This window comes from Acomys russatus, chromosome 2 (genome assembly GCF_903995435.1).
Source record: "Acomys russatus chromosome 2, mAcoRus1.1, whole genome shotgun sequence".
NCBI lineage: Eukaryota > Metazoa > Chordata > Mammalia > Rodentia > Muridae > Acomys > Acomys russatus.
In genome coordinates this window covers 44,741,886-44,876,377 of record NC_067138.1, presented here as the reverse complement: position 1 = coordinate 44,876,377, position 134,492 = coordinate 44,741,886, and the positions used below count along the sequence as shown (strand labels likewise).

At 41.0% G+C, this 134,492-nt stretch overlaps 3 protein-coding genes across 6 annotated transcripts in view; all 3 read right to left on the bottom strand.

Moving 5' to 3' along the window:
• Positions 1-44,051, bottom strand: part of Faxc (failed axon connections homolog, metaxin like GST domain containing) — a 53,989-nt gene extending 9,938 nt beyond the window's left edge. Inside the window, exons 1-5 of the mRNA XM_051160726.1 lie at positions 43,721-44,051; positions 38,435-38,570; positions 31,993-32,189; positions 20,684-20,907; positions 671-787 (exon numbers count right to left, since the gene is read on the bottom strand). Coding sequence (XP_051016683.1) covers positions 671-787; positions 20,684-20,907; positions 31,993-32,189; positions 38,435-38,570; positions 43,721-43,986 — 940 coding nt within the window. The 5' untranslated portion in view covers positions 43,987-44,051. The remainder of the gene's footprint in view (positions 1-670; positions 788-20,683; positions 20,908-31,992; positions 32,190-38,434; positions 38,571-43,720) is intronic.
• A 17,327-nt stretch (positions 44,052-61,378) lies between these two features.
• Coq3 (coenzyme Q3, methyltransferase) lies at positions 61,379-93,988 on the bottom strand. The gene is made up of 7 exons (XM_051160887.1): positions 93,821-93,988; positions 75,690-75,816; positions 72,584-72,736; positions 68,570-68,669; positions 67,152-67,394; positions 63,156-63,315; positions 61,379-61,821 (listed from the first exon to the last, which is right to left on the bottom strand). Exons 1-7 carry the CDS (start codon positions 93,927-93,929, stop codon positions 61,610-61,612), a joined length of 1,104 nt encoding a protein of 367 aa, XP_051016844.1. The 5' UTR covers positions 93,930-93,988; the 3' UTR covers positions 61,379-61,609.
• Positions 93,989-97,072: 3,084 nt separating this feature from the next.
• Pnisr (PNN interacting serine and arginine rich protein) lies at positions 97,073-124,210 on the bottom strand. Of its 4 annotated transcripts, XM_051160647.1 has the most exons (12): positions 123,816-124,210; positions 118,127-118,225; positions 115,184-115,372; positions 113,387-113,610; positions 111,667-111,838; positions 110,582-110,772; positions 108,486-108,623; positions 104,650-104,749; positions 103,856-103,909; positions 102,592-102,762; positions 99,359-100,451; positions 97,074-99,119 (listed from the first exon to the last, which is right to left on the bottom strand). In XM_051160647.1, exons 2-12 carry the CDS (start codon positions 118,212-118,214, stop codon positions 99,089-99,091), a joined length of 2,451 nt encoding a protein of 816 aa, XP_051016604.1. In that variant the 5' UTR covers positions 118,215-118,225; positions 123,816-124,210; the 3' UTR covers positions 97,074-99,088. The 4 variants fall into 4 exon arrangements, with proteins under 4 accessions (XP_051016610.1, XP_051016604.1, XP_051016619.1 ...); XM_051160653.1 differs by lacking the exon at positions 103,856-103,909 and having other exon boundaries at positions 97,073-99,119; XM_051160662.1 differs by lacking the exons at positions 97,074-99,119; positions 99,359-100,451; positions 102,592-102,762; ... (1 more) ...; positions 104,650-104,749; positions 108,486-108,623 and having other exon boundaries at positions 110,624-110,772; positions 111,667-111,780; positions 123,816-124,208.
• Between the last annotated feature and the right edge of the window lie 10,282 nt (positions 124,211-134,492).

The following is a 134,492-nucleotide window of genomic DNA, read 5'->3' as shown; positions in this document are numbered from 1 at the left end:
TTCCTCCAGTTAACTGTGTAATATTTGATAACTGTATATACAGCTATAGTGTGTGGTTTGATTTTTATTATTCTCATCTACGAGTAAGGTCAGAGGATAACCTACAGGAATAGATTCCCTCCTTCCACTGTGTGGGTTCCAGAGATGGGCCACAGGGTGTCAGGCTTTGTAGCAGGCCCCTTTACCAGCTGTGCCATCTCTCAGACCCACCACATGCATATTTTAAGAATTGCTGACTGTTCAGTCTGTCTTCCTGTTCATCTAAATTTAGATGAGTTTCCCATTATGTCAACCAGTGCCAAGAGCAGCTAGTGTGGCTCCGTCAACAGCTAGGACCAAAGAACTAAAATTCATTTTGACATACTCATACACATGGCAAGGCCAAGGGTGTCCTGGTTGTTTGTTCCCAAGCTATAGCAGAAAACTTTCCTACCCACGACTCTCGCACTCCTAGGTCTGGACCAGTCCTAAGTGATCCAGGCTCTTTGTTGCTGCTTTCTTGGCAAAGTTTCTCCCAAAAGAGCAAAAGCAGTGAAAGGGGTGGATACAAAATTAACTGCATGCTATGGACAGAGAACTGTGGGTGTCACTGATTCTTACCGCACCCATCTCCCCTATGCTGCTCCCCACCCACCCATCCTCCCACAACACGAAGGGCATTATTTCTTGCCTTTGATTAGGCGCTCCGGTCTTGTCCCTGGCAAGGTCCACATCGCCTGTGCCAAGTGTCCAAAGACAGTGGCATCGAGAGTGGAAAGCTTGGGCCCCATGATGTACTTCTTGTCACCTGCAGCGAATGGAACAGAAAGCTCATTGGAATAATGCATTCTGTCTAATAAGACCACGAGAGCAATAAGCACATTCTCACTATACATTTGTTTAACAGTGCACCAAAACCCTTTACAGAATCAAAATGCATGCATGTCTTTTCCAAAAAAGACAATGATAACAACAACAACAAAAACCAAATATTCTGACACAACAACTCCCAAGGTAGAATCAAAGCAGGAAAGAATGCTCACATACACTTTTTGGACTTTTGGATTCTTTAAAAAAAAAGCAGAAATATTAAGAATATGTTTTTGTTTTAATCCCAGGTGTGGGATATGGGCTGCTTCAGACTGTCCATAGCAACTGACTATGATTTGCCTCATGCTCTAACAGAGGTGTAATTTTTTTCCAGCTATAGATAGTTTCTGTGATTGTGTGACATCTGGAATTCTGGGGACTTTTCAGGGGGTATATTTATGCTAGGGTCCAAGAAGAATGGTGAGATGTTGGTTGGTTGTTGTTGGTTGTTGCTAATGGTTTGTTAAGTATTTATGTGAAAAGAAACAACAAGAAGAAATTAGATATACCAACAACAAAAATCAAACTTGCCTCAAAAAGCTCAACATCCCTAATCAACAGGAAGTAGTCCAACAATATGTCGCCCCTTTCTGATCCCTGACTTTCAGGAATCTCTTTCCTTTCCTCTCTGCCCTTTTTTCTCTCTTACTTAGTGTTAGGAGGTTGTAATGGTGGAATAAAAGGGGGTGGAAGAAAGAAAAACCTACAAAGTAGCTAATGCTGGTTACAAACAAGGATGCTTCCAGAAACGCGAATAATTCATCAACAACTGGACTTGGAGAGAACCTACGTGTCTCAGCTCTAGTAATTAAAAGATGTGCTGCTTACCAATACCTGGAATTTTGCTAGAACTATCTCAAAAGTAATTTACACCAAGCATAAGGGACCTCATTGTTTATAAGACTAAATCAATATATTTGCTTAGAAACAAACAAAAAGCCCAGGCTAAGAAGTCGAAAGCAAGATTGTCAATGACACGCCTATGAACAAGGCAACTGTTTATCACAGGTGCCAGATTCCCTGGGAAGCCTCAACTACATAGATGATACAAGGTCACAGGTTTAGCCCTGGCATCAGGCCCTAGGCAAGCACATTTCAGACACCTGTTCTCGTGTCTCTGCTTAGCCAACACTAACTTAGTAAGCTTAGGCCTTGATACGTGGACTATCACATTGGACTAAGAAGAACTGCCCAAGTTGGGTTTGGATTCTGTGAAGCATAAATAGGCCCTTCTTTTTGTAGCAGACTGAGACCAAAAGGAAGCCACAACTAGTCCAAATGTAAGAACAGTTGATGATGGAGCACCCAGCCCCAGTTCATATGATACACCTGCAATATGACCCCTATACCTGAAGCTCAGGGAACATCACAGAAGAGGGGACAGAAATACCTTAAGGGCAGAGGACCAGGACTTCTGCTTTAAAATTGTACCTTCCAGACATGACAGGAAAGCTACAACCATGAAATCTCCACAGTGCAATTGACTATATACTGCCTAGACAATAACAACACCGATTAATATACCTATATGGATGGGGGAAATGTCATAGGGCCCTACTTCTAGATGAAAAGCTATAGGCAAGTAACGACTGCTGAGAAACGGAGAATTAGTCTTCCTCAGGGTGGAGCCTCCTAATCGGTCATCCAATACCAAGTGGTCAGCTCCAGAAACATACACATATAACCAAAACTAAGTGGGCTCAGCAGGTTGTATTTATATATTTACTCACATATATTTCTAAAAATAATAATTTAGAAAAAGAGGCCATAAATTGGAGAAGGAAGAGAGTGGAGGGATTTGGGAGGGGTAGGAGGGGGAAAAGGAGGTAATTATTATTCACATATGTGAAACTTTTTAATTAATTTAATAGAGAAAAAAAACTGCCCCAAGCTGGCTTCTGGGCTGTTGTCAGGTACTGTAACATAAAGGGGCAATGGGAGAATTGTATTCCCTCAGGTCACATCCTGTCACATGATTATCCATCCTGATCATTTCTAAACTTCTCAGAGATTTCCTGTCTGCAATAGGGAGATGACATTAAGAGTGCTTTTTCCTGGCACTTAGGGAAATATCTTAGTCAATAAAGCCTTTGCTTTGCAAGGATAATCACCTAAGTTCCGTTCTTATAAATCGCATAAAGGAAGCAAACGGGCAAGGCAGCATGCACTTGGTCCCTCCCTTCTGGGAGCCTTACTTGTTGACTAGCAGGCCTATCCTACTTTGTACCCGTGAGTGGGAGACCCTGTCTCATAAAAACGTGAACATTGCCTGAAGAATGACACTTGAAGTTGTTCCCTGCCTCTAGATGCCAAGCACAAATGAGCACAGTAGGAACAGAGTTGCTGTCACACAGGAAGAGTGCCTGTTCCTCCTGACTACTATGATGTTATAAAAATGTAAGGCATGGGGGCTGGAGAGATGGCTCAGAGGTTAAGAGCACTAGCTGCTCTTCCTGTGGCCCTGAGTTCAATTCCCAGCAACCATATGGTGGCTCACAACCATCTATAAAGAGATCTGGTGCCCTCTTCTGGCATGCAGGCATACATGCTGGCAGAATTCAGTATAAATAATAAATTAAAACCTTAAAAAAGAAAGAAAGAAAGCGAGCGAGCTGGGCATTGTGGCACACGCCATTAATCCCAGCACTTGGGAGGCAGAGGCAAGTGGATTGCTGTGAGTTTGAGGCCAGCCTGGTCTACAAAGTGAGTCTAGGTCAGCCAAGGCTACACAGGGAAACCCTGTCTCAAAAAACCAAAAGAAGAAGAAGAGGAGAAGGAGAAAGAAAGAGAAAAGAAAAGAAAAGAAAAGAAAAAGAATAAGTCTCCATTCTCACCTTTAAAGCTGGGCATAATGGCCTTTAATCCCAGCACTTGGTAGACGGGGACAGGTGAATCTCTGTGAGTTCAAAGCCTGCCTAGTCTACAAAGCAAGTCTAGGACAGCCAGAGCTGTTACATAGAGAAGCTCTGTCTTGAAAAACATAAAATAAAAATAAAAGTAAAGCACCAGTTTTGAGTAACTTGGTGACCACTAGTCCTTGATGACAGACTCTCCCTTTCACAAATCCATGCCTCGTCCCAGAAGAACGTCATCTCGTAAGGTCATGTCACTCCTTTTCGCAATCACTTTCAATTGTGTATTAAAGGAGTTAGGAAATAAAGTCCAAACTCACTTGGAAAATGAGGCCCATGACATTCTGCTCCCAACCCAACCTGCACTCCAGTGAAATCCCTCTCTTCCTTTACTCTGGCAACGCCACTGTTCTGTTCCCCAGCACAGGCTGCCTCCCATGGCTACACTGCACAACCTGTGTGGATTCACACTATCTAGTCAAGTCTATCCATCGTTGAGGTTCCTCACCATCTCTTACTCTGCCCAGTGATAACCGGAGACGCCAACTCATACATCCTCAGCTCAGTTTCACTTCTGTACATGTAACTCCACAGGACATAAGGCATTTAATGTCTATTAACATCATATTCCTGAGCCATGAAATGTGAACATTTGCAAGCTATTGAGAATACAGAGGTGACTTGAGCTAAACACAAAGAAAATATTTCCTAGTTCCTCCTCTCAGGACCCTTACATAGTATTTTTTCTATATTGTGTATGCTCAGGCTGTTCTCTATTTGTGGATTTTGTCCATCTAGCAGATGGAAAACTCTTTTACTTAACAAACTTTTTTTTTTTTTAAAAGATTTATTTGTTGATTATTATGTATACAGTGTTCTGCCTGCATGTACACCTGCAGGCCAGAAGAGGGCATCAGATCACATTATAGATGGCTGTGAGCCACCATGTGGTTACTGGGAATTGACTTGGGACCTTTGGAAGAGCAGTCACTGTGCACTTAACCTCTGTGCCTTTAACAAACTCTTGCAATGTGCTTTCATTTTCCTGACATGCTCATATCAAAGAAGCTTCCTTGAGTTGCAAATTGACATCAGTGCATAGGCCAAGTAAGAGGGGGAACTTCTAGAGGAAGCAGCACAAGGAAACAAGGCAGTAAAGGTGAACGAACTGGGAGATATTTTTTAAGTTATGTCTACTGCCAGGCATGGGTGTACATGCCTTGAATCCTGTATTCTGAAGAAGGCATAGGCAAGAAGAATCTTTGAAAGTTTGAGATCTACATAGAGGGAAAGGGCAGGGAACAGAGATAGAGAGACACAGACACACACACACACACACACAGAATGTCTACTATGAGAGGATGTCCCTATTCTATAGGAACCAAGGAATACCCTATGCTAGGACAATCTGTTGAGCCTAGTCAAATTATCTTTTCTGATGAAGAAAACCAAGTTATCCTTATTAGAGGCCTTGGTGCTTCTCATTGTCAACCAATCTTCATCATCTCAGTCTTGCCTCAGAATCTAAGCCAATTTCCCAAATAGAGAAAAATAGTGATAAACTACCCAGACCAAAAAATAACACATACAGTGGGCATCATTCAATCTTAAAACTGTTACTTCTCTGTTTTCTAACTAAAAAAAAAAAAGCTCTATTTGTGTGTGTACATGTGTCACATGTGTCACAGTAGGTATGCAGAGGTCAGAGTGCCAGTCTTCACCTTTCTACCATGCATCGCTTGTTTCCCCCTGGGTACGCCAGGCTATGTGACCTACAAACTTCCAAGGATTCTGCTGTTTCTGCCTACCAGCTCACTGTAGGAGCACAGACATTAAAGACGCACATGACAATATCTGGCTTTATGTGAGCTCTAGGGAATGGAATACAGGTTCCCACTTGTGTGGCAAGTGCTTACGCACTAAGTTGTCTCCCTAGCCCTGTTATTTTTTGACTGTGCATCTTGCTTTCTCCATGCCTCAGCCACTACTGTATTGGCATGGTAAATGCAGATGGCTGAGGGCCCCTTCTCAGGGATTTCATGTCATTCTACTAGGGCAGGGGACATCAGCAGACGACCCAAAAAATCCCTCCTAGTGGATGGTGTCAGGGTTCCACTGAGTCATGGCCAAACCCAGGCCAGGCCAAATGGCTTCAAATCACCTACAAAGCCTCCTGTTGTTTCAGCACATTTTTGAGTAATAATGTTTTGAGTGACTTTTATACATCCTAAAACTCAAGAAGCACTGAAGGCAAAAATCAAGAAGCACTGAGATTTGAGAGCTGTGACATTAAATTTGAGAATGCTTACTACAAGTTAGGAATAGAATTCAGTGGGATACAGCTCAGAGCTCATGCTTGGCATGCACGAGGCCCAGAGTACCTGATCCCCAGCAACCAAAAACAGCAGAAACACACTGATTTAGGTCCTTGGGTGAGGAGTTTCTCGTTCAGTAGGTGCATAGCGTGGCCTGTCCCTACTAATTCTAACAAGATTCCAGGTTAATGTGCATAACTCCAGTTCAAGGGATGAGACTCTGAAAACCCCTAGTCCGGTTACTCATTAGGTAATCTCATGGGCCATCTTGTGGTCTTACTTAGGTATACATCCTGTCTGTTCAAATTCTCAAAAGCCATTTGAGATTTAGGAACCCTCTTTTCTACTTTTCTATTTGCTAACCATCCCAACAGAAGCCTTCGATTATGATGATTCTACACTTAATCACTTTCACTCCCTGTCCTTTCTTAGAATGGAGAGGTTAAAAAGCATAATGCAGAAGCATTATAAAAGGCCAGGAGGTGCCACCCTACAGAAGGAATCGTTTTGTATTCATCACTAATAACCAATGCAAGTAACTGTTTCCAGAAAGAACTGACTCAGCATCCCTCCTGGTACAAAAACTCCTTTTCTAACATCTCTACGAGGTCTGTCCCGACTGCACCGAGGACTTCTACCTTCGTGGTGGGCTCATCAGACCCTTCTGTAGTTCTTAAATATAAGATAAGACACATCTCTTCATAGCTCTCTGTTCTTCCTTTTGGAACCACACGGAGAACACATAGCCCATGCATGGTCTCACAGTGCCTGTACCTATCTTCACGAACATTCCTAAGGGACAACTGGTCACCTGCTTTCCCACAGAACTATGGGATGGCACACCACAAGGTTTCCTCAGAGCACCAGAAAGAGCATGTCCCTCCTCACTTAGTAACTACCTCCCCAGTTTCAATTAGACACTCTCATCACATCTCTGTGATGAGTTTCCAGACTATTCATTCCGGAAATACATAGCTATTCCAGAAAATAGAGTTTCAAAGCAGGAATATTTTCAAATATTCATTTTTATCAATAGGTGGTGAAGAAGAATGATATCTTTTGCCCTCGGAGTTCCCCGTACTTGACACTAATAATTTACAAGCAGACAGTTCCAGTGAAGTGACGGTGGATGCCATACGTGTTTCATATTGTCTGTCTGTCTGTCTGTCTGTCTGTCTGTCTGTCTGCTTCTCTTTCTCTCTCCTCCTCTCTCTCCTCTCCTCCTCCTCTCTCCCTCTCTCCTCTCTCTCTCTCCTCTTTCCTCCTCTCCTCTCTCTCTCTCTCTCTCTCTCTCTCTTGCCTTGAGTTAACTGGGAATTCAAGCAAAGTTAAGAATCAAATATTTTGAATGCTACCCCCAAGGAAAGCACAGAGCGTCAGGGTAATCTTGGAGTCATCCACCCAGAAAACACATGCTTTCCAGTGCTTATGCTTCTGAGTCTCCCAGAAGATAACACCGTCAGAAAATATCACCTGTTTTCTGCTCTCCCTTAAACTCCTGATCAAAGCACTCTCTGTTTGAAATAATGTACACAGCAGCCTTTCTTTGTGATTACAGCAAGCTCCAAACTCAAAGCACAGTTCTTCCTGCAATAAGGAGCTACCCTCTCAGATGAGGCCATCACACACTGCTTGGGTAAGTCTCACAAATACAGTCGTCAACTTTGACAAATCTCTAACTAGTCGCATTCACAAGCTCAAAACCTGGGAAAGACAAAGGTGGGTGAGGATGCAGACCAGAAGGCTCTGGGTAAGTTAATGCCTTGTTAATTAACGCCTTGCCATTACACTAGAGAGAGTATTCCTAGACAGCCCTCTAATTTTCTATATAAAATTTCCACATCATCCTCACTCGCCACTAACACCAGTCACCCTTTCTCTTCCTCTCGGTGTTTCCTTCACTGTTATCCTACCTCTTGAACTTTCCTGAGAATGAGGCAGGAAGCGCATGAGCTTCCCTACTATGACAAATGGGTTTTTTCCGTCTCTACTTATTTAATGTGTCTGAGCACCTTCTGGACTCCGTATGCCCAAAGCATCCATAAGCATATTGTAAACCTAGGAAATGTGGGTGTAGGGTTGCACCCTTGCAGAAAAACCTGACCGGTGGAAATGCTGGATGATGAAAGCATTCCTCGGGAGGAGCAAAAGCGCCCCACCCCCACCCCGGCTCACTTCTTGCATGCAGTTCAACATCCCTGAACAGCAGTTCCTCCATCTTAAAGTCAACAGCTCGCATCTGGAACAAAGACACCTGTGGTTCTAATTCACTACTAATCAGACAACCGTTTGTTTCTCTATTGCCACATTGTTTCTGGCTCTGAGGATGCCTCTGGCTGCAATGGTGAGCTGTGGAAGCTATAAAAGTTAAATGAGGGGGCTGGAAATGATGGGTTTCTAGATAAGAACAATTGCTGCCATGTGTGGCAACCAGAGTGTGATCTCTGCAACCCCTCCCCTCTGTGTCTCTCTCTCCTCTTCTCTCTCTCTCTCTCTCTCTCTCTCTCTCTCTCTCTCTCTCTCTCTCTCTCTCTCTCTCTCTCTCTCATATACACACACACATATACACACACACACAAATAAATGTACAAAAAAAGTTAAGTAATTATGAGTCAGGCGTCCCTCCCCAGTTTTGAATTCTCAAATACACTCCTGAAGCTAAAGACTATTTGACAACCTCCAAATTTAGCCTAATGATATAATCTATTTCCCAGAACTCAATGTCATGTTGAAATTTTGTTTCCAAATCTTCTACAAGAAGCAAGCCTTTCTATTAAGTAACAGACTGATGAATGGCTTCCAGTTTGAGCATCAGGGCCACAAGTCAGCTTCACAAGCAGACAGACCTCATGCTCCGGGACAGTTCCTCAATTGCGGACCCCATGTGTCACCTTAGATGGGATCGAAAATCTTCAGTCAGGTTCAGCTTATGTGCCAGCAGGCAACCTGGTAAATACCTTTAACAACCAGCACTCACTAGAGTAGTGAGCCATCTTCAGATCAAACCCATGAGCACAGGGCCCTGAAGAGGAAGGACATATACACAGGTATGGGGACCATCCTCTACTTTGTGGTTTTGAGACAGGGTATCTCATAGAGAATCGGGATTCACTGATTAGGATAGCTTGGCTGATGGAGTGAGCTCCAGGGCTCTCCCCTCTGCACCCAGCTTTTTACATGAGTTCTGGGCATGAAACTCAAGCCCTCGTGCTTGCATGGGAAGCACTTAAGCAGGGAAGCTATCTCCCCAGGTCCCGCCTTGTCTTTAAACACAGTGTCCTATGCTGTCTCAGTTCTCTGGGCACCGCGCTGAAAACTCTGTACGAGGTTTCTTGCCAAGCGCAGTACTGAGCCTGTAACTCCCTCTTGGCCTTCATCATTGCCTACCCAATGCTCCTCTTGTTTGTGTCTGGACCATTAAGAAGTTAAGAGCAGCCACACAGCTCTTCCTCCAGTGCACAGTCCCTTCAAACAGATGACTGAATCCAGAGACAGAACCCTCCATGTGCCATGCCCTGTAATCCTGGAACAAGTCCCAGATTCTTTATAGCCAAGATAAGAATACTGCTGCTGGTTTCAGAATGGTGGTTATAATAGAGAGTCTCTCAGAGACCAAACAAGATGCTACCTCTAAAAGATGTCAAGTCTTCTATCTAAACAACTGGGAAATATCCGAGATCTGGTGCCTGCTATTTACTAATTGAACAAATATTCTTAGGACTGATGACAAACTGGCTTCACTCCCACGGCTTAGCAGCTAAGTAAAAGAGCCTGCTATACCTAATGGGGCTATGGCTATAGTGGAGGGTTACTACAGGTTGTTAACAAATTACTCCCCAGATTTAGCAGCTTACAACAGTAAACTTTTTGTTGTTATTATTATTTTTTGAGACAAGAGTCTCTCTATGCATCCCCTGGCTATCCTGAAACTTGATCTGTAGACCAGGATGGCCTAAAACTAATTATAAAGATCTGCCTGTCTCTGCCTCTTGAGTACTGTGATTAAAGGTGTGTGCCACCACACCTTTTTAAAATTTTAAATTACATTTATTTACTTATGTATGTATGTATTTATTTGTGTGTGTGTGTGCTGTCTTTCTTTCTGTCTGTCTGTCTCTGTCTCTCTGCTTCCTTCCCTCCCTCTCCCCTTCTTCCCCCAACAATGAAATGAGAAATTTTTTCTTTGACATGTCTACATATCACTGCCATCCAGCACCACTATCAAAGGGGTAAAAGCAATGAGTCTGCCTGATCATGAATAGTATCTGTAACCCAAATCAAACCTTCTCACTTTGTAAGTTGATAGTCTTCATTATTTACTATAGTATCAGAAAGCTTACTGATACGCCAGGGTTGCACTTACCTAGAAGGCTAACTTTGAGAAGATCTGCTAAAACATTTCTCACATAGCTGCTAGTATGTCAGTTACTCACTAGCTCTTGGGGAAAGACAGCTCTTCTTTTGTGCATAGACCTTTCTAGTTAATATGACAGGTATATTTATTTTATTATTATTCGTATTTATATTATTTTATTATGTTATATTTATACAGTATATATTTTTATTTATATAGTTATATTGTTATTTTTATTTATTGTTTATTATATTATTATTCTATCTTTCTGTGTTTAAAATGTTTCATAATAAAAACAAACCACCTTACTAAGGGGGTAGGGGTATCAACTACACCTGACTTTAAGTTATAATGTTTAGCAGATTTTCTCTAATGTTTGAATGTATGTTAAAGCAGACTGTGGTGGATTGAATAGGAATAGCCCTCATAGGCTCATAGAGTTTAAGTGCTTGGTCACTAGAGAGTGGCACTATTAGGAGGTATGGCCTTGTTAGAGGAAGTGTGTCACTAGGGGTGGGCTTTGAGGTTTTAAATACTCAAGCCAGGCCCAGTGTCTCCCACCACCACCACCCCATCTCTCTTCCTGCCGCCTGCTGCCCCAGATGTAGAATTCTTGATGCCTGGTGGTCGCCATGCTTCCTGCCATGATGATAGTGGACTAAACTCTGAAACTGTAAACCAGCCCCAGTTAAATGTGTTCCTATATAAGAGTTGCTATGGTAACGGTACCTCGCCACAGAAAAAGAACACGGACTAAGACACAGACAGTGCTTTCACAACAATTATTTTTGGCACACACTGCAACTGAGATTAGTACTGTAATCCCAGCACTTAGGAGCCTGAAGGAGGACTTCAAGTTCAAGGCGCCCTTAACTACATTAGAAAAGTTTGTCTCAAAACAAGCAGACACAGATAATGCTAACTAGCACTCATGTAACAGGCAATTAACTCAATTATTGGGGGGCTTGTTTGGTACCTATATGCCCTGACAGTCCCATCAGAATAGTTCTCCAGTGACTTTGCCTAAAGAATACATTCGAGAAAGACAGAAACCAACATAAACAGTCAGATCTGCCTCAGCTCAAAACTCCATCTCCCAGCACCTGGCTAGTGGCCAGCACTGCAGGACTCAGAAAAGACAACTGTTCTCCCATCAGTGGAAACTAGTTTGCAATACTTTGTCCTAAAATCTTGTATACTAAAAAACCATTCCTTTCGATACTTAGTATCACAACTGTAGGGTCCGGAAGTTAGGAACAGAGCCAGGACCTTCATAGGTACTCAGGCTAACCACTAGATGATGTGGCCCTGCCTCATACTAGCAGGGTTCACTGGCCCCTTCACTACTTGGTGCCCACGACTTACAAGGCCTTCTAGTAGGTACCAGGAACACAGGAAAGCTGGTCAACAAATGTGTTCAACATGACAATGTCCATGGGACACTTGTTAAGCTTCTAATTCTATATTTAAATCTGAACTACAAACACCTAAAGTATGCCAATACAGTTTTTTGTTCTGTTTTTGCAGGGCACTGTATAGGCCTGGATGGCCTGGAGCTCCCTAGGTAGATCAGGCTGGCCTCAAATTCACTCAAATGCCAGTGTCTGTAACCAGAGTTCTGGCTGCAGTCCGGATTTTGGCCTTGGCATTTCTATGAAGCATCGAAAGCATCAATTTTGAAATTCAAAACTGTTCTCCATCACCTCTGATTGGCCAATAAAGAACGGAACAGCCTATAGCTGGGGAGGATAGTTAAGGTGGAATTTCCAATCCCTGTGAAGATGTCCCCAGGTATAGAATGGAGAGAGGAGAAGGTCTCCATGGGGAAGGAAGGTCACCATGAGGACACAGATGAATGAGGAGCAGCCAGAGTGAGACTAAGATGGCAGGTAACAGGACACGTGGCTGCAAAGTAGGCAAGGCTAAATAGCTGAGTATCTGCCCAGTTATAATGCTTGAAGCTCATTGATACATACAATAAATCTCCACATCATTATATGGAAGCTAAAGCAGGCATAGAAAAGCCTTAATTTTTATATAAATCACTTGCCCTTTAATCATTAAGGACGGATCTCCAGTATGGGCCTTTGAAGAGCTAAGCTCTCACCAGAGTTCGATTAAGGAAGAAAAAAGTAGGACTCACAAATCTAATCAATGTTTTTCTTACATGCAACTTCAACAACCCAACAGTGCAAACACACAAGTGAGTGTACTCAAGCAGAAGGTACTAAATGGCCCTCACCCACTTCTAGGACCCTCTGAACCTCACGTGCTGCTGCAGCTGAATGAGATGTCGGGAAAAGCCAGAGGAAATTATCCATATCAACCTGACTAAAAGAGACCATCGGCAGATAAAAGGAGAAATACTAAAGGGATGTGTTGGAACCTCAGTGTACTGTTTCATAAAGCAGGTTCCAAACATTCTCCAGCAGGATTCCTCTTTAGAATTGCCTGGGGAGATGGGTGCAGCCGGATAGGTTTAAGGCTAGAATATCTGCAAGGTACTACTATAAATAATATCTAACATGTAGCCACTGTTGGGGTAATCCTTCTGTGGACTGTGTGGCGGTGTCTCTGTATATCCAACTGTTCATTCTGTACCAGCAGAGAGTTGAGTACCGTCGGTTATTCTTATGGATCAGCACCTACATCATATTTGTAAACAGTCTTCTTCCCCTCGCATTTTGATTGGCTTAATAAAGATCCGATGGCCAATGGCTAGGCAGGGGAGAGAAGGCAGGACATCCAGGCTGAGAGAAGTTCTGGGGAGAAGAATCAGGCTAAGAGACATGGAGAGGAACAGGCACACTGACTGAGTGAGAGAGAGGTAATGGGCCACGTGGTGGGTGGTGGGTTAGAATAGTCAGATTAATCAAGTTAGATGAGGTAGCTGGGAGGCAGCTCAAGCTAAGGCCTAAGCTATAATAATTTTTTAAAAAGTAAGTTTCCATGCCTTTATTCAATTGCTGGAGGTCCCAAAAGTCCCGCTATAACCCATACACAAAAACAAAAGAACAAAACAGTGCACAGTTAGGGGCCAGTGGGAAGGCTCAGCTGTTTAAGGCACTTGTTATCACATCAGATGACCTGGGCTCCATCTCTAAAATCCACACAGTGGAGAGAACCAAGTATCACAAGCTAAGCTGTCCTCTGACTTCTGCATATGTACGCTGTTGTGCACACATGCACACAGCAGATAAAATAAATAAATATAATTTAAATTTTTTTCTAAGTGGACATAGTATCAAACTGCCCTCTAAATTCATATGTATCTACTCATATATTAGTGCAGTTCTCAGATCTCACCAGAGAAACGTCTTTATGCAGTGGATGGTGGTTATTGCAGAAGGTCACAACTAGCTAATGTACTAAATAAGTGACTAGGTAGTGCTCAGCCACAAATGTGAAATCTATACCATACACCTTCCGAGACATCATGGAAGAGGGGGTGGAGAGACATGTAAGAGCCAGAGGTCAGGAAGGGCTGGAGCAAAACAGTGTCTTCCAGACATGGAAGGACTGCCACACTCATGAACTCACAGCACCTGTGGGTTCCTACACAAGAGCAAGCCTGGCAGCATCCTAGCATGCATGGGGTAGGTTTCTACACAGAAGCAAGCCTGGCAGCACCCTAGCATGCAGGGGAAAGGAGTGCTTGAGCCTCCGCCAGTAACTGAGGAGCTACAGACAGTTTGTCTTTTGTGGGAGAAGATTCTGTTTTCTTTAGGTGGTAGGTCAACCACACTCCAGTAGATAGCCCCACACCAAGAAGTATATGTACAACACAATTTGGAATCAACAGGTCATTACTTCTTAAGGCAAAGAATTATTACAAATATTTATTAACTTTTAAATCTACAGCTAAGAGTAACATCTTTTTTTTTTTTTTTTTTTTTTAACACAGAAGCAAAGAAAAGCCAGATTAACTATCATGTTAACAAACACAACTGAGGTAGGCCACTTTCTCAACGGCACTGAAGTCAGCCTGGTTTCTTCTCATTTGATCTCCTACCTAGCAAAAGATTACAGTGTTCTCTCTTATCGAGGCACAAAGGCACAGAATCCTCATGTGCCCCTGCATTTGTCCCCTGCCAGTCTTCTTTCAATACATAAGTCTTCACTCCTAACCCATATCAGATTTCAGACCTGTTTAAACCATCCACGAATCAGCAAATAAACAAATCACATAGATTGGTCAACAGGGATGCAGAGTTTACATAGATGACAGAAAGCAACACTTTCAGTTTTTAAAAAAATATCTCTTTACCTATATCACGGGAAATGCTGACGTACCCAGCTGGCATGGGGCTGTGCAGCTGGCTGTCTACCAGGCTACACATCTCCCCGGTGATTTGAAAGAGCAATCAGGCTACAGGTCACTTTTCTAAACAGGCCCCCACAGTGTGGACAGCACTCAAAGCCTGCTTTATGAAGCACTGCTTTGAGGTTCCAGAACATTCCTTTTAATAGCTATTATTTCCTTCTTTCCTATGTGGATCTTCTCTTCTTGGCTAGATTGACAAGCACAATCATGTCTATGTCTTTATTCTTCCCAGCTGGCCTGAGTTCCCAGCATACACTGGGTGTGCTGAAAGGTATATAGATGTGAACTACTGCTTTCATCTTTTCTCACGGGGAACAATGTGTTCCAAGCAGTGCCCAGGCAAGGCCTAAAGACCTAATGTGAAGGTGGCCCAGGCATTTCTTTCTATGAGGAACTGTTTGTTTGACATGCAGAATAGAGGGCTGAAGAGATGGCTCAGCATTTAAGAACACTTACTGCTTTGGAAAGAACTAGGGTTTAGTTCCCAGCATGCATACCATGCAGTTCCAGGGGACCTGACACCTTCCTCTGGCCTCTGAGGCACCTGCATACACATGGCACATATAGCTCAAGCAGGGATATACACATACACATAAAATAAAAAATAAATATATTTTTAACAATGTAGTAGTAAAGGCAATTGTAAAATATACTATGTCAAAAATCTAGGAGAGTGGGGTCTGACTTTCACACGAACTCTGGTGCCCCATATTTGACACCATCCCCTGGATAAGGAGGCCTGGTGGCACTCAGAGGAAGGATAGCAGGTTACCAAGAAGAGACTTGATACCCTATGAGCATATACAGGGGGAGGAGGTCCCCCTCAGTCACAGTCATAGGGGAGGGGAGTAAGGGGAAAATAGGAGGGAGGGAGGAATGGGGGATACAAGGGATGGGATAACAATTGAGATGTAATATGAATAAATTAATAAAATATATTTTTAAAAAGAACACAAAAAACTAAATAGAAAAAAATCTAGGGGCTGGAAAGATGGCTCAGAGGTTAAGGGCACTGTCTGTTCTTCCAAAGGTCCCGAGTTCAATCCCCAGCAACGACATGGTGGCTCACAAACATCTATAATGAGATCTGATGCCCTCTTCTGGAGTGCAGGCACACATATGGGCAGAATACTGTACAGATAATAAATAAATCATCCTTTAAAAAAAAACAAAAATCTATACATGGATCACAATGTTACATTAAGTGGCTATAGCAGTGCATGCTATACTCTTAGCTACTGAGGAAGCACAGGTAGGAGGGACATGAGTTCAAGAACATCTGAGGCAATTTAGTAAGACCCCCATTTCAAAAGAAAATCACATCCTACCGCATAAGTTTGCATAACTAGTATATGTTGACCAAATTTTTTATATAAAAGATGAAAACATTCAATTGTCCAAACGCCTTTGAGGAAAAAAAGCTAAAAGAAGATTCGGAGGCCAGGGAGTGAAAATGCTTGTCATGGAAACCTGACAACCTGCATTGCACCCTAGGAGAATCAGCTGAAAGCCTGGGACCAGCCAGCCTGAAGCTGACTGCAAAGCAGAGGCAGAAACAAGAGTGACCTGCCTCAGCCAGGTGGAAGGTGAGAGCCAACTCCCCAAAAGCTGCCCTCTGACATCCGTGGGAAAGGACTCTCCTCTTCTTCCTTCGAGAATAAACATAAAACCATAGAGCCGTCAGGAGGACCAGAAAGACCATCTAGAAACATCTCAGCACCTATAGCGAGATCCTTCCTCAGCTGCCAAGATGCTGTCCAGCAGGGGCTTTACTCAGTGGGCCATCTCATCTCTCTGCCCACCTGGAAAAAGATGTTAGTGTTTCTTTAATGCTGCAGAGAGGTTGAAATAACTCCACCATGACCTGAGGATCTAGAAGAAATGGCCAACATTATGACGTCTGCTTTTCAAAACATTCACATGCAGTCTTGTTCTGAGACTGGGAAGGTCTGAGAGCCACAAGGTAAGGTGGCTAGCCCACAGGCCTAAAGGTTTTCTGTTTCTCATCACAAAAGTTTTCCATGTTGTTCTTTGAGAAAGTCTTAATCCTCTATCTATTACTGAACTCTGACTGGGCATGGTGGCGCACGCCTTTAATCCCAGCACTTAGGAGGCAGAGGCAGGTGGATTGCTGTGAGTTTAGTACAGCCTGGTCTACAAAGTGAGTCTAGGATAGCCAAGGCTACACAGGAAAACTCTGTCTCAAAAAAACCAAAAAAAAAAAAAAAAAGAAAGAAAGAAAGAAAGAAAAATCTCATCTTGACTCTGAACTGAGTGACCAACCCAGTATCCTTTTTACTTGAAAAACAAAATTAATTATTCCTTTTACCCAGCAATACCACATAACCATTTTGTAAAACTGAGCCACATTGGAACTACACATCCTTAGGAAGGGGACACAAAGCTGCCTCTGACAGGGCACACTACTTTGCACCATTTACTCTTCATTAAATAATCAAGATCATAGACGCTTATTAAAATAGCCAATAGATGTGGTTCCTACAAATGTGCCAACCTGATATCAATACGGACGGAAGACGAAGAAACCCTGAGCTATTTTCAGACTCAAAAGAAATACTTCACACTAGAAATGCACAGTAAATTTTTTATTAAGCAAGTGATGCTTTCCGGAAATCAGCTTTTCTCATTTCCATTTAAAAGTCAAATTTATCATTTGGCTCTTAGTTGTGCAGGCTCTTAAAAGCATGCCTCCCAATGAAGGCTGCAACCTTAGTTTACAAACACATCTATACTTATTTTGTTTTGTTTTGCTTGTAGTCCTTGGGAGTGGAGCCCAGAGTCTTAAGATTTATTTATTTATTATGTATATCAGAAGAGGGCACCAGATTTCATTATAGATGGTTGTGAGCCACCGTGTGGTTGCTGGGAATTGAACTCGGTACCTTTGGAAGAGCAAGCTGTGCTCTTAACCTCTGAGCTATCTCTCCAGCCCTTGGGGTCTTACACTGTGCTTACAAGTGTGCTCTACTTCCCAGACAACCATAATCGTTTTACAAGTCCACTTCTAGGCACGAGCAAATCAAACATTACTTTAGAGATCACTTCTCAATTCAACAGCCCAGGCTCTGTCTACTTCAGGAAATGTTCTAAAGATGCTGCCCTGAAATAATAAAAATTCACTTACACTATAGTTCATGAGGAAATCTGGGGTTACTGTTGGGTAGTAGGAAGCTAGTAAAGTCCTGAGTGAATGTGTGCGGTTAACATGGACACAGTCATGTCAAGAAACCCAGTTCTCAGCCCCACTGGAGTGGCCAACCCTTCACTTCTGGTCCATGTGTGGATGTTGATAGTGTGTGCAGAAAATGTCTACCATAGCTTCATCCCCTCACACCATATTTATGGCCTGAGGGGGCTTTCCCACAGAGACTGCTCCTACAATGATTACCTAAACCTGAGTCCTTGACTCAGCTATATGCCATAGCCCAGCCTCCTTATTCAACTCTACATAATAAGCACACTGTGGTTCCAGGCACTGCAGCATCTCCATCAGAGCCTGCACCACCCAACCCCAGCTTGCCTGTGTGTGTGTCTGACCTCTCTTTATTCCCTCATCAACCCAATCCCGGTCTTGAAACCCAAGCCATGCAAGGCCTCAGCAGTTAGAACACAATGTCTTAAGCCTACTATTCTGGCTGTGTTCCCTATGTCACTCAGACCAACTGTGTGACTCTACCCCTGTATGCTTTGGTTTCCTCATTTATCACATGCATAGTGAGTGTTATTTGAATTCGTCCTAGATTCCATGGTCTCTGTTTATTTAATTGCATACCTAATGGTCACGTCTGGGAATTGCTTTGCTAATACTAGACACAGTGATACAAATCTTATTCTTATGCTGTCTTATTTTCTGTTTGCTTTTGGAATGTATCTGTAGGCTCAGAATTAACAGAACAAAAATACAAGACAAGCAACAGGCAAAGTGGAGTTTGTCTGATAAGCTTTCCCAGCATCAAGTATGATATAGGGATATAGTCACATGGCACAGAATGCTTAATAATGGAAAAAAAGTAGAAGAAAAGAAAAACAATGTATGTACATATAGACATGATTCAAACTTATGCATAAAAGTATCAAAAGGTTAGGCATTAAATAGTACTTTGGTTAGCAATAGGTTGTAAAATTATTTTGACTTATTTTCTTTCTCTGTGCTTTTCTGAAGCTTCAGAAAGTTATATAGTTAATAAACTTAAAAGTCAGCAAAAAGTTTTTTTGTTCCAAACACATTTTTCCTAGAAAACAGTATTTCTAATGAAGTTATGTTAAGTGAAAATTCTGTGATTAAGTGAGATAAAGATTACTTCAACATGAGCATTGTAAGACCCCACAACAGTGAGTCTGTTGCTACTAGGAGACAGTAAACAGTTGCTCTTCTGTGGACTTCCTAGCCAAAGAGGATTCATATATGTCCTGGGATAGACAGAAGGGGCCAAGAGAATCCATCATTGGTACTCAGAACAGCACCCAAGTTAAATTTACAAATATTAAGTGGGACTTCCCACTCAGACCACAGTCGACCACTGAGTTGTGAAATTGCAGCAAATGAGCCATGAGTGAGTGTAAGCAAGGCCCCCATCCTACCCATCAGTGATGCATTTCCCTCCTGTCTCCCCAAATTTGGAAACAAACCTCTAGTCTAGTCATTGGGTACTTAGAGAAAGTGTCAGTTTTCATTATTGTCATCACTCTGCACCCTAAACTTCTCTCAACAAGAAACACACTAGTGAAGTGATGTTCTCCAATGCTCTGGTCAAGAAATCAATGTTGTTCAACTGTTTTGAAAAAGAGGTTTTCCTGGCATAATTCTTTGTCATAATAACTCTGGAAATCAAGTCCATGTTTGCTGAGGCTTCCAACAGCATAAACCAGAGAGGAAGAGGAATAAGTCAGAAACAGAAACCAGCTACTGTTAAGCAAAAGGGACCCAACTAAAGACTCCCAGAGCAAGGCACCAAATGGGTCTAGCAAGTATGTGGAATGTGGAACAACAAAGAGTGGTCAATGCAGATCATTCTGCAAAGGAGGTTATGTCCATACAGTCTCGACTTCCACAGCACTGGGTAGGCTTCAACAAAGCAAATCCCACACCCACTTCCTCATGGAGGCAAGGAAGCTAACATGCTCTAGGGTGGGGATCGTGACAGGTCTGGAAATCATCACCACCAAGGGAGGACTGGTGAACAAAACCAAGTTCTGAAAATAAAATCAGAAGTCCCACTGAGGACTTGGTCCCGTTAATGGCCCTCTATTAAAAGACACTGGTTCAAATCTACACCATTGCTTTGGCCAGTCCCTTTGTAAACTGTCATAGTCAAGGTCAAGATCGCCCAGGACAGAACTACAGCAGCTGCAACTATCTCCCGCCGGCTGGTGAATGGAATACTTCCCATCACTAGTTCGTGGGCATTTAAGGTTCTGTACCTCTCTATGGAGCTCTCCCGACACAATTTAGCCCATGATGTGCAATAAATGCAAAATCTGTGATAAAACATGTTAGGAAGAAGAAAACTAAGGATACACATCAAAATGGACAGCATAAGATGACAAGTGTACACACACACATACACACACACACACACACACACACACACACACACACACACACACACCAGGTTAGAAGCTGGATTATCACCAAGTCTAAGCAACCACCTAACCTGTTTATTAAAATAGGAGGTTCCTTGCTCAAAATCAGCCTATCCTCACAACAAAGCCAGCATCCCCCACAGCCAGCTCCCGGTGCTAAAGCATGCTTTACATGTTCTCACATGGGGCCTCAATGTCTACACGAAAAACTAATACCAGAGATGGCGCCAGGAAATTAGGGGACACAGTTAAATGGTGTAGATGCAACCTACATGTGGGAGCAAAAAAAAAAAAATTTCCCACCCAAGTTAAGTTCATAACCCTGCATCACTCTGCTAGTCATGCAACAGCAAGCACAGAAAGTATAGAAGGTGTGATACATTACCCAAAAGCCCCGCTAAAGACCGCATGTCCTTCTCCATCAGCAGGTAAATCTCTTCCTCCGAGAAGCGGCCAATGCCGTGGCCGTGCATCTCCCGCTTCACAATTCCTTTTGTCATGTGGCACACGACCCACCTGAGCAGGTTACTGAAGGGACCACCACCACTAAGAGACAGCATCTTCCGGGTCTCATTGAGATTGTCCACCCACTGGCAATAAGCTAGTGTCCTGGAAGTGTGTGGAAACAAGTTACTACTGTGCATCAGAGATGTGCAGCTCCACAGTCGCTTTCAAAAAGCACTGTTCAGAATTTAGTACTTTTTGGAGGAACCAGACCATCGAAGCGTTTAACATGAGTGGCAGGTATTATCACAACAGCTCTCGTCAATGTCGAGGCTTAGAAGCTTTGAGAGAAATGACTGTGTCCTGTGTTCCTGTTCAACCAAATCTTCCCAGTCTCCTGTCCTCACACTCCTCTGTTTTTTCTCTCTTGTTGTCTCACAATAGTGGTAGCCTTTCACCAGGGCTGGCAAGTGCTATGGGGTGCACATCAGTGTCTGCAGCAAATGTGAAGAAAGCGTCATTCCCTCCACAGCCGGGTGCTCTGTGCTACCCACATCCTGTGTTTCTGCTTTCTAGGCTACATGAACTTTACACTTTTTGCCCTTTGGACAGAGGTTAAGAGGAAGGCACAGCTGCCTGCATGTCTAAAATGATATGCTGTGAATATGTAAAAATATTTTTGCACTCGAGAAAATCAACTCTCTCCCTTGGGCTGTTTGCAAGGATTTTAAGTATTCACCCAAGGAACAATGGAGTCACTTTCCCACTGGGTGGCGCTTGTGGCAAACTCACCCATCCAGTGTTCCCACAAAACCCATGCAGACAGTCAAGCATCCTATTGGCTGCAGTGCCTATATTTTTCCTTACTTGGCTTGAGAAACCTCTGCAATCTCAAAAGCATCTTTACAGCTAACGATGTTATTAGGCATAAAGTAAATAGCTTCTCCACCGAGAAAAACGTAGCTGAGAGATGTAAATGTAACACATGAAATATTTACATTTTTCTTCGTAATGAAAAAAAATGCATTAATTGTTATCCCTACCCCTGAGGTGGGCTGATTCATAGTAATAGCCTCTTTAAAATCAGAAAGGTAAAGAACATTATTAGAAAAAACACAAAGGATGAGAGTAAATTGTAGGTACAAAGAAATGTTGTTTTATACATTAAGAAGAATGCAGGAGCTAGGGTGCATTTCAGTGGTATAGGATTTGCTAGCACATTCCAGGCCCTGACATTCATCTCTAGCTCCACAAAAAAATAAAATAAAACGCCCTGAAATTTTTAGCATTTTATGTAATTATTTTCTATTGAGGTCCTCTCCACTAAGAAAGAAAGAAAGAAAGAAAGAAAGAAAGAAAGAAATCCATTTACCTAAAATTTTTAATTATTCTTGGATTTTTCCTAACAAGCCCTTATTTTAATTTGCTCTCCACACTACAAGCATATTTAAATCTTCCCTACTATGTTTTAAAAGGAACACCTACAATTCTTGTAGAAAGCGCCCTCTCTTCTCCCTCCCTCCCTCCCTCCTCTCTCTCTCTCTCTCTCTCTCTCTCTCTCTCTCTGTGTGTGTGTGTGTGTGTGTGTGTGTGTGTGTGTTTCATAAGTCTCTCAAAGTACTGCAAAGTAAAGAAATGTATTTTGCTAAAAAAAGGAAAAGGCACATCACAGCAATATTTGACTGTGCACTGACAGTGGATGTCACAGGTCTTTTGATGTAAACTATCCCACATCCATTCCACTACATTCTATGTAAATGTGACACTACGTACCCTTCTTAAGCCTGCCTTTTCATACCTGCAATAACCTAGGGGTGGTTTTCACATTCCATTAGAACAATGAGCACTGTGGTTCCAATCACACATTACTGAAATTCACAACAAAGGGGTCCACAACCTTTGATCATCTGGAAAGCCAACAATCTTGGGGGGGGAGGGGAAGTAATCCCAGACTGAACATAAACAAGCAAGGCCAGCACAGCGGAGGACCTGAAGGATGAAGATGAGGAAGGCGGGACTTTAAGCTGGAAAGTTCACAGAAAAGAAGCCAGTGTCAGCCAGTGAGATCCCGGGCATAACTGCAGGATGAACAGGAAGGAGCTCAAGGGGCACCTGTCTGAAGACGCTGGGTGCCAGGACCTGCAGGAAGTCTAGGAGTATTGCCTGGACCTAGGACACATGTGAAGAAACTCCTACGACCTGAGGTGGAGGGGCACCAAGGAGCAGATCTCAGCAGGCCTGAGGCCAGGCTGACTCATTTTCAGGCTGAAGGAAAAGGTCAAGCACTGGAAAGGTTCAACCAGACAAGAAACATAAGCAGAGGGGTGGCAGCTGGCTAGAAGACAAGGTGAATGAGACAAACAAGACATGATGTGTTGACTAGACCAGGACAGAGAGGTGTCACCTAGTACAAGGGGAAATACTGAGGCAGCGGATATCAGGAAGAACTGCTATTTCCTCCCAGGCTAGCCATCTGAGTGGATTTCACTAATCGGTGCCGGAGCACCGATTTGAGCGGATTGGGGAAGGAAGGATGGATTAATCAGTTGCATTTGAAGGTCCCAAAGACCTGCCAACTGAAGATGTTCAGAAAGTAGAAAGAACTCAGGAGACAAGTTTAGACTTTACAGGGAGAACTGGCAGATTTTAAAGCAGTGAGGAGAAATGAGACTATTTGAGGAAGTTTCTAGAATGAGGACAATGTTAGGATAAACCATAGCTCAAAGGCAAATTAGAAGATAAGCAAGTGAGGCTGGAAGGGGGGATGGAGGGGAAGAGAGACATCTCATTATCTTCAATGCAGGGAAAGTGAGTGTTACAAAGGATGGAGGGCTACAGAGAGGTTAAGCTTCCTGCCTCATGATGGCTTCTGTTTCCTCCCCAGGGCAGGAAATATGCATGTGGAGATGTGCAGGAAGTGAGGAAATAACACTGGGTACAGAGCAGTAGGCTGTAGGAGAGGCAGCTGCCTGGGCCACACAGCTCAGCAGCAGTGGCAGAAAGTCAAATGCTCTCACCCTGCAGCAGCAGCCTGAGCACAGGGCACAGAAGAAAACTGTGTTCATTCAGAACTCGGAGGCTGTAAGTAGCCTTGTAAATGGGTCTCCCTCTCTTCCCCTTCCTGTTCTCTCCCCCACCTCTCCATGTGTGTGTGTGGGGGGGGGTGGGGGTAGGTGGAGGTAGGTGTATGCCTGTGTGTGCCCATGCATGTGTTCAACATATATATGTGTATATATATACACACACACAAGTGCATGTATTATGAGGGCACATGGGCATATGTGTACATATGAGTGTGGAAACTAGAGGTTCTGCCCATAGTTTTTTGTTTTTGTTTTTGTTTTTGTTTTTAACACAAGATCTCTGTGGACCTGGAACTTGCCAAGTGTGTCTAGGCTGACTGGCCAGTGAACCCCAGAGCCATGCCTGCCCCTGCCTTCCCAGCACTGGGATTACAAGCGTGCACCACCACACCTGGCTTTTTTTATTTTTTTGTTGGGGGCAGTATACCCCCACATGTGAACATGTGCCCTAAAAGACCAGAAGAGAGTAAGAACTCCGTGGAGCTGGAGTTACAGGCAGTGGTTAGTTTACCTGCCGTGGATGCTAGAAACAGAACTCGGCCCAGCATTCTTAACCACTAAACCATCTCTCCAGCCCCAAAAGTCAGCTTTCTGAAAATAAGGGGCTGACATGAAACTCAGCCCCTCACACCTGCCAGGCCTTGCCACACGTCAGTGACCACCCCACCCCTCCACGCCCCAGCCCCTGCCCTGCGCTTGAGTCCTCTGCTTCTCTGCTGTCCAATAGTCCAAAGTAGAGACCAGTGTTAAATAAGGGCCTCACGGCTATTTAGGGATCAAATCCAGCAAAGTGTTAAAAGAAAAAAAGCGTGTGGATCACATACTCTCAGCCATGGCAGGCAGCATACATCATATTTTGCATGTTTCTATGTCATTACAGCCAAGGATACACCTCTCAGTCAGGATTCCAGGAATGGTGAGAGATTACACCCCATCCAACAAATTCTAAAGAATGCTAACCCAAGCTAACAGCCAGCAACTTGCTAAATGCTCTCCAGCACCTCTTCACTGAACTTAGCTGCTCAGGAAGCTTCAGCATCTCATACTATTAGCCTCTTCTGGGGACTTGCCTTTAGCACACAGTGGCTGTTTTTCTTTCCACCTCTCCCATGTTTAAAAGACTTGTATCTTTTTATTTCTCTTCTATTCTCCTACCTACTTATTCTGCAGTCACGAAGTGATCTAATTCATACCCAGAAGTTCCAAGCAACTCTAATATCTACCCCTAACCCATGAGGCCCACATGGGAGAGCTTCCGGAAATGCAAATTACATTTGCAAAATCAGACTCATTTTTGCTTGCTTCACCTCACCCAGGCCAAAATCCCAGGAGCCATTCTTCAGTAATTCCAGGAGATTTTCTTCATGGCTCCTACCTAGGTGTGCTCACGAGCTATGTGTTTCCCGGGATGGCTACACATGCAGCGTAACACTCATATTTCATTGTCTAAAACCCCTGGTCTTTCACCATGGTCTGGCCCTTCCCAGGCTCCATCTCTCAGTATGGCTCCTATAAACCCTCATATTCGCTGTACAGAAGGGCATGAACCTCCCCTCCCCACTACAGACTGAACGTTCAAGTTCCCAAATGTCTTACATTGGAACCAGTATGTTGGTGTTAGGAAGCAGGGCTTTCTGTGTGCTTAACTCATGAGGAGAGAGCTTTCAAGACTGAGATTACTGTCCTGATAAAAATGACCCCACAGAGGAAGAGCCTGCAACACATTGGCACAGGAGACAACTTCCTGAAGAGAACACCAACAGCCCAGGCTTTAAGGTCAACAATTAATAAATGGGAGCTCATGAGGCTAAGAAGCTTCTGTAAACCAGGAGACACTGTCAACAGAACAAAGTGACAGCCTACAGACTGGGAAAAGATCTTCACCAACCTTACATCTGTCAAAGGTCTAATATCCAAAATATATAAAGAACTCAAGAAATTAAACACCACCAAACCAAATAACCCAATTGAGAAATGGGGTTCAGAACTAAACAGAGAATTCTCAACAGAGGAATATCAAAAGGCTGAGAAACACTTAAAAGAAATGCTCAACCTTTTTAGTCATCAGGGAAATGCAAATCAAAACAACTCTGAGATTCCATCTTATACACATCAGAATGGCTAAGATCAAAAATTCAATTGACACCACATGCTGGTGAGGATGTGGAGAGAGAGGAAGACTCCATCATTGCTGGTGGGAATGCAAACTAGTACAGCCACTTTGGAAATCTATCTGGCACTATCTCAGAAAACTGGGAATAAGGCTTCCTCAAGACCCAGCTATTCCACTCCTTGGAATATACCCAGAAGATGCTCCACCACACAACAAGAAAATTTGCTCAACCATGTTCATAGCAGCCTTATTCATAATAGCCAGAATCTGGAAACAGTCTAAGTGTCCCTCAGTAGAAGAATGGCTAAAGAAACTGTGGTACATTTACACTATGGAATACTACTCAGCTATTAAAAACAAGGAATTCCCGAAATTTGTGGACAAATGGATTGAACTAGAAATGATCATAATGAGTGAGTTAACCCAGAAGCAGAAAGACTCAAATGGTATATACTCATTTGTATCTGGACACTAGCCCAAGGGGCATGCCCCATGGAAGTCTTCACTTACCAGGAAAGTGGGACAGAGGGGAGGACATCCTATTGGCACTCTAGGTGAGAGAAACATGGGATAATGGCAAAATAGAAGGATCCAGAGGGTCCTAGGAACCTACAAGAAGAACATTATGATGGGCAGATCTGGGCCCAGGGATCCTGCTCAAACTATGGCACCAGCCAAGGACAATACGTGCAGTAAACTTCGAACCCCTACCCAGATCTAGCCAATAGACAGGACATTCTTCAGAGTTGAGTGGAGAGTGGGGTCTGACTTTCACATGAACTCTGGTGCCCCACTTTTGACCATATGCCCTGGATGGGGATGCCTGGTGGCACTCAGAGGAAGGACAGCCACTTGATACCCTATGAGTATATACAGGGGGAGGAGGTCCCCCTCAGTCACAGTCATAGGGGAGTGGAGTAAGGAGGAAATGGGAGGGAAGGAGGAATGGGAGGATACAAGGGAGGGGATAACAATTGAGATGTAATATGAATAAATTAATAAAATATATTTTTAAAAATGAAAAAAAATGACCCCACAGAATTTCCCTATCCTCTCTGTTATGTGACCTTAGAGTAAGAAGATGATTATCTGTGGATCAAAAAACAGGCCCTCATTAAACACTGAATCTGCCAAACCTTGGCCTTGGGCTCACTAGTTACCCTATCCAGTGAGATACATACTTCTTTTAAATGGCCCAGACTGCTGTTGAGCTATAGTAGCCTGAATGGACTAAGACACTCCCTGAAACATCCCCCTTCCTTGTCGCCAAACACTTACACACACTGCCATCTCTGCCTGAACACCCTAACCATCCCTGCCATCAGCTCCCTCACCTGCCACTCCAGTTGTCCCTTGGCTCTATCATGCTACCACTTCCTCTGGGATCGTTGCCTTCACTCGTCTCTCCAGTGGGTGCTTACTGCCTTCCCTCAGCTCCTCACACTCTTCCCCAACAATGACAAGCATTAAAGCTTAGGAAAGGCTTTCGCATAAAGGCTCTCTCCAGCCTGAAAGCCACTTAAGGGGGGTGGGGGCACGGTATCTGTACACTAGTTGTCATTCACTTCGTTTGCTAAAACGAATTACTGATTGAATGAAAAAACAGCTTTACACTGAGCCAATGCTTGGCTATGTGATAACATGTACTTAAAAAACAGAGAGAAGGACCCACGGAGGAAGATGGAGCAGCCATCACTCATCTCTTCAGAAGTTCACGGCCCCTTTATCTTCACTGGGAAGAAGCCCAGAGCACAAGGCATCATGAATTATTAAGTGGAGTCAGCAGGAACGGCCAATTAGGAAAGCAGAGTAGGGCAAGCAATTAAAGTGATTTATCATGTGAGAATCTATTTCAGAAGTTAAGGCACTCATTTTCCTTATCACAACTAATGTGCCTAATCGCTCCAACGAAAATAGGGTCAAAGATTTAAAACTTGCACAAACGCTTCTAAAGGAAGCCTAGAAAACAGGCAAAGGGCCAAGCATCGTTGCCCATGCCTGTAATCCCAGCCCCTGGGAAGCTGAGGCATAAGAATTGTCAGTTTACACAACTCACAAGATTACATAACACCATCCTGTCTCAGGTAGACCAAAATTCAGGAGGGAGGGAAGGAGGAAAGGAATAGGGCAAAGCCTGAAGGTCCCTGCTTGACCTTCTTTCTGTTTGATTTGGTTGGGGTTTTAGAACTGAATCAAACCCAATACCTTGTGCCTGCTAAGTGGGCGCCAAACCTCTGAGCTGTAACTCCCAGTCCCCTATTTTTCACCATAACATGAAGTCAGGCCCAAGGCATAAATGAATAATAATATACAGAAAGTTACAAATAGTTAAGTCTCAGAACATGGCCTTCCAAGTCATAAGAATGTCTTTCACCACTAGGCACGGTGGCACACCTTTTGATCGCAGCACTCAGAAGGCAGAGGTAGGTGGGTCTCTCTAAGTTCCCAGCTAACCAAGTTTACACAGTGAGACCCTATCTCAAAAAAAAAAAAAAAAAAAAAAAGCCTCTCTCTACATAGGGACATGCCCTTGCTGTCTTTTGCTTATATTCTGTTTTAAAGGGGTAAGAACCTATGGTGTAACTCTTCAGTTATCATCAAATTTCACCAACCTTCCAAACAGGAGCTCTCTCTACACATAAAACTGGATTTAAAAAGGGTGGGGAAGGGGAGTGGAATGAATCTGTGGCATCGAAATCATGTTCGACCTTTTGTGCATCTTCTTATAAGCCATCTAATAAAAGTTTCCCATCTGTCTGCAACACTTAAATTACATCCAAAGCCAAGTTCAGGCTGGAGACAGGCTTCAGTGCTGAAGTGCTTGTCAAGCATGCACAAGGTTCAAACTCCAGCACCAAGAAATGTTGAAGCTTAAAATTTATAAACTGTGAGCAACCTAGAAGCAGATTTGCATGGAAAATATTGAGTATTGCACTTACTCTACAGTGTTAGAAGACGCTTAAGGTTTTCACTGGTGACCATAAGAGGGCAGTATGTATCACTGAAGAAGTACCGGTGTTATAAAAATCAATTTCATTCTAGTAATTTGATTCCCTGTCTGAGAAATCCTCTTGTACCAGTGTCCAAGTATTGGCTCTAACTTAAGCACTCAGTACAAAACAAAGGAGATAAGAAGAAAACATTATTCATCTTCAATAATAGCTTTTATAATGCAAGTAGGATATAATTATATAGATTTCAAATGCAAGGAGAACCACTTTATAGCTGACTGTGCTTATCTGAATAGACCTTAAATCAGAGCTTCAAAATTACGGCATGTTACATAATAGTGCTAGCTTTCCATCACCTTTGTCTTGCAGAAAATTATACTTAACCATTTTTATAGTTTCAGGCCAAAATCAAATATACCTTTAAAAACAAAATACCTCAGGCTGGGCATGGTGGTACACACCTTTAATCCCAGCACTGGGGGGTGGGGGTGGGGTGCCAGGGTGGATTGCTGTGAATTCGAGGCCAGCCTGGTCTACAAAGTGAGTTCAAGACAGCCAAGGCTACACAGAGAGACCCTGACTCGAAGAAAACAAACAAACAAACACTTCAGATCATCAAATAACTGAAACACCGAGGGTTTATTGACTTTCCCCTTTCTATCTGTAAGTACAGTCACGATCTAGGAGCTCAGAGCTTGTTAGCATGTAAGAGAATCTCATGGAAAACTTCCATACATTGAGGTCAGCTCCCATGCTGGGGCCAGCTTCCGTTCTGCTCTCTGAGATGGGAAAAGCAGAAGGAGAGGAGAAGAGGCCAAGGAAAGAGAGCAGAGATCGCCCGCCCTAGGCATTGCCTTGTGAGACTGGGATTATAGAGCTCCGTGGTGGGTGTGGGGGAGTCTCTACAGAGAGGAGGCAGGAAGAGAAGCAGGACAGAGGCTTGTTTTCCTTTTGCTGCTAGACATGAAAGTGTACTGTATCTCAAAATGCCTCCGAGTTTTTTCTCGTAGAAGATGAGCTAGAGAAGCAATACTACCCTTTAAGGAGGCTATGTACCACCCAAGTAAAGTGAGCTCTTGGAAGTTTAGGGTCTTTCCGCCTGCCCCATCTCACTCCCATCCACAGCCTACCCGACCTCCCATATTAGCTAAGGGCTAGTGAAGAGAAGGACACAAAAGTGTTGTCTGTGAGCTTCTACCAGGGGGTGAAGTTATATAAAATGATACATGACGGAGGTCTCCAGAGCAAAAGCCCTTACCTGTGAGAATTGGGTATTTTATTAAATCCAAACATTTAAACCAGCGTGTGTGTGTGTGTGTGTGTGTGTGTGTGTGTGTGTGTGTATACATACCTATATGCTACTACAGAAATTTAAGAGTTACAGCTAAAATATCAATGAAAACATAAGTTCTGCCGCTTTCTAGAAAGCTGGTAGCTCTCCACACCAGTGTGACAGGCACCCCATCTCTCAATTGAGGCATAGTGCAACAGTATTGAAAGGTGGCTTGAGGGCCAGTAGCCCAAGGCATGCTCCTCATTTCCTTCTGCCACTGCAGAGCTGGGCCTGAAACCTGGCAAATGAACAAGACAGGATCATTTCCACAGCCTTTCCCAGAAGCCAAGTGAGTCAGACACTCACACACCACAGTGCCCACTATGACAAAGCGGAGACCTGGCATATCCATCAGCATTTCATGGAAATGACCCAGGCTCCTGTAAACACTGGATCTTCCCTCTCCCACAGCGCTCTGTCCACACTCCTCCACAAGGCACTTCCCTGGTCAGCCCTCCTCCATCTCTGGAGTGAGGTAGGGAGAGGATGACGAGTGCTAGTCAGCCCTGAGATAAACAGAGTAAAAAAAAAAAAAAAAAAAAAAAAATCGAACACAGGAATAGAAAATAGAAGGTAACAAAATCTTGGAGATAAGAACACCCAAAAAGATGGATGAAACAGAGAGCCAGTGAGGAAGAATCCCACAGTCAGTCCCACGAGGAGACGGCCTCTGTGGAAGGAAGTGATTAGTAAAAATCCCAGACCTACATCTGACCAAGAAATAGCAAAGCCAATAAAGTGGGACTAAGGATTTCTAATTAAGTATTTGAGGCAAAGTAAGTCTGCAAGTATTTGGAAGAAACTGTCTGTCATCTTTAGGCATATAGAGACGGAATGGGGGAGTTGGGGAGGGCAGAAGTGCCAGAAAATAGCTGAAGAGGAAAAAACCCACAAGACAAACCAGTTTGCAAAATAAGACTAGCCAGATGTGACTAACTCTAATTGTGCTGCATCAGCTTGGGACCACCAAAGCAAAACAGAACAACTGGTCAACCCAACTGTGTGATGCTTCAAACTTGGGGGATAGGAAAGAGAAATGCAGCCATGGGGGCAGAATGTTATCTAAGGAAAGGGGACATAATCTCCCGAATGTGACTTACTCCACTGAGGAATCTTATCTTTACTTAACCTGCCATGCCTTCCTCTGGTGTCTGATGCCGGTTTTTCAAGGCACGGTTTCTCTGTGTAACTCTGGTTATCCTGAAACTCACTCTGTAGATCAGACTGGCTCCAAACTCAGAGGTCCACCTGCCTCAGCCTCCTGAGTGCTGGGATTAAAGGAGAGCACCACCACTGCCCAGCGTCTGATGCACTTTCTTTCAGCAGTTTGTAGTGGTGAGCCCCACTAAAATCCAGCAAACTGTAGCACATAGGCTGTGAAGATTTTTCATATGTGCATGGTTGGGAGACGATCAAAGGAAGATTATGTTATCATAAATGAAATCCAAGTTTCGGCATGCATGATAGTTTTACTGAAGTGTAGTCTGCTTATAAACTGACAAGTCTGTTGGCATAGTTGAGTGGTTGTGGCTGTAACAGATGGACTCTAGAGAAATACCTGTGGAGTCCTGGTCTAGATACTTGGAGCAAAAGACAGAACATTGACCCTAAGTCAGAGGGTTTTTTGATAAAACCTTTAAGAAAGATAAAAATTAACAGAAAACTTTTGAGATGGTGAGTGGGTGTCAGAAAGGTGAAAGAGAACTTAGGCTGGCTGGGAGAACACAGGGAAAGACATACAGCAGGGACAGACACACAGCAGGGACTCACCAGTAGAAGTGCTCTTCCACCATCTTGGTCACAGCTCTGGAGACAGCTCTTTCATGAGGGCCAAGGTTTTTGTTTAAGTTCACTCCAAGTTTCTCTTCCAGAAAGTCAATTATGAATTCTGTGCCAGACACTTTTTCATTATTATATTCAATCCAAGGCATTTTCCCTTGAGCAGAGAGTTTTCCACCAAAATAGTTCTAGATGGAATATTTTCAAAGGGAGACAGAGAGAAGCAATGCGTATATAAATTTCACTGATTGGCAGAAACAAACATTTCAACCCACGAGGGCTCGGGTCCACATTATTTATTCAAAATGAACTCAGCACATTAACTCTTTAAGATCATGACTTTAGAAGTGGGGGGGGGAGCCTTTTAGTGAATATCAAAGTATTTTTTCCATAGGCCTATAGTGGATTCAAATCCTATCTGAACTAAGGGAGGAAGCTGAAGCAAGGAACAGCAGGGGAAAGGGGTGGGTTTGAAATAGACAAGTCTAGTTATAAAGTGTAAACTACCTTCAAAGAGCAAAAAAGTACAAACAAACCACAAAGAAGCTTGTACCAACTTAGTAACCAAAAAAACTCACTTGAAATCCAAATGTTGTATCTGAATAATGCTAATTGTCACTACCCTGCAAGCAAGAAGTCCCCTAAATTATTATACTGAGGTTTAAAAAAAAAATACACAATCTCTCCTAAAGGATAATCAGCAGGTTCCTGTGTTTCAGTCTAGACCTTTAATTTCTAGTCCTAAGAGTAATATTCAGAATCTTGCCAGACAAGCTGTATTTTGATCTATAAGCATGTTAGATGCTCAGAAGTTTTGGGGGTTTTGGGAGGGTTGTTTGTTTGTTTTGGGTTTTGTTTGTATTTGGGGTTTTTTGGTTTTTTTTAGACAGGGTTTCTCTGTGTTGCCTTGGCTGTCCTGGACTTGCCTTGTAGACCAGGCTGGTCTTGCACTCAAAGATCTGCCTACCTCTGCCTCCTTAAGTGTCGGGATTATGGGTGGGCACCACTATGCCAAGCATCTCAGATGATCTTGAACCAGCAAGAAGGTGGTTAAATTAAAGTGACATTTGTTTTCCAATGTGTAAAAAGTTAAGACCTGGGCCGCAAAAACAGGGCTTCTGAAGAATTCCTTGTCTTCAATCACTTTCTCAATAAATATAGTCATTTAAACCTCAAAGTTGATTGTTAGACTGTATCCACTGTCTTGTAGACTACACAGCCTAAATTAATGTGATTGTCACAAACTCTTCTTTATACTTTATAATGTAGACACTGTTGGATAAAGGCAAATGTTGGCACCGCTGAGAAAACTGGTACTCAAAAACATAGTGGGGATGAGAGCCAACCACTTAAAAACCTTCTGACAATGTCTTAAGTTAAACACAAACCTCCAGAATTCTCCTTTTATGTTGTTGTCTTCTTCTTCTTCTCCTTCTTCTTCTCCTTCTTCTTCTTCTTCTTCTTCTTCTTCTTCTTCTTCTTCTTCTTCTTCTTCTTCTTCTTCTTCTTCTCCTTCTCCTTCTCCTTCTTCTTCTTCTTCAAGACAGGGTCTCTCTCTGTGTAGTCTTGGCTGTCCTGAACTTGCTTTGTAGACCAGGCTGGCCTCGAACTCACAGAGATCCGCCTGCCTCTGCCTCTGCCTCTGCCTCTGCCTCCTTTCGTGCTGGGATTAAAGGCATGTGTACCATGCCCAGCAGAATTCTACCTTTGTTTAAAAAATGTATTTTATTGTTGTGCGTGTACATGTTTTTTGCCTGCAGTGTATATCTGAACCATATGCAAGCCTGGTACCAGTAGAAGCCAGAAGAGGTCATTAGGTACCCTGGAACTGAAATTACAGGCAATTGTGAACTGTCATGTGGGTTCTGGAAACTGAATCAGTATCCTCTGGAAGAATGGCTTCTCTTAACTAAAAAGCCATCTCTCCAGGCCCTACAACTTTCTTCTAATCAAGGCATTCCACCCCTATGTACTAACTCAAGAGTCAGAAAGCATACAGCCATGCAAAGACATGTAAACAGAAATCTGGGCTGGAGAGATGACTGTGGTTAAGAGCATGCAGTGTTCTTCCAGAGGACCTAACTGTGGCTCTCACTGACCATATCAGATGCCTCTGTGAAATACACAGAAATAGAAATAAAATAAATATTTAAAGGTTTATAAAAGTTTTTCCATTATCAGAAATGGAAAAAAATGTTATTCAGAGGTAAATTAATAAAAAGCCAACAAATATGCAATGGATTATAACTCCACGAAAAAGAACAGAATGGACTACTTATACACAAATCACATGGATAAACTGAAAAGTAGTTTTATGAGTAGAATTAGCCAGACTGAAAAGGACTACACAGAGCTGGAGGGTATCATATTTGTTTTGCAAGCACGGGGACCTGACTTCAAGCCCTGGTATCTACATTAAAAACCAGACATGGAACAGGCACCTGCAATCTCAGCACTGGGGAAGGAAAGAGAGGCAGAATACTGGGGCTGACTAACCAACCAGCCAGCCTAGCTCTGTGGTTATTGTAATGATAATGTCTCCCAGAGGCTAATGTGTTTACATGCTTGGTCCCCAGTTAGTAGAACTATTTGAGAAAGATTAGGAGACACAGCCTTGTCGGAAGAGGTGTGTCATTGGAGGGTGGGCTTTGAGGTTTCAAAAGCCTGCTAGGCCCAGTCTCTTTATGTGTGATCTCTCTGTCTCTGTCTCTCTGTTTCTGTGTCTCTGTCTCTGTCTCTCTCTCTCTCTCTCTCTCTCTCTCTCTGTCTCTCTCTCTCTCTCTCTCTCTCTCTCTCTGTTTATGTGTGTGTGTGTGTGTCTGTCTGTCTGTCTCTCTCTCTCTCTCTCTCTGAAAAGCTCTCAGTTACTGTTCCAACACCATGTTTGCCCGCCTCCCCCACTGATGATCAAGGACTAACCTTCACAAACCACACAGAGGCCTCCAACTAAAGGCTTTCTTTTGTAAGAATTGCCTTCATCGTGGTGGCTCTTCACAGCAGTAGAAGAGTAACTAAGGCAAGCTCTAAGATCAGTAGGCGACCATGCCTCAAAAATTAAGATAGAGAGCAATATGATAGAGAGAAAAATAGCCAGCATCAATTTATAGCTTCCACATGAGACACGCAAACAGGTACAAACATGCTAGGCTGGTAGCACACAACTTAATTCCAACACTAGAAAGGCAGAAGCAGACAGATTTATTACTGGGAGTTTGAGGCCAGCCTGGTCTACAATAGTAAGTTCAAGGCCAGCACATATACAAAATAAGTACACCGTAAATTCTTTCTTTCTCTTTCTTTCTTTCTTCCTTCCTTCCTTTCTTTTGAAAACTCTAGAAAATGTAAACTCATCTCCATCTATCCATGATTGCTGAGGAAAATGAAGGACAGTAGGAAGCAAGAGCAAAGAATTTCAAAGAGGCACATGAAAATGGATCCTTTTACTGTGTTTTGTTTTTGAAACAGTCTTAATAGTAGAAGCTAGCCTTGAATTCACCATGTAGTTAAGGCTGGCCTTGAACTCCTGATCCTCCTGCTTCCAACCCTAAGTGCTAGGATTAGAGGTATGCACCACCACACCTCGCTGATACTTTCACTATTGACTGTGACAATGGCTTCATAAGTACTTACCTGGTTTGTTTGTTTGTTTGTTTGTTTTAAGTTATCAAAGTTTACACTTAAAACTTGTGCAACTTGTTGTATGTCAATTTTGCTATATAAAGTTGTGGGGGGAGTTGTTTTTTAAAGAGAAGTCAGTATTAGGTAAATCCTGGAATGTATTAATCCTGAATACCTTTAAGTGTCTCTTTAGAATAAAGATCAGCAAAGTCCTCTGGTAGAAAGCCAGCTAGTAAACACCTCAGGCCAGCAAGCCTCTACTAACAGCTCAATGTTGCAGTAGATGCAGAAGAGCAGGCATGGGTCAGGACAAGTGAACGAGTTTGGATGCTTCCAGTAAAAAGTCAGGACTCCGAAAACTGAACTTTATGTATGACAATTGTTTAACTTTTCCCCCCTAACTATTTAAAAATTTATAAATGTTTCTTTCTTCGCAGGCCTGATATGACAAGCCCATTGCAAAGGTTAGTCACTACTCACCTTCTTTGCTAGAGAAGCAAAACAAAAACCCAGGCAGCACTTGGAGCAAGCCATAGACGAGGAGACACAATTTTTGCAAAGGTGTATCAGAACAGAAAGCTCTAGAAGAGCATAGCCAACTCCCCCTACTAATCCCAAAACTTCAAAAATTTAAGAAATAAAACAAAAAATACTAAGTTGGATTTTTTGGTGGGAGGGAGAGGGCGGGAGGCAGAGGGAGGACACTGGGATTAAGACCCTGATGTTGGAGATGACCAGGGAAAACAGTATTACTGAATATAACAGGACACAAATGCATCACAGCTATGGTTGCCTGCACAGAACTTGTATAAGACAAGCCAGTCAGTGGCAACATCGTTGGAGAAGGGGCTGACCTGAGGAGCTAGAGGCAGGGGATGGCTTCAAGGAGAAAAAGAGGAGCTTTCTTTAAGCATGTGGTCCATGGGAAGTTGACCATGCTCCAACGAGTGACCCAACAGCCATGACTAAATACGGCCTCACAAATTAGATTTAGTGGGTTAATAAAAATAAAAGGCATAAAGCTTGAAGGGCATGGAAGTGCAGACCTGGGAGAAGTCAGAGGGAAGATCTGAAGGGAATAGGATCCAAATGTATTGTATGCATTTATCAAGTTCTCCAAGAACGAACGGAAGTTATTGCATTTAAAAAAATCATCCATGTGTAGTTAGGCACAATGGCGCACACCTGTAACCCCAGCACTCGGGGAGGCAGAGGCAGGCAGATCTGTGTGAGTTGGAGACCAGTCGGGTCTACAAAGAGAAACCCTGCCTCAGAAACAAAACAAAACAAAACGAAAAACAAAAACTACACACTCGGATAGCATCTCCGTAAACTTAAGGAACTGGTATCGCAGAGACTATTTTCTCTGACCATAATAGCAAAAACAATTACAGAAACAATGCTTCAGTAAATTCTCATATATCTAGAACTTGTTATTAAAAAAATATATAAGGGGAAAAAAATTGAGCTAGAGTAATGACAACAACAAAAACAAACAAATGTGTTAGCTAGTTCCAGCATTACTGAGGGAAAAGATGGGTATCTTCAAATACATTGTTTTGTTTATTAATTTTTATGGAATAATGTTTATTTCTATTTCTATTTTTATATTGGAGGAATTTTGCAAATTTAAAAATATATGTACATATACATATTTATTAAAATTACCCACATTCTAGACTTCAGTAATTAATTATAATTAAGACTTTGGTATATTTCCTTTTTCATTGGTGAAAATACTTGAAAATTACTTATTTTTAATACAATTTTTAAAGATTTATTTATTTATCATGTATACAATGTTTTGCCTGCTTGTATACCTGCAAGCCAGAAGAGGGCACCAGATTTCATTATAGGTGGTTGTGAGCCACCACATGGTTGCTGGGAATTGAACTCAGGACCTTTAAGAAGAGCAGGCAGCACTCTTAACCTCTGAGCCATCTCTCCAGCCCGCAAATTACTTATTATATATGAATGTGTATGTATATATGGGTATGTGTGTTTCTTTTTCCTTCTTTTCTCTTGAATTTCTTCTTATAAATTTTTTAAATGTATTTAATTTATGTCTTTTGCCTGCATGTTTCTCTGTGTGCCACATGCTTGCCTTAGTGACAGAAGTAAGAAGAGGACATGGAATTTCCTGTAACTGGAGTTAGATATGATCCTGAACCGCCACGCAGGGGGCTGGGAGCTGAACTGGGATCCTCTGCAGGAGTCACAAGTGCTCTTAACCACCGAGTCATCGTCCCATCATCCTTTAATTGCTCCTTTTATGAGCTGCTGAAATGAGAAGCTACTCTCTTGAAAGGCACTTGAGCAAAACATGGGAAACTTGAAATATATTCAAAGGCCAGAGCTATAGGTAGGTGGTAGAGCCCTTGCCTGGTACACATGAGGCACTGGCTTCAATCCCTAGTACTGGCAATCTATTTTTTTTTTCAGATGTCCACCCGATGCCAACTGTGCCCTCCAACCCCACACTCATGGAGAAGAAAATAAAAATGATAAATGAAAGCCTAAAAGAAATTTCCACCAGGCAGTAGCACACTCATATTCTTCACCAGCTGCCCCATAAGCCTATCCAAACCTCCAACCAAAGAACACATCAAAAAATACATACTATGAGTCCTTCACTAAAACTGGTATAAAAAGAACTCAACAGACCCTGGAATCAAATATCTCTCTTACTAAGCACTGGGCACTGCTACCCTCACACCCTGCTGACTCTGACATCCACTTGTGTGACATTAACTATTTCTCCCTCTTCATGACAGTGACATCATAAGAATAAAAAAAAGTATTTGCAAACAGGTACCTGATAGGGTAGGTCAGCCATTCTTAAGTAAGTTTCCATTTTCAAACAGAAAGGAGATAAGCTGGGGACACCATTGTTAGGTCTTGCAAACTGATGTAAAATAATAGCATCTTTGGAGTCAAGCTCTTGCTGTTTCCTGTCAAAACCAAAACAGAAATCAAGAATAGCCTGCATGTTAGGTTTTTGTTGTTGTTGGGTTGTTTTTTGTTTTTTGGGGTTTTTTTTTTTTTGTTTTTTTGGGGTTTTTTTGGCCTTAGTTCTCAAGAGGACCCTGAAGGGTTATAATCCTCCACAAACAAGCGGAAGTGTGTGTGTGTGCGCGCCCGCGCATGCGTGCGTCAGATCTTACCTCATTGCATGTTTGGAGAAGAAAAGCATAGTGTACATGCGGGGGACCTTACAAACTCTGAAATGACTATAACCCAGTGGCTCTGGGAAGTAACTACAAACCAACTTGCTTCCTTTGCCTGCAGCCTCCAGACGCAAGAGAAGTATTTTGGGGACAGGCATTTTGTGCTTCCTATGTGTTCCCTTTGATTCTGTGCGTTTCATGGGTGTTATTTTATTTAATCTTCAGAACAAGCTTATGAAGTCGATATGTTACATATATTTTACAGGAGAGCATGGTACTCCAGGCTTCTAAGTGGCTCTCAGGAAGCTGAAACCGAAACATCACAAGGTCATGGACTGCTGGGCTGCAGAGGATCCTGGGTACACAGACAGTCACATTGCTAATATACTGCAGAACGTGAACACTGCCTACACGCCTGCATCGGACAAAACTTTGAAACAGACCCTTGTCAGTAACACGAGGAACTAACTGAATGGGTGTGCTGTGCCATGACCCACATCTACAGGGATCTGATACTGAACATTCTGGTTCTTCTTCTCTATTGATCATCACAAGGATTAAATAAAATAGTATCTGTAAACAATTACTGAGCTACCGAGCATTGAAAGTGTAGAGGAATTTATTATTATGCAGTAAGATATGTTCACTTACAGTCTCACCCAATCCGGCTTATACACCCCTCAGAGACCTAGTACAGTTTGCAGCGTTTTGGCTGCCTAGCATTCTGAACCAGATAAACTCCATCAATCTCGGGCCCTCCCTAAGATTCTACTTTCCTCTCCAGATCTCAGCTTAATTCTACACCTACTTCTGGCCAAGCAGCAATGGCTTGTCACTATCACCACATGGTGCTCACTACCTTCAGCATCTCCACTCTGTAAAACAAGTTCTCTTGGGGTTTACCAACCAAGAGCCTAGTCAATTTAAAGTACCAGAATGACTCATTCTGAAATTAAAAGCCAAAAGAGTTAAAACGTTTACTATAAAACAGAGGTTTGCCTTTATATGAAATGTGTGGTACATCAGATATTTTGACTATGCTAGTAGAGAATACAAATTCTACACTTCACAACTGACTTTGCCCAGTAAAATAATTCACATCACAAAGTGGTGATGTCGTATCTATTAGAGAGGCAAAAGTTTAAGAACTAAGCCAGGCACAGTGGTGCGCGCCCTTAATCCCAGCACTCAGGGAGGCAGGGGCAAGTCGATCTCTGTGAGTTCGAGGCCAGCCTGGTCTACAAATGGAGTCCAGGACAGTCAAGGCCACACAGAGAGACCCTATCTCAAACAAAACAAAAGTTTAAAAACTAAAAGGAGATGAATATGAAATTTATTCCCTGCCCTACTGACCATAAGAGTCTAACGAATTCTAAAGGCCAATGCAGGGCCCATCATGATCAGAACAGTTGAGTATCATGGGCCAATGACTTTATAGACATGGCCCATATTAACTTACTTAATTCTGATAACAGCACTCTAAAGTGGACATTGCTGGAGTTTAAATTTGGGACACCATACTAATATTTTATAGTAGACAGGAAACTTGAAAGTCAGAAAGGAACTTGCCCAAGAAATACTAATTTAAGAGCAAGTCTATCAGGCCAAACCTGAAAGCAGAGCCCAGCCATTCAGCAGGCATAGGTAAGAAAATTGCAAGTTCAAAGTGAGCCTAGGCAACTCAGCTAGACCATGTCTTTAAAAAAAAAAAAAAAAAAAAAAGGCAAAAAGGGAGTGAAGTGAGGATATAGTTCTGTGGTAGGGTACTTGGCATCCACTGGGACGAATCCTTAGTACAAGTAAAAACAATATTATATAGTTTTTGCACATATGTGTGTGTGTGTGCGTCCAAAGGAAAAAAAATTGGCAATTCTTCAGTTGGTTTTAACACAGCCAATTTGATTCAGATAGCTAGAGATATCTAATCTTTATTGAACGCCCATATCACAACGCTGTCCTAAGTACTTCATATATATTAAGTCAACTGGATAAGGAAGGCTACTATTATTATTTCCTCTCTACAGATGACACGGATTCAGAGCTTATTAGCATCGAAGTTGCACAGTTGGCTAAGGGATGAAGCAAATGTGAACCCAGAAAATCTGTCTCCATAGGCCTCCTTCTATAAGTCAGAACCCTCTCCAAGTTAGGGTCACAGGAGCAGATGAGCTGCTTCCGGTGCAACTTATTTCATAAAAAAATGACCTTAGAGTGAGATTTGCACAAGCGAACACCTGCAGAGGCCAGCTGGCTCACCTACTAGGACACTAACTAGCTCCTGCCCCTGCTCTAAGAACATCAGAGGTGATCATGCCTCTGTGACAGGCAATGAGTCCATCATGGAGATCAGATGGGGACCCTTCGGATGGAGTGCACAAGATGGAAATGAGCTCCAGGTAATGAAGTCATTATTCAATCATTCAATTTACAGGCAAATTTCAAGATGCTTGAATGAATTTAATACAGATGCCAAGCCACCTCCACACTGGGAAAACAAAGAATTAAGTCAATAACTATTTAAAAACATAACAGTAGAAAAAGTGCAAATACCCCAAAATAATATCCTACATAAGCTCCCATGCTTCACCCTAAAAACACCTGCATTGGCTATTACACTCATTAACTAGACTTCATAAGTACCTGATAACTTTATTTTCTCATGAGACAAAACCATAGACTAAGGTTAAACTGTTCCACAGAAGTCCAGGCAGGGTGGGGGAGAGTTGACAGCTGCCAATAACAACAACGAGCCCATTTTACTCTATATTTCCCTCCCCCACTTTTCAGAGTTTGACTTGTTTTTTCCCCCCCTAAGTTATTCAGTTGACAGTTGACACTTAGGTTTCATAGCAAGGGGAAGGCTCCCTCTTTGTGCCCTCTGAAGCCAGGCTTCAGAGCTCATGTGTAGTCCCTGTCTCTAGAAGCTGGCAGGAAGGTGTACCTTGATGGCAGGAAATGCCCCTGTTTTCCTCATTTCTTCTCCTTTCGTCCCCCAGGAAAACACCTTGGAACCTCAATATTACTCCTGTGAGCGCACGAGCTTCAGCAGGTACTTCACCTCCTTCAGCTCCTTAGTGGCAGTTGTTAAAGTTGTGCGCAATCACACGCACAGAGTACCACCAGGTCCCCCCCAAAATAGGCAGCCTTCTCTCAGTCTGTATGGTAAATAGGGTTTATCAACCCATTTGTCAAGAAACAGAAGTAAACAAACATAGGCCTTAAGACACTTTGATCTGGGGTTTGCGCTCACCAACCACCACCCACGACAGGGAAGAGCCTGGGCAGAGGGCTTAACAGTATATAGAGTCCGGAGTTTCCAGGGTGTGGTCTATTCCAAAGTGAGTTCCCAAGGCCCTATTATTTCTGCAAGGTCATCTAAGCCACATTGTGGATTCAGCCATACGAAGCGTTTACTTTCCACAAACTGGAGAAATGCCGGGAAGGCACATGGTGCGAGGGACAGTCCTCCTAGGCTTTGGATTGATTGAAGCCCAGCTGAGAGACAGCAGGCTATTGTCTCAAAGGCTGCACAGATGTGGGAGCTCTTTATATGGACTGAGACCTGACTTGAAATAGAGTTCTAAGGCTAGCACGAATGGGAAGTAATCTTGGAGACAGTTCACTTTAAAACTTCTGTGTTTGGTTCAGCTAGATTCAACACACTGAGCTAAGTGGGATGTAGCCAACTGAAAAATCAACTTTTCAGTCTTCCACTGCAGCTAATAAGATGAAAGCCAACACATTTTTCAGGCCTAAGTGATTTTCTTACCCCTTCAGAACCAACAAATTATGTGAACTCAATAGGGCCATCGCAGTGTCCTCCTGGAGTTCCTGCAGGCCCATTAGAGGTCACTGGCCACTTTAAAGCCTCCAGAACCATGCCTCTCCCTCACCCTACACCTGGAGAATGTGGTGTGAACACATCCTTACCCCTTCAGAAAAATACTGGCCAGAAGGAAAATTCCGAGCTACTGAAAACTGCTCTGCCTCCAATGATCTCCAGCGACTGGGACCCCAAATGCAGGGAAATTTTAATCATATATCGACATATCCATTAGCCAAAGACTGTCTGGGCACCCTGTGTTATCACCTATAACACCAGAGACCTATGGGACTAGCAGTACCAACAGCAGGGACCTCCACTGACTGTAATTTTCAAGTCAGCCCGGTATTCATTCTGCGGCAGGCAGCCATGAAACTTGTTTACAGCCCAGGGAGACTCCCTGTTATGTCAAGTACCCCATGTGCTAGTTAGTGCTGCCCTCAGATCTCCGACTGCTCAGACAACACCGGCATTTAAGCCTGAAGGAGCTTAAACTTCCATATCAGAGAATCAGGTAAGCAGGTTAAGGCTGCATCAAAACTGGACAGGGTTACACTCAGCCAGGCATCTTTAACAGCGACTGGAGGTTCCAAGCTTCTGTAACTGCAGCCTCTTAATGATGTTGACATTTAAAGAGGAGTAAGAGAGAACCAACCTTTTAAGTAAAGATGAGGTTAATAGTTAATACCCCAGCATTATTACCCATAAACCAATTAGGCGTTTATAAAAGTGTGCCTTAGTATTTCAACAACGCTTCATTCTATTGTTGCAAATGCACTGATTGCAGTTAGAATCTTCCTATGGGCTTTAGCAGATTGTTTTGATCCATAGCACTAGTGACTCACAGCACTTTGCTTTTAGCATCGAAATGATGGAAGGCAAATAAATGCTTTCCCCTCCCAATTTAATTCTCCCATCAACTCTAAATGGCCCTCACAAGTAGCCAGGTGACCATGAAACCGCCTTAGGGGTTAGAAGATAAGAGAGGTCGCTTGGACCTCTGGGCAGCGGGACCGAGGGGCTGGCCCCTAACCCCCTTAGCTCTCCAGCCCTGCCCGGGCCAGGTGTCCCTGTCTGAGCCCTCGCGCGCGGGGCCCTCTCTCTGGCTCACCTAATGACCAAGAGTTCGTGGAGCAGATACGCAGCCGCGGCCAGCAAAGCTCCCCCGGTCAAATACAGGGTTTTCTTCCACCACGGATCCGAGCCCAGCCCTGCCATGATCCCACCGTAATCCTGCAAAGGGAAAGCGATGATGTCCCCATAAAAGGAGAAGGGCTCCTCGGACCCGGCCCACCAGCCGAAGAAGGAGACGCTCTGGTTCCAGCTCAGGTCCACCACGCACGGCCTGGACGAAGCAAAGCCAACCCCCCAGTGCATGCTGCGCGGTTGGCTCGGGGCGCCCCTCCCAGGGCCCGCGCCGCCCGCATGGGAAGGGGCCGGCGCCCGGGCGGGCTCAGCGGTGCGCAGGGGGCGCGGGCGGCGGTGGCGGCGGCAGCGGCGGAAGGGCGAGCGGAGGGCCGGGCTGTCGGGGCCCCGGAGCCCTGAGAGGCAGCGGCGGCCGCCGGCCTCCCTGGCCGAGGCCTCTGGCTGCCGCTCTTTGTGTCGGTGCGTGGAAAAGGCCACGTGATGTCATTGCTCCCCTGGGCCGGGCAACAGAGGCGGGATAAAGTCACCTACCCCGCGCCCTGCCCCCGCCCTGCATCTCCGCGGTGCGCTGCCTCCGCTCGGCCACAGCTGTGGGGCTGGGCGCCGGCCCGGGAGGCGGGCGGCGCGGGAGGATGAGACTGCGGCTGGGCCGAGCCCGAAGCCGCTGCCCTCGGTTCCGCCCGCTCCCGCAGGCGCCTTGCAGGGCTGGGGACTCACCTGTCCTGGGCCGTGGCTTGGCAACGTCCGGTCAGGCGAGACGAGGGCAGATTAAGGTAGGCTGTTCTGAGAGGCACGGACACCCTAGGTCCGGGGCGGCAGGTTGCTGACAAGAGATGTCTGTCTTGACAAATAACATCAGAAAGTACTCTAGGTGAGAAATCTTCCCTCTCATAGCCTGTTTTTTTGTTGTTGTTGTTTTGTTTTGTTTTGTTTTTTTCCCACTTGGGAATTGTTATCAAGGGTATCTCTGATGCATGTTTTGTGGGTCTCCCTCCGTTTAGGTGCAGAAAATTTGTAAAATAAACAACTGTGCATTCAATGCTTTCCTCACCCTGGATAACTCTGAAGAGATTAATTAGGGATTAAATTTAGGCCCTTATATATGGTAGGCAAGCTCTCTACCAACAAGCTACATTCCCAGCCCCTTAAATTCTTAAATGCAGGGAACAATACCATGTTTCGTAGGAGGTTGTGATTTGCACACAAATTCTAGCCAGAGCATGGAACGTTTTAGAGGAAATAAAACAAAAACATTAAAAACATAGTGTGACCATGAGAACACATTTGTCCCACAAGACAGTGGAGACTTTACTCCATGATAGGGAAGGAGACCCTAGCCTAGTTGACACGAGTTTCAGGGGTCCCATCCCAAAGGAAGTTATTGACCTCTCAGCATGTAGTCAGATTTGAACTTCTCTGACAAGTATGCAGGAGCCAACCCAGTGCATTGACAGAAGAGTTGCCAGCTTGGGCCAGGGACCAAGAAGTAGCAGGGACCTTGTGTACAGGAAGGTGAAAGAGAGTCAATATTGATAAATCTTTTTTAAATAATTTGTTTATTTTTACTTTATGTGCATTGTATGTCTGTGGGTGTCAGATTTTGGAGTTACAGACAGTTGTGATATCTGTTTTTGTTTCTTGGGTTTTTTTGATACAGGGTATCTCTGTGTAGCCTTGCCTGTCCTAGACTCGCTTTGAAGACCAGGCTAGTTTCAAACTTACATCGATCTGCCTGCCTCTGCCTCCCTGGGTGCTGGGGTTAAAGGCATGCCCCGCCACGTCCCAATAAAATTGATAGATCTTATATCCAGAAACGATGTTAGAAGTGAGACAGACTTTAATAGGGTAGTCTCTCAGAGCCACTTACTGCAGTTCCCTTCCACAACTCCTCTGCCGCCTACTACAGCTTCTCCAAAGTGTCAGAAAATTGCTGAGAATTACCTGATCTTTGACTCAAATATGGTTTAAATGTTCAGAGATACTCTACAGTGAACATCTTTAAGGAGCAAGTAGAGCCGGGCGTGGTAGCACACGCCTTTAACCCCGGCACTTGAGAGGCAGAGGCAGGTGGATCACTGTGAATTTGAGGCCAGACTCATTGACAAAGTGAGTCCAGGACAGATATGGCTACACAGAGAAACTATCTTAAAAACACAACAACAAAACAGAAGGAGGAGGAGGAACCAAAACAGCATCATAATCTAATACAGGTTAAATTTTAGCATGACATGGAAGACATGGCTATATTTTCACTATAGCCAAAGAGATTATAGACTCTGAAAAGCCAACACACCTAAGAATCAAGTAAACTTTCAGGGAACAAGGAAAGCAGATACCACCATTAAGGTAAGAGCTCTGCAAGCCCATAGCCAGCTTTTTATCCAAGGTCAACCTAAGTCTTATTTAGAAAAGCATTTCCACAAAGGTGTGCAATCCAGAAAGAAAGCAGCCTAAGGCTCCAGGGCATGGATTCAACAAGGTGATGAACTCAGCAGAAGGAAGATAAACGGCTCAGCCTCGTGTCATAGGCCTTTGATCCCAGCACTCAAGAGGCAGAGGCAGGTGGATTTCTTAGTTTGAAGCCAACCTGATTAACAAAGTGAGTTCCAGGACACCCAGAGTTACACAAAGAAACCCTGTCTGGGGGAGAGGGAGGAGGGGGGAGGAAAGTAAACAAACAAATAGCTAAATAAAACTGGGTCAACAAAAAAAAAAAAAAAAAACTGGGTCAACAAAGAGCTGTGGAGACTGACTCTTTAAAGAATGGCTTCTTAAAACCCAATAGATACCGAGGTCCCGGATTTGACTAGCAGTAGCTGTGCATCCCATCCCATCTCTGAAGGCAGAAGGGGTAGGAGGTAAGGCTGAGCTATAGCACCCCTCCTAGGCGCCACTAGCCACTGGGATGGTATGAAGATTCCAGGATGAGAGCTAGCACGTTAACTCCATCCCTGCCATTATCATGACTAATCTAGTCAGTTTTGACACTTCCTCCTCATCAAAAGAATGGAATATACCTCTGGCCCTGTGTGGAAGCAGGACACTCTGATCTTTCTCTAAGAATAGAACATTTCATACTATTTTCTTCTCCCTTAAGAGTTAATTCATCTGGGCCGGTCAATCACTTGGCCAAGAGACCACCCCCTCAGGAAGGCTAATGTTAACATTGATAAAATTTTCCTGGAGCTCTAACTGACTATTTTTAAGTTCTTTTGTTAACAAAACTAAGAATCCAAAGAGGGAGTTTTAATTTCCCCTATAATAGTACTAAAATCACACTTAGTTGAGAACTGATGAAGTATTTTTCTTTTTCAAGCTTTTTTTTTTTTCCCCCTCAAAATTAGCTTTACTCAAGGTGTTGAAAGAGGAGGGAACCAATTAACTGAACACTTACCTATGTAGTATTATGGTACATAATTGTACACTAATTTTTCAAAATGAGATTTCTTAGACATGTTTTCACCTATCTTACAAAAAAAAGAAGCTAAAGTCGCAGAACAACTCACTATCAAATTCCAAAAGCTGCATAGTAATAGAGCCAGAATTAAAACCCAAGGGAGTCTTACACAGTGGCCCTGTGAACTATCCAATCACCAGCATTGTCATTCATACCACCCATGGGTGCTGGCATGTTGTCTGCAGTATCGAAAGGATATTCCAGCTACAATCTGAATTGTGTCCAATTGAATGACTGTGACACTTCAATGTCACTCCTTCCATGACAGCACATATATTTTGTGTCCAGGTGTAGTGGCATATCCATATAGTACCTGCACTCATGTGGGGGCAGGAGGATTTCCAGCTCAAGGCTCGTCTGAACTACCTGTTTCCGAAAAGAAAATAGCTCTGTTATCCCCTGGGAGTCAGCCATGATGATCAGATAAATGGCAATTAGGTCACACCAATGCTTCTGAAGCACTATTGTGCACATGAATTATGGGAAAGCATGTTAAAGTGTAAATTCTGACTGTGTTTTGAGGAACCCAAACATTCTGAGTTTCTAATACATCTCCAGGTGATACCAGATGACTGTTTGAGCAACAGGTCTCAAAAGGAATAAAGAACTCTGACCACTAAAGGCATTCCTTGGCACAGGGTTCCTCATCAACCCCACCAGGTCACACTGTTTTTTAGGAGATAGGCCAATACATACAGATAAAAGAGCTGGGAAGGAATAGAGTCAGAAGTGTTTGAAATTTACCAAGACTCTAACAGAGGAAGTAAGTAGGGCCGAGAGTGCCGAGCATGTGGGAGCCGAGGGAGGAAGCCTTGGGGCAGGAAAGGAAGAGGGTAAGAGAAAAGGGAGCAAATTACAGGTGAGTTGTTTTGCCTCTAATTCCCTGACTAAGCAGTTGAGGATATGGCAGATTTCTCAAGCATAATCAAGTGAGCAAGATAAACATTTCATTTACACTTGAAACTTTCTCATGATGTTACAGTTCTTATTTTAAAATACAACTTGAGATGCAAGGCCTTGCTTCCGTAATAAGTACATGTGATATGGCGCTTTTGCTTATTTTAAATGATTAAATGTATTATGCCATTTTGTTAAAATGCTTGTGTATTATTCAGCAATAAATAATTTACTTGATAATGTTCTTTTGGGTTTTATTGTAAGGATTCAGTTTTTTTATTTGTGTACTGGATAATTTTATGTCAACTTGACACAAGCTACAGGCATCTGAGAGAAGGGAGCCTCAATTAAGATAATTCCCCCATTAGAATGGGCTGTGGGCAAGCTTGTAGAGCATTTTCTTAATTAGTGATTGATGGGGGAGGGGTCAGTACATTGTAGGGTGTATTATCTCTGGGTTGGTGGTCCTACATTCTATAAGAAGGCAGGAGGCTGAGAAAGCCATAATGGGCAAGCCAGTAAGCAGCACCCCTCCGTGGCATCTGCATTAGCTCCTGCCTCCAGGATCCTGTCCGGTTTGAGTTCCTGCCCTGTCCTCCTTTGATGATGAGCAAGGATGTAAGCTAAGTAAACCTTTTCCTCTTCAAGTTGCTTTTGGTCATGGTGTGTGGTCACAGCAATAGTAACCTAACTAAGACAATTTGTGTAGAAGCAATGTAATACTGCCCTACTTGCCTGAGAGAGGTGATTTTTTTTTTCCATTCCAGGGATTGAACCTATGGCCTTGCATGTGAGCACTCTACTGCTGGCTGCTCTTTACTTTTCATTCTGAGACAAGCCTCACTAAGTTGCTCAGGCTGCCCTTGAAGTTTCCATCTTACCACCTGAGCCTTCTAGGAAATGGGATTATATGCCACAACACCAGATCCAGCAATGAACACTGTGTCTAGAAGCCATTCTGTCACCATGAAGTGGCTTTATCTATGTGCTTTTTGATCCATGGACATGAACATTTTACAAGTCATTAAATAGCTCTCGGAAAGCATGTCTCATAAGACTAGCTTAGAATTAAGAAGGAAAATAGGGACCTAATAACCAGGCTCAGATGAGTGAGGGGAGTTGAAAATGCTTCATTGGAAGGATAGGGTCATTTTAAATTCAGCATTGTATTAACAACTAACAACACATTTATGTGAGCAAAGCAAAAAAGAAAAGAGTCTGCAGGTAACCAGAAGTAGGGTCAACAGAAATAGGACGGGAGTCAGATAGCTATAGGAGAGACAAAGAGTCAACGAATGAGTGCTTCAAGAAAACACAAAGAGGATTCATAGAGTTATATGTTCCTAGAAACTCAAATAAATAAATTCAGCCAGCAGTGCAGATATTAGTCCTTTTTTATTTTTTTATTTTTCATTGCTATAACAGAATACCTTAGCCATGTTAATTTAATAAAGAAAACTATTTATCTCACATATTGGGGGAGACTGGAGTCTCAAAAAAACAAAAAACAAAAAACAAAACAAAACCAAAAACAGCATAGTGCTGGCTGTGGCAGGGACTCCATGGCAAATGGTACGGGAGTGGGGGGGGGGGGGCATGTAAGAAAAAAACCGAGATCACATCTTGATAGAGGAAGCCCTAAGCAGACTCAGTCAGGCTGTATTTACAACCAGCTTTCTCAGTAACTCACTCCAGGGCACCAGTTTGGGTTGTGGAAGTTTTGGTTTATGATATGTAAACATGTTTTTTTTTAATCCCAGGAGTGGGATATGGGGGCTGCTCTGATATCAGCCTCATGAGAGGGCGTGTGAACTTTGTCAGCAGGAAAGTGTTTCGTGAAGAGGCATGAGAGGGTGGGGGGCAGAAAGGAGGCATGGGGGGGGTGGGGGCGGGAAGGAGGCATAGGGGTGAGGGACAGGAAGGAGGCATGGGGGGTGGGGGCGGGAAGGAGGGCTACGAGAAGAACCCTTGGAGGAGAAGGTCTTAGGCAGAAGAGAAGGCTGCTGCTGTTGCTGCTGCTGTTGCTGGCTGGATATCCTGACACAGAGGTTGGTATTGCCCCGAAGAACCGGATAACTTTAAACAGCAGGAAGTAGCCTAAGAGAATTACACCCCTTCTCCTGATTAACCTTCTTTCCCTCCTACCTGGTGTTGGAAGGGATTGAGTTGGGAGGCAGAGGCATTAAAGAACCGCAAATAAAGTAGATTTAAAAAAAAAAAATCAAAGCCTACAAGTTTGTCAATCAGAGGCTTGGTCACTGCATGTGCCTTGTGTTTCATGTGAAGGTTTAAGTGGGTGAAGACAGGATTCAAAGTGCTTGGCTGTCCTACTGCACAAACTTTATTCCGATGAGCTCTAAGTTAACATGGTGGTTGAGTATCACTCTTTCATCTATCCTTCTATGTATCCATATACACTGTCACTGACCTATTAATCCGTTTATCTCTATTTAAAACCAGAAATCATTTTTTTCTGTTGAAAGTCTTTAAACATTCTAAAAATATTAATAAATTCTGACTGGCCTTCTACAATCTCATTTTGTCAAAACTAAGTCTAAACAGAACTTGGAAAGTTTATCTAGTTCCATCTCTAAAGATTATACCTTGTCCATTTTTGCTTTTCTCAACTCTGTGTGTGTGTGTACATTTGTTCTCTCACTGAAGCTGACCAGGGGGCCCCAGGGATCGTCTTGTTTCCACTTGCCCAGCTCTAATATTACATTTGACCAGCTTTTTGTGTTGGTGCTATGGCTCAGAATGCAGGTCCTCCGGTTTGTGCAGTCAGAGCTGAGCTGACCAAGCCATCTCCATAGGCCTGATCTTTCACAACCTCTTAATGCCTTCATATTCACATTTATTTAGCATAAAGAAAATAATATAAATTGTGGGTTTTTTTTTAAGTTGGTTGGTTTTTGGGGGAGGGTTGTTTTGGGGGAGGTGTTACTGTTGTTTTGTTTTTTGTTTGTTTTGCTTTGTCCTTTTAAGACAGGGTTTCTTTCTCTGTGTAGCCTTGACTGACCTGGACTGGCTTTGTAGACCAGGCTGGCCTTGAACTCAGAGACCCGCCTGCCTCTGCCTCCCTCAACACTGGGATTACAGGTGTGTGCCACTGAGCTGACTCTTGTCTAATGTTTTTTAAACTAACACTTTAATTTTCTGATATATTCTTGTCATGTAAAGACTACATTTTCACACTGGCACATTTCACAGTAGTGATGTATCGCTTTTGTAAGGTCAGAGAACCTTCAACTCCAATGAAAGCTATGGGACTGTCAGAAAGAAAAGAAAATGTGAGGGAGAACTCGGAGAGCATATGACAGTAGGTAGTATGCTGACTGCTCAGACTAAAGGTTGGGCAAGCACGTGCCTGTAAACCTAAAGCTTGAAAGGTGGAGGCAGAAGCATATAAAATTGAAGGTTCAGTGCTGGAGAGGACATTCAAGGTGGCTGTAGCCACCAGCACCTAAGGGACCACAGAGATGTTCCAAGGAGCCTTGAGAAGCTCGTGGGGGTTGTGAGGGGAGATGCAGCAGGAGAGGATAAGTCTGCAGAGTGCACAGCATCTCAAGAACAATGCAAAAGAGACAGGTCTTACGAGAAGGTGTTTTTTAAAAGTGGTCTCTGAAAATTGGAAAAATAAAGATGGCAAAGTGGAACCGGAGCTGCGCACACATCAAAGAGAAGTGAAACTGAAGATGCACAGACAGGTATGGTATCGCTACAAGAGACAAAGAAGCCTGCCTTTGCTGAGTGGGGCTAATCCCTGGCCCCTCAGGAGGCACAGGCCAGCAGTATGGAGCTGTCATAGCTGCTGCAGCAATCCCTGCTCCAGGGGTGAGAACAATAGTTGTCCATGATGAGCTAGCAGGGCAGCAGGATCAAGGGCAGGGACATGTACACTGGCCTGGAACTCAAGCAGATCCAGCCCCCAAAAGCACTGTGCAGCCTCAAGATTACCCTGAATCTGGGCAACAACAAGATTTATCCTAGGTGAGTTCCAGTATTTGTGGTGTTTCAGAAACCACTTTAAGCCAGACCAATGACATGGCAATAAATGTTTTCATGTAAAGTTGTTTGGGGAAAAGAGAAGATATACTGTGTGACACACGGCAGTTTGCAATACCACTTTGATGGACGAATGAATGTGTGATGGAGACGATGGGAAGATGATTCAAGAGATAGAAGAGAAAGTGGGGCATAGCTTTGACTACATTGGCACAAGAGACATCTTCCTGAACAAAACACCAGTAGTGCAGGCAGTAAAATCAACAATTAACAAATGGGACCTCATGAAACTAAAAGATTCTTAAAGGCAAAAGGACACTGTCAACAGGACAAAATGGCAGCCTACAGAATGGGAAAAGATTATCACCAACTTCATGTCTGACAGAGGGCTAATACCAAAAATATATAAAGAGTTCATGAAACTAAACATCAACAAACTAAATAATCCAATTTTAAAATGGAGTACAGATCTAAATGGAGGGATCTCAAATGGCTAAGAAACACTTAGAGAAATGTTCAACATCCATAGCCATCAGGAAAATAAAAATCAAAACGACTCTGAGATTCCATCTTACACCCATCAGAATGGCTAAGATCAAAACCACATGTGACAGTTCATGCTGGCAAGGATGTGGAGTAAGGAGAACACTCTTCCATTGCTGGCAGTGCAAACTTGTACAGCCACTATGGAAATCAATATTTCAGTTCCTCAGAAAATTCAGAATTGATCTACCATAAGACCCAGCTATACAACTCTTGGGGATATACCTGGAAGACAGTGCAGCCTACCACAGGGACACTTGCTCAACTATGTTCATAGTGGCTTTATTCATAATAGCCAGATACTGGAAACAACCTCAGCATCCTCAATTGTAAAATAGACATAGAAAATGTGGAAGTAAGGCTGGAGAGATGGCTCAGAGGTTAAGGGCACTCACTGACTGCTTTTCCAGAGGTCCTGAGTTCAATTCCCAGCCACCACATGGTGGCTCCCAGCCATCTACAATGTGATCTGATGCCGCCTTCTGGCATGCAGGTGTATGTGCAGGCAGAGCACTGTATACATACTAATAAATCTTTTTTAAAAAAAGAAAAGAAAACATTGAAGAACTCAGAAGTTTAAAAAGGCAGGCAAATGGATAGAAGTAGAAAAAAACAAAAAAACTAAGGTAACTCAGACCCAGAAAGACAAACATGGTTTGTATTTACTTATAAGTGGACATTAGCTGTCAAATAAATGATAATCATGCTACAATCCACGAATCCAGAGAGGCTAAGTAACAAGGCGGGCTCTAGAGGACACTCACGAATCTCCCTAAGAATGGGGAAGTGGATTTTGAAGATGACTAGGGGTGGGTGGGCATAGGAAAAGGAGGATCAGGCTGGAAAGGTGGTATGAAGGGAGAGAAGACAAAGCTGGGCATTGTCACACATCTTTAATCTCAGCACTCAAGAGGCAGAGTCAGGCAGATCTGTGTGAGTTCGAGGCCAGCCTCCTCTACAAATCAAGTCCAGGACAGCCAAGGCTACACAGAGAGACTCTGTCTCAAAAAACCAGAAAAAAAAAAAAAAAAAGGAGGCGGGCAGAGAAGACAGAGAAAACGGCTAGAATTTTGGGGCATGTTGGGGGTGGTGTAGAAACCTAGTGCAGTGGAAACTTCCTGGAACCTATGAGTGTGACCCTAGCAAGGACTCCTAATAATGGAGAATGTGGAGCCTGAACTGGCCATTTTCTGTAACCAGGCAAGGATTTCTGGTGATATGACCAGGACATGAACCCAGCCACAGAACCATCTAGATATAACCTGTTCTATCTGAAAGATACACTGGGGCTCAGAGAAAATAGAAGTGGTCAACCAATGGCTGGTCTACCTTGAGGCCCAAGCCATTGAGGGAATCTGTCTGGCACTGCCTAAATGGCCAGGAAAACAGAAACTGGATGGTTCAGAGACCTAGGGTAGAACCAAACACAACTGACCAAAAATTAAAATGAAATAAAAGAAAGCCAATGAAATGATACTCTAATAATATTCTGCTATGCTCATATTCATAGATGAGTGCCTTCACTCAATCATCCTCAGATAGGATTCCTCCAGCAGCTGATGGGAGCAGAGACCCAGAGCCAAACATTAGGCAGAGCACAGGGATCCTTGAGGAAGAGAGGGAGGAAGGATTTTTAGGAGCTAGAGAGGTTGAGGACACCAGGAGAACAAGGCCCACAGAAACAACTAAGCAGGGCTTATAGGAGCTCACAGAAGGTTAGTAGGGACAATGGAGGCAGACCTTTTTAGACTCAGTTCCTTGGGGTGATTCCACTCTTCATCTTCAGTCAAGCTAAACAACAAACCAGTGATCCAGCAAGTATAACAGCAACCGTAGCAGCAACTTCAAAGCCAAGAGATATGAAATGACACAAAGGCATTCTCTCTTTGTCTTGGGGGACTACTTTATACCTTCCCCTAGTCTGCACAGGATGTTTTCCAACTGACAAAAACTATGCCCCCAAATGAGGCAGCTCCCAGTTGACAAGGATCACATGCCCTATCAAGAGTCTGTTTGCAGTGAACAAACATCACATCCCACCCTTGGAATCAAGTTTGAGGTCCCTCTGTTTTACAGTAAGTTCTAGGACAGCCGTGCTTAGGCACTGAAGAAAACCACTGGAAACAGAAAGCTGATGAAAATGTATTTGGATGAGTGGGCCATGTTCCAGCTTGGCCTCAAACTAACTCAACAATCGGCTTTAATCTTCTGGCTTCCTCTCATTTTCTGGCTTGTTGTGTTTTCACCTGAGTTCTCCCCCCCCCCCCACTCCCCCGCAACCCCTCTTTCTGTTACGGTCCCAGTAAAATGGCCTCCTCTCTCTGAAAAACTGCCTCGTAAGTAGCCTTTCTCTTGCTGTGAGAGTTAGGTGAATCCTATTCTGTCAAATCTCTGATTCGTCCCTTTTTCTGCCACTCCATTAGACATCACTTTCATACATGGGTGCTTCCTTCTACAAGCTAACTTTGCCTTCATTTTGGATTCAAGTCATGTATCATCATTCCTGGACCTAAGGTTTTCTTCACCTGATACTTGCTGTATACTAGGCTGGCCCTGAACTCAGATCTGTTTGCCTCTGTCTCCTGAATTAAAGGCATGTTTATATTCCAGCCAGATGGCACAGACCTAAAGGTCTTTGGATGGTATCTCTTGCCAGAACAGCCATGTTCTGAATTAACATTCCTCTACAGGGGCCAGGCAGTGGCATGTGGTGGTTGGAATAAAAATGGCCCCATAGACTCACAGGGGTTGGTATTGTTAGAGGTGTGGCCTTGTTAGAGGTGTGTCACAAGACAGGGGGCAGTTTTGAGGTTTCAGATGCTCAAGCCAGGCCAAGTGTCTCTCTTCTTGCTGCCTGATAGTCCAGATACAGAATCTGCAGCTAGTTCTCCAGCGCCATGCCTGCCACCACACTTCCAGCCATGATGGCAATGGACTAAACCTCTGAACTGTAACCATTTAACTGTAAGGTAAATGTTTTTCTTCACATGAGTTGTCACTGTTGTCATGCGGATGTGAGTGGCCTGCCTTCTGGTACTCAAGTGGAAGGATGTCCACAACTCTGAGAGCTGGGGCAGTGTCCTGAGGGTATCCTGAGGCAGAGAGCCTAGGAACCTCACAGCTCTGAGAGGAGGCCTCCTCAACAGAGATGATGCTGCTCCCAGGGGATGGTTGTCCCAAGCCCTGAGGAACTCCTTCTTTGTTTCTCCTCCCCCACCTCTTCTTTTTTCCACAAGAGAGTCACAGCAGGCAGTAAATCTCTTAAAAGAGATTAATTGGAGGGACCTACCCAGAAGCGGCTGCCTCTGCTCCTGGAAGGAGACAGCAGAGAACTGGACAGACACAGCCTTTATATAGGCTTCCTGAGGGGGTGGGGCTTTCAGGAACAGGGATTTCCAGAGTGTGGATTGGTGGGATTTCAAGCCTGAGCTGGGAGAAGTTTAAGGATTGGTGGGTTTCTCCCTCATTCCCACCCCAGACTTCTCATCCCAAACTAGCATAATCTGGGATGAGGGGCTGGGAGTTCGAGGCTGGCCTCGAACTCAGTGATCCGCCTGCCTCTACCTCCTAGGTGCTGGGATTAAAGGCATGTTCCACCACGCTTTTGTCTCCTATTTCCATAATCTCAGGATGAGGAGGGGCTGACTGCCCTGAGGCAGGAAGTAGAACTGACATCAAGTCACTTTAAATTTTAGTGGCTGGATGCTTAAGGGCTACATAGCTCTTGTGGGTGGTGATACTGTGGGCCGAAGGACTGGGGTGGGGGTGGGGGGCAGTGGGCTCCCTGAACCTTGGGGAAGGCATCCTGTCACAGGCTTGGGGCAGTGCAGTGGACGTGAGCTGCTTGGGGATGGATTGCCACAACTTTGGGGCAGACTACTATTGCTCGATAGGTTGAAGCTTGAGACAGGGGGCCATGGCTTTCACCTCCGAGGGAGGTGGGTGGTGGTAGTGTTAGGCACTCTGGGCTATCTCAGCTGAGGCAGCAGCGGCCTTGTTCACCTGTGACTGCAGCCGCAGTAGCGGCAGAGACATCCCTACGTGTGTGTGTGTGTGTGTGTGTGTGTGTGTGTGTGTGTGTGTGTGTCTGTGTGTGTGTGTCTGTGTGTGTGTGTGTGTGTGTATGCATCTATGTCCTTCGAGGGAGGCCTTGATCTGGCCACAGCCACACAGCCACACAGCCACACAGCTGCAGCAGCAGCAGCACCTTTGTTCTGGCTGAGACCCTGGCTGCTGTGGTGGCGGCAGCAGCAATAGCAGCAACAACAACAGCAGCAGCAGCATTTGGTTGTGATCTGGCCGAGACCATTGAGGCTCTGGTGGTGGCAGACTCAATCTGGCCAGGGCCACAGCAAAGTCCCTACAGCCATGGTCATGGTATCTCATCATGGCAATAAAACCCTAACAAAAACACAGCCCTACAGTTTTATTTCGAAGGGGACTTTCTGTACCTGGAGCTCCTGGGAGAAGCTTAATAGGTTAAAGACCCCTCCTATAACCCTTAAGCCCTATATAACACTAATAGTCAGGAACAGTGCTTCTGAAATGAAAGCTGTTCACAGCCACTCTCACTTAATAAACATTCATATATACAAATAAAAAAAGCTTTAACAGCTGTTTGAGCCCAACTCTCTTAGAAATTAGTTGGAATTGGCCTGTGAATTCAACTCAGAGCCTACCCAAAGGCACAGCACTTTCCATATCTTCATCTGAGAGGAAGCCAAGTCAAAAACAGAAACTGTTACTACTGAACATGTATACTTAGTAGCTGAAAAATAGTAATCTCTTTCTAAAATAAATAGTTTGGGGGGAGCCTTCTACTCAATTCCCAAAGTACACATTTCTTAATACAAACATTTTTTATTCCAACCAGTAGAATAAAACAGCTTTGTTTTATTACGAACATTCCAAAATTTCAGCTTAAGGATCAGCTTTATAATAATAATTAAAAAACATTATTATTGTTTATTATTACTATTACTACTACTACTATTTTGTTTTACTTTTCTGAAACAGGGTCGCATGTAATCCAGGATGGCCTCAAACTCCCCATGTAACTAAAGATGGCCCCTGTGGTGGTTTGAATGGGAACGGCCCGAATGGACTCCTATATTTTAATGCTTGGTCATTAGACAGTGGTGTTATTTGACAGAGATTGTAAGGTGTCCTTGTTGGAGTAAGTGTGGCCTTGTTGAAAGAAATGTGTCACTGGAAGGGGATTTAGGGGTTTCAAATGCCCAAGCCAGTGTCTCTCTTCCTGCTGCCTTCAGATCCCGATGTAGAACTCTCAGATACTGTCTGCCTGTGAGCCCACATGTTTACTGCCATATGGATAACAAACCTCTGAAACTGCAAGACAGCCCAAAATAAATGTTTTCCTTTATAAGAGTTTCAGTGGTTTAGCTGGGAGCGGTGGTGCACACCTTTAATCCCAGCACTCAGGTTTCAGAGGCAGGAGGATCTTTGAGAGTTCGAGGCCAGCCTGGTCTACAAAGGGAGTCCAGGACAGCAGGTGACACAGAGAAACCCTGTCTTGGAGGGAGAAAAAGAGTCGCGGTGTTCATGGTGTCTCTTCACAGCAATAGAATACTGACTAAGACAACCTTGAATTGCTGGCCAGTGGGGTCTTATAGTCCCCCAAACATCACATGCTATTGCCATTGTTCTTGGTGGCAAAACCCTACAGCTGAAGACACCACGTCATAAATCTTGTACTCTCCCAGCCTGCCTTTTAGTGACTGAGTGCCAGCAGCTTATGCTATCATCTGTCACAGCCAGGCTTGGCACATTTCCACTGTTGCTACAAGTTGTGTATTTTCCTATGTGACATGCACACCCTTTAAAGGGTCCCTCCTGCCATCACCCCCTCAAGATTCTCTCTCATATTCTCTCTCTCATATTCTCTCTCTCTCTCTCTCTCTCTCTCTCTCTCTCTCTCTCTCTCTCTCTCACTCTCTCTCTCTCTCTCTCTCTACCTCATTCTCTCTCTCTCTCATGCCCATACTCTGATGCAGCATCTGAGGCAGCCCCCATCCCACCCCCCAATAAGCCTCTTGCATTAGATTTGTTGTGTGGTGTGATATATGCAGCAAACCTTGACCTGGACCTGCCAAGGCACCTTTTAGTGCCTAATCCTAAAATACCATATACTTGATTCCTAGGACATGGGGAAATTAATCCCTACTAGCTAGTTTTATAGCACTGGAAAGTGCTATGTAAGCTACTGGAAAAGAAAAAGTAATCATCAGTCTTACCCGGTCACGCACCTAACAAAATATGATTGTAGAGGAATTTTAATTCAGAACATGGGTGTTCTCGCAAGAGAGCACATCCAAAGACTTTCTAGGTCTGTGTGATCCAGCTTGATATAGAGCAAGTTTCAGGAAAAGAAAAGCTTAGGTTCAGGTATAGTGGTACATGCCTTTAATCCCAAACAATGAAGGCAAAGTTAGTTTGTAGAAGGAAGCACCCATGTTTGAAAGTGATGTCTATTCAGTAGCAGAAAAAGTGACAAATCAGAGAAAGATTTGACAGACTAGGATACATCCAACTCTCATGAGAAGAAAGAGGAAAGGGAAGCTATTTAAGGGGCAATGCAGAGAGAGAGAGAGAGAGAGAGAGAGAGAGAGAGAGAGAGAGAGAGAGAGAGAGAGAGAGAGAGAGAAGGCAATTTTACAGAGAGAGGTTGAATGAGAGAACAAGCTAGACACAGGTGGATGTAAGGCGCGCCCGCACCCAGTAATGGCGACAGCGGCAACCGCTCCCACGCATACACAGGCATAAACTCTCCCAACATGCCCCTCCCGAACAGGGGTATGCAAATAAAGTATTCTGGAGCTGCCCTCTCAGCCACGGGCATGCTAATGGGGCATGCTAATGAGGCATCCAGATACGACCTATGAGATATTGACACGACACATACACAGAGCTATTTAAGTGATGCGCTCGCGGGCATTCGGGGTCTTTTACTTCAGCTTCAAGGGCGCTCCCAATAAAGCGCAATTGAGAAGAATCCTGGTGTTCCTGCCGGCGGGAGGGTGCGACATGTGGTGCCGAAACCCGAGAAATCGAAATCAGCGCTCGGACCACTAGACACCTGCGAGGACCGTCGGGATCAAGAAACCCCTGGAGGATTCAGAACTCATCGTGTGGAGCGGCGGTACCGGTAAGTCTCCCTTTAAGGACAGAACAAACTAGAGAATGAGAAGGAGCCAGAAGATTAGAAAAAGATGGCTGGAGTTAGTTTGAGGCCAACCTGAGTAATTCAGAGACTGAGAGAAAAGCCAAATTAAATAAGTTAGCTGGGAGAGAAGTTTGAGCCAGAATAGCTGAGTTGAACTAGCCAGCTATGAGCTCAGAAAGAACAAAAAAGTGTGAGCTTATTAAGCAGTAAGTTTCAAAGGCTGAAAACATTCTAGGCCTAGATTAGATTATATAGAGGCTAGAAGCTTCCAGGACTAGGCCTAGGATACAGAAAGAGTCAGTAAGCCTCCCAGATGACAACTGAAACATGTAAATAAATGTTCTTTTTACGCATGATAAAGACCTGCCTGGCAAGATATGCCCATTGGTGTAATTTGTGGCACAGATGCCATAGCAGTGACCAACTACTTTATGCTTGGATTTATGATGCACTCCAAAAGATGATACCATTATCGGGGTTAACCTGTGACTAGACGAGTCATAGACCCTAGGGGAGAATCTACAACTATTATTCTACTAAATGGACATAATATTAAATTAGCTCCTAATGATCTTTTGTAATACCCACAGATTAGGAAACCTCTTATCATTCACCAGAAAAGCTTCTTTTTGCAGTAGATGATTAACACAAAGATCCACAACTGCTCAAGATGCAAGGAATAAGAGATTACAGAATATTTAGCCTTAAATGGGATATCTGTATCACATCCCTTCATGCCAAGGCTCAAAGATCACTGGGGAAGAGACGACAGAAAAACCAGAAGTAGCAGATGAATACAAGAAGCAGTGTTTTGTAGATACAACAGGGCAATTGCACATATGAACTGATGGTGGTTGTGATGGTGTGCACAAGACCTACAATAACTCAAGCCAGACAAAAAAATTCCACCACGAAGAGGAGGGGTAGGTACAAAGTCCCACCACTAGCTTAGGAGCTATAAGCGATTGATAGTTAGCGGGAGACACAACGTCGGGCTTTGTTTTGTTTTTGTTTTTGTTTTTGTTTCTTAAGGATGGGGCTTCTGGTAAGTAAACCTCACTGCAGTGGATGGCCACAGGCACACAAACACAAGACACAAAGTTGAGTGGGTAGAGAAGGAGTTGGGGTAGGAGGTTGAATATGATTATGATAAAAATATACTGTTAAGAATTCTAAAAGAACTAATTAAAAAAGAAAAATATTGATTGATTGAGAGAGGGTCTCATTACATAGCCCTAGCATGATAAGTCACTATGTAAACTAGGCTGGCCTCCAACTCACAGAGATCTATCTGCCTCTGACTCCTAAGTGCTGGGATTACAGATATGCACCACCACTCTAGGTTTAAAATATATTTTGTATTCCCAAGTATAACTGATAAAAAACTACAGTTACCTTTTATTAGTCAGGAGTCTTGTATCTTTTAACTAAAAATAAAGGAAGACCACAGACAACTGAGATTGCTTACCTTAAATAAATAAACAACAGCATATGTTTCTGTATACATGTGTGAGAAATGGCTAATCTGTAAAATGAAATGAGCACACATTTCTATAACAAAAGCTGAGAGACTAAATTCCTTGAGCACATTTGACAAACCTCACCAGAAAATTCCTCAAAGTGCCTCTTAGGTGACTCAGAAACTTTTCTCCAATGATTTAGAGATTTTTATTGATTTCTGTTCTTCACAATTTTTCTCAAAAGATTAGCTTTCTGAGTTTGTAAACAGCAAGTTTTTAATCATATTTACTCCTGTCCTCAGCGGTATCTCATTTCTTCTGCTCAGATGGGCGACTGGAGGCATTAGCATGCAGTGCTTCTGTTTTGCTCTGTAGAGTGGACTCAGCACGCTCTGGCTGTTCCTGAGTACCAACTTTCACAGCATGAGCTGCATAGTTAAGGCTGGTATTTTCACACCAATGCCAGTAACCTGAGAAAGGATTGTAGACCATTCCTGCCACTGTTTGAACTGACAGGCCATCTGAAAAAAAAAAAAAAAGTCAGAAAATTTGGATTCAGTAAACATTTACCATTCGGCCACAAGAATATACAGTAGCTCTTCTTATTAACAAAACATTCCTAACTTAATGAACAAAAATATTTTGTAGTCACACTTGAGTCACATACTTAACAGCAGGTAAAAATACATACATACTTCAAAGCAGAGGACTGTATGGTGACCCATTCTGAATGCCTCATATAGATCACATGTCCAGGAGCATGGGAATTGGAGGAGATATAACTAAAGTAGCTTGGTGCTTAAAATTCTCTAAGTCTCAACAAAATTAGCTGTCACTTGAGAATATCTGTCAACAAGAAATGGTCTCCATAAAGTATCTTTTGGTTTGTATTCTCTTTTATTTGTTGAGACAAGGTTTAACCTTGTTTAGGATTGGCTTTGCTTAATACAGGCTTTCTGAGTAGCCCGGGCTAGGCCTCCTGTTATACAGCCTTTCAAGTGTTGTGATTACAAGTATGCACCATTTCCAGCTCCAAAAAGATTCTTTAAAATATCTTTTTTTTTTCTATTCTATTTTCAACAAAGTTACAGACATCTCTAAAAGCCACTGCACTGCTCTGAAGTGACAATAATTTAGAGGAAAGTCTGTCAGTGCACTGTCATTAACAGAAGCATGGGTAACTGTCTAAGTACTCAACAAAACCTCCAAAACGCCAAGCAGGTGAACTAAGAAACATCACTCACCAGATTTCAACAAACAAGTCATTTACTGTGTCAAAGCACGGTGAGGCACTGTGTACAAAAAGGGGCTTATGGGCCAGACCAGAGTGAAGAAATGTGAAAATTACACGCTACCATGTTTAGATCATACTTTACTACAGGTGTGAATACATACTCCAAAGCAGCCTGCTGGGTTCACATACCAACTCTAATTTCTACCATGGTGACTCTGAGTTACTTAAGTAGGTATCAGAAATACATAAGAAATTACATAGAAGTTGAAAATACATCTGAGTGTAGAAGAGTCAAGAAAAACCACAGGATGAATTGAGATAAGCAGGGCTCACAAGGAGTAGCAGAGCCTGTGTAAGTAAAGCAACTGACACCCACCCGTAAACAAATAAGACTCAAGTAGCCAGGAAAGGAGTAGCTGGCCATCCCTCAAGGCTAAGTGCATGCAAACATGGTATCTACTTCATAACTATAGCTTCAAATAGTTAAGACATCGTTGAAGAGATAAAATGGGCATCTAAAAAACCAGTAACCTGCTTAAATAAGGGCTTTATTACACAATTAGTAATTATGCATGCATTTCAGATAGGCCTTGAAAACTGGAAAACCATTTTAATACTTACTTGGTTCCAAGATACTCTCTAGCTTTTCAGGTGAAACAAACTTCTCCCACATGTGAGTACCCTTTGGAACAATGCCTGCAATTTGTTCTGTGAAAACAATTCCCAAGGCATAGGACAGCTGTGTTTTGTTGAGCGTAGTGACGAACAAAGAGCCGCCAGGCTAAAGGGAGGAAATGTAGGCCCAAGTAAAACAACGGCAGTGAAGATAAAGTTAGCAACAACTGTTAAATAAAGGCTTCCTTCCCAGATTGCCTTCTTTCCAAGTGAATTAAGGGCAACTAAGATACATAAGTAGAAATAAAACAGAATTTACCAAAGTAGCATTTCTTCTCTCTCTCTGGGAAAATCTGTTACTACAGGCAAGCTAATACAGACAGAGTCACTAAGCCTATACATAAAAACATAGCTTTCAACTCAAAATTCTTTATTGCTATGACATTTATGTTTATATATACCTTCAAATGTAATAAATACTTTATCAGGGTTGATACATCTCTACATTCACAATCTTTTTTCTTTTTATTGAAAATGGATTTTTCATACTCTATATGTTTGTTTGTTGTTGTGTTTGTTGTTGTTATTTTTGGTTTTTTGTTGTTTTTATTTTTCAAGACAGTATCCCTGGAGCTCGCTTTGTAGACCTGGCTGGCCTGGAACTCACAGAGATGTGCTGGGATTAAAGGCGTGTGCCGCCATGACCCAGCTCCTACAATACGTTCTCACTGCTGTTCCCACCCCCAGCTCCTCCCAGGTCCTCTGTGCCTTCCCTCCACTCTGCTTCCATACCCTTTCTGTCTCATTAGAAACCAATCAGGCATCTAAGGAATAATACCAAAATAAAATAAATGGGATGTGACAGAACAGCCAAACGAGAGCCAGGGAAAAAGCACAAGAAACACATGTAGACACAGAGACACACACGTTTGCACACATAGGAATCCCACAAAAATGAAAACTGAAAGCCATAATACATATGCAAAGGACCTGTACTGTTAAAATTAAAAATGTCTTGACTTAACATTATGTGACAAAGAACTTCCAAAGCTGCCATGGAGTTTGTTTTGTGTTGATCAGCCAGTGTTGGGCATGGGGCCTGCCCGGAGAGTGTTTGTTTCCTCAGTGAGACTCCCTTAGAAAAAATTAACTTTTCATTTGCAAATGACTTTCAATTGGAGATCGCTTCTGGGTTGAGAATGGTAGTGTGTCCACTTCTTTCAGCTCTAGGCCCGGTGCATGCTGCCAGTTTTGGTGAGTTCGTATGTTGTGTCTAGTGGGCACAACAATTCCTGGTGTCCCCTTAACATCCAGAGGACTTCCATGTGTTCTCGCAGATGCTGATCCTAATGTGCTTGGTGCAGCATTCGCCTATACACACTGTGATAAGGAGCATTACCACCAAGTACTCTCTGACAAAAATATTAATTGTTAAGGTTTAAGCATTTTTGTTTTGATTTATGTAAAGATTATGAAAGGATAAAGATAAACACTTAGAGGAAAGCAAATCACTTATGAGAGTATTTAGTCTGCCTATGCAATGATAATATTTATATTTCCTATGTTTATTCTCAAGACATCAAGGAAGGTAATGTCACTCCAAAATCACACTATGGTTATCTCTGTGTCTCTCTGTCTTTCTCTCCCTTTAATGATTACAACAGATAGGTAGATAGATAGATGATAGATATTATGTGTGTATCATAGGGAAAAGAGATATTTTTCAATGCCATCCTAGATCAAAACTAAAAAAGAGGATGGAAATATTAGGGTACGCACATCACCACACATTGTTGTTCCTTGCTGTAAGCTTTAGTACTTTAAATCATAGCAAGAGTCACTTCTGAGTAGTAATCTGTGTTCTGTAGTATCATATTTCATGTCGACAGTAGTAAGCAATGCTTTTTAAACATTTGGTCACCATTAAAACAAAATTAGTTTTAAGTTTATAATATCAGCATTCCTCATATGTGTCAAAGATCCTGCATTTAGAATAGATATTAATACAAATATAAAAACTAATAATTAATTATTTTACTTGGCAGATAGGAAATAAATCTAATAAAATTCCATTTAAGAGGAAACTCTTTTAAACTGTTTCAAATCTGTCTTTGTTGAGTAGTTGTTTTGTTCCTTGGTTTCTGTTTCCTCCCTGGTTCTTAGGCAAATGTGGGGTTGTATGTTGCCTAGTAGGAAATTCTTCTGGGACAAGAACTGATACTAGCACCATGCTCCAGTGGATGGACACCCAAGTGTATATAGCCAGCACTAATTGTAACCAGGGGTTTATTTAAAACACACACACATACACACACACACACACACACACAAAGACAAAAAGTTGGGAGAAGTTGGGAGTTAGGCATGAAGGGATCTGGGAAGAGTTAAAGCAGAAAATAGGGGTGAATATGATCAAAATACATTGAATGCATGGAAGAAATTCTCAATGAATAAATTAAAAAAATATATGTGTGTCAGCCAAGCGGTTGGTGGTACACACCTTTAATCCAGCACTTGGGAGGTAGAGGCAGGCAGATCTCTGTGCATTCGAGGCCAGCCTAGTCTACTGAGAGAGTTCCAAGATAGCCAAGGCTACACAGAGAAATCCTGTCTCAAAAACAAAAACATCCCCCCCCCCACCCAAAAAGTGAATGTGTGTATGGGGAGGGGAGAAAGGGACCACTGACATTCAGGCATCCTGAGTGCTCATAGTCAAAGTTGGCAGCACCTGCCTTTCCTCGCTCATCTAGCCATAGATAAGACTGGGTCATATAAAGAACCTCTTTAGGAACTCTTTCATTTTATAAAAGGGGTCATGAGTGTTGAACAGTCTTACTCTGAAACCCAAGATGACCTAGCATTCACTACATAGCCCAGGCTGATCTCAAACTCACAGCAAACATTTTGTCTCAGACTCCCAAGTGCTAGGATTGCAGGTGTATGATAGCTGACATGAAGGAACACTTTTTTTAAAAATATATTTTATTAATTTATTCATATTACATCTAAATTGTTATCCCATCCCTTGTATCCTCCCATTCCTCTCTCCCTCCCATTTTCCCTTACTCCCCTCCCCTATGACTGTGACTGAGGAAGACTTCCTCCCCCTGTATATGCTCATAGCGTATCAAGTCTCTTCTTGGTAGCCTGCTATCCTTTCTCTGAGTGCCACCAGGCCTCCCCATCCAGGGGACGTGGTCAAATATGAGGCAACTTATAGGCTGAATATATGTGTGTGTGTGTGTGTGTGTGTGTGTGTGTGTGTGTATGTATATATATGTATGTATGTATATGTTGCTTAATAAGTGCTATTGAAATGAATTATAGTGGTCATTGGTTTTTTGTTTTGCTTAGTTTGTTTCTGTGTAGCCCTGTCTGTCCTGGAACTCACTCTGTAGGCCAGGCTGACCTGAAACTCAGAGGATCCACCTGGCTCTGCTTCACAAGTGCTGGGATTAAAGGCGTGTGCCATCCCACCCCGCCCCCAGGACTGGTCGTTGTTTTAAAGTATCAATTTGAATCAGTTTCTTGGTAACTGTCATAAATGTCTATTAAGTATTTAATACAGCTATGGAGAATACCATCCTGAAGGTGCTGTTTTTCTGGGGTTTTATTTGTTTGTTTGAGACAAGGTCTCACTATGTAGTACTGGCCGGCCTGAAACCTGCTATGTAGACCAGGCTGGCCTTGAACGTACAGAGATCTATTTGTTTCTGCCTCTCAAGTATTGGAATTAAAAGTGCGTGTCATTTTGCCCAGCCTCATAGAAGCATTATTTTCTAGTGCTTAGCACCAATGATTTTTAAGATCCCTGGCCATCATGACACTAACTAGACACTGAAAAGACCTGCTCTTGAGGGCAACAGAGGGGCGGAAGTCATCTCCAGCGGAGATACCAGTCTCTCCTGTCTCAGTTGCTGAGCTGCTAATGTAGCACCATGGCACAATGCGTCGCTATGGATACACACATTCGGAAGAAAACATGAGGCAACTCTGTCTTACTTTTAGTACTCGGTAGCAGCACTGTACGAACATGTCAAGGTTGACCACATGTTCTACCACTTCAGAAGCCACAACAGCATCAAAGCCTTCTGCGTTCTCACTCACAGTGTCCTCCAGGGAACACACTTTGTACTCTATTCTCTCATCCAGGACTGGGTCAAAAGACTTATGATGCTGTGCTATCTTAATGTTCTCATCCACAGGATCGATTCCAGTCACCGAAGCCCCCAGTCGCCCTAGAGGCTAATAGCACAGAAACTGTTATGCTCAAGAAGAAAACAGAAAACATGTCAGCAATAAAGTGATTATCCAATACCAAGTGCTCAGCCCTAAAAACAATCAGCAGAACCACAAGGCTGTATTCATGTACTCATTCTAATACATATATGGAACAATAACAATTTTTTAAAGGAGGCCATAGGTTTTACATGGGAGACACAGGGAGGGTTGGAGAGAGGAGAGGGAGTGGAGAGAAATTATGTCAATACAAGACATATACATCAAATTTTAAAAAATTAATTTAATTAAAAATTTTAGTAAGTCAAATTGCTGTTCCATGTTTCAAAGGGCAACATATACAATACTAAGAGCATAACTGAGAATATCTATCAAAGATTACATTATGACGCAAGAGGTCCCTGTGCTTATGGGGACGAGAAAGCACAGGTGTAAGGCATAAATTTTCTCCCAGGGACAATGACCACACATCTAAAAGAACTGATCCCACAAGTAGAAGCACTCTTGCAGGCTTTGAGATGTACAGAGGACAGACTAAGCCCGTATTAATCTTATAGAAGCTGTCTAATTTCTTGGGATAGAAGAGATCAAACAAAGCTATGTGAATGACCTATGTCCACTTATTATTAAAAACAAACCCAAAAACTTCAGTAGAGTTATCTGAAAATTCTTGGTTTTTCTTTTTTTCAATTTTGAAAATATAACTATCCGGGAGTGGTGGCACATGCTTTTAATCCCAGCACTCAGGGAGGCAGAGGCAGGTGGATGGATATCTGTGAGTTCAAGGCCAGACAAGTTTGCAAAGCAAGTTCAAGACAGTCAAGGCTACACAAAGAAACCTTGCCTCAAGGGGAAAATATATATATGACATTAAATAAGTAAATACAACTTTTACAATGTTAAAATTAGCACTATTCACTAAAAATCACAATATTATTTATTAAAAAGATAAATGAAGCAGAAGCATACTTCTCATTTTTTTACCGAACATAACAAAATTTTGATCAAAATATATTAAATGTGTGTATAATATTCTTAAACTATTTGAAGAATGACTTGGATTTCATTTGAATGGATCGTTTCTATAAACATACTGATGTGATCTACAAATTATGGTTTAAATACCTTAAGAGAGATTCTCATTTGCATGAAGAGTGGAAAAGCCACCGTAGAGCACTTACCTCAGTCAGTAATCCACCGCCACAGCCCACGTCGAGAATCCTCATCCCAGACAGAGGCTTGCCTGGATGGTGGCTAGCACTTGTTTTCAAAAGATTGTCTCTTTAAAATAAGAACCCAAAATATATAAAACAGCTACTTTTATCAAGAAAGGTTTTAAAATATACAATCTTCAAGGAAATGTTCACCGCTGTTGAATTTAATTTGCTTACTTAGCTGGCTTACTTTGAGGCATGGGCTCACTGCAAGGCTTGAGCCGCCTATCTTCCCTCCTCAGCCTCCTGAGTTCTGGGGTTACAGTAGTGATGCAACCATGCCTAGTCCGGAATGCTCATTTGAAATGAATCATTGAAAATCTTATATAAACATTTTTTATTTTCATAATTAAATAACACATTTAATTTGTACATTTTCAATAATTAAAGTTCTGAAAAAATCCAGCATTAATCTATTTTGGTTAATCTAGATTGTTGCACTAGCACTAGCAACAATCTAAAAGTTTAAACATAATCTAGTCCAATGAACCTAATTGTATTCATATATATTTTTTTTTCACGACAGAGTTTCTCTGTGTAGCGTTGGCTGTCCTGGACTCACTTTGTAGACCAGGCTGGCCTCGAACTCACAGAGATCTGCCTGCTTCTGCATCCCAGAGTGCTAGGATTACAGGTGTGTGCCTCCACGCCCCAATTCAAAAAAATTTTTAATCAAACTGTCCCAAAAATATGGGATGAAAATTTACAGCCTCTGTTGGCTATGTTTTCAGAAGTTTCTAGTCTAACTTCATGAGTTATTTTACAGATAAAAAAGTAGGTGGGAGTTCCACATTTATTTAAGTTGTCTATATTCCCTTCTTTATTATGTTTATTTTAACCTAAATTAGTGGGGCTTTTTCACGTATGACTATGTACACTTACACCAAAATCAAATAAACTTATTCTAGGACAATCATAGCAATGCTTTACCAAACACACAAACCTACTGGCACATGCTCCTAGACAATCTGATACACATTTTATAGTATAGTATTGTAAATTAAGCTTCAAATTAGACATATTAACTTAATTATTCATATACTAAAATAAACAATATATAATATATATTACTATATTATATATAGTAATATATATTATATATAATAAATATTATATATAGCGAAAGAGCTAGTAAAAGTAACTAAGCTCTTAAAATAACCCAGGCACTAGCTAAGTAGATCACTTGAAGATGTTATAGGTAATGATCTGTTTCAAATGAAGTCCAATCCATTCTTCAGAGAGTCATAAAATGATGCTGTTATAATTTTCAGACCATATTGTTTTCTTCTAATGGCTTCTAGTTCTGATGAAAGCAAAATTCAAACATGAAACCAGAGTTTACATCACATGAGATGACCTGTTTTATGTGATATATAAGTAAATGGAGGATGGAGAGATGGCTTAGTGGTTAAGAGCACTGAATGCTCTTCCAGAGTACCTCGGTTCAAATCCCAGCACCCACATGGCAGCTCACAACTGTCTGTGACAGTAGGATCCAACAGCCTCATACAGAAATACATGCAGGAAAAACATCAATGCACATAAAAAATGAATAACTAAATAAATAAAGATGCCACAGTACTCTGACTATAGTTCTCAAACTTAACAATGCTGGAATCACCTGGAAGACTTGCTGAAACAAATTGCATCAATGGCAAGCCCACTGAACTCCTGTCTTTCTTTATCTCCCACTGAAACACATGGTTCATATTTTATTTATCCACATAGTTTTCAAAGTTTGGTACTAGAGCCCCATCAATGTCAGCACTCAAAAGAGCTTGTTGAACCAACAACAACATTTGTCCCTGTAATGTTTCCTGTATCAGAACTACCTAAAAGTCACCAAGGCCACTGTAAATCAGGAGCTATAAAATGGCCTTTCAAGACATAGCACTTTATTTCCCTTTCATTAGGACTAAACTTTAAAAAAAAAAAATCTATTTATTTATCATGTATACAATGTTTACTTGTATGTACAAGTGCACACCAAAAGAGGGCACTAGATCTCATTATAGATGGTTGTGAGCCACCATGTGGTTGCTGGGAATTGAACTCAGGACCTCTGGAAGAGTAGACAGTACTCTTAACCACTGAGCCATCTCTCTGGCCTCTAGAACTAAATTCTAACTAATCAAATAGGGCCAAAAATGTTTCTAGTTAGGTTGTGAAAACAACCTGGAATTTTAATATTGTTTCTACAAGTTAATGGTTTTAAATTTTGTTGGTTTGAATTACTCAAATGTGTCTGGATAGTTGGACATGATCCAGGGTACCCTCATAAACCAAGTGAGGATGTCTGAGCCCCTAGAGTGCCTGATTTGGGTGTGGAAACTGAACCCTCTTAAAGCAACAGTTCTCCTCCTCCTCCTCTTCTTCCTCTTCCTCCTCTTTCTTTTTTCATTTTTTAAATTTATTTTTATTATTTAATTAATTTATTCATATTACATCTAAATTATTATCCCATCCCTTGTATCCTCCCATTCCTCCCTCCCTCCCGCTTTCACCCTATTTCCTTGTGCTATGTCTGTGACCGAGGGGGACCTCCTCCTCCAGTAAATGGTCACAGGCTATCAAGTCTTGTCTTGGTAGCCTGCTTATTCTTTCTTTGAGCGCCACCAGGCCTCCCCACCATGGGGAAGTGGTCAAATACGGGGCACCAGAGTTCACGTCTGAGTCAGTCCACACTCTCCACTCAACTGTGGAGAATGTCTTGTCCATTGGCTAGAGCTAAGAAGGGTTTCGATGTTTGCTGCAAGTACTGTCCTTGGTTGGTACAGTAGTTTGAGCAGAACCCCTGGGCCCAGATCTGCCCATAATGATGTTCTTCTTGTAGGTTTCTAGGACCCTGTGGATCCTTCTGTTTCCCCATTCTCCCATACTTCTCTCACCTAGAGTCCCAATAGAATGTCCTCACAACTATCCCAATCTCCTGGTAAGTGAATACCTCTTGGGCTAGTGTTCTAAACAGAGAATTCTCAACAGAGGAATATCAAATGGCTAAGAAACACTTAAAGAAATGCTCAATGTCTTTAGTCATCAGAGAAATCAAAACGACTCTCAGATTCCATCTTACACCCATCAGAATGGCTAAGATCAAAAACTCAAGTGACACCACATGCTGGCGAGGATGTGGAGAAAGGGGAACACTCCTTCATTGCTGGTGGGAATGCAAACTTGTACAACCACTTTGGAACTCTATCTGCTGCTATCTCAGAAAACTGGGAATAGGGCTTCCTCAAGACCCAGGTATTCCACTCCTTGGAATATACCCAGCAGATGCTCCACCACACAACAAGGACATCTGTTCAACCGTGTTCATAGCAGCCTTATTCATAATAGCCAGAATCTGGAAACAACCTAAGTGCCCTCAGTCGAAGAATGGCTAAAGAAACTGTGGTACATTTACACTATGGAATACTACTCAGCTATAAAAAACAAGGAAATCTCAAAATCTGTGGACAAATTGATGGAACTAGAAATGATCATACTGAGTGAGTTAACCCAGAAGCAGAAAGACTCACATGGTATATACTCACTTTTTTTTTTTTTTTTTTTTTTTTTGAGACAGGGTTTCTCTCTGTAGCCTTCCTTGGCTGTCCTGGACCAGGTTGGCCCTGAGCTCATAGAAATCCACCTCCCTCTACCTCCCAAGTGCTGGGATTAAAGGTGTGTGCCACCACCACCTGGCGTAGCAACAGTTCTTAACTACTAAACTATCTTAACTATTAAACTATAAACTATTTCTGCACCCCAAAGTTAATACATTTTTTGTGTTAGTTTGTTTTGATATTCCGTTTTTGTTTTTTGAGACAAAGTTTCTCTAATACTTTTAAATGGCAGATCCTGATGAAGCATGTCCCTAATTTCCAAAGCAACCCTAGAATATGGAATTTTGAACATAAGTAAAACAAAAGGGGAGTGAATGCAAATTAGCGAACTTATGCACTTTTAAAGACTTAAAAGAAGTTTCTAAAATGTTACCTAATGAATGGCACCCTCAGGTCGTTCATAGAATGAAGAGGTGCAAATGCTCCTTGCTCATCCCACCACGTGTGAGCCAGGGCCAGGAAGGTTTTTACCTCCTTGTTGTCAACTGTTGTCTGTGAAGTACTGTATAATCTTTTCCAAGGGGACCTAAGAAATGAAAACAAAGAACTCAGCTACATTGTTGCTCTAAAACTGTGTTGCCCAGAATATACTGCAGAGAAATATATTCCAACTTATTAGAGTCTAAATATATAGGTGGCTCAATTTTGATACTTTAAGGTCAGTCACTTACTCATGTATCTTCACAAGCTTTTGAGGCCCAAACCTGCTGTTCTAGGTCATATCTAAGTACAGTAACAATAATAACAACAACAATATCTACCACTTGCTGAGTACTTATGAAATGCCAGATGCTAGCGAAGATACCATCTAAGACAGATGTTATTTTTTGACAATTGCACTAGTATCTTTATTTGTGGTTGAGAAAAAAAAAAGTTCATAGAAGTCAGATAGGTGATTGAGCCACGACCTAAACACAACTTGACTCTACCATTCTGCCCTCTGCCTTCCACTTCCACGGAGATGGTGAAAGTCTGAACTCCACCACCTCCTTCCTCCCTGACTGTGGTCTTATTCTCCTCATTCGTCTGGTGGTTCCATACATGACCGCCCTCTAATTTGTTTTCCGTGATGAACTACGGAGAATATTCTGAAATAAAAATCTAGCTAATTGGGCTGGAGAGATGTCTCAGAGGTTAAGCACTCTGGCTGCTCTTTCAGAGGTCCTAAGTTCAATTCCCAGCAACCACAAGGTAGCTCCCAACCATCTCTAATGAGCTCTGGTGCCCTCTTCTGGAGTACAGACCTACATGCAGGCAGAACACTGTATACATAATAAATAAATAAATCTTAAAAAAAAAAAAAAAGCTAGCTAATTTTTTCTCATTTAAAATGCTTTCCAGGATTCCAGTGCTACTAGAGAAAAGACTAAATCCTTTGGCATGACAGCAAGTTTGGAAGCATGGAGTCCACAGCGTCTCCTTCTCTAATCTCCTTTTCTCCTCATCTCCCCCCATTAGGCATACAGCCCTTGAACTGGCCATGCTTACTCTTCCCTCACACACCTGATGTGTATTGTTCCTTCCGTCTGGACCATTCTCCCTACAGCCCTTCCTTTCCTCTACTAACCACCTAAGTCTCTCATCCTTCAAATCTTATTTTCAATAAAATGTCTTACAAAATCTTCCTTGGTGCTAAAACGTGGGTCACATGCCCCTATTTGAGTTCCCATCTCCCTTTGTACTTCTCCACGGGGTTGTATGGCCATCTGGCATGTCTGTGACTCACTAAAGCTCCCACTATGTGGGAAAGGCATGGGCTGTCCTGCGTACCACTTTATTCCTGGGGACTAGCACAGTTCCTAGAACAGAGTTTCTCAGGAGGTAACTGTCAAATAGATCACTTGAAGGAAATGGATCAGAAAAAGCATATAATTTGTTTTAACTCTTTTAATCTCATGAGAACAGGAGACCAAAAAAAAAAAAAAAAAAATTAGACACAACCCTGAATTACATGTCAGTGTAGTGTAGAAAAATACTCCAAAGTTCTGCTTGGCAAAAGGTAATTAGACTGTTAAATCAGAAAAATAATACCACTCAAATTTTTACAGTTTCTCTTGGATACATTTAGAGTGTCCATTCTGTAGTCATTATTCTTTTTAAACTTAAATTCAAGTGGCTCAGGGTGTAAACATGCTTGCTACCGAGCCTGACAACCTGCTTTTGATCCTGGAACCCATGTGGTTGAAGGAGTGTATAGATTCCTGCAAGTTGTTCTCTGACCTCCACAAGGGTGTCATGGCATGCATGTCCCATCTCTTTCTGCATGTGTGCACATGCGCGCGCACGCACACACACACACACACACACACACACACACTCACACACAAAAATAAATAAATAAATAAATAAATAAATAAATAAATAAATAAATAAATGTAATTTTTAAAAAGTTTAAATTGAAGTATCACTTAGGAACCCTTCTCATGATTAAGGCAAAACTTCAGTCATCAGGACTAACTTACAAAAGATAACAAACTATAAGTAGCTGATCCATTGACTAAAAATAGTTTTCCCTACACCCAACCTCAAAGGTCAGTTTTAACTAGTACTATGAGATATTTTTCGCAAGATTAGAAATGGATTTGTAAAGACTAAACACACAATTTGCTGACTTAATCTTACTACCTAACTTTATAGACTTCTCCATCTTAGGGTGTTTATGTTTGGTTTATCACAAAGGTATTATGAAGAAGTAAAAACATCTCCATGTCTTTAATACAACCTTCTAACTTTTCTTTAGTGATAGAAACGGCGGTGGGGGTTTGGGGTGAATTGAATAGGAATGGTCCCCATAGACTCATGTATTTGAATACTTGGAATAGTGCAAGTAGCACTATTAGGAGGCCTTGTTGGAGGAAGTGTGTCACCAAGGGGTGGGCTTTGAGGTCTCAGAAGCTCAAATTGGTTCACTTCCCTGTTTCCTGCTGATCCAGATGTAGAACTCTCAGCTCCTTCTCCAGCACTATGTCTGCCTGCATGCTGCCATGCTTTCTGCCATGACAGTAATGGACTGAACTTCTGAAACTATGCCAACCCTCATTAAATGTTTTCCTTTATAAGAGTTGCCATGGTTATGGTGTCTCTTCACAGCAACAGAAACCCTAAGACAGAATGATTAAGAAAGAAAAAGGCACTCTCCAGGATGAAGTGGGCTGGTGAACTTGAAACAGATGTCTAATCTTCTATTAAAAATAAAAATTGTCTCTGAATTTAAACAAATAACATACATGTCTATATACTGGATTTTCCTTCCAACTTTTAGGTGAGCTTTTAAGTTTTCCAAACCTAAACATTATTACAAAATAATTATTAAAGAAAATTTAAATAAGTAAAAGCTACTTTAATAAAGCCAAGTGAGCTTTTAAAACAATACTGGCCAAATTTATTAATATTAAACACAATCAAAACTAAACCATCATGACACAACTACCATTACACAGAGTTGTGTACATCTTTACGAGAATAATAAATAAACTCACCTGTAAGTTTTTGTTCTGGTCGAACAGGAAAAACACATCCTGTTGGATCCAAACCACAAGGTCCTGTGGTCACTGAATCCCCATGGTTTAATCTGTAGATTCCTAGTGAGCTGATTCCCTGAGTAAGCTGAAAACAAAGTTAGGTATCCAGAGAAAAGCATGTAATTCTGCTGTGAACATAGTTGAAGAATTTTTATACGGTATTCTTATGGTGTATTGCAAATGATAAACAAACACATTTCTTATTTTGGAATTTAATTGAAAAATAAAATATGTAAAATCTATCAATTTCTTTTTTTACATTTATTTGTGTGTACGTGTACATGCCTATGCAGGCCAGAAAAGAATGTTGAATCTCCTGGAGCTGGAGTTATAAGCCCTTTCCAGTCATCTGACATGGATGCTGGGAACCAAACTCTAGTCTTCTCCAAGACCAGCAAATGAGCTGGGCATGGTAGTGCACGCCTTTAATCCCAGCACTCAGGGAGGCAGAGCCACTGTGAGTTCAAGGCCAGCCTAGTCTATAAAGCTAGTCCAGGACTGTGTGTCTCAGAAAAGAAAGAAAGAAAGAAAGAAAGAAAGAAAGAAAGAAAGAAAGAAAGGGCAAAAGAAGGAAAAAAGAAAAAGAAAGAAAGAAAGGCCCAAGACCAACAAATGCTCTTAACCAATGAGACATCTCTCCAGTCCCTACTGCTAATTTTTACATCTGCACTGGGCTGCATTTTTAAAAAGTCATAAATATATATTCAAATATAAACTATTTCATTGTTTATACTAAAATATTAATTTTTAGATTGTCAAAACTAGTTAATAGTCTGCAAGTTCCATGCTAGGTACCTGAAATGGTTTTTTTAGATATGCTTTTGACAGAAGAACAAAAGTGTGTGTGTGTGTATGTGTGTGTGTGTGTGTGTGTGTGTGTGTGTGTGTGTGTTGGTAGACAGGTGGGCAGACAAACAGACAGATCATTATATCCTAAAATAAAAGCTCATAGTCAGGCTGGGTGGGTGGCACACACCTCTAATTCCAGCACTAGGGAGGCAGATGCAGGCAGATCTTTGTGAGTTCAGGTCAGCCTGATCTACAGAGTGAGTCAAGGACAGCCAGCGCTATTACACAGAGAAATCCTGTCTTGAAAAACTGAGAAAAAAACAAAAACCAAAAACCTCATAGACTGTATGTTTAAACTTACATAGAGACCTGCTTAATGAGGTATTCAAATTATTGTCCAATTAATATTCAGACAAAGTATACTAGAAACAAAAATGACATTAATGATGATAAAAGGATAATCCACTAAAAGATAAAGCAATCATAAATGTGTATTACCAAACGGTGGAATTTCAAAACAAGTAGAGGAAATTTGACAGAACTGAAACAGAAAAACATAAACCCACAGCTAGAGTGGAGGGCCGACACTCCTCGGTAAGTGGATGGAGCAGCAGCCAGAGAGAGAGGCAGGGAAAGGGCAATTAGCACAGACACCAAACTGAATGTTGTTGAGCAATACAGAAACTGAACGGCAACAGAATCTACATCCTCTCCAGCATGCATAGACTATTCAAAAAGACAGACATAATCATTACTATTTAACCTCTAAAGAAACTAAATTCACAGTTAAAAGCCTTCTAAAAATGTCCAGGCTCAGATGGTTCCACTAGAGAACCTCGGCAAGAGCTGCAAGTGCTCTTAACCACTGAGCCATCTCTTCAAGTCCCAAAGGAATCCGACATCTCAACAAAGCTCCTGGAAGAAGAAACAACAGTGCTACCCAGTCTCTCCAGCACTTAGGAAGCTGAGAGAGGGAGATTGCAATCTGGTAGTCAGCCTGTGCTATATATCACGGCCCTGTCTTGTTTGTTTGGTTTGGTTTTTTTTTCCTTCTCTTATTGAGGTTTGTGTTTGTTTTGATTTTTTTTTTCCAGAGCTGAGGACAGAACCCAGGGCCTTGCGCTTGCTAGGCAAGCGCTCTACCACTGAGCTAAATCTCCAACCCCTTGATTTTTGATTGATTAATTATTTATTTGAGAGAGAAAAAGAATAAGAAGTAGGAAGGTGGGGATGATCTCAGAGCAGCTAGAAGAAGGGAATATGATCAAAATATATTATATGAGAAAAATTTAAGCAAAAAATGTTGAAAGCAATAAAGCAAGACAATAGCCCTAACAACAATGCAGAACATTTTCAAACTCATTTTACAAAGATGGAATTATTCAAAAAACCAAAGACTACAGATCAATTTGCCTAAAGAACAGACATAAAAATCTCAACAAAACCCTGTCTTGAAAAAACAAAAACAAAAACAACAAATACTAACAGATAAAATCAAGCAATACACAGAAAAATAATGTAGCAAACAAGCAAACAAAAAACAATGTTAGCACAACCATGTTGGCTGAGACAGATAAAGCAGTTTACAAAACTCACATCCATCTACAACAAAGACTTAAAAAATAAGAACAGAAGGAAACTTATTTTACAAAGCATCTATAAAATCCCTATAGTTCATATATAACTTTAATGATAAAAGATTAAGACACTATCTACATCAGGAACAAGATTGTTGCCATGGCAATAAGGCAAGAAAAGGATACAAAATACATACATGATGGAAAGAAGGAAAATTAACTGTTCCTATTGTCTATGTAGACAATAGGAGTCCTCAGTTTATTATTTGTTTATTTATTTATTTATTTTTTATCTTATGTATATGAGTGTTCTGCGTGTGTGTGTGTGTGTGTGTGTGTGTGTGTGTGTGTATGTGTGTGGGTGTGTACATGTTACACGGAGGCCAGAAGTGGATGTCAGCTATCCTAGAACTGGAGTTCAGAGATCATGAACTGCTTTGTAGGTTTTGGGAACTGAACCCAGGTCCTCTGCAAGAGCAACAGGGCTCTTAACTGCTGAGCCATCTCTTCAGCCCCCAAGGAAATCTTACATTTCAACAAAAGCTCCTGGAATTAAAGACTTGAGTTCAATAACCTGCAACAACCAACAGGAAAAAAATTAGCAAAATTTAACTTCAGCAAAGCAAGATGGCTTAGCTTTGGTAAAGGCGTTTGCTATCAAGCCTAATAACCTGAATTCAGTCCTTGGGGTTCCCACAGCTATCCTCTGACTTTGACAAGTGTGCCGTGGCACGCAATCACCCCACTCCCACACACAAAATAAAATGTGAAAGAAAAAAGTCACTAATGTTCATGCAAGCAACCCGAATTGAACTCAGTGGGTCTCACACAGAGAAAGACCTAACAACAGTAGTTGGGGAATTGTTAAGAAGGGATTCTTCTTCAGGAATGAAAGGGAGACTGCAAAGGATAATGGGGATGAATATGAATATGATCTCTCTCTCTCTCTCTCTCTCTCTCTCTCTCTCTCTCTCTCTCTCTCTCTCTGTGTGTGTGTGTGTGTGTGTGTGTGATTGTGAAAGGATAAAACAGATGTTCAATATTAATACAAATTAATTAAAACAAATGAAAGCCACAGTGAGAACCACAAACTTATCAAAATGTCTAAAAAATTTTTTGTTTGTTTGATTGTTTTTGTTTTTTGAGACAGGGTTTCTCTGTGTAGCCTTGGCTATCCTAGACTCACTTTGTAGACCAGGATGGTCTTGAACTCAGAGATCCATCTGCCTGCCTCTGCCTCTCAAGTGCTGGGATTAAAGGCATGTGCCACCACCGCCCAGGTAAAATGTCTAAAATTTAAAAATGCTGATTATCATCAAATGTAGACCATGAAAGAAGCAACTGCATCTTTTATGTATTGACAGTGGGCATGTAAAAGAGTAAAGCTACTCTAGAAAGCAATTTAGCAGCTCTCAATAAAGTAACACATATACTTAACATGCAACTCGGCAACTGCGTTATATGAACACTAATCTCAGAGATATGGAATGTACACACACACACACATACACACACACACACAGCCAGCCATGCCCCAACTGCTTCCAAAAAGTAAAGCTGATAAGACCCAGGAAGTCCCACCCTCGGATCATCAGCCTCAAATCCACCTGCAGATAGTGCTCCCTCTGAGGCCCAGCTCAGCAGCACCAAAGAGAAATCCCATTTTGTCACCCTGTATTGCTCAGAGGACAGCAGCCAGGCTTCATCTTGGGAAAAAAAAAAAAAAAAAAAAAAAAAAAAAACTATTGGTAAGAACGGAGTCACCCCAGATGCTATATCATGGAATAGCCACAGTCTGAGGAACCCCAATTTAGTGGGCCACAGTTCCTGGTTGAAGGATGGCCCAAAGCAGCTATAAGAAGCAGAAGGGGCAAATGAGCCAAAGGATCAAGGGAGCAGGAGGCTAGTTCAGGGTGGAAAATGCATAAGGCGAACTCGCCCCACTGTCAGGTCAGAACCAGGTTTCACGGACTGAGTATTAGCCTGGAGTTTGGTAGCTCTGATACTGAAGCCAGTGGGTAGATGGAATGTTGAAGATGCCTCTCTGTCCTTCCCTGCTCATGTCCACAAACTCTGAAGTCCCAAAGGGGCACACCATACCCACAGTGACATCCCTTCAGCAGGGTGCTTAATACTTCAGAGGCCTCGAAGGTAGGGCAACACTTCTGTGCTTGTACTCATGCCAGTGCTGTGGTCACTTCCCAGCTCACTTGGGAGACACTCCTCAACTAAAACAGCTGCCCAATGTTGTATCATCTGGGGAGGTTCTGGTGGGTGTGGTATCTTCCCTGTCCATAGAATACAAAGATAATTGTGGTCAAGCAGAGGCTTCTGGGACACAAAGAAGGAAAATATCTATTATAAAGATTATGCTGGAAGACACTGGACACTCAGCAACAGCACAAACCCAAACTCAATTGGCTCTCCTCCTCTAAGCCCAGGTCTAGGAGCCAACGTTTAAGGAACTGGAAAGTCTCCCCCCCCCCTCTGTGTGTGCACGTGCGCGCATGTGCGTGCATGCGTGCACTCTTTCTCACACTTCTGGAAGTTGGTTCTTTTTTCCATGTGGGTTCCAGGGCTGGTATCAAGAGCCATCTTACCAGCCCTCCATTATCTTCTTGTTTTTCGATGTATTTGTTTTGTATGAGTGTTTTGGTTGTATGAACGTATAAGCATTTATTTGCCTGTTGCCCACAGAAGTCAGAAGAGGGCATCAGACCACCTGAAACTCAAGTTACAGATGGTTGTGAGCCACAACGTGGGTGCTGGGACCCAAATCCAGGCCCTCTGCAAGAGCAACCATTGCTCTTAACCACTGAGACACCTCTCCAGCCCTCTTTATTTTCTGTGTGTATCTGCCATTTCTCTTTAATTTGTCTAACTTTTTAATGCTTTTTTTCCTCTCCAATTAGGGGCAGACATTTTTCTTAATTTTTTTGCTTCTTTTTTTCCCCTTCTCTATACTTAGTATTTTGACTTTACCTTCTGATATGTGAGGCTTTTCTTGTGGAGACACACACAAATGTCTACTAGGAAACCAACAGTAAGTATTCTATCAAAGTCTAATATTTTTTTCTCATGAGTAGCAGACCAATACAGCAATAATTCCACAAAAATGTTCCTGGTCCCTAAATATGGCATTCATTCGGGCAACTCTAGAACATTTCCTTCCTCCTTGGCAAGAGGTACAGTGAGGACATACCTGCCTTGCATCTCTTCTTGTAACCATTTAGTGAACTGCCAGTCAAGCTTCAAAGCTTTCCCAAACCTCTCAAGCACAGCTTCTGGCTCTTCATCAGTTTCCCCCTGGGAACTACAGCCAGACACAAGGCCTGTTAAAGTTCACTCTCAGCCAATAGGAACAGGACCCATTGTTTGCTTTCTCTTTCCTTCATCTCCTTCTGAGTGCTTTAGGATTTTACAAACATGATCTAGATGCCAGACTAGATTATTCAGGGATGCCAAAGCCTGTGCTACGTTGTACAGATCATGTTCCACCATAGGACTCAGCAAAACCACTAAAGCCCTTTGAGTCGACTTCTTTGCTTCTTTCTTTATTTCGTGTTTTTTTTAAAATTTTATTGATTTATTCAGATTACATCTCAATGGTTATCCCATCCCTTGTATCCTCCCATTCCTCCCTCCCTCCCATTTTCCCCTTACTCCCCTCCCCTATGACTGTGACTGAGAGGGACCTCCTCCCCCTATATATGATCATAGGGTATCAAATCTCTTCTTGGTAGCCTGCTATCCTTCCTCTGAGTGCCACCAGGTCTCCCCATCCAGGGGACATGGTCAAATATGGGGCACCAGAGTTCCTCTGAAAGTCAGACCCCACTCTCCACTCAACTGTGGAGAATGTCCTGTCCATTGGGTAGATCTGGGTAGGGGTTTAAAGTTTACTGCGCATATTGTCCTTGGCTGGTGTCATAGTTTGAGCAGGACCCCTGGGCCCAGATCTGCCCATCATAATGTTCTTCTTGTAGGTTTCTAGGACCCTCTGGATCCTTCTATTTTGCCATTCTCCCATGCTTCTCTCACCTCAAGTCCCAATAGGATGTCCTCCCCTCTGTCCCAGTTTCCTGGTAAGTGAAGATTTCGTGGGGCATGCCCCTTGGGCTAGTGTGCAGATATAAGTGAGTATATACCATTTGACTCTTTCTGCTTCTGTGTTAACTCACTCATTATGATAATTTCTAGTTCAATCCATTTGTCCACAAATTTCGGGAATTCCTTGTTTTTAATAGCTGAGTAGTATTCTCTAGTGTACTCAAGAAATTAAACATCACCAAACCAAATAACCCAATTGAGAATGGGCCTCAGAATTAAACAGAGAATTCTCAACAAAGGAATATCAAATGACTGAAAAACACTTAAAGAAATGCTCAACCTCCTTAGTCATCAGGGAAATGCAAATCAAAACAACTCTGAGATTCCATCTTACACCCATCAGAATGGCTAAGATCAATAACTCAACTGACACTACATGCTGGCGAGGATGTGGAGAGAGAGGAACACTCCTTCATTGCTGGTGGGAACGCAAACTTGTACAACTTTGGAATATACCCAGAAGATGCCCCAAGCCACAACAAGAACATTTGCTCAACCATGTTTATAGCAGCCTTATTCATAAGAGTCGACTTCTTTCTAAACTTTCCTGGGGACACAGTTCTGTCTGGCCTGAAGACCTGGACATCAATACACTTCTCTTATTCACTTCCCCAGTAATGCATGTTTTTCCTGTACTGTCTTTTATAACCAAGTATTTCTTTCTTTCTTTCTTTTTTTTTTTTTTTTTTTTTTTTTGAGACAGGGTCCCTCTGTAGTCTTGGCTGTCCTAGATTCACCTTGTAGACCACCATGCTGGCCTTGAACTCACAGCGACTCACCTGCTTCTGCCTCCTGAGTGCTGAGACTAAAGGCATGTGGCACCATGCCCAGCTTTCTTTCTTTCTTTTATTTATTTATTTTTATTTTATGTGCATTAGTGTTTTGCCTGCATGTATGTCTACGTGAGAGTGTCAGATCTTGGAGTTATAGACAGTTGTGAGCTGCCATGTGGGTTAGAACCTGGGTCTACTGGAAGAGCAATCAGTGCCATTAACCACTGAGCCATCTCTCCACCCCTAACCAAGTATTTCTAGTGGTCTGTAATAAGCCTGTCCATAAGGAACCTATTTTTCTCATTATTGACTGAGGTTATATATCCTTTATCTAAAGAAAGGGTGAACAGTTATATTATTCAGTTTCTCTGCCTCTACAGCACTCAGACCAATCCCATACATGCTCATGAAGCTGTAAGACAAAGACTATGACCAAGTCTTTCACTGCTTGTTTAAAAGTCTTTTACAGAGCTGGGCATGGTGGCACGTGCCTTTAATCACAGTACTTGAGAGGCAGAGGTAGGTGAATCTCTGTGGGTTCAAGGCCAGCCTGGTCTACACAGTGAGTTCCAGGATAGCCAAAGCTACATAGTGAGACCCTGTCTCAAACAAACAGTATTTTGCAATCCAAGCAGTTGAGTGACAGAACATTTCCTTGCATGGTCTCATGCATTCAGCCATTCCTAAGGTCCCCGTCTGCAAGCTCAGTCATGGGTTTTCTTTCTCTTATTAAACACTGGACCTGAGGGCTATCTTCTATCACCTTTACCCTAACCTCTCTTACTGTGTGGCTCTTCCTAGGGGTTCCACATCTTTGGATGCTAGGGAGGGCTCTTTAGCACACATCCAATCTGTACTCTCTTTCAGTTGAATCTTGCCAACTGTAAAAAACAACATGCCAACACCTCCATTCCTCTTCTCTTTTTCACTTTCCTTTCCAAATTGGTAACTGACATAGGGGCTAGAAACAGCATGTTTTTTGGGGTGGGGGTGGGTGGGTTGTTGGCTTGCTTTTTAAAAACATTGTAATCTTCTCTTACTCCCACAAATTCTTTCTGGAAGACAGCTGAGCCTCACATGCATGTTGTATTGGCCCAAACAAAGGCTATACCACTGAAATCATAGCTGCTTAAGATCACAACCCACACATCCCACTTTTGGGGACTGGTAAACATTTCTTCAACCCAGGAGCTGTTTATGAGGCATTCCCATAACTCAGAAGGTGGAACCCATTCACCAGGAAGACATGCCACCCTACCAAGTACAGGAAGATGCCCATCCTGGAATTCCCCACAAAGATGCTCCACTCCCAGACAGCTCAGCCTTTGTCACAGGTTCTGAGGCCTGCCAACCACCACTACAGGAAAGAGGCACACTACCTCACGGGGAAACTTAGCCTTATTGGATCCTCCCATGGGTGCTTCACCCTTACATGGATCAGACTCAGTTGCATGTCTCAGCATCCTCTGCAAGGGGCCAGGCAACCAATCCTATCCAACTCATCTTTGGTTCAGTTCATCTCTACTTGGGTGCCTACTAGGGAGACTTCTGGGGGAGGTGCAAACAAACATCTATATATCTAAGACAGAGAGCCAACCACGAACCATAGTAACTATTCTCCCCAAGGTCCAACTAGCAAATTGGCAAGTTCATTAGCATTAGTTATAGGAATGCAGGTAAGGGGTGGCTTTACCCCAGCATGAGTAAAGGACTCATGATGCTGCAACCTTAGGGCTCTCTGCAGGGCTTCCAAGCAGCTGAGTGGGTCAGAGCCCCTCCTCTCAGCAATCTATATTTCTTCTATGAACTTGGGGAGAGGCCTTTGTAAATCTTGTTCCTTTCAGCTTTCCCAATTTGTGAGATTAGTGACTCTCCCCTTCCTTCCTGCAAGGAATGTTTCAATTCAGAAGAAATTGTTACATAACATCTCCATTTTAAAAAAGTGTGTATGCACTTGTGTGTGGTGTACATATAAAGGTATGCGTGGGTGTGTGGATGCAGTATGTGTCTATGCACATATATGTGTGTATGTGTGTACGTGTGTGTGTGTGTGTGTGTGTGTGTGTGTGTGTGTGTGTGTGTGTGTGTGTAGGAAAGAAGTTGACATCAGGTGTCTTTCAATCACTTTTACTTTGTAAGATGAAGTCTCACAGAGCCTGGAACTCATTCACTTGGCTAGACTGACTGGCCAGTGAGCTCCAGAATGCTATCTTGGCCCACACCATCTGCCATTGCAGGAGTTGGAGACAAGCTACTACAGCGGGCTTGTATGTGGGCTCTGGGTTTATGCACAGGCGCTCCTGCTTGAGTAGCAGGTGCTTTACTGATTTTTTTAATCCTTTAGCATTTATGTATTTTTGATTTTGAATGGTTTTTATCACTGATAATTTTGGTGTTTTTTTCTTCTTTTATTTTTTCTAATCTTTTGCCCTTGTCCTTTCAGTTTCCTAACATTCAACATTCCCTTTCTCCTTTTGTCTGAATAACAATGCTCTTCTTTTCTTCTCTGTCACTTTCCCTGCCTTCTTCCCATACCTTACTTACTTACTTACTATTTTGACACTTAATTTCTTAGACATTCTACCGTGGGTTTCCATTTTCAGTGATATGTCTACTGCTGATGGAGCAGTGCGCTGTAACTGATCTTACATGTGCTGATGTATTTTATATGGCAGGTGTTGCTGCTGTCACAGCAGTGTGTTTCCTCTGCCAGATGAACTGGGGATTAAGTGTTCAAGAGGAGACCACTTAATAAGAGGAGACTCCCAATCCAGAAGAGATATCCAAACCGCCAGATGTGCAAATCACAACACAGAAATGTAAAACACATCAGAAAGCAAGACAGCATGACTCCTCCAAAGACCATACTCCAACCACAGAACCCAAAGATACTGAAGAGGGTCAAATGCCAGATGAAGATTTCAAATGTATTCTCATGAAAATGATCAATGACCCCAAAGATGATACAAATAATAGATGGATTCAGTCCAGGTCCAAGAGAGGAAACTCAATAACAGAGAGGAAAAAGTTAGCAAAAAACAGATTAAAAAAAAAAAAGAAAGAAAGAAAAATCAGCAACATGGATGAAAAAGCCAACAGCAACAATAAAAATCAGTTAAAAAAGAAAAAAAAAAACACAGTTAAAAAATAAAAACAAATAGACATATTAGAAAATAAAGCCTCAAAAATAAGTAGATAAATAATACAGTGGAAAGCATCATCAATAGAATCAAGTAGAGTGTCGGGGATGGAGGCCAAGGATGACTAGACACTGCATTCAAATAGCAATAAGGAAAATAACTACAATGAGATACAACCAAAGGAACAAATCTAAGAATCCACAGGCTAGAAGAACAAGCTAAGATAAACACCAAATATATAGGATAGCCATCCATAGACATCAGAGCAGAAAAGTCCTCAAATCTAGAGAAGAACATGAACATTCAAAACACATTTGGAGACTTAGAATCCTGAATAGATGTGACTGGAGAAAAGCCTCTTATAACATTACAGTCATGTTATCAAAAATGCAAAGCATTGGTTAAGAGCACGCACTTCTCTTCTAGAGTTAAGTTCAGAGCACCCATGTCGGGCTGCTCATAGCTGCCTGCAACTCCAGCTCCAGGGGATATGAAATCTTTGGCTCATGAAGGTGCCTATACACATGTGCACACAGCCCCATACCCATATGCATAATAAAAAATAAATCTATTTTTAAAATGCAAAGTGAAGAAACAATATTACAAACTGTAAGAAGAAAAATATGTACAACTCACCTACAGAGTCAATCCATAAGAGCAATACTAGATCTATTGATCAGCAACCCTCAAAAATAGGAAACCATGAAATAAAATATATTTTAATCTCTTAAATAAATATGAACCAAGGCTGCTATATCTAAAAAAAAATCTATCTTTTAAAGTTGGCAATGGGGGCTGCAGAGATGGCTCAACAGTTAAAAGCACTGGCTACCCTCCCAGAGAAACTGGCTTGGATTCCCCAGCATCCATGTGTAATTCACAACCATGTTTAAGTACTGTCCTAGGGCATTGGATGTTCTCTCCTGGCCTATAATGACAGCAGGCACACAAGTGGTCCACAGCCAAGGATGCAAGCAAACACCCATGCACAGGAAGTGAAATAACACTGGCAGTGAATTAAGGATGTTTCAAGACAAGCACAAATGAAAGCAAGTCATCATGATCACCAAGGGAGAACTGCCAAAGACAGGTAGGAGAGCAAATACCTCAGAAAGCTGAACATCCTAAACTAGTGAGGCCCTTATACTAACAAGGGAAAAAGCAAAGAATAAAATTAAACCAAACAACCAGAAAAGTACAGGACTTAGTAGACATCCCTCAATAATACCTTAGGTGTAAATGGCTTCAACTAACCAATAGAGAGGCACAGAGTTGCTGACCGGGTTAGAAAACTAGATGAACTAGCTGTTGTCTATGAGAAACACACTCTCTAGTAAAGATTCTCAGACTGAGAATCCAAAGGAGGAAACCAATCGATCAAGCAAACAGAAATTTAATATTAGCTGGGGTGGCTACTCTGTTGTCAGAAAGTAGATAAAACAGAATCAGTCAGAAGGAACAAAGAAGGCCACTACCTATTAATAAAAGAAACAATTCATCACAAAATGAACACTGGAGCTCCTGATTTCATAAAATAAATACTAATGTGCATATAAAATGTCAGATAGGTCCTGATACAAGAGTTATAGGTAATTTCAATATCCTGCTCTCATACCTGGATAGGTCGTCAAACTAAAGATCAAAACAGAGGGCTGGGGATATGGCTCAGTGAGTAAAGTGCTTGCCACACAGGAATGAGGATCAGAGTTCAAATCTTCATACCCACATTAATGCTGGGTGAATATGGGGAGTAAGGTGGAGACAGAATCCACGGCATAAGCTACCTAGACTAGACAAATCAGCAAGTGAGAGACCCTGCCTCAGTATACAGGTGGAGAGTGATGGAGGAAGGGAGCTGTCATCAATCTGGCCTTCATACACATATGCAGACACACACTGCAAAGCACGTGTGCGCGTGCGCACGCGCGCGCACACACACACACACACACACACACACACACACAAATAAACAAAAATAAACAGGAGTTAAACTGTACCATTCATCAAATGGAATTAACATATCTATAAAACAAAACCTTGCGCCCAACAGAACACATTCTAGGACATAAATCAAGCCTTACCAAAAGAATAGATATAATGTCTTATATGTTATCAGATCATTGTAAAATAAACAAGAGATCAATACCAATTTATAGAAACTAGAATGACCAAAGAGATCACTGAAGAAATCAGGGAGGAAATTTAAAAGTTTCTAGATTCAAAAAAATTAAAGCACAACCTTCTAGAACCTTTGAAATACAACTCAGTCCTAAGAGGCAAGCTCTTAGTCATAGGTGATTATGTTTTTTAAAAAATCAGAAAGATCTCAAATAACTTAGTGATGTATTTCAAAATCCTAGAAAAACAAGAACAATTAAGATTCAAAAGCAGTAAATAATAAGTTTAAGACAGAAATTAATGAAATAAAGACTAAAGGAACAGCAATCTATGTAACCAATCATCATTGTTTCTTTATGGGGCTGAGGATGTACCTCGGTGGTAGATTTCTTGCCTAGAAAGCCCACGGCCCATGGTTCAATCCCAAGCACTGGAAAAACAACAACAGTTGGTTCTTTGAAAAAGCAAATGAGCTAACCTACTAGTTAGAGATGGAGGCTACTACATAAGCCAATAAAATACAAAGTACCACTAGGGAGATCCCTGAAAACATGTTCCGAAAGACTGGAAAATCCAAAAGTGGATGGATTCCTAAGCACATATAAATTGCCAAAAGTAAATAACAAACAACTTAACAGACCCCTAAGGATCATTGAGAGTGAAGCAAGAGAAAAGTCTCCCAACAAAGAAAAGAGGATCCACAACTAAATTCCACCAATCCTTTAAAGAACAACACTAGTGCTTTTCCGACAGCCTCAATAAAATAGAAATAGAAAGAATACTACCAAACTCATCCTACAAAGCCAGCATTGGATAAGGATAAACCAAGAAAGAAATCCGTAGACCAATTTTCCTGATTAACATCGATGCAAAAAATGCTCAACAAAATTCTTGCAAGTGGAATTCAAAAACACATTAAGGCTAGGTGTGGTAGTGCATACCTTTAATCCCAGCACTCAGGAGGCAGAGGCAGGTGGATCACTGTGAGTTTGAGGCCAGCCTGGTCTACAAAGCAAGTCCAGGACAGCCAAGGCTACACAGAGAAACCCTGTCATGAAAAATCAAAACCAAAGCAAACAAACAAATAAGCAACCCTACCCCCACAAAAAAGGAAAAGAAGAAAAAAAAAAAAAAAAAAAAGGAAAAATAAAAAGAAGCCACACTTTCAGAAGATAATATGATATGACCAAGTTGATTTTATTCCAGAGATATAAGCTTGATTCAATAAATCCATATAACTCAGCAGATAGACTTAAGATAGAAAACACACAATCACCTCAATCTTTGAAAACAAAGTTCAACAGCATCCCTCATCTAAAAGCTGCAAAGATATAAGGATAGAAGAGATATATCTTAACAGAACAAAGGCTAAACACAAGAAACCCATAGTAACATTATACTAAGTCAGGGAAAACAGATTTCCTCTACAATCTGGAATGAGGCAAGGTTGTCCATTCTCCACACACTTATTGACTACAGTGCTTAAGGTTGAAGCTAGAGCAGAAAGGCATAAGAATGAATAAAGAGATACAAACAGGACAAGAAAAGGTCAAATTATTAGCTGGGTGGTGGCAGCGCACACCTTCAATCCCAGCACTTGGGAGGCAGAGGCAGGCAGATCACTGTGAGTTCAAGGCCAGTCTGTTCCAGGACAGCCAAGGCTACACAGAGAAACTCTTTGTCTAAAAAAAAAAAAAAGTCACATTATTACTATTTAGAGGGGGTTCCATCCATTAAAGCTTACAACAAACCTAAAAATAATCTAGCCAAAATGGTGAGAAGATCTCTATAGTGAAACTTTAAAACACTGAAGAAAGTGAAAAGGGCACTAGATGGAAAGATCTCCTATGCTTATGGCTAGACCAAATTAATATTGTGGAGATGGCTGTATCACTGAAAGCAATCAACAGGTTCAATAAATCACCATCAAAATTCCAATGAGACGGGCTGGAGAGATGGCTTAGCAGTTAAGAGTACTGGTTGCTCTTCCAGATGACCAAGGTCAATTGCTAACACCCACGTGGCAGCTCACAACTGTCTGTAACTCCAAGATCTGATACCCTCTTGCAGAATACATGCAGACAAAGAGACAATGCACATAAAATAAAAAAATATATATTTTTTTGTAAAATTCCAATGGGATTCTACACAAAACTAGAGAAAGCAATCCTAGAATTTATATAAAACTACAAAAGTCCTCAAATAACCAATGCAACTGTTAGCAGAAAAAAAACAACGCTGGAGGTATCACAACATCTCAAATTATACTACAGAACCACAATAACAAAACCAGCACGGTTCTGGCACAAACAGACGTGTAGATCAGTGGAACAGAATAGAGGACCCAGAAGGAAACTACACATTATAGTGTTATAAGTGTTAACTACACGGCCAAAAATACATTGGAGAAAAGGGAAAGCCCTCAAAAACTGCTGGGAAGACTGGCCTTCATACACAGCATGGAATGAGGCCCAGATTTCTCACTCTGCACAAGGCAACTCAAAATGGAGTAAAGTCCTCAATGTAAGATATGAAACTCTGAAATTACTAAAAGAAGACATAGGGAAAATAGGGCAATACATACGAAAGTTTTTCTGAACGGGAACCCAGTATCACAGAAAATCCCCCAAAACTGACACATGAGACTATGAGAAATTAAGAGAATCCCAGAAACAGGGTAGTAAGTAAAGGCACTTCCTACTAAACTTGTATTCCTGAGTTCAATCCCCAGAACCCACGTGGTAGAGAAAAATCAACTCTCAAAACGTATCCTCTGACCTCCACACCTAAGCCCACATACACACAAAATCGATAAAAAATACAAATGGTCAATAAAGCTTGAAAAATATTCAACACCCTCAGCTGCAGGGAAATACAAGAAAATGTATGCAGTAACTATGGAGATCAACATGGAGGTTTCTCAAAAACTGAAAAATAGAACAGCCACACCACTTGGCATGCACAAAATACTTCCATGTCCAGGTTTAGAACTGAATTATTCACAGTAGCCAGGGGAGGAAAGCAGTCTAGATATCTACCAACAGATAGAGAAAATCTGGTATATACACACAATAAAATTTTACATAGCCCAAAGAAAAATGAAATTATGATTTTTTTTTTTTCAGGAAAATTAACCAAGTAAAAATCAAGTTAGGCAAAACAAGTCACACTCAGAAAAACAAAGACCATGCTTTTTTCTCATGTTTTAATCGTAAATTTTAAATGATAGCAGGGTCAAGTGGTGCATGCCTTTAATAGCAAAGCCTATCTACCTAGTCTACACAGCAAGTTCCAGGCAAGCCAGAGCCACATAGTGACGCCAAGTCTCAAAACCAACAAAAAAGCATAATCAGACGCTCTAGGCAAAGAATGCTTATGTATACTCTGTACAGGGTTTTGTTGTTGCTGTGATTTAAGTTATTTAAAATAATTTTCTTTTTTTTTTTAATCACAGCATATCTCTCCAACTCCATCCAGTCTCTCTACTTGCAGGCAGACAAGTTTGTTTGCAAGCCTCCAGAAACCTTTCATACACATGCAATTATTTTAATGAATCAATTCCTGTCATTTTACATAACATACACTCCTCCTGCAGCTTGCTTTTCTTTTTTAATTTACCAGTTTTTCTTGGAGACTGCATAGAGGTTCTTTTTGCTTTAATTAAGAACTGCATAGTAAACCAGGCATGGTGGTGCATGCCTTTAATTCCAGCACTCTGGAGGTAGAGGCAGGCAGATCTGTTATAGACTTTTTTACCTCCCGAGCACCTCCAAATCCCTAGCTGAAATCTAACCCCCAATGTGATAGTACTTCGAGAAGGACCCTGAGCCAGGCGTGGTGGCACACGCCTTTAATCCCAGCACTTGGGAGGCAGAGGCAGAAGAATCCCCCTGAGTTCGAGGCCAGCCTGGTCTTCAAATTGAGTCCAGGCTACACAGAGAAACCCTGTCTCGAAAAACCAAAAGAAAAAAGGAACTGCATAGTAATCCATTGCATGGCTCTATTTTAATTTATTCAAGCAACCCCTTATCAATAGGCATTTAGGTTATTTCTTTTTTATACCAAAACCATGGAATTGATTAAATAGGTAATTTTCTATAATGCTCCTTTAGGTTAATTACCAAAAAATATGTCCAAATGTGAGCAACTGTCATTCACAGATATTGAATCAATTTATAATCCTATAGATAATAGATGTGTCTAGTGCCTGGTAACTCACGCTGACCACTCATACACTGCTAATGAAATATTTTTACCCTTGATAATTAGTGAAATGGTTTACTAATACAATTTTAATTCATCATGGGTGAGATCTTAAATATGGTCATCATTTACCTATACACACACACACACACACACACACACACACACGAATGAGATAGGGTTTCTCTGTGTAGCTTTGGCTGTCCTGGACTCACTTTGTAGACCAGGCCGGTCTCGAGCTCACAGAAATACGCCTGCCTCTGCCTCCCCAAGTGCTGGGATTATAGGCATGCACCACCATGAACTCGGTTAATATTTATTTTTATTTTATGTGTTTACCTTCATGTATATTGTGTGGACTCCTTGTTTGCAGTGCCCACGGAGGCCATTTGGGATCCAATGGACTGGAGTTACAGTTGTGAACAGCCATGTGGGCACCAGAGTCCGCTTATAGTGGCCCATGGGGGAGCTCACAACCGCCTGTAACTTCTGTTGTGTAGACTGCTGCTCTCTTTTGGCCTTCACAGACACTTTCACATATACGGAAAAGATATTAAAAAGTGGGTGTGTTGATATACACATTTAATTCAAGCACCTGGGAGGTAGAGGCAGGCACATCTCTTGAGTTTGAAGCCAGCCTGGATCTACAGAGTGAGTTCCAACTATTTCAAACAAACAAACATTATGTGTCATGTCACTCCTCTTGTCACTTCTAGTTCTAAGTATAGTCACTTTCAGGGAGATACATGGCTTTTCATGAGCTCGCCATAGCCTAGAACATCCTGTATTCTCTTCCTGCCCTCTAACCACACTTGTTCTTCTACCTTGTAAAAGACTTTCCCTGATCCACAAGATAGATTAGATACTCCTTTAAAAACTTGATTATAAAAAAATGTTTTTGTTTGTTTGTTTGTTTGTTTTTTTAAATAGACAGGAGAGATGGCTCAGGTTGCTCTAGAGGACCCGGGTTCCTTACATTCTTTGGTGGAGGCGAGGCAGTAAGATAATGAGCAACAAAATAGCTAGACAGTAGTATGCGGTCGGTCACCAGGTGCGTCTTTCTTGGTCAGGTAAGGAGAACAAGAACCACCTCCAGGCTTACAGAGCTCGGATAAAACAGGGCAAAGGCGACACGGTGGCAGCCCACGGGAAATGCTCTCAGAGGCCCAGATTTAGTCCTCAGCTTTTTCCAGCTTCTGCGAACTAGAGGATCGCAGCCGCTGGTGAGGGCAACACCTAGTCCTGGAGGTCAACCCGGAGGGCGTGGTGGCGGCGCTACTAGTAAACCCAACAGGCAGCTGGCGACTGTCCACCACGCTCCGCCGCGCTTGCGCAGAGCCGCCAGAGGCTTGCAGAAAAAGCCCCGCACCAACACTCACCTGACCATGAAGTTACACGAGGAGGCTTGGCTACGGCGCTGGGACACCCAAACCCAAGGGTTTCTAGAAAACGAACCCCACGAGCGCTCAGCCTTCCGCCCCTCCACATCGCGACAAGAATTGCACTTCTTTTCCGGTCCCTCCTCACAACAAATCCCTAACGGAAGGGTTCCGACTGCCACACTCGCCCTCTGCTGCTGGCTTTGGCATTTACATCACAGTTAATGTGAGTGGCTACTGTTATTCGAACTCATCTACCAAATTATGTCCGCAATGAAACAGCAAAATGTTCCTAATCATCCCTACGTATCACGACGAGCTGATTGTATTTAGCCGGTATCTCCTCGGAGACTTGAATATTCTTGGAAGACCCTGACTCCAATGCTTAAAATCACTTAAGTATGGAAGCACTTCTTCAGAGAGAAGTTTCTCTTTCAAGACGCTCAAGTATCACAGAAAACATTAGTCCAAATTTAAAGTACATTTTCTGAATCTGACCTAATATTCTGTAGGGGATACACTGTATGTAGCAGAAAACTCGTAACACTCAGTTTAGACAAAGTTAATTCGGAAGTAGAAACAGGGATCATCAGTATATACATTCTACTTCTGTCTGACTGACTATCTATCTATCTATCTATCTATATTTTTGCCGACATGACATTAACGTGCTTCACCAGGAAATGGGGAGCCTTACCTGACCTTTTTTCGAGACAGGGTTTCTTTGTGTAGCCATGGCCGTCCTAGACTTGCTTTGTAGACCATGCTGGCCACCAACTCAACAGATCCGCCTGTCTCTGCCTCCCTGAGTGCTGAATTACAGGCAGGCGCCACATGCTGGGCCAGAACCTCGCTTAAATTGCCTTCATTAGAGTGAACTGGTATGTTTGAGGGCATTTTTGATTAACAATTGATGTGTGGGAGTGTGGGGGTGTGTCCTGTCCACTGGGAAGTGGAACTGGCAAGACACTAGGCAAGACAACGAGCAGTTTTTAATTATAGCTCTTCCCTCAACGATGGAATAGGATCTCTAAGCCAAACAAACTAACGATGGAATAGGATCTCTAAGCCAAACAAACCTTTTTTTCAAGTTGCTTTTAGTCAGTGTTTTACCACAGCAACGAAGGCAAGCCAGGAGTGGAGAGGGGAAATTTGAATTAATGAAATTTACTAAGCTCTCATTTACATCCTCTAAGCTAAAATATTAAGCTTTTAAAAGCAGCTGCAGGCTTTTCAGCTGCTGTATCATATTCAGAGTCACTTTGTTAGAAGAAATATGGCCATTTCTCCAAAAGAAGGTGAAAAGTTCTATACAAAAGTTAGCATGGCTTATGGTTTTGTTGGCTTGACAGATCCAAGGAAAGTCAACAGAGCAAATATGATTAAAGTTGCAAAGACTTCCCGTACATGCCCTGTACCTACATTAAATGCACACTACACAGCTTCCCAGTCTCACTCCAGCAAGGCACTCAGTGATGTGCCTTAAATACTGATCAGAAGCAAAGAACTTCCTAAATCCCCAGCACATCAACAAAAAGCTTTTCTTTAAGTACGTTAAGCCTAAGCTGTGTCAGAAATAAAATTGTCGACTGTAATGCAGTATGTAGCCAGTGCTGCAGAAATATCCTAGAGTAATTTATCCTAGAGTATTACTTATGAACAAGTTGTAAACTAACATATTTTAGAAAACTCAACACCTATTTAACATTTGTCGTGTGTTTTCAAAAGCTTTTTAAACAAACAAACAAAGGATTAAGTCACTTCCTTTGTCTATACAAGTTTTATCCTTTGAACAATCTACTACTACATCCACTCAGCTGAATGAGTTTTTGCATTTACTCAAAAAGTCTATCACTTGGTAACTCTTGAGAAACTCTATCTTGCCAAATTCTATTTACAACAACTTACAGGAGAGCTGGAGAAATGGCTCAGCAAGGAACTACATTCAGCTTTCAGCACCTCCACTGTGATGCACAGCCATCTCTAACTCCCTACCTAGGGCATCTAACATGCTCTTCAGGCCCCTTCAGACACCTAACATGGAAAATGCACATCTACTATCACAGCTTAGAAATTTAATGTTAAAAATGTTTAACTTTTAAGAAAAAACAACCTATGTGTCTATAAAAACAAGCATGCCTTTAAATATGTATTATAGGAATTCTGGTCCTTATGCAATTCCTAAAATTTTCCAAATAAAAAATTTTCCAGCTCAGCATGTGTAGAGATCACACTCCACACCCCATTAAAAATAAATAAATCTTGGGTCTGGTGAAATGGTTTAGTGATTGAGAGGACTGACTACTCTTCCAGAGGACCCAGGTTCAATTCCCAGCATCCACGTGGCAATTCACAACTGTAATTCAGGAATACATATAGTGTATGTCAAAACATCAGTACACATGAATTAAATTTTAAAATATTTCTTAAAAGTTGCAAAGCTCATGTGCCATTATACTTCGTGTTTAAGACAACTTTTGCTAAAATGGACTATATTTGGACATTTGCCTATTGTGCATTACGTCATTACGATAAGCAGTCAACAAGGCAGGAGACATACACATTAATGAAACTGCACAATATTTATATTTTGGGGCCTGAAACAAAACTTGTAGTTTTCAAAAACAAAACAAAACAAAAAACAACAACAAAAAAAAAAACTTGTAGTTTTCGTCCCCAAATTACATTACATTAGCTCACTGGGGTGGAGTGTGCCTGCATTCCACAGCAACACTAGATCCCTACACTACAGAGTGTCTATTCTTTTCAATGTCTTATTTTCCCTGCACTTCTGTGTACATGCAGGCATGCGCAAAGCAAGGGTTACAGAACAATATTATTTAATACTAAGAAAAACATTATTATTATTAAAGTGAAAATAATATTTCACTTGAAGGTTGCTTTAAAACACTTAAGATATAAAAAAATTATGAAAGAACAGCTTTCAGTGTTGGTCCTCTCCTTCCAGCACTGGGGTCTGAGGATCAAGCTCAGGTCATCAGGATTTATGGCAAGCACCCTTACCTGCTGAGTCAACGTACCAGCCCTGAAGAGAATCAATCCACCTCTCTAGTCTATGTTTATGTACGTGTGCCATGTATGGGTATGTACCCACAGAGGCTAGAGGATGCCTTGCCTCTGGGGCTGGGTTAAAAGGTTGTAGGCTGCCTAGAATAGATGTTTCAATGTTCTTAACCACAGAGCCATCTCTCCAGCCCCCCCCCCTTTTTTTACAAGTGAAATTTATTTATTTTATGTATAGGAGTGCTCTGTTTTCATGTATACCAGAAGAGGCAATCAGATTCCATTATAGATGGTTGTAAGCCACCAGGTGGTTGCTGGGAATTGAACTCAGGACCTCCGGAAGAACAGTCATTTTCAAAAGCATAATTTTAAAAAGGTTTTCATAACCAAATTTTACATCTAACATTCATATATGATTTAGCATTCACATCCTAAGTTATGCAAACCCTATTTAAAAAAATGTTCCCACTCAGATAAATACTACATCACATGTAAAGGACATAATAAACTTTCCACAAATATCTGACAGATGGAAAAACAATCATAACACAGGTGTATATACTAATAATCATAAATACTTTGTTGGTTTTTGAAAGTTAAGATTTAATGATTAAAAAGCGTGCAAATTATTAAGCAAAACTGGCAAATTCCTTTGGGCTTTCATTTGTATGTCTAAAAATGTATGTATAACCAGCATAATTTTTCAGTAGAATTTTATTTTGAAAATAATATTTCACTTGAAGATTGATCTAAAACACTTTAAGGTATGAAATTTTTATACAACTTATCTATTACAAATTAATCATAATTCTTCAATTAGGTACACTGTGTTAGCTCACCTACATAAAAATATTGCACATTTTGTCTCCAGATATTATTGATGACTGAACTGTATAGAACTCCAGCTATTTTTGTTCTGTGAAATGGCAACTTTATAAATATTGTACTAAATGCACTGTAAACAGCCATTTTGGTAAACATGCATTTATTCAGAGATTTATTTCCTTTAGATAAATGCGTAACTGCTCAAAATTAAGATGCTATGTTGAGGTACAAGAGCACACAAACAAATCTATTTCTGTCTTCATTTTGAGGAAACACTGATCTTGGCAAACCTGGCATTTTTCAAATGAACTATTGCTGGTACGAAAGCATAATACTTTAAAATTTTTCTGTGTTCTGCACTTGCACTTCTCTTTCTCTTTTTCAGTTAAAATTTAAAAGCATTTGTTTTAAGAGATTCAACTATCATTGTTTAAATGTTTTACCTTAAAAAACAGACCGTGAAGCAGCTGAATACTTGTCAAAATGCCTACTACTCATTAAGCCGTGACTCACAGGAGGCCACTCACTGGTCATAGTTTTTGGAAACAGAAAATCAGACCATTTTAACGTGATGTAATTGACACAATCCTGCATAACACAGTATTCCTCCATTAAGCTGAGGTCATATTATATTTAAAAAATATAAATATATTGAGTCTAAGTCCTATTTCTAAGCCCAAGGTGTTATGCATGTAAAACAGGAGTGACTATATAGTTCCAGACTATTAGTGGAAATAGTCATTACAAATAACTCTACTGGTGTAATGGCCTGATTGTTTCCAGCAATTTCATTTTACAGGAGTGAATCACATTTTATACACAGAGAATATATTATTTGAACTCCCAATCCCCCCCCGCAAAAGTTTAGAAAGCTGATCAGATGCCTTCAAAGAAAAGCAAGGTCATTTTCTGGCCCTTTCCCACACCCTTAAAATTGGAATTTGACAAAAGTCCATGGGCACAGTTTACAAACTTTGACAGACTATTAGTTTAAAACCATTTTCTTTGTGGAAGATGGGAAGAACTTTTAAAACCTGTTATACAAAACTTCAGCTGCCTCTTTATAAAAGTACGTTCCTTAGATTGAAATCATAAAATTAAGGTGCAAGAGTTTAACAAAAATGAACTAAAGAGCTTTATTGACATCACAGTACATTCAGGAATTTTAAGAACATTACAGCTGAAAGAGAATGGCATATTTATAGTCTTATTAAGTACTATTTTTTGAAAAAATGTAATACAAAGAAATCCTATTAAGTAACTTGGAGCAGCATTTGGAAAAAGACACCTATTTACACAATTAAAAAAAAAAAATCTGGTTCACCTACACAGCCACAATGTGCCTCTATAATGAGACAAGCCCTTAAAACTCATGGAATTTTTAAAAACAGCATCATGGCATTCTTGCCACATCATTCCTCAGCGCTTACGACGGGGAGGGGTTGTTGATCTGGAAAAAAAAAAGGGGAAAGACAAAATTTAAAAATAAAAATGTATTTAAACTTAAAAATCTGCAATATAAACAAATACTTTTATACAGGATTTCTAACATTATTTTAAAATATTTAACAAATTCCAAATTGAGTTTATAAAAGAGAGAGAGAGAAAGGACACTTTCAACTTTTGAATAAATTCAAAAACTTTAAAAAAAACAACAAATCAGACAAAATACTTTAAAAAGTATACTACCTTGATCGGGACTTAGACTTGTGTTTGCGGCTTGCCTTCTTACCAGACCTTTGAGATTTCTCCATGGAGCGCGACCGACTATGTTTAGGCTTCTTAGCCTTCTTTTCTTTGCTACTTCCAGGGGATTCAGAACTGCTCCTTCCACTAGAATCAGAACCTGAACGCTTTTTACTGTCTTTGGGAGCGTTTTTCTTACTGTCCTGTCTAGAGTCGTGCCTTATGACTTTAACAGATATGGAACCACTCCTACAGAATGTTCTTTCACTTTCTCGCTTCCTTTTTAACCGATCATCCTGACTACTGAATTTAAAATCTTTTTCTTCCCTTTTCTGTTTCTCTTTTCTTTTGTCCTGCTCACGGTCCCTTTCTTTGTCTTTCTTTCTCCTGTCTTTATCTACACTTCGACTCCTCTCCTTTTTTCTGTCTTGTTCTTTAGCCTCACCTTTATGCTTATGACTGCTCCCACTAAGATTTCCACGTGGATCCTCAATTTTACGCCTATCTCGACTCCTACTGCGACTGGAACGATTGGCTCGTCTATCCCTTGAGCGACTTCTGCTTCTACGTCTGTCTCGGGAAGGACTCCGGTTTCTTCGTCTTTCTCTTTCCATGCTACTTCTATTAGTTCTCCTCCTGTCTCTCAGCTTCACCCTAGTCCTACTGCTGTCTATTTTAATTCTGCGGGAGTAGCTCCTGCTCCTGCTCCTGCTCCGTCTAGCTTTCACTGTAGGAGACCTGCTCCTACTATGTCTCTTTTTCCTTTTAGGAGAAGAGGAGCGAGAGGACGTGCAGCTGCTGCCTGAGCTGGAGCTGTATGAAGAACTGGAGACGGAGCTGCTACTGCTGCTAGTCCTGCTGTTGCTACTGGAGCTGCCGCTACTGCTGCTCCCTGACCTACTCCTCCGCTCCTTCTCTTTCCCTTTATGCTCTCTTTTGGGCTCTAAAACTGATGGAGCTTCATTTGGAGTTCTTTTCTTTTCATTAACCAGATCACCGTCTGCTTCATTTGCTTCTAGAAGTGATAAACTATTTTGCTCTCTGTGAATAAATTCATTCATCTCTTTTGTAACCCTTTCTGTTTGTTGCTTTTCTTCTGAAATAGAAAAAGACAAAAACACACAGAAAAGCTACATAAGAAATGAGAAGCTCTCATATCATCAAATGATAACAACAGTTTCATCTTTAATATAATTAGGGTGAAAACCTAAGTAATTAAACACTTGTAACAGCTATATTAAAAAGGTAAAACTAGTTAATCCCCACGTTTCATTGACCTAATATATCAAAAGCATTAATATTTCAAACACTGAACCAAAAAGAACTGAAACTTTTTTTCACAGAAAATCTTCAAAGCCTAGCATTGTCTACCCATGTCAACACTTTAGTTGAGGGCTAGCCACATTTCAAGTACTCAACAGCCACACATAGTTAACTAGCTACCATTCTGAACAGTACAGTGAAAATACCAAAATGCAGGAGTACATATGACACAAGAAAGGACTTCTCTTTTGCCCAGTACTAGTAAGTAAGAGATAAGCAGTGGTGGGGTATGGTGGTACAGGCCTTTAACCCCAGCACTTTGGAGGCAATGGCAGAAGGAGCTCCAGGTCAGTGAGGACTACTCAAAAGATCAAAAAACAAACCCCCCAAAACCCAACAACAGCAAAACACAACATAAAAGATAAGCAGTGATTCTTAGAAAACTTTTAACAAAGCCAGTTGTTTCTTAAGAGCTGTCCAAATAGTTTTCAAAATTTAAATCCTCCTACTTTCATTATTCCTAGTATTACCACACAAACACTTCTTAACAATGTTTCTCATCTTCCATTTTCCCTAAATATCTAGCTATTTTCTTAGTAATTATAAATTCCTTCATTACAAAAGCCTATTTTCCATGCAATAATTTTTTTCAGATTTATTTATTTATTATGTATACAATGTTCTGTTTGCATGTATGCCTGCACACCAGAAGAAGGCATGAAACCACAGTATAGGTGATTGTGAGCCACCATGTGGTTGTTGGGAATTGAACTCAGGACCTCTGAAAGAACAGTCAGTGCTCTTAACCTCTGAACCATCTCTCTAGCCCCTGCACTGCAATAATTTTAACACAAAATAAAAATATCTAGATAGCCTGGTTTATGTTCATGGGGACAAATGGCTCTTACAACAAACTAAAACTACAATGTAACTGTAACTCAGCTATCTCACATACTTACAATTAAGCCTCCAGTTCCACCCTACAATATTTCTACTTTGGATTAAAACTAAAAATATGATATTATTAAACCATCTCTCACATTCTAAGAGACTGCAACTTTTGCTGGACCTCACAGCCAAAGTTAATACACCTTAAAGTCACGTGGGACATAAGACTGCTATCCTGCTGTGTACTCAGCTTATTTGTTTAACTGCTTTTAAAAGGAAAATGTAACAATTGATTTTTCTTTTTTTTTTTTTTTGGTTTTTCGAGACAGGGTCTCTCTGTGTTAGCCTTGGCTGTCCTGGACTCACTTTGTAGACCAGGCTGGCCTCGAACTCACAGCGATTCGCCCGCCTCTGCCTCCCGAGTGCTGGGATTAAAGGCGTGCGCCACCACGCCCGGCTAACAATTGATTTTTCTTGCCTTGGATTTCTCATGAAATCAACTTTAAGCTAATGCAAAGTTGTAATCTTAAATTATCACTCTTCTATTCCCTTGACCCAAACTATGCACGTGTTATCATTGGCTGAAAGCAGCAAATACAGAGGCTGAAGGCAACTTCCTTAAATGGACCATAAATGCTGGAACCACCACCTATGAACACTGATTGAAAAAGAATGATGTTTGTTATCTGGGCCAGTTGGGACCAGTGACTTAATCCCTTGTAAAACTGTTAAAGATTTCTGTTAAGTTTTCCATGTGAAGCTTTCTGTGCTGTTCAACAGAGAGCAGAGCCCTTTGTTAGGAACAGACAGACACACAGTTCATCAGACATACAAGGACAGACAAAGGTACAAAGGCAGGTGCAGACTCAGGCTCACACAACACACAAGCAGAAGACATAGTGGACATGAAGCAGAAAATTCAAACCTGAACTCACTCGTGGTTAAATGACTACAAGAGGAAGTGCTTTTATTTCTTTCCTTAATGTATTATTGGTGAGCTGGGGTAAAAAAAAAAACTAATGTGCATAATCCACATACCAAAGCACACATAAAACTAGATAAAAGCTACACGAATCCAAGATTACCTTCCATCTGTTTATCCTGTAATAGCTGCTGTTCTTTTTCTTTTCTCCAAAAAGCTTCCTGTTTTTGCCGGATTCGGTGCCGTAACTCTTCATCGTCAGTATCAGATGACTCAGAACCTCTGTCACTCCTCTCATCTTCACTGTCTCCTGATCCATAACCACCCAGTCCACCTGTGTGCATAAAACTCAGTCTATCATAGGAAAACATGACAGTAGCCACTAAAAACTCTTTAAAGTTGAGAAGAAATTTTATTTTGTTTTTCATTGCCTTTTCCAGGAAGAATACGCTTATTCAGGGTGGGGAGAAACATAAATTCAAACTTTCAAGTTTTCAGAATCCTCAGACAATGATGAAATTAAAAATCTTATTCTTTGGACTACACTTCACATATTTCTCAACACCAAGGAGTCATAATAATGGCTTTTATTGTCCACATCAACTAACAAAAGCATTTAACATGGCAATAATGAAGTCTTACTAAAATCAAGCCAATCCAACTACTATATAATAAAATTAATGATGATGCTGAAAATATTTCTAAAGTTAATTATTGTTCAAAGTTCCCTACATTATAAATTAGAATAATATAATAATTCTCGGTGGAATAAAAATGATGTGACTTACTCCCCACCCAGAAGCGATCTCAAAAGTATAATATCAAAACTACATGGGCATTTCATTCTATCCATTTCTCTTGTTCCTCACATAAATTAACATGAAGTGAAGATGTAGAAAAGGCAAAGTCAACCTTTAACCTTAATACCATGCAAATAGCAAAATATGAACACAACACTACTACTGTAAGATAAACCCATTTCCTCTAAGTTGAAACTTGATTTGCTCCAACACAATTCATGTAAATCATTAAATTCATTACTGTCTAGGTGAACTCCTAAGTGTAAGTATGTATGCTGTAATTTGAAAAGGGAGTTTAGAAACTATCATGGCTAAACCATTATCTATGAGGTACAAACTATGTGTATATAATATATAAGACACATAACTACACATTATATATTACATACACACTGGAGCACTTATGAGGAAATCTTCAACTCACCCAAATGAACTACATTATCACATTTATTATCATCCTACTGTGAATGCTTTAGTCAAAGAAATTAGGTAAAGCTTTTAGAGACTGAAGTAAGCCTGACACCTAAGCTTTATAAAGTAGAAACAGTGCATTTCCCAACAGAACAAGTAGAAAGACAAGATCAGTGAGTCTCCCGTTAGCCCTCTCACACACACAGAGACACTTACCGAGGCCAGTGAGGGAGGCCAGTGCACTGGACTGTGCCAGCTGTTTTGCAGGAGCTTTGTATCACATCAACAACAGGAACAACATGTTAACACAAATAGCCACGATTTCATAGTCATGAGAGTCTACGGTATTGTTAAATCTACTACTATTGCTGCTTTTTGGGGAGAGAAGAAACATTAAAAACATAACATTCATTTTAAAACCAGTAGCATGTCTGGCTTTGAAATTACAATTCTGATGTGAGCTGAAATTGATTTATGATGAGGAAAAAGGTTGATAAGTATATCTGTATTTCTTTCTCTGAAATATGGCACATAATTTTTATTTTCTGTATGTTTTTAAAGTGTTACTAAAAGCATACGGGAAGGTGGCTGTCACTGTTTCATAAGAATTATAACTCACAAAACTGAAAACTCTAAAGGTTTGTAATTCAGAATTCATTTAAAATTTATAGAAGTCATATATCAATACCATGATATCTATTTAAACAAACAAACAAACAAACAAAAAAGCCTCAGGTGAAATATCTTGAAAATGAGGAATTTTCCACACTGTGTTTTAGAGGACTACAGGATGAATGCTATCTGTGCTTAGGTAGATCAGATAAAACAAAGTAGTCCTAGGGTTCCAACATGGTATCTACAAACTGAATCTTTCCCAAAGAGTTAACACATGCAAGGAGAGAATATTTAAGTATTTGATAGAAATCCAGAGGACAACAAAAAAAGTCCAAAATAACCAAGGAAATAAAAATTCCCCTACAAAAACAAAACCTAGAGCACCCACAATGTACCTTTCGTTGCTTTCCGATGTGCATCTTTGGCTACATAATAAATTTCTTCATCTGTGACGTCCAGAAGAATTTCAGTTAGAAGCATTTTTGTCAGCAACATCTAAAGAAGAATATTTTATAGTTTCCAAATTAATACATCTGATTATTTTTTTAAAAATTAAAATGCAAAGCCTTTTTAGTGAAGATATTTTAAGATCAAATCTGTCATTAAGAACAGAGTATCTGGCCAGGCACGGTGGCGCACACCTTTAAGCCCAGCACTCGGGAGGCAGAGGCAGGTGGATCGCTGTGAGTTTGAGGCTAGCCTGGTCTACAAAGTGAGTCCAGGACAGCCAAGGCTAACACTGAGAGACCCTGTCTCCAATAAAAACAAACAAAACAAAACAAAAGAACAGAGTATCTTGAAAAACATTTAAAAACCTTAAAACTTGAAAAAAAAACCTTTAAGTTCATAGGTATCAAAGAATAACTATCTACTTGTACTTGGTGTACTGGAGAGCACCTGTTACCTCAGCAATACAAAAGCGGAAACCAAAGGATTGTGAACTATAAAGCCATATGAGTCACACAGCAAGACCTATTTATTTCTAAAAGAAGACAAGCTATAAACTTACCTGTAGAGACCCTGAATTCTTTAGCTAGAAACAAAAGTAAAAGCTTGTATTAGGGAAAATGCCCGTGGCTGGAAAGATGGCTACATGGGTAGATGCCGTACTGTGGAAGCATGGGGCTTGAGTTGGATCCCCAGCATCCATATAAAAAGCCAGGCATGGTGGTGTGCACCTGTAACACAGGCTCTAGGAGGTACAGACAGGAAGGAGGGTCCTGGGAACTCACGGGCCAAGTCTAACCAAGTGGTGCCAGGTTCAGTAAGAAACCCTGCCTCAAAAATAATTAACTTAATAATAAGACAGAGGGTATTAAAGATGCCTGATATAACCCTTTGGCTTTCACACCTATATGCATGGGAACCTGCAACACACATACCACTCCCACACACATGCACACACACAGACATAACTGTCCAAAGGAGTTTGAAGTTGAAAGGAGCAGCCTTTCATTTAACACTATTGGTAAGTATTACAATACAAGTTTCTTAAATCAGTTTCAAAGTTAAAATAAAATTGTTGGGGGCGGGGGCAAGAGAGAACAAAACAGAAGGAAATGGCAATAGTACTCTATTTGCCAGATACAACAATGTATCAACACATTATAAAATAGAAAGCACCGTTTATTTGAGTAAGAGATGGACTGTAGCTGTGGCTTGACTACCAACAACTATTCGAATGCAGACTCTTAGTCCCTCAGACTTTCTGTGCCCACGATCATGTATTTATAGAAATGAGAGCAGACTGAATTGCCATGTTCCAGAGAATATGGGAAAATTTCAATCTAACCAAGTGACAATCTACTTCATCAACAAGAAAGGCTTTAGGAATTCTCACAAAAAAAAGAAAAGAAAAGAAAAGCTTAACTCTGCTCAATCCCTTTGGTGGTTTGAATGAGATTGTTCCCGTTGGCTCCTATATTAGAATACTTGGTCCCCATTTGGTGGAATTGTTTGGGAAGTATTAGAGGTCATGGATTGGGTGCTTCTTAACTCCCAGCTAACTATTTCTGCCCTGTGTTTATGGATCAAGTTTTAAGAGCTCAGCTATTGCTCCAGCACACGCCTGCCTATTACTATGTTTCCCACCATAACGGACTCTAATCCTCTGAAACTGTAAGTCCTCCCCAAACCCTTTCTTCTCTAAGTTACCTTGATCATGGTATCTCAGGATAGCAATAAAAAAGAAACCAGGACAATTCCCTACTGCCTCCTAGACTGTGTATTCATTCTTAACATTTTTATTAAAACAAAAACAAAAACTGTAGAAAAAAATTAATGTTCTCAAGCTTCATATATACTAAAACATTTTAAAATTTCTTTATTTTGTTATTGTGTGTATGTGGGTGAAGGCTCATGTGCAGAGGTCAGAGGACAATTTTTGGAAATCAGTTCTCTTCTTCCATCATAAGGACTGAGCTTAGGTTGGCAGACTTACATGCCTGTGTTTTTACCCACTGAGCCCCCTTGCTAGCCATTTAAGTATTATTTACTTATATTACTGGTACTGAAAAATAGACTTGCTATTAGATAACCAACAGAGGGATTTTCCTGGGGAGACCATTTCTCCTGCTTTCAGCATGTTTTAGCTGCACACAGTCCTTTGTCTAAGGTTGAAGCTCCGTGAGCTTTCCCACCTCCATGTTTCACATCCATTTGTCCCTGTTCAGGTCTGGTCTAGGCAGCCATGTCTGACATTTCTACGCGATACAATCTCACAGCAAAGCTCCGGTTCCTCTGGCTTCTACAATCATTCTGCCCTCGTCCATGATGATTCCTGAGCCATAGGTGTAGGAACTGTGTTGTAGGTTTATCAGTTGTGAGTAGGCACCACACAATCTCTTGTTCTCTGTATTTGGGCAAGTTTTGGTCTTTCTTAATGGTCTCTATCTGTTGTATCCTTGATTAAAGCTAAGAACTACACTTATCTGTGGGTGTAAGAATAAATACTTAGAGCAAGGCACGGTGGAACACGCTTGTAATCTCAGCACTTAGGCATGTAGATCTCTGTGAATTCGAAGCCAGCCAGGTCTACAAAATGAGTCCAGGACAGCCAAGGCTACACAGAGAAACCTTGTCTTGAAAAAAACAAAAACAAAACAAAACAACAACAAAGAATAAATACTTGGAATGTCATTAGGGGTTATACTGGTTTTGTAAAGTGGCAGTTGTAGGTTCTCCTTATAATCCATTACTTTACTAGCCCCAGGTAGTTGGCTACTTTCCAGCAGCAGGTATGTTTCCCTCTTGATAGAGTGGGCCCTACGTGCACTTAAGACAGTTAGTTACCACCATGGTATATATTCCACTACTACACCATTAGGACTTTTGTGTCGTGTCATTGCTGTGGTGCACAGGTATCATAGCTGGATAGAACCACTGGTTGCTTCCTTCCCTTGGAAGCTTGCATGGCCTTTTGGTACCGTGAAAGCTAGTCCTCTGGAAGAAAGCTTTCAGGTCAGATCCAGTGCAGGTTATCCAATACCAAAGTGGTCAGCCCTGAGATCACATACATACAGGTAACATTACTAACACAAAGCAGGTTGTATTTACGCATTTAGGAATATGTGTGTGCATATATAACAATAAGTAAGAAAAAGATGACTGCTGGGTGGTTGTAGTGCATACCTTTAAATCCCAGCACTAGAGGAAACAGACACCTGAGTTTAAGGTTAGCCTGGTCTACAGAGAAAGTTCAATGATACACAGGGCTATACAGAAAAACACTGTCTCAAAAAATCAAACCAAACCAAAAAGAGGCCATGAATCTGGAAGCAAAGAAAGTATGCGTGGGCGGGAGGAAGGGGAAGAGGAAAAGTATGTGATTTCCAAAAGAAAAATTTTTTAAAGGTTGGGTTGGGCGGTGGTAATGCACGCCTTTAATCTCAGCACTCAAGGAGGCAGAGGCAGCAAGATCTCTGAGTTTGAGGCCAGCCTGGTCTACAGAGAGAGTTCAAGACAGCCAAGGCTACACAGAGAAACTCTGTCTCAAAGAAACAAATACTAACTACAGACTGGTGTTCTGTACTTTATATATTACATAGGTTTTTAAGAGTGTGGGAGAGGTACAACAAAATAATATTTGCACTCTTTACACATGCTCTACCTAGTACATATACACTTGAATAAACATTTCATAATTGCTTCAGAATTCTGTTTAAATAGCACTCAACAGTTCAAAACAACTGTAAACAAATCCTTATGCATGGTCAGAAACAAAATGCCTTACCATTTGATACTCCTTCTCTTCGTCAGTCATCTCTGGTTCACTGTGCTCTTCTTGGGGAGCTGGAGATGGACTTCTAGTGACTTTCCCACTGCTCACAGCCTCAATGTTTTCAGCATCTTCATCTTCTTCATCACTATCCTATGAGAACAGCATGGGAGCACAGATTTACAATTACAATGTAAGTTGAGGAAACAAACATGCTTTCTAAATTACAGGTTTCCCCCCTTCTTTGGTGTTTTCTTCAAAGATGCTAAGCATGTAGTCTACTGCTCACTTATACCTTCAGCCTCTTTAAATAACATTATTATTTGTGTTGTTGCTGTGATATATATATATTTCAAACAATCTTTTTCAGCTTTTTTCCCCTCTCCCACATTGAGATATCAGTTTCAGACTTGGACCCAGCCTCATCCCCTGGAAATACTGAGAGTATAGCATATGCTACCACACTCAGTTCTGAATTTGTACTATTTCACTTAGTAATTGAGAGTGTAACCTGGAGAGAAACCTAAGATTACAAAAAGCCGTATGTTACTTTTTCAATTCAATTTTTTTTCTCCATTATGAATTTTAACCTATATTGGTGATTTTATTTGTTTTGGTTATTCTAGACAGGGTTTCTCTGTGGCTTTCCTGGAACTCTCTTTGTAGACCAGGCTGGCCTCAAACTCAGATCTGCCTGCCTCTGCCTCCTGAGTACTGGGATTAAAGGTGTGCACCACCATGGCTGGCTCCCATTTTGTAAATTACAAGGAAATCGTCATATGCAGAGACAATTCAAAGAATACCTTTTTGAAACAAATGGCTTGTAGAACTTTGGATAAATGGACCAGATTTTTTCTTACAGCAGTATATATTTAACTGATAATCCTGATTATCTACTTAACATAATTTAATAATAATAAATCCCTGGCCAGATCCAAAATCTCAGCTTGCTGTGCCCAAAACTAAATTTTCTTTCTCTGCTTTTTTTAATTATTAAAAAAAATTTTTTTTTAACCTTCATTTTTATTCTATGTGTATGGATATTATGTCTTGTGTATCTTATGCCTCCACAAGCCAGAAAAAGACATTGGATCTCTTTGGGCTAGAGTTACAGATGGTTGAGCTGCCATGTGGGTGCTGGGAATCCAACTTAGGTTTCTTGGAAGAGAACCAGAGCTCTTAACCACTAACCCATCCCTCAGGCCTCCCTAAATTACTTCTTTCTGACTATACAATAAGCAGACAGATTAAGAAATTAGGTCTACTTCAGACTAAGACATTGTCTTTGTATGATTTCAGTATTAAGAAACCCTAGATCCTTTTTTGGTCAACAAAATATTATATGGTCACTCTTAGCAACTATACTGTACCAAGTTAAAAAGCAGGTGACTATCTAAATAATCTTTTGGATAGAATATTAAAACCAGAGGACAAATATATGCAATACAAGCCCAATATACTAAGGAAGAGAGGAAAAACAATCTCTGAACAAAAGCTGAGACTTAAAAACACTACAGAACAGAAAAATTCCTAAACAACACGTGCCACATTGATAATAAATAAATACATTTTTAATATTTAAAAGATTTAAAGCCAAAACTTTCAAAGCTCATATCAACAAGAATGAAAACTACTAAAGCCTCAGTTAAGCCTATACATTAAATATCTGTGGAAAGGCAGGCTCATTTTCTATGCTTTTTTAGCATTGTTTTGTTTTTCTATGATCCACTCTTAGGGAATTGGCTGTATCATAATGAAAAACTACAGCTGTGTACATACATTAACATAAAAACTAACCAGAATTACACACAACAGCTTTGCAGAATAGGCTTTTTTTAGATTTACTGCCATCCTTCCCCCTTTTTATTTCACCTACCCTCAATAACATACACATAAAAACAGAAACACCACTAGGCATAGGTTCAACACCAGCCTGAGGAAGTGTTTTAAGCCACACTGGGCCAAATAACTATATCCTATCTGAGGGAAAAAAACACAAACCAACAGGCCTCAGCCATAACATACTTAACCCAAGACTGTGAATATTTTTCTGTAGGCTCAGGCCACTCTGAACAAACAAAATTATCAGTCTCAAGTCAGGTTCTACTTACAAATTTACTTCTCTGGGGTAAGCGAGGACCATCTCCTCCTTCAGCATCTTCTGTGGCTTTTTTTTCTTTTTTTGACAACTGTGAACGCTGCTGTTCCATTCTTTCTTTCTCTAACTTCTTCTGTTTTTCCCGTTCCATTTTCTCAAGGCCCTCACGAATCCAGGCTGGAAGAGTCCTGCGTTTTACTGCATCTGTTTGACACAAGGGGGAAAATACCACAACTCAAGTAAATCATGCTTTTGCATTTCTATGAATGCCACTGGGAGCACAATGCTTACAGTCTGCTAGGGCACAAGAGTGCATTAGACTGTCTCCTCATTCAATGCAGACAAAAGCCCGAAGTCACTGCTATGTTTAACCTCTTTGTAGGTGAGGAAACCAAAGCTCAATGAAACAAAGTGATATGCTGGCTTAGGTTTAAAAAGCAAAAACATCCTGATATAGACTAATGCAGACCCAAAGTCTTATACTAAGCTGTTTCTCTGCTTCCTAAAATAAGAAAAACAGCAGAATCAAAGACACAGTCTGTTTTCATACTAAGAATTCATTCAGTTAAATGTAAAAAGCAGTAAGTTAGAATTTTCCTACAGCATTAAAAGGTCTATTTCCTGGTCCATCAAATGATACATGATTTGAAAGTTTCCAGATATAATGTGGAATGCATATATATAGCATGTTAGTACCAGCTTTACTATTATTTAAAAGTAGATTTGTTTTGTTAATAGTACTCATGGGAAACAAATAATTGAAGGAACTAATCTGGCAGCCATGTATCTCATAACTAAGACTAGAAGGAGATTCAAGGCAATGAACACCGAATATGCTATAGCCAGCAAATATCTACATTTTACCACAAACTACTGTGCAAGGCAAATAATCCGAGAAACATACTCAATACCTTTTACATTTTAGGTCAATAGCTCTTTTTTGCTTAATATTTATGACTATAAAATGATAGGGTGTTAAAATACCATTATATCTACCACATCAAAGAGGTGCTATAACAACTTAGAAAAACAAAATGTTTTTTAAGAGTGATGAAGCCATCATGTTAAGGTGGTCTGTAGAACAGATTTAATAGCTACCAATTTGTGGAGGCTCCTGCTTCACAGGAAGTGCGATAGGTGAACGCTGTCGGTCCCTGAACGATGCTGGCCGCTCTCTTCGGTTCTGGGCAGGTGCTGGAGGTCCTGGTGGTCCTGGTTGCCAATAAGGAGGATGAAATCCACCTTGCGGTGGACCAAAAGCAGCCCCATGCTGAAAGAGTATTGCATTTTAATTTTCTTCAATTTAGTACATATACCTTCTGGGACACATGCGTGTTATGAACTGGGACTGTAGAAATCCACGTGTGCAGCAAACCCAAGATTTCCATGGTTCTAACATCCAACAGTATTTCTGTAGCCCCAAGAACCCAGGCTTACTTTTTTTTTCTTAAGAAAGATAAAGATTCTCTGCCTATACAAATATACACAGGCTTTTATAACCCAGATGATAAATTACTTAAGAACTATAGGAAGGTATATACACAGCTATATATGTATACAAACCTTTTCATTCTAAATTCATTCATAAACCCTAACACCACCAAGATAACAAAAATTCTTTTCTTTCTCGTTCTAAGAAAAGCTCTCACTTTGTGGCCCAGACTAAGCTGATCTGAAACTCAAGCCTCACAGGTACTGGGGATGACAGGATACATTATCACATGTAGCTATTTTTTATTTAACTATAAACTACAGAACAATTTTGATGTTGTCATCAGTTTCAACTTCCCATTGCTAGAGAATTCAGGTTATTTCTAATGTAGTGCAAGACTTACTTATTTACAAGCTGAAAATGAAACTGAGTTAACTACTATAGTACATTTTTGTTTTGAAAATCTGCTACTTTCAAAGTTTTTTAGGAGAATGCTGCCAACAGGCTCTTTGCCTTGTTCATAGGGGTTCAGCAAGCCAAATGAGGGGGAGAAGGGGGACTCCTTGTCACTCATCCCTTCATAACAGAACAAAAAATGACACATATAAATTTCAAGTGTGAGTACCCAACACAAACTAATCAGGCATTAATGGGAGGAATAGCATTTCAAGGTGAGCATATCAAATTCACCTTAAAATTAGTGTTTAAATATGCAGTTTCTAGGGATTAAATTATGAGTTTATTACATAAAGTAGCCACTGCAATCAGTTTTTTTTCTCAATGGCATCCAGTATAATTTAAGGGTAGACCCTAGCAAAGCAATTTAAGACATAAAGCCTACACAATAACACTATATTCCATAGAGTTCTATGTCTCTAGGAATCAGATGAATGTCACAAAGGAAGCCATAAATTCCATTAATATGTTGTATAAGAATAAAACAAAACAAACAAAACCCACAGTAATAATTCTATATTAAAGTTTTGGTAGCTAAGAAGATAATCTACATACATTATTCTTTATATCTTGCTCATAATCTAGTACTGACATATAATGTATTCAACTACTGTATATATTCTATACTTCATTTAAAAATTAAATGTATCACGGTGACCTGGAAAACAAGACACCATATAACTAACTATACATTTGCACTTATACATTTTTCACTTTATCCAATTTTTTCCCTAAGGCTTCTTTGTACCATTTTTCTAATCAACTAAGAACCTAACGATTTTAACAAATGTTGCAAAATTTTCTGAGACCGTATGTGCTTATCTGTACAACCCTGAAAATGACACACATCTTAGGAATTCTTGATGTGACATTTACAAAGAACGGGTTACATGCACACCTATGATAGTAAAGTAACAAAGTATCTTTCACCTGGTAGTCAAACTGGTTCACCGGCCCCACTGCAAAATTATCGGGTGGTCCACCAAAGTTGTGATTGTTCTGGTTAAACATATGCCTGTTGTCAGGGGCAAATTCCCCACTGTCCTGACTGTTGCTGTCTTCAGAAGGAGGAACAATGTCCATTGGGCCTGGTGTTGGTGGCATCCATGGCTGATCTGGAGGGGGGTGTGGGGGCTGCTGATGCATTCCCCATTCTATTCAGGATATAGGCATAAAGACATTCAACAGGGGGTTATAACAAAGTCAACACTGTTTTTAAGATCTCAAGAAAGCTAGAGAAAGTAAAGACACAAATTCTAAAAAGCAATTATGGCATTTTGATCAAATTTCTTTTGTATTATCTTAAAAAATAAGCAATGTATTAAAAACTATCCCATATGTAATTCAAATAAGTTAACTTTGTTCTAACTCACACTCTCAAAATGCCCACAGTTATTATTCTGTTTGATATTTTGATATAAGAATCTTGCTGTGTAGACCAAGCTAAGCTAGAACTTTCTACATAGCCAAGATTGACCTCCAACAGGAGCCCCTTCTGCCTCCGCCTCCCCAACACTGGGATTACAGGCATGAGCAACCACTCAGCTCCATAAAGTGTTAGCAAATTTAACAAATTCCAAAGCAACTCTTGAATGAACCACTCTCCGACTGTTCAATAGCAACAACATAAAAATACCTTAAATTTATATGATTTCTTTTTCCATGAACACATTTATCCTCACAACAACCCTGTGAGGTAGGGACAAATCTGGTATTATTATCTGTCAATTTCAGAAGGGGAAACTGAGGCACACAAAGGTTAGTAAGTTCCTTAGTGTCACAAAGGAAATCAATAAGGTGAAACTAAGGGTAGAAAGGAGAAATAAATTAAGGGTTGCAGGAGTGAGAGGTGAACCAATGATACCAGGATAAGTAAACTTCAACTTAAAAACTAAATACTTTCAAGATTGGGGAAATTTGGACTTCTAAAAGACAAAAAAAACCCACTCATATACTAAAGATGAGAATATCTGTCACTTTTTTAAAAGTAACAGTAAAAATATATCCTATGTTTTCTATTCTCACCAATAATAATAGAAATAATAAATAGCAAACGGAGGCTATGACCTCCTCAGCAATGTATCCAAATGTGAAATCTCTATAGTGATGTGATTATTAAAAATATTATTAATACAATCAGGGAAAATTGAAGTAGCATTAAAGAATCTAAATCATCTAAACCATACTGTGTAGTTCAAAAATAAATAAAACATAATAGCCAAGTACTTAGGGAAATCACCACTATCTGAAAAAAGGGGAAGAGGGGAGGAGAAAAGGGGTGGGTGATAGGCGCAGAGCATATCTGACAGGCTCGTTTGTCATACAGTGGCACAGCTTTTCTTTAGTTAGAGGCTAGGCATGCTTTACTCTGCCAGTGCTGCTTCTGAAATGGCCAGAGGTTGCACAGAGAGACAAAGAGTGCTCTCTTTTCCCTAGATGCCAAGTGAGGTTTCCAGAGTGTTCCCAGCCCCTGTCAGCCTAGGAATGAAGAACCAAGAAAAAAAAAAAAAAAAAAAGAAAAAAAAAAAAGTCAAACTGAGTGCCACAGTGCTAGCAGACTGTGTACAAAATAATTTAACCACAAAAATGTCAAGATCAAATCAAATAAAGGCTGCCTATTTTTTAAGAAGCATTAATTTCAAGAAGGCATAAAAGTAAACAAGTTACATATTATACTACTAATCTCATTTTAAGACATCCTAAATTTGGGAAACATAAATAACAAACCTGGTTGCCACATTCTGTTAAAATTTGAATCCCCTTGAAAATTCCCATGATTATTTGGACCAGACTCCATTGTAGACATATCCTGTCCATTCGGCATCATTCCTGGTGGTTGTTCCACGATGCTTTGCTGTCCTGAAGCTTCTCTTTGTGCAATCCAAGCTTGGGCCAAAGCAGCCCAGTCAATCTGGCCTAAAGTAAATTAGCAGAATTTAGCATTTAGAAAGCAGGAGCTGAAAAAATATCACTTCTATGTAAAATAAGCACCCCACTCATTCCGTTATTTGTCATCATCTTCTTCTCCTCCTCTGTGTGTGTGTGTGTTATACACACATATATATATACCTATGTCTACATGTGTATGAGTGTATGTGCATTTGGAAGCCTGATGTTCATCTCTTCCTTTATCCCATCCACACTGTTCTTTGAGGAAGAGTTTCTCAATCAATCCCAGATAAGGCCAGTCTCCACGGCCAGTTTGCTTAGTTTGCCTTCCAAGGCTGGAATTACAGATGCATCATTACACACTCAGCATTTTACACAGGTTCCAATTCTCTTGCTTGCATGGCAAGAGTTTTAACTTCCGAACCATCTCCTGGCACCTTCTTTTCTTTTTCTCATCTCTGTCCTTCCTCTTTCCCCTTTTAATCATTCCTTATTACAGGTATGTAACTATTATACAAAGTTATGTCTACAAGAATGCTTAGAAAATAATCCATATGCAGACCAAAAAATATGTGTTTCAGAAAAGGACTCTATAAAAACACTCAGCCTAGCATAGTGGTGCACACCACACTGTTAATCCCAGAGCTCTGGAGGCAGAGGTAGGGGGATCTCTGTGAGTTCACGGCCATCCTGCCTCAAAGTACAAAACAAAACAAAACAGCCCACTCTAACATATTCTATAACTATCTTACAAAGAATTTATAATCCTCTACCTTAGTTTACAGGGTATTTAAAAAGACACATACAGCTCTTAATGTCAGCTTAGAAATAATCAAACACAGTCATCTCTTCCTTCAGAATGTTCGATTCTTTCCAGGCTGCCTTGGGGCCTACACATGATAGATTAATGTCGCCTTCTATCCCTGTTCCTTCTTACAGTTGTCCTTTTATGCTCACTGCTATAGACAAAAATCCCTCCTCTTCAACAACTTCAAAATTTACTGTTCCTACTATCTTTTAGGGCTTTCCTCTCCAAAATCTGTATTAAAATTCTAAGACCTCACATTACTAATAGCAAACTAGTTTAGTCATGTTTCAATAAACATTCTCATACATTTTAATGAAACAGAAAACTGACGTAACCTAGATGGATGGAATTACAACTAGGTTAAATATATTTAAACTTCCCTATTCTGTAATTGTGATCTAGCAAACCTAGCATCGTTACTACGAAAATAACTGGACAAGCAACATGTTATGTATACAAGATTATGCTGTTTTAAGCCTGGTGAGGTATAAACAATCAATTACTCAGAAGTCTTGCTGTTGTTACCATAGTTGGGTTACAGTAGAACAAAACTCTAGGGAATGGTGGTGCACGCCTTTAATCCCAGCACTCAGGAGGCAGAGGCAGTCAGATCTCTGTGAGTTCAAGGCCAGCCTGGTCTACAAAGCGAGTCCAGGACAGCCAAGGATACACAGAGAAATCCTGTCTCGAAAAACAAACCAACCAAGCAAAAACAAATCCAAAAACCTACATTAAAACGCTATGTAAGCCAGGAATGGTGGTGCACGCCTTTAATCCAGCACAGAGGAGGCGGAGGCGGAGGCAGGGGCAGACGGGTCGCTGTGAGTTCAAGGCCAGACTGGTCTACAAAGGGAGTCCAGGACAGCCAGGGCTGCTACACAGAGAAACCATGTTTCCAAAAACCAAACCAAGCAGCCAAACAAACAACAAAACAAAATTCCTGGGCTGGAGAGATGGCTCAGAGGTTAAGAGCACTGGCTGCTCTTCCAAAGGTCCTGAGTTCAATTCCTAGCAAGCACATGGTGGCTCATTACCATCTATAATGAGATCTAGTGACCTCTTCTGATGTGCTGATGTTACATGCAGGCAGAGTACTGTATACATAATAAATAAATAAATCTTTTAAAAAAATAATCATCTCCCTAAGGAAGGAGCGATGTAAATAATCACATGGATACAAGAAAATTGGCCATAACTAAGTGCTAAATGAGGCTCCTGATCCTTTTTTTTCAATCTCTATACTATTTGTGAGGTCAGGGTAGTTAGACACGGCCTCATTATGTAGCTCAGGCTATTCTGGAACTATATAGATCAGGCTGGTCTCAAACTTAGAAATCCGCCTGCCTCTCTCCCCCAAGTGCTATGATTAAAGGCCAGCACCACCATGCCCAATCCAAATTTAATTACCTCAATGGTCTCTCAGTAAAAAGAAATCTTAAACGGGTCTAAGGAGATGGCTCAATCAGACCCTCGGATGTAAGTCTAGATTGCCCAGAACCTACATATAATCTAGGAAACTCAGTTTATAACCCCAGCACTGTGAAGTTGGACACAGTGGATTCCTAGAGCTCAGTGGCCAGTCAGTCTCACTCAATCAGTGAGCTCCAGATGCAGTGAGAAACTGTATCTCAAATAATAAGGTGGAGGGTGACTGGGGAAGACATCTGATCCTGACCTCTTCTCCACAAACAAATATACATCCCCACCCACTCCATATGCTGCACACGCACAGACATATACACAGACACAACACAATAAAAAAGTGATATTGCACAAACTGCAATAAATATAATCCACAATAGAAATATATAATACTTAAGCAAACTTTATTCTTTTTCTTTAGAAAGCTTAAGCCAACATCAGCTTTAAGATATGGAATTTAAAAAGCCAACTTGAATGTTATCATCTATATCCTACCCACCTCCAGGCGTCCCACCACCACCACTCCCTTCCAAATTCAGTATTTTCCTTACTTGGATCTTGCTGGTGCTGAAATGACTGCATCCATTGTTGCTGGTTCAAGGGCCATTGCTGCCAAGGTTGTCCTCCTTGATCCCACATCCTTTAACTTCCTATTTATAACAAGTTAAAGACAGTTAACGTTGGTACTTTTTACATTTTCAAAATTTGTACCATAAATTGCATGATGATGTATTTTACATAATGAAAGCTCTGTAATTCTATTGAAAAGCAAGAATTGAAAGGTTTAATTAAGTTAGAAGCTGGAGTATTGGCTCAAAGGTTAAGAGCACTGGTTGGGAAAAAAAAAAAAAAAAAAAAAAAAAAAAAGCACTGGTTGCTCTCCCAGAGGTCCTGAGTAAAATTCCCAGCGATCACACGATAGCTCATAAACATCTATAATGAGATCTGGTGCCCTCTTCTGGTGTGCAGGCATACATGCAGAATAGTGTATACTTACTAAAATCTTTAAAAATTTAAAAAAAAAAAAAAAGGTTTAAGTTAATGCTGGTGTCAGAGTTTGGTGAAAAATACAGTTCTAATCAGCTATGCTCAAAGAAGGCATACCTACAATTATATAATATGTATACATAATTTTCCCAATATCTCTAGAGATCCAATTATTTTAAAGATTACAAAAAGTGGTTCAGGGCTGGAGAGATGAATCAGAGGTTAAGAGCACTGACTGCTCTTCCAGAGGTCCTGAGTTCAAGGGCCAGCAGCCACATGGTGGCTCACAACCATCTACAATGAGATCTGGTGCCCTCTTCTAGCAGGCAGGACACATGTGGGCAGAGCACTGTATACATAATAAATAAATAAATCTTAAAAAAAAAACCCAGCAATTCATATAAACCTCAACCAAACTCCCTTGAGAGTAGTAAATATCAGCCGGGTGTGGTGTCATATGCCTTTAATTCCAGTGCTTAGGAGGCAAAGGCAGATAGACCTCTGTGAGTTTGAACTCACAGCTTGGTCTAGAACAGACAGAGTTGCAGAGAAACCCTGCAAAAACAAACAAAAAATTATAGAGAAACAAACAGCAGTAGCAGATAAGAAAAACTTGTTCTTGTAATAACAAAAACAAACACATAAGAAAAGTTTAGAAGGAAAGTTGTGAGAAATTCAAAGGCAGCCAATGTCACCCACATAGTATGACTTACAAGATAAGATATAATTCCCTAAAGCACACAAATGTTTAACTGAACAACTGAGCTTCCAAACAAGTACATGTTAAGGAATGACATAAACTTAATATTAGAAACAGTAACCAGACAAAGCTGCAAAGTGAGACAGCTTCTAATGCCTTTTTCTTAAGATTTAACCAGCATGGGGAGGGGGCAGCCCTGTGTTAACTGTTATAGCTAAGTTATGGATAAAAGGTTGGTGGTCTTCCACCACTCACTTTTCTGTAAACAAGTCTAAAAACTTCTTAGAAAAAGCAGGCCTAATATATATCTAATATAATACTTTATTTAACAATGAATAATGCTATTCAGGAACCCAAAAGCAGATTAGTATGGTGAACACACCTTTAATCTCAGCACTCAGGAGGGAAAAGAAGGATTTCTGTGAGTCCCAGGCCAGCCAGAGCCACACCGTGAGACCCTATCACAAACCATGCCCTTGCATCCCACTCCACTCCATTCACCCTACCCCAAAAGACAAAAAACAAAACCCTATTAACAAGGGCTAGAAATAGTTCAGCAGTTAAGAGTGTATACTGAGCCAGGTGATGGCGCGCATGCCTTTAGTTCCAGCACTTGGGAGGCAGAGGCAGGCAGATCTTTATGAGTTCGAGAGCAGACTGGTCTACAGAATGAGTTCCAGGACAGTCAAGGCTACTTGAGAAACCGTCTCGAGGAAAAAAAAAAAAAAAGAATGCATACTGATTTGGCAGAGCATCATATTTGGTTCCAGCAGCCACATGGGGTGGGCTCACAATCACCTTTTACTCTAGCTCCAGAAGGTCAGACACTGCTGGCCTCCAAGCACAGCTGTACTCATGTGCACACATGTAAACACACATCCTCACAGACCCACACCTAACACATAATTAAATCTTTAGGGGCTGGAGAGATAGCTCCACAGTTAAAAGCACATGTTGCTCTTGCAGAAAACTCGGGTCTGATTCCATGCACCCACATAGTAGCTCACAACCATCCATAATTCCAGTTCCAGGGAATCTGAAGCCCTCTTCTGACCTCTATGGGTACCAGGCACACTTAAGATACCCAAATGTACATACAGGCAAAACACCCATACACATTAAAAAAAAAAAAATCTACAAGAAATTAAGCAAAAATAAATCTTTAAAAACAGAACCAGTAACAGAGCCCACCCAGATGGCTCTGTGGGTAAAGAGACCTATTTCCAGGCCTGACCCTGAGCTGGATCCCAGGTACCCACATGGTGGAAGGAACTCTGGAAAGCAAGCGCGCACACACACACATACACACACGTTTTCCAAAACTTTGCTCTCCAAGTCTCCACAGGAGCTACTATTCAGGAATGGTGTTTGCTACATTTATATTGAGAAAAACAGATGTAAAATATGAGGTAGGGGAACAAAGATGACAATAAAAGTCAAGGTATCAGGAGTCACTAAAGTGTTTCAACTAAATCAGAAGAATCTTGATTTTGCTGGTGATGACTACTGGATGAGGTAAAGCCAACCTACCAAATATCTGGGTCTTTTTGAAAGGCAATATAGCATTACTAAATTATATGTCTTACAAAAATTATAAACATACTCCTCGGTCTAGCAAGTTGCTTAACAAATTTTCTAATAGTACATGTGTACTTTTAGTGAAATTTAACTAAAGGTAAATGTTAATTAAATAAATTAAATGGATCTCACTGAGCAACTAAAACGAGTTAAGTACGGCTTTATACACTGACATGTACTGATACACAAACACAGTTAAAAAAATTACAGTACAAAAAAAAAAACCCACTCAAAGTTTCTTCTTTTTTCACAGTACAGCATCTAAGACTCTTAAATTACAAAACTCCTTCAGTTCAGGAAAGCAGACAAAATTTATCAGGGAGCTTCCACTTTATACCTTTTTTATTCTTTGGATTATTTTATAGTGTGTGTACTTTTAGAAATATAAAAGATAAAAGGAATCAAGGGCAGTGACAAGCACAATCCACAATGACTTGTAAGAAGTAAAATATCATACAAGTCACCTGGACAAAAGACAAAGCACATAACCTTTGTTCATTTTCTTACAGAAGTTAGAGTACATTTCAAAACCTAATCCAAAAGACATAACTAGCTGCTCATGAAAAGTAAAAGTTGACTTTTGTTAAATGTCTATAAAAAGAAGCCAGGCAGTGGTGGTATACAAATTTAATGCCAGTATGTGGGAGGCAGATCTGTGAGGTCGAGGCCACCATGTTCTACAGAAAGAGTTCCAGGACAGCCGGGGCTACCAGGAGAAAATCTGCCTCAAAAAACAAACAAAAGAAGTCTATAAAAAAGAAACAGATATGCAAAAGTAACAGAATTTAGGCAAAAACTTGATTAGAAAAAAGAATTAATCATGTACGTAATACATATTTTTTATGTTTTAAGTTAGCACAATACTTAATAAAGAGCTTTATCAACTATTTAAGAAATGACCAAGACTAATTTGATGACAAAGATTCAGAAGCTCGGCTGGGTGCAGTGGCTCCACACCTGTGATCCTAGCACTCAGGGAGGCAGAGGCAGGTAGATCTCTGTGAGTTCCAAGCCAGCCTGGACTACAAAGCAAGTCCAGAACAGCCAAGGCTACAGAGAGAAACCCTGTCTTGAAAAACAAAACAAACAAAAAAGACTCAGAAGCCCACAATCTTCATGTTCAGTATAAGATCTTTATACAAAAGAACTTACCAAATGCAAAACCTCTAAACCAGAGGTAATACTATGACTCCTTACAGACAGACGTCAAAGCACACCAAAGCACACAGATTACAGTGCCCGATGTGGTAGCCAGCACTAAAGAGGTGCAGAAACAAAGGCAAGAAGATCCTGAGTTGGTAGCGAGCCTGGGCTATATATAATAAGATCCTGTCCTCACCCCAAAACTCAAATAAAACCAACTCCTGTTGTAGCGCATGTCTGTAATTTCAATATTTGAGAAACTAAGGTAGGAGGATTGCTGAGTGTTCCAGGTCAGCCTCAGCAACAGAGTAGACAAAACAAAGCAAAACGAAACATTATGCACTCAAACAAAAAAACTGGTGGAGAACAGTCTACACCTGAAAGATTTAGCCATGGTCAAAAGTGGAAGCATTTGAGCAACAAAATATAATGTTGACACATAGGCGTAACATAATAATCTTGCTTAAAAAAAAAAAAAAAAAAAGTACAGTGGCTAGAGAGATGGCTCGGCACTGGCTGCTCTTGCAGAGGACCTGGGTTCAGTTTCCAGCACCCACAGGGCAGCTCAAACCATTTGTAACTCTGATTCCAGGGGACCTGACACTTTCTTCAAGCCTCCACAGATAACCCTCCCCACACATATACAGAAAAATGGAATCTTTTTTCAATGTTGTAAGAGAGATTAAAAAACCAAATACAAACAAACAAAACCCTAAGGAAATAGGAGCAAGCCATCAGTTAATAATGTAGCAACGTTTTTCCGTAAATTGTAACAAAAATGTCACACAAGTGTATGCTACTGAGGAAAATAGGTGGGGGTAGTTATACACTATCTGTTCAATTTTTCTACAATTAAGTTCTAAAGCTTAGTGGGTGGCGAATACCTTTAACTCCAGCATTTAAGAGCAAAGACATGCAGATCTCTTTGGGTTCTAGGCCAGGCAGGACCATATAGAGTGAGACTCTGTCTCAACCCATCATCATGAAAAAAAAAAAAGTTCTAAGGTATAACATTTACATATGTGTTAAATAGTGCCTCTCAAGAATATCCTAGAACTCACTTACTACATCTCCCTTGATGAAAAGGAAACACACACACACACACAAATGACATTTTTAGTGCTCTGGTTTGGTTTTGCCTTGCTGTACAAGAAACTTTAAGATTTTGTCCTATTTAGGGTCAAGAGGGAAAACGGTTAATGAAGTATTAAAGACTGCTTAATTTAATGAAGCACTGTAAAAATTTCCTCAGTGTCCTTTTTTTTTTAGGTGATAGTATTATCCACAAAAGAACTTAACAGCAGAAATATCGAATATTTCTTGTTTCCTTTGTGATGCTTCTTAACACACACTATGCATCACTAGGAAAAACGCAAAAGCAAACTAAGCAACAAAAAACATACTTTAATAGGACGCAGCCGCTTTCGGCTGCGCCTGCGTAGTGCGAGTGGCAGGGTATAAGTTCCAGGTCCCGGCCCCCGCCTCCTCCGCCCCTGTGTACGCCCTGCCCCTAAAGGGTTTCCACTGCGCACGCGCAGTGCTTAACGGCCGGTCAGGAGCCCAACAATTAGTCCCCTGCCTTCTCAAAGAAAACTCTTAGTTCGAAGAATGGGTGGTGAACACTCTCCTCAACCAAAACCACTTCCTTCTCGGCGAGAGCAGCGCTCTCATTCACTAGCTCTGGCGGACGCCGGTGCTTTTCGAGAATGAGGTTCCGGCGGTCGCGCCAAGCAGCATACGCAGCCTGGTTAAGTCATGCTGCCTTCGCCGTGCACATTAAGAGTATTTTGGGACTCCGGCAAGTCCCCTTGTATAAACTGTTCGTCGCTTACCCGCTCCGATTCCGGAATACCGCTGTCGCCACCGTTCCTGTAATACTCTCCAACCCTTTCGATGCTTCTACTTCTTCATGAACAAGACAAGATGGCGCCCGATGGTCCTCACCCGGAAGTGAATTATAATAACATCCGCTTTTCGCCTGAAGTCATAGTAGCTCTCAGCCAGGCTTGTGAGCATGTGATCTTACCGGCTTGATGCGTCCGCGCCATTTTTGTTTAGGGCAAACTCACCGCGAGTACTGCAGTTGGACGTTCTTGTCTGTTAAGCCTGCGTTTTACTCGACCGACACATTTTTAGCCGTACAGCCAGCACAAAGACGAGCCTAATGTTCCAGTATAATGGACACTTTGAAGTTCTTAACTTTAGTAAGGAGACTCCCAAGGGGGGTTAAAAAAAAACCGCGTTCTCTCCTTAAGAACGTTTCTGCTTTGGGAAAAATGCTGAATCGCTTCTCCACTTCCAGACTACGGAGAGGCTCCCAGGTCAAACCCAGGCAATTTCGAACTCGTTGTGCCAGGCCCTCTTTAGACGAGCTGGCATCAGGGCTGGAGTCTCAGAGTCTGAAGCCGACGGTTTGCCTAGGTCTCTTTGTTAATCTCCTGATATCGCGCCCCCTCGTGGGAACATCTACTAAATTCAACTTCACTTCTGCTACTCTTAAGAAAAGTAACTTGGAAACAGTTTCTATTGGTTCCTTTTTATCTACTGGTCCTTCTTTACCTCAACTAAAGATGGCCTCCCGGAAGGAGGTAAAAGGTGTTTTATTATGAAAAGCGTCCATATATCTAAATGTCACATTTCCAGCGTAGGAGTTTTGTTACAAGAGAAACAAGAATGCTTGCATTTTAATCGAAATTTTGGGAAATGCCTTTCTAGAAATTTCAGCGTGACTAAAGAAAGTTGTGAAGGAGAATCCCGGGAAAGAGGCTGTCTGCAAAGATTGATTAGAGTTGCAATGATGTGGAGAAGCTGGAATTTTACAGGCCTAGAGGCTAATTACCCAATCTGGGCTTAGCTTTGCCCACCAAACAGCTGGTCCTTGCTAACCTCTGTATTGGAGCTACCATCCTGTGACTAATAGATAAAACCTTTGGAACTTTAAAAAGTGATTTTTAATTTTTAATTTTTATTTGCATTGGTGTTTTGCCTGCATGCATGTCTGTCTGTCTCTGTGGTGGTGGTGGGGAGAGCGCATCAAATCACACGGAGCTAGATTACAGACAGTTATGAGCTGCCGTGTGGGTGCTGGAAACTGAACTTCAGTACTAGTGCTCTTAACTACTGAGCCATTTCTCCAGCTCTTTTGGAACTTTTTAACTTAGCTGACTCATAGTTTCCACCAACCCAAAAGCTAAGAATGTTTTCAGACAGCATCTTGCTGTAACTTCTTGTGTGATGTACACACCAGTGTATCTTAAGCTTGCCTTGATTTATGACTGTCTTTGTTCTTTAAAACTGTAAAATAATCATGAAACCATTTCCTTCTTATACATGGAATTGGCAAAACCTAAATTAGTGTTCCTTGGGCCATGATCATTCAAATACAGCTGCACAATAAGCTCGCTCTTATTGCCTTTAAGGTGAGAACTGTGTTTTTCCCCATCCTCAGAATACACCAAGAATCTTAAGTCTTTGAATTGGGAACCGAGCACAAGAAACATCAAATTACTCTAGAAACAAGTCTGTAGTTGGCTGCTTAAGGAAAATATGGGTAGATGTGAGAATCTGAATGCCCTTTGCAAGAAATTCTGTCATTCTTAAATTAAGCATTTGAAAAACAAATAGCCTGTGTTATTAGAATAAAATCCTCCTAGATAAACCCCTGCTGACTTCAAATTTAGCCTTCAATATGTAATTTGGGGGATGGTGTGGAGAAAATTACCAATTATCTGGCAAAACCATGATGTGATTTTTATGAAGTTAGTATTAGATTCAAAGGGAAAGCTGTAGTTGACTATGTCCACTTAGCATAACTAAGAATTCACAGAAACTCACTTGCCGCCCCTACCCCATTGCTGGGATTAAAATCATGTGACACCATGCACCACCTCCCTGAGAAACATTCTAACCAGAGAAATAAACATCTCCCAGTGACATCTGATTGGATTAGCAAGGCCATCATGAATAATTCCTCTTCCCGTAATCGTCCTGCAACTATCTTCTATTTTTCTAGTAAAATTAAAACCAATATTTGGGTGAGAACTTTTGCCCTCCAAGGGTCTAACATATTACCTACCACGTAGAAAAGTTTACAATGTCGAGTGATTGACTATTTTGACTAGTGACACCAGTGTAAGCTAGTCATTTTGGATATCCAAATGGGAAGGACTATTAAATGCCTCCTCATCTTGCTCCTTGGTACCAGCTTAATACTCTGAGCAGTCACTATATCAGAATAGAAAATGAGTTTCACAGTTCATTTCCCCTTTCCCTAAGTATTCTAGTCTAGGATTTCCATGTAACATTACACCCTGAGGGAGAAAACAGACACATTACAATGTGTGCTTTGATTTGGATTTGATTTAATATGAATTGCTTTAAGACTGGGTCTCACTGTGTAGACCCAGCTGGGCTGAAATTAATAATCCTCTTGTCACAGCAAAAGTGTTGGGATTATAGGCACATGTCACCACATATTTCTCCTGTGTGTGGATTTGAAATGCTATTTTATCAGAATATGTGCTGTTGTATTAAAGTTCTGAGGAGCTATCATATACAATTTGGTATCTTATCATCTATAATTTGGTTATTATGTACTGTAATTATCTACTTTTTGTTTTGTTTTGTTTTTCAAAACAGGGTTTCACTGTGTAGCCTTGGCTGTCTTGGACTTGCTTTGTAGACCAGGCTGGCCTCAAACTCAAAGTGATCCACCTGCCACTGCCTCCCGAGTGCTGGGATTAAAGGTGTGCACTACCACGCCTATCCTATCTACTCTTAATGATTAACAGAATTTTAAAATCAAATTTGTTTGTTTGTTTTTATAGGGCTGGAAGGTAAAGCAAGAGGACTTACTTGAGTTTAATCCCAAAAAAAAAAAGCCAAAAAAAAAAAAAAAAAGCAGGTACTGTGGTGTGCATTTGTAATCCAGCACTGGAAGTGAGGAAGATAGACAGATCCCTAGCCCCTACTGAGTTCCACATCATTAAGAGACCCTGATGACTCAAAAACAAAGGTAGAAGGGCCCCTGAAGAATGCTCAGGAATGTCCTCTCCCTTCACCTGTGCATATGCTTGTGAGACCTGGTCACCAGGCCACATGCTTTCAGCTGCTGCAGATTCAGATAGTGCATGTGAAAGCTTTACAATAACCACAGAGTAAGCTGCTGAGTCATTTGCTAATACAGTATAAAGCTACTTACCTTGAACAAAAAGCAACCACTTAAAAAATACGCATTACATTAGAAGGAGGTTGACAGATGTAACAACTAACATTAGTGTCTAGAAATATATCCCTTTACGTTATGCTGCTACAGTAGAACATTGGACTTAACTGATATTCTCCATAACCTGTGAGGCAATAATGTATATAATGAATTTCTAGCTGATATTAACTGATATTCACCCTAACCTATATATGATGAATTTCCAGCTAATAGAAAAATTTGAAAAACAAGCCACTAGACCCTAGGTGCTACTGGGTGCATTTAACAAGGTGGTATGAGGAAGAGATGAGTGCAGCCGTACATGCCTTGTCTTAGTCAGTGTTTATTGTTGTAATGAGATACCATGACCAAGAAAGCTTTTATGAAAGAGATCATTTAGTTGTGGACTTGCTTACAGTCTCAGAGGTTTAGTCCATTGTCATCTTGATGCAGGCATGCAGACAGACACTAGAACAATGGCTGAGGACTACATCCTGATCCATAGGCTGAAAGAGACACTCTGGCATTGGCATGGGCTTTTAAACCCTCAAAGCTGACCCCTAGCGACACACTTCCTCCAACAAGGCCATGTCTCCTGGTTCTTGTAATTCTTTCAAATAATGACAGTCGTTGGTGACTAATCAAACATATGAGCCTCTTGGGCCATTCTTATAGTCTGGCTTGGTCTGGAGGCTGAGGCCCAAAGGTCACTTGAGCCTGGGCATTAAAGACCAGACTGAGCCACACATTAACACCTTCTATGTAGCTGGACATGGTGATGCACACCTTAAACACAGGTTAATCTCTGTGAGTTCGAAGCCAGCCTGATCTACAAGGCTACATAGAGGAACCCTGTCTTGGAAAAACTGATAGATAGATAGATAGATAGATAGATAGATAGATAGATAGACAGACAGACAAACAGACAGATAGATAGGCAGGCAGATAGACAAGATAAGATAGATAGGTTAGATTGATAGATACTAAATCCTGTGTGTCTGGGCAAGGAGAAGGTAGAAATCAGAAAAGATTAGATGGTTTGTGAGAACTAAAACAGAAGAGAATAAAAACTTTCTTTTAATCTTCTGATCCTTGAAAGATTGTTTTGTTGTTGTTGTTTGTTTGTTTGTTTTTTAACTACATATCTCTATGTAGCCCAGGCTTTCCTGGAACTTGTATCTAGAACAGACTGGTGTCTAATTCAGAGATCCACCTGCCTCTGCCTCCTGAGTGATTTCTGGGATTAAAGGCATACACCACTACAACTAGCTGAAGTTGGATTTGTGAACTGCACAAAACAAACATAAAGGCCTTTAAAAATATTTCATTAGTTTTTCTTATTAGTATGAGTGTATTTATCTGCATGTATGCATATGGATTATGTATGTGATTGATGCAGGCAGAGGCCAGAAAAGTCTGTCAGACCCCCAGAAATTGTAGTTCCAGACAGTTGTGAGCTGCCTTGTGGGTGCAAGGAACTGAACCCAGTTCCTCTGCAAATGCAGTACATAACTAAACCAGTATAAACTACTATGTAAACGGTTGTTATACTATATTGTCTAAAGACTAGAAAAGCACAGCTTTACCCTTAAGCATCTGTTTTTAACTCTTAAAAAAGGAATTATGTTTCTATTGCTTTTAGTTATTGAAAAGATTTCCAAAGTATTTGTGAAGTCTGAATCCTCATGATTTTTGCTACAGGCTGAGTTTTAATGATTTTAAATGAATTCAACTTTAAAATTAGAGCTGGAAAGATAGCTCAGCAGTTAAGGGTCCTGGCTGCTTTTCCAGAGGACCTGATTTGATTCCCAGCACCTATATGACACTTCTCTAGCAGATCCAAGGGATCAGATGCCCTTTTCTGGCTTCCCTAGACACATAGATGCACATATAGTTAAAACACCCATACACATAAAAAGAAAAAGAAAAAACCCCAGAAACTTGGCTCAAAGAATATGCAATTATTAGTCAGAATTCTCTGGAGAAACAGAACCTACAGAATGATTCTCTATCATATATATGTGTGTGTGTATGTGTGTGTGTGTGTATGTTACCTATGTGTGTATAAATTCCACATACTGTCCACATATATATGGATATAGAATATATATGTGCACTATATGTGTGTATATCTATTTGTATATATATAAGTGGAATTATTAAAATTACTTATAGGTTGCGATCCAGCTATCCAACAGTGGCTAGCTATGAATGGATAGTCCAAGAATCCAGAAGTTGCTCAGTCCATGAGGTTGGATGTTTCAGCTGGGCTTCTGTACAAGCTGGAATCCCAAAGAGTAAGCTTCAATGCCAGTGAAGGGATGGGCTTGCTAGCAAGGCTAGAGCACACAGGCAAAGAGCAAAAGCTTTCTTCTTCCATGTCCTTACATAGAAGGTCCGTCAGAAGGTGTAGGCCAGATTAAAGCATGTCTTTCTGCCTCAAGGTCCGAGTAAAGACTTTTGTTTCTTCCTACCTCAAAGGTCCAGACTAGAAGTGGATTCATTTACTTCAAACCAAGGAACAATTCTCACAGGTGTGCCCTCCATTTGTAGAATGTAGTTCCTTCCAGATGTAGTCAAGAACAGCCATCACAATTATATACTAATATATATAGCTCCTCATCAACTGTAATGCCCAAAATTAACCTGTAAGTCCCCACCTGCCCAGGAACCAGGTAACTTCCTGGAATGCTGGGAACTGGAGTTCTTGGGAAATAACAAATCCTCATTGGAAAGTATGGTGGCCTATTGGTTTGTCCTTATAAGCCCCTGCAACATGTGGCTGGAGGCCATTCTCAGTGGGAAATTGAGGAATGGATCTGACCAAAGTCCATCTTTTGGCCAGTATTTAATATTTAATAGCCCAAAATGGTAGAGTTGATTTTCTGGCAAATCTCAAGATTAACACAACAAAGAAATGATCTTTTTAAAAAGCTGTGCAACTTGTTAGTATGTCATATTTTGCAACAGCTACTGAAATGTAGCCAAAGATGTTAATTGCCAACAAACCTGGGAATCTAGAGTCAGGAAAGTCTAGTGAATCTACCTCACACCCATAGTAAAAGATCTTGGTACTAGCCCCCATCCTCTCTTCTCCTGAATGAAAATGTGTACTGATAACTGTTGCAACAGTTTATGAAGTATGTGGAAAAAATAACCATTTCACTCCTGGAACTTAAGAGCAACAGAAACAACACCTAGACATGACCAAACACACTCTAGAACCCTGGTTTTGCTGGATAAACTCACCAGGACTATGACCCTTGAAAAGGGAATCATTGTGTTGCCAAGTATAACTAAAAAGCTGAGCGACTAGAGACTAGAAGGGTACATAGGGACAGAGACATCTTGTAAATGCCTTCCTTGTACTCCACAGGGTTACTTTACTACTAAACAATGTGCTGGCCGGATTTATGTCAGCTTGATAGAAGCTAGAGTCAGAGGGCAGGAAGGAGCCTCAACAGAGAAAATGCCTCCAGAAGATATACAAGTCTGTCTGACATTTTCAAACTAGCGATTGACAGGGGAGGGTCCAGAACACTGTGAGTGATGCCACCCCTGGCCTGGTCTTGGGTGCTTTAAGGAAGCCAACTGAGCAATCCATGGAGAGTAAGCAAGTAGCAGCGCTCCATTGGGACCTCTGTATCAGCTTCTGCCATGACTTCCTTCTGTGATATGGAAATGTAAAGAAAATAAACCCTTTCCTCCCTAAGCTGCTTTTGGTTATAGTGTTACTATAACTGAGGCCCTGTCACTTGACATATTTTTCTCATTACTCCCACTTCTTGAGTGATTTCTTATGTTCACTGCTATATCCCTAATACCAAACAAAGAGCAGGTAAGTATTCAGTAAACACTTGTTAAATGATCGAATAAAACAAAAGTATATAACCTCATCATAACCTCAGAAAGCTTCATGACTCCAAAATAAGTTTAAACCAACATGTACACACATATTTCCTAGTGTATAACTTTATCTAAATAGCTCCGGTCACTCTGAGAAATAGCTGACAGGTTGAATACTGACCTCAGACAGCTACTACAACCGGCCTGTCAACATCCTTTTTCTGGACTGAGGGTGATGTAGCTCAGTGGAAGAGCCACTTGATATAATCCCCAGCACCAGACTGGTGAAAGTTTGTTGTTGTTGTTGTTTTTTAAATAATGCATTCCTAAAACATGAAGGCGGCTATGAACTAAATGTTTATGTCACATTCACAAACTCCCCATGTGAAAGTTGTGTGAATGGGGGGTCTTTAGAATATGTCTAGGTTATGGACGCAAATCCCTCACACAGCTCCTTTTTCCTTTTAACCAGGTGAACAAACACTGTGATAGTATTACCAGAAAATCTGAAGTAGACCCTGTTAGATAGCGGATCTGTTTGTGTATTGATCTTGATCTTTCTGACTTCTGAAAGTGGAGGAAATAAAATTTTTTGTTCATTAGGTCCTCAAATTATATTTTGTTATAACAAAGGGGACTAAAACAAACATAAACACAATGTTTGTATAATATTCTGTTAATAACATAATGCAAAAACTTCAAGGACAATCTGTTAACATAAGAACTTAATATTTATTATGATGTTTATACATACAGCAATGACAAAATAATCCTCAATAAACTATATGGATATCTTTAAAATATTGTAAAAATGGATAAAAGAGTAGAATGATGCCATGAATTTATTACTGATACTTGAAAAACAGTCATTTATCTTTTAAGTACATCTGAATTGATGATTTCTAAATGAGCAAAACCATTTTAATACAGATATCATTTTCCCAATAATGCAATGGATACTATTTAAAAGCTTGACTTTATTGAACATATTTGGTTTAGGTTTGTTTGATCAGATGTCATGCAAAAAAATAAGCTGAGTATAAAGTTCATGAAAGTAGGCAGGATGTTATTTTGTACTACAAAAATTTAATGTGCAGTGACATTTCACAGGTAAATCTTCCGGAAATTTTATTAAACTATAGCATAAAATTACTATTTACTCACACATGCAAGCTAAGAATTGTTAGATATAGCTCTTTGATATATCATTCTGAGCTGATAACAGTGATCATTTCCTTGACCACCTAAGTGGATAGTCTTCATATAATTTTAAAATATTAAATAATAAACCTTAAATATAGATGTATATTTGTTTATGTCACAAACATTCACACAATCGGCGCATCATCAAAATTTTATCATTTTAAATATGGAAAATCTAGGGAGAACTGGGGCTAGAGGTACCCTGTAAACCAGTATCTAGCTAAAAACTTCTTTTACCTTTCAAATGCACTGTGCCAAAACATTAAGTAGTTGTGTTGATCTGTAAACATTCTTGTTTATTTCCACTGTTTCCTGAGGTAATCACTACAATAGCTTCACAGTTTAAAATTCCTACAAAGGTACTTTGGAAACTTCAATATAAAAACAAAATTTTAAGTGTGGACTAAAGTGAGCTTTCTCTATTACATAAGCTTGATAAGAAATTCCTAGGTATCAAAATCAAACCATTTTCCTCCATTTTTAGAATGCAGGCAAAATTACTCAAACTTTAAACAATAAAAAAAAAATACACATCAAAATCTCCTCAGTTAATACTAGGTAATAAAGATTTTATTTGCATGTCACTACTAGGATAATGTGTAAAATCATACAGATTTTTAGTTTTTCCATCTTAAAGAGTGATAAAATACTGTTATACAGGCCAGGTATGTCTTTTCCAGGAGGAAAAAAAGGTAAGCTATTTACATTTGTTTGGTGAGGATAACTGCTATAACCAAGACACCAACTTGAACAAATAAATTATTTCTCTATCTCACTGTTCCGGTGCTAGAATCTTCCACGCCAATGGCTAGTAGATTCTGAATGTCTGATGAAACAGAAAGCACTGCAAAGTTCTCTTTAGAGGACACAACAGAGCTAGCTCTACAGATCATCAATACCAAACAAACAACAGCAACAAAAAACCCAAGAGAATTACCATTGAAAATTCCTCCACAACTTAAAAACAGAAGTTAAGCAATGGTATTTTAAATGTTCTGCATTAGACAAATCAGTTTTACCCATCTCCAAATCAAAGTAATGCTGGTGACTTTATAATGTTACATATGTCAAGAAGGTTTAATCCTGGCTAAAGGTCTGCACTGCACAGTTTACAGCCTCTCTCCCTTCACCTCTGCCCACAGGATCACACACTGACACTGATGATTAAGATACTGAACCACTCCCTTATGTGTTGATTCAACACCATGTGTCAGTGAACCACTTCACTGATTACTTAAAATTTAGGACAGTAATATTTCTCATGCAAAGTTTAAACAGTACAATCATTTGATTTCTACAAGGAGAAACTATCCTGTGTTACTACTTAATTCTTTAAAGGGAAGAGAAATAGCAGCTCTGTGCCCCATTAAAGTAAAAGCCGCTCCCACTCAAATTTTTTACTTGTGCTGCTGGGGATGAAACCAGGGCCTTGCACAGGCCAGGTGAGTGCTCTGCCACTGAACTTCATCCCCAGCTATCCACCTGAACCTTTAAATGATGCTTATGAAGACAAAACCATGTTTAATATTTATTAAAGTATAGAAGTCAAAAATATTATATTCCCTTGCTAATTATAAGAATATGATTTCCTATTATTTATAAATATAATTTGATAGTTTATAGTTCAAAGACATCCTTAAACTTTAAAGTATCCTATGTTCCTATATATTAGACTATAAACTTCTAATTGCCAATTCTTCATATTACAATTCTCTGTATTTTTATTTTGGCCTTAACCAATCACTTGCAAATTCTCTTTAATAAACTGCAAATGTCTCAATACTTTCAAATATTCAAAGCAATAAACTAATTAATACATTGCTTGTAAACTTACATTGCCAAAATTACATTGGCTCCTTTTTACATGACCGAATCACATCAAATATGAAAAAATAATTATGTTACATTAGGCACTAGTTAAGACTGTTCTAGTAACATTTTCTATACAGTAACACCCCCCCCATACACATACACTGTAAAGCCCTGAGATGATTTTAAGTGGAGTGGTAGAAGAATGAACAATTTTTCTTTCATAGTTATAAATTTACCTCAATGTTTACTATAAAAGTAACAAGCACATAAAAATGTAAACTATGATTCAAAACAGGGCCAAGATCTTAAAAGGCTAAAATAAAAAGTAAGTACAATATACCATAAGATATAACACATCTACTCAGGAAAGTCGTATTACATTTAAGAAACAGTGTATTATAGAATGCTTCAGTGTAGCATCATCTCTGAATGCTGTGATGATAAG

Excerpts from the sequence above, each read along its gene's own strand:
- Coq3 (XM_051160887.1), bottom strand. The coding sequence starts at position 93,929 with ATGTGGAGGGGCGGAAGGCTGAGCGCTCGTGGGGTTCGTTTTCTAGAA. Across the intron at positions 68,670-72,583 it reads CTGAGGGTGCCATTCATTAG|AGACAATCTTTTGAAAACAA; the intron begins GTAACATTTTAG and ends CTTATTTTAAAG. Across the intron at positions 61,822-63,155 it reads AGAGAGTATCTTGGAACCAA|ATGGCCTGTCAGTTCAAACA; the intron begins GTAAGTATTAAA and ends TTTTTTTTTCAG.
- Pnisr (XM_051160647.1), bottom strand. The coding sequence starts at position 118,214 with ATGTGGGATCAAGGAGGACAACCTTGGCAGCAATGGCCCTTGAACCAG. Across the intron at positions 102,763-103,855 it reads GGCCTCCCTCACTGGCCTCG|GTGGACTGGGTGGTTATGGA; the intron begins GTAAGTGTCTCT and ends TTATGCACACAG. Across the intron at positions 99,120-99,358 it reads AAGTCTAAGTCCCGATCAAG|ATCAACAACCCCTCCCCGTC; the intron begins GTAGTATACTTT and ends TTTTTTTTCCAG.